Below are 144,179 nucleotides of genomic sequence, written 5' to 3' on the forward strand. Positions count from 1 at the left end.
TGGATATTTTTTTGTGTGTACGTGAATTAGGTTTCATGCATGTAAAATTGTCTACGCATGTGTGAATCATGTTTTTGCGTGAATTATATTTGAGACTAATCTGCTTCCATAGACAAACCATACATCAATGGATATGTATTAAGCTTTCAGATGAATTTCGAAAAATTGACCCTTATGACTGGTTTTCTGGTGCAGGTCATATGTATTTATTTGATGCAGTCTTCATCATTTTGCAAAATAATCCCCTTCAATGTTTTACAAGACGCTGCGAATCAGCCCATCGTGTCTGTGCGACAGTAACCTCGTGCTTTATCTTTATTACATGCTGTGTGTACTTTTTACATTTCTCCAAGCTTGCTAATGTAATGTGTTGAAGTTTCTCATTTCATCCGATGCCCGTGACTAACTGAAAACAATTAGACCGCAAAACATCTGTGTGGCCAACCATATTACAGTGTGGAGCAGTACACAAGGATATAACCATACACAGTAAAAGAAAGGATATAACCCAACCCACATATCTATGTCAGCTGACCCGTGTCATGTGATCCAAAATGTCGAATGCATGCAGAACTGACATCAGACCGATCAGTATCCTCCTGTAATAGAGTTAACGCTTTTTTTTACTTTTAATGTAGCCTACTGAGAGACTGACTCATCGACTGACAGCTGATGATCTGTTGTTAATCAGATTTTATCTTAGGCGCGTTAGGACGCATTTCGCTTTGTTTTTAATGAGAGCACTCGAGTGACCAGTAATTCCACTCGTGTAGGATTATAAATCTAATGTCAAGATGAAGCAGGCTGTCTTACTGTTTCTCATAACACTGTCAGTCTGTGCGTGCACGGTGTTAGCTGGTGGTATGTGAGATGTTTTAAATATACACAAATAAAAGATAACAAAGAGAAGAACAGGGCAAAGTTAATATCATTATATTTGTTTATTTACAGATGCAGAAGTGACTATCAAAGCTCCAGCAACAGTGAATCTACAGGAACAATCTTCAGAAAATATCACCATAACACTGAGGTACGGCTATAAGCCATGATTTGATTATTCACACTAATACTCACCATGTAAACGTTCAATATATTATATGGGTTGGGAATCTTTTAAATATATCTTGGCTTTTATGTGTTTACATCCACAGTTCACCATTGAACACATCTGTAACAGTTTATTTCAATATCACTTATGAATCAAAAAACGTCTCTTCAATAATTCTGCTGCCTGATGAGGTATGTGCACTTATTATAAAAACCTATCAGATTTTAATACACCCGTCTGACTCAACCATATTCATAATATAATGTTGAATGCAAAGGTTTTGTTGTTATTACAGTTTAGTCTGATAGGAATTAGTATGTTTTGATGCTTGCTTTCATGTCAAAATCTGGACTGGACCTTATAATCTTTTTTATAATGTTTGGATTTATAATATTAGTCATCATATATCATAACATCTCATATATTACATTTATTTATAATTTATATTAATTTATATTTTTGTGTCATCCATTCCAATCTATAGCCTGGGTTATACATGGATAATGATATTTACTTCAGACAAATAAACACTGTAAAAATGAAAAAGCACTGTCAAATTAAGTAATGCTAAATAACTATATTTGTCCTCTCTGCTTTCTCACAGGTTGTCGTGCCGGCAGGAAACTCATCTGTATCTTTTGAAGTGCAAGCAAAAGGGGTTGGTCAGGTGACTGCTTACCTTTCCAGCAATGACACTCACATAAAAAAGTGCGTTGTAAGCTACATTTTCTTAATCTGTCACCAATTAAACAGTGTTGGATAAAAAGTGATGTTCTCTTATAGCTTCCTACTGGAGTTTTTTGTTGTCATTTATAGCACAAAGCAACACTTGTGCATGCATTATAACCAGACTTTGAGACATTTGCATCTGCCACTTGCAAAACCTGTTTTATTTATTTAGTTCCTTAATTTAGGGGAATTTATACTGGCGCTTGTGGGCAGTTGAGTGTGAACTGTATTTATTGTTAAAAGCACTATGCCAATACATTTAAAAAAAAGTGAAAGTGGAAGTGACGATACAATCAGCAAAGTATGGTGACCCATACTCAGAATTTGTGCTCTGCATTTAACCCATCCGAAGTGCACACACACAGAGCAGTGAACACACACACACACACACTGTGAACACACACCCGGAGCAGTGGGCAGCCATTTATGTTGCGGCGCCCGGGGAGCAGTTGGGGGTTTGGTGCCTTGCTCAAGGGCACCTAAGTCATGGTTATTGAGGGTGGAGAGAGCACTGTACATGCACTCCCCCCACCCACAATTCCTGCCGGCCTGAGACTCGAACTCAGAACCCTGCGATTGCAAGCCCGACTCTCTAACCATTAGGCCACGATTTCTGGTCTGCTCACACTCAAGTTGTTCCAAACCTGTATGGGTTTCTTTCTTTTGCTGAGCATAAAAGATGATATTTTGAAGAATGTGAGTAACCAAAGAGTTTCTGGTACCCATTGACACCCATAGTATTTTTTTAATACTATGGACGTAAGCAGCTGTCCCTTTAATTGAACTAAAAAATACTGTAACATTCTAATACTGAGTAGAAAATGTGTGTTAACATCTAGACGGGATTCTGTTTTTCCAGCTTAGAAACACGAATCAGATTCCTGATTGTCAGAAGCAACGTCCTTTTCATCATCAACCAAATCATTGGCTGGATTTACTTCGTGGCCTGGTCTGTGTCGTTCTACCCGCAGGCGTATGAGAACTGGAAACGACGAAGGTAATGAGATGATCTTTGAGACTCGAGGATTTAGACTGAATAAAGAAGCTAATGAATAACATACATGTTTTGCTTCATGCAGTGTGGTAGGCCTCAGTTTTGATTTCCTCGCTCTCAACCTGACTGGATTCTTCGCTTACAGTGTGTTCAACATTGGTCTGTTCTGGGTGCCTTATATACAGGTGTGTGCACTTGACAGCTTTCAGGTTGTAGTTATTTAGTCCAGTCTTCTGCAGCATTCTTTTTACTGACAGAGGTCTCTGGGACATCACTGGGATAGTAGTATTTCTGTAGAAAATACACATTTAAAGGACTAATGTAGTGCTAGCTGAGCTGAAGTCTTTAGCTTTTGTCCAGATGTTCAATAGAGTTTATTTTTAATGGAGATGATAAATGGTGCATCTACAGGAGGAGTTCTTGAAGAAAGATCCAAACGGGGTCATTCCTGTCGACGCTAATGATGTCTTCTTCAGTCTTCATGCGTTACTTCTCACTCTCGTCTACGTCTGCCAGTGTGCCATCTATGAGGTAAATGTTGAAGCCTTACTGTGTAAATCGTCTTTATAATGATAATATTATTATACACACACACACACACATATATTAAAATTGTAATGTATGCGGTCAGTAAGATTTTTTTTAAATAAATTAATTATTTTATTCAGTATTTAGCATTAAATAAAAAGAGTTTTGAAAATGTTTTAATATTTGCTTTTTTTTTTTTAAATATTTTGTTTGCTTTTTATTCATCAAAGAATCCTGAAAGAAATGTCACATGTTCCACAAGTTATTAAAAACATAAAAAATAAGAAGAAATGTTTCTTAAGCAGCAAATCAGCATATAAGAATGATTTCTGAGGAATATTTGACTAAATTACTGGTTTTCATCAAATAAATTCAGCCTTGTTGAGCATTAGAAATATGTTGTTTCAATAACTTAAAAACATCATACTGACCCCAAACCTTTGAATAGTAGTGCATAGTAATAAATAAAAAATGTATTGTTTCCTAAATTGCTTTTTTTATCATTTATTTACATAGAGAGGAGGGCAAAAGGTTTCCAAAGTGGCCATTGGTTTATTAGCGATTGGCTGGACCTTTGCGTTTGTCTCCCTGTTTGTAGCTGTGGCACAGAAGATCTCCTGGCTGGATTATCTCTACTATTTCTCTTACATTAAACTGGGAGTCACACTTGTAAAGTACATCCCTCAGGTACAACTCTCCCATTTCACACCATGAAATACATACTCACCCTGATATCATTCCAAATCTAACTTGAAAAAATGCAGACCAAATGACTTCCTTGTTCCAATGAAATCCAAAAAGGAAACATTTATCAGATGTGTTTTTCCTAAAAAGGAAAGTGCATGAGAACTGGGACAAACTCCAACAACAACATTTTATTATATATAAAATCAGTGCTGACTCCTGCCAATCCTGTCAGAGGGGTGAAATGACTGCATGATTTAATAAAGATAGGTCACCTATTCTGTTGATAAATTAACGGCTAGTTAAAGATGTAAATGAAACTGAACTATTATAGTATTAAGTAAAAATAAACTGACTCTAACAATCAATCTCCTGCTCTCCTTATGTTTCTATATGCGTATTAACACAATTCGGCAGCAAATGAAGACTGAAGCCAGGATGTGGTTTTCCAAAAAACATTTGATAAATAAAAACTAATTGAACTCACATAAATCACTATTTACACAACTCACTTATATTACACTGCTCATTTACAACATTGCTTAAATTATACAGCTCATTTGTATTACACTGCTTACTTATATCACATTATATTACATTGGTCCCTTATATTACACTTCTTACTTACCTTACTCACATTACATTTTTTTTCAACATTTGATAAAGATATTAAAGCAGTTTTTTGTTTTTTCTTGTTGTTAAAATTCAAAATAGTATTTCAATATTATTGGATGTTACTGTTCCCATCAATCCTTGCACAAGTTAAGGTTACGCATGATGACGAAAGCGCGTTAGTGCGAGTCCTACCGGGACTCATTTACATTTCATTGCAGTGCTTGCAATTAAAAAAAAAAGATATTTTTATGGATGTCAACGGGAGCACTTGGGACTATTATCAGTGTGTTTTGAGAATCAAACCTGGCTTGATGTGTCTTTAGCCCCCATGTCTGAATATTCACATGTGTGAAAGAAATCTGAGATCCATGGGAGATTTGTATTCTGTGGAATAATGAAAGTCATGATGGCTTGGAATGGTATGAGGATGAGTAATTAATGACAGAATTGTTCATTTTTAAGTGAACTACACTTTAAAAAAATAATGGCTTCAATGCAGTTTACCGGAATGCTAAACATAGATTTCACGCTTCCTCTTTTTAACTGTTTTGTACACTTGGCTATATTTGTGGTTTAAGAAAGTTTCAAATGAATGAATTTGGAGTAACATAATTTCTGTAACATGTATTTGGGGAGAAATATTAGAAATGGCTACATTGAGTTTAAATCTGATGCATAGAAAAAATTAATATCATGTATGTGTATATATATATATATATTGGATGTTGTTTACAACATACACTGGTGGCCAAAAGTTTGTAATAATTAAGATTTAAGGTTTGATGTATTTTATGCTCATCAGTGCTGCATTTATTGGATTGCTTTTTATCTGAATATATTTTCAAATGTATTTAATTCCGTGATGCAAAGCTGAATTTTCAGCATCATTACTCCAGTCTTCAGTGTCACATGATACATCAGAAATTATTCTGATATGCTGATTTTTCTGAAGATGAAAATTCAGCAGGAATAAATTACTATGGAAAATACATTCAAACAGAAAACCGTTTTTACAATATTACTGTTTGAAACCAACATTTCTTCCAAATGAATTGCTTTTTCTAAAACATAATATTGTGATTATTCCAAACGTATGGCCACCTGTGTGTATGTTTTATGTAAGTTTAATTTAGAGTAATAACAACTTGATCATCGTTTGTTTACATGTTCTTGACATCAAGTCCAGTTCCATTACCCAAAAATGTGTTCTGTAATTCTGCGTTATATTGTAGGCTTATATGAACTACCGCAGGCAGAGCACAGAGGGATGGAGCATCGGGAATGTGCTGCTGGACTTCACAGGGGGCAGTTTCAGCTTACTTCAAATGTTCCTTCAGGCCTATAACAACGGTGAGACCACACAAACACTTTACTATACGCCAATGCTTTAAAGACGTTAGAATGCACATAAACATTTTTTTAATTTTTGTGTTTCCTTGACAGATAAGTGGAAGTTTATATTCGGAGACCCCACAAAGTTCGGACTGGGTGTGTTGTCCATATTCTTCGATGTTGTGTTCATCGCACAGCATTATTGTCTGTATAGGAACAGAGAGCCAATGTATCGTGATTTAGATGATCAGGATGACCAACACGCCAGTGTTAAAACATGACCACTGCAATATATGCGATTTCATATGGACTTTTATATCTTTATCTAAAGTGTGTACTATGTATTAAAGGGAATTACAAATGTGTCTTACTTAAAAAAACGTGTACTCTGGATGCAAATAAGCACTAGTTTCATATGGTTAGTATGTTTTATAATCATTTTTCAGATTTTAGTAAATTGTTGCTATCTCAGGTGGATAACTGAAGCTGGTATTGTTATGAAATTTATGCAACTCTTAATATAAGCAGGTTTGTGTGTTTTTTTTTGTTCATATTTCACATGTTTTACACTGCATTCTGGTGGCAGTGAGATAAACTACACCGCATTCTGACACTGTATTAGTGGAAAACTAACGCATTTATTCTTCTCATGTTTTAAATAAAATAAAATAAAATAGCATTATAATAATATAGTTCTATAATTGTAGTAAAACATCACAACGTTTTTACTATTCGAGAACGCAACGCAGTCGTCTACGCTCTGACGTCACTGTAGGACGCAGAGGATTATGGGTAAACACTAACGTAAGGAGGATGGCGGAGGTGACGGATGAGGGTAAGTGATGATTGTGTATTAAATACCAGTAAAACTCTTTCCATATGTTTTAGTTAAGCGCGACGATTCATGTTATGATTTGTGAGACTGTCTGGAACTGACAGAACGCGTGTTTGCTTATTTCAGTTGATTTAATTATGAAATGTTATCGTTTCATTTGAACGCGCCGGCCTCAGTCAGAGTCAGAGCTAATGTTTACATTTATGTGTGTTTATATATAGTCTCTCACAGAAGTGTGTTTATCATTTACAGACATATTTGTTATTCCTGCTGTCTTTATAAGCCTGTAGGCAGGCATTTCTCTCTATATATTGGTGGTTTTCTGATTATTTGTGGCAGGGGTGACACTGATGTGTATGAGCTCAGATCAGTGAGACTTACGATCAATCAGTTCCGAGATGAAATACAAAACCTGTGTTTATTGAAAGAAAAAAGATTGTATCCAAGATTTTGTAATAATAAAGCGTAATTAAACATTTACAAGCAGTTTTTAAAAGGTTGGTCATTTTTTGGCTGGGAACACCAAATTAGGTAAAGGTTTAACCTATGTCTATATTATTCTGTTAAAAAATAAAATCGGTATTTTTTTAATTATATATATTTTTATATATTGCTTTATAATAAATAAATAAAAAAACGTTATTTTAAGGGCTAGTCATTTTTGACTATGGACATCAAATTAGGTAAAGCTTTATATGTATAGTCTATATGTGTATTATGTGTGCATTCTAATAAAAGTAACATTACATATTTTTTTATTATAAAAATCATCAAAAATATTTTTTTTTACCTAAATACTTTTATTATTTATCTAAACACACACACACACACACACACACACACACACACACACATATATATATATATATATATATAAATATATATATATATATATATATATATATATATATATATATAGTATTTTATGTTGCACTCAAAATGACCTGAAATATATAATATACAACTTATGAGAATTATGAGGAGCAAAAACTGTAAGAAGTTTTCATTAACTGAAAATCTTTCCCTCCAGTGAGCTGTAGACTGCTACGACAGGAGCATTGAATCAGTGAGTTAAACTTGGAAACTGATTCATTCAAGTCATACAAGATTATGAACATGAGGTTTATTGAGTGGATTAAATTATTAAAAAGGTCTTTTTGGCTACTTCTCGTCATGTCTTTTTTATTTAACAAAATGATTGTGCTTTTTTATGTAGTGTTTTCTCTCTGATGGTTGGAAACAGAAGATCTTGACTTCATCCTGCAGAGGATCAGAAAGCAGCATGGCGGATGAGAACGGTGAGTTGTGTTGGGAAACGGATGATGAGATGATCTCTTCTGCACTTCTTAAGTGATATTATTGGGACAGTCATTAGTAGATATTAAATGGTCTTCGTTATACATAAGTGATATTAACTAGCACATGTGTGGGGTGGAAGATTATAGACAGCCACACATCTCTGTAAGCCCAAGCTTCCTCGTGGTAAAATAAAAATAGACACAAGGCAATGAAGACAGAAATGTTTCCATATTTCCATATTAAATGCACTGAATGATCAACAACGTTGCTGAAAAACTGTATAAACTATAATCTACTTTAGACAATCTTTATAATTTTTATCAGGTAAAAAACCTTTTGTATAATTGGAAAAACATGTGGGATGTTTTTAACTGATTAAAAATAATTCAGCTTGTGGTTCACGTGTCTTTTCGCTGTAAAATATTTACAGATTTTTATAAAGTAAACATAAGAATAACTAAAGTTCTCTTAAGTAACATTTCAAGAGGAACACTTATTGGACTGAATCAGCTTAGGTTTACTTTATTATGCATACATTTTCTAGAAAAATCAGTTTTAAGTTATGAGTATCATATATGGTTAACCGTGCTTGGGATGTATATTTATTTGTTGACGTCTTAATTTTAATGCAATGGGATACAATAACATGTTTGGAATCTACAGAGCTTTGTCCATAAAACTAAGCATGTCATCTTTCTTAGCCATATAAATATCAGCATCTGTATATTTTTGCTCAGTTTGGGCCTCTGATTAAATTTTTTGAGGTGTTTTTTTCTTGGGTAATTCATATTCTATTGTTTCATACTTCTGTATCATACAAGCCAGAAAAGATTGTTGAATCTAATATAGTACTTAACAAAAAAACACATGCACATTTTTTTAAGATATTATCTAAGGTTCAATAAATGATTCTTTTAAAAAAAATTGATTTCTTTCTATTATTTCATATTCCAGCATCTAGCATCTAAGAAAAAGAAGCACCCTGTTCAGAAAGTGCAAGCTCAAAACATTGTAAAACAAAAAGTAGCTTCAAACATTAATAAATTGTGTATTTTATTACAGTCTACATATAACAGTCTATCTCTGGGCTACAGTTCATAGAAGTCTATTAAAATAAAATAGTTATTTATTTCACAATTTAATTAATCCTAATTGACAGCCCTTATACATATACAAATCACACTTTTGGTTTTAATTATAAACTATTCTAATTACACTTTATGAGTTTTAATATATTTTAAAATTATACTGTACATAGATGTATGTTTATGTGCATTTCTCACACTTTATCTGCTGTCTTGGATTTATTTTCTGTCTGTCAAGAATACATGAGATGCTGCTGTAGTATATCCACTCAATGACACCGAATCTTGTTTTTCAACTCGCAGAGAAACCTGCTGTTGCTCCTCCGGTGTTTGTGTTTCAGAAAGATAAAGCCCAAAAGGTAAGACCAGCACTTCACTTCTTCCTGCATGACTCGGGTCAAATCTGATCAATACTGGCCTTAAAACACTGATTCTGTCCTCAGAGGTCAGCAGAGGGATCCAGCACAGAGGATGGAGACGGTGAGCTTCTGTCTTTTTTGCACTTTGCAGTTAACCGAAATTATTACTGAAAATATGAATTTCACGAATAAATGTTTGGGATAAATTAGAATATAATGGAACACTTGAGACATTAAGACAAAGAGACCTAGGTATTTGTTTAAAAAAATGGTCTATTGTTTTTATAATTGCACAGTGAAGCACATTCAAATGAGTTAGATGATTTAATAAAAACATTTAAATAAATTATGAATCTTGATTCTATAAAGCCATATACAGTAACTAGAATTTAAGAAGGAAATTTCTTATATCATGAAAATGTTAGAAATCTTATAATCATGATTCATTTTCTTTTTGAAAAATCTAATTATTTTCCTTTTGAATATGGGGTGAAAAACATCTAATGTAAATTCTCTCTCTCTCTCTCTAAATACATATAAGGTGTATGTATGTATGTATGTGTATGTGTATGTATATATATATATATATATATATATATATATATATATATATATATATATATATATATATACATAGATTTCCCTTTTTCTGGACGTTTCCTTCTGTTTCTGTCCAGACTCTGATACAGCAGATGGCAATTACAGCCCTGCAGCCAAAAGAGGAAGAACATCACCATTTACGCAGTTTCCACCAACTCATTCCGGTAACTCCCCTGGAAAATAATTACAGGTTTAATAGTACGTTTACAACTTCTTTTATATAGCCTGGTTTCTTGACACACCTTTCTTTTCCTTTTTACAGTTTCTAAGAATAATGTTTTCATGCCATCCAGTTTCTGCCAGTCACCAACCGAAAACTCAGACTCAGAACCTGGTGAGACTCTGGTGCTTCAGACTTGTACCAAATCAAACATTACCTAAGTTCTCTCATAAAGACATTTGTGAGTGAAACAGGATATTCAGTAAGCAAAAATCAGGACTGGAGTTTATCCATTGGGAATTGGCTTGGATTAAGAAAAGTGCTCTGTATTGGACAGAATTAAAAATGAAAGTTGTTTCAGAAATTGGGCATGTTATTACAAACCTTTGCACAAGACTTAAATTGTGCATTAAACAATAAAGGTAATGAAAGTTTTGGTTTCATGTTGACGAGTGTTTTTTTTTCTTCTTTGTTTTTTAAATTTCCTAGAGGAGAAAACCATGGGGTTTCGCCTGAAACCCCCGACTCTGATCCATGGCCAGGCGCCGAGTGCTGGTGAGTCATTGATCAAACATCTGCTGTTTTGAACTGTCTGTTGATTACTGTCCATTTGTGGTGCTTTCATAAGATTGTTTATTTACGTGATTCCATAGACAGTCACCATTTGAACTTTCTGTGTCAAAGACCCTTAAGAGGGCCTGAGAGTTAGCCTAAAAGAGATGTCTTTTGATTTGTTTCAGGTGTCCCGAGCCCCAAACGCAAAGAAGCCCAGCGCAGCATCCTGCGACCTCCAATGCTGCAGCCCCCTCCGGCTCGACCCCCCCCACAGAACAGTGAGTGTTAGGGGTTCACTAAGATTACAGTTCAGTATGTAAATAAGTTTTAATGTCACAGTTTGGTATGTTTTCGGTACAGCAAGAGGGAGAAAACGAAAACATAAAATTGCATCTCTTTTTCTTTCTTATTAAACTGTTGTTTACTGAACAAATTGTTGTTCTGTCTCTAAATAAAAATAACTTAAAGCTGTAGTCTGTAAGTTTTGCCACTTTGTCACCATTTCTGTTTAAAAACCTGCAATTGTAGCTACATTATTAATACAACTAGTTGTGCTTTTTGGATAGGGGTGCGCCATTCAGGGGCGGACTGGGACCAAAAAAGACTTTCTGGCCCACAGCAGCCCACCACATCATAACGCAAACGCCCCTGTTTTGATGTCATTTATTATTTTAATATTTAAGTAAACAGTTTGGGGATTTTAACCAATAGGGCAACTGATCCTCCGTTAAAAAAAAAAAAAAGAACAGCAGCTGTTCATTTAGCGACTCCTAGTGAGCGATACATGCTCATCAAGACACAAACATTCTTCTAGAACTCACACTTTGCATTCAGTTAGCAGATCCATACGAATCATGCATGAAATAGAAGTTTATAAACTCAAACGATAGTTTTATGTGCTTTACAGATGAACTTGAAGTCTTTATTCATTCGAGATGTTCAATAATAGATAATCTTTGGCTCGGTAATACATCCGATTCATGATCCGATTAGTGAACCGATGATTCTTTTGAGTCAATCTTTTAAAATAATAATTTATTTTGTTTAACGAAACCAGTGTGGAAACCAGTGTTTCACAAACTGGATAGATCTGAGCTGCAGAATCGTTAGCCCCACGTCCCGGGGCTATTGTGTTTTCCAGTCCGATGGGCTATCGTGAATAGTGATGTAAAATTCCTAACTTCATTCGTGTTGTTCACTCGCTTGAAGGGGTGAAATGGATCGTAGCTGATCATTTGCACTTGTTTCTAAATCTTGCTGATTCAAGCGTTTTAAACAATTCGCGTGCGTTCGGAGCTTGCGCTCACTCATTCAAAGCACGCGCTGCGAGCAGCATTTCAGACAATGCGCGTACAGAGAATGAATTCATCTTTTTCGCGTACCGTAACTTCTGAATGAACACATACACACATAATTATATCAAAATAATTGTCTCTGCAAGTAATCTCGTAAACACAGTCGGTTATGTTTTAAGTGAACGTATACAGTGGCCTGCTGCTTAGAAAAATTAGCTGTACCGGATAAATCTATCTCTCTCTCTCTGTTTAGACGACGTGAAAGGGGGCTTGTTTCAAGATACGCAATGGAGTAGACCTAACTAAACAGGGAGGGAGGGCATAACACTCATCCAAACAAATGCTTCATTAAATTGGTGGTATTGCCGGCTTTGGTTGCAATACTCTTATCGCATATGTTGCACTTTGCTGACTCGGCATCCACTTTTATAAAGTGTAGCCACACTTTAGACCTCTTTGGCATTGTAATACAGAAACGTTTTGAGAAAAAACAACTACACTTGTGTTGTGTGACTGCGAGTATCTTCAGAAATCCTCCCCGTCACGTGGTGGTGGACAGCCAATCACGGCAAATTTAGCCGCTTGGCAAAAAAAAACTGGCCGCTTGGCTTTTGGAACCGAAATTTGGCACCGAAAGATAAATAATTTTTCGATACTCATAGTATCGAATTTTTTCGTTCGATACCATAAAGGTATCAAAAGTTCGGTACCCAGCCCCACATCTGAATAAGTAAGAAACAAGTCTGCCACTTTTGTTCTGACCAACTGAAGAAAAAAGCATTACAATAAATCATGCTACCAGTGGTGATTAAATCTAATAGTTAGCTCATATAACATCAAACCCTGCAAATTATTATTATCGTTACACTTTAATCTCAAATTATTAATGTTGACAGCATCAGAATTGCGTGACTATGTGAATAGTGTGTATTAGCATGTAGATTTCAATTTCTGTACAGTCTTATCTATAATTGTCATACTAATCGAATTTCATGTTTTAACCCAAAAAGCAAACAATCCTCCCATCGAACTGGTTGTCTTTAAAATACACATCTTGTGTAATCCCAGGTGATCTGTAATTTGTAATCAGAAGCACATTTAAAACTGGAATATAATTTAATTTAATTTACAATTTCACACGTGTTTCATGAACACATAATCCTTTCTGGAATTACTATCTGCCATCAAATGCTTGAATTTCCAGTAAAAACCTACCTGTACCACTCAAATGAGAAAATTATTATTATAATTTTATTATTATAAATTAACCGTTGTGAATCGGGCTAAATTAAGGTGATTGTTTTCAACACTGGCTGGTTATGTTCTTGCTCAAATATGTGACTCTGTACCACAAAACCAGTCTTGGTTTTGGAGTCTTGGAGTCGCTGGGGTATTTTTTTTTTTTTTAGCAATAGCCAAAAATGCATTGTATGAGTCAAAATTATAAATATTTATTTTATGCCAAAAATCATTAGGATATTGAGTAAAGATCATGTTCCATGAAGATATTTTGAAAATGTCCTACCGTAAATATATCAAAATTTTATTTTTGATTAGTAATATGCATTGCTAAGAACTTAAATTGGACAATATTAAAGGCGATTTTCTTAATATTTTGATTTTTTTTTGCACCCTCACATTCCAGATTTTCAAGTAGTTGTATCTCGTCCAAATATTGTCTGATCCTTGTCCTATCCGACACTTAAGACTGGGTCACATATGATATTGGATAATTTATAATGATATTGGACTGCAGCTTTAAGGATAATTATAAAAGGATTAAGTTAATGTTATAAACTGTGTAGGGAACCCAATTATTTGCACATTACTATAATATTAAAGGTTATAATTACACCAGAGCCAAAACTATTGCATTTAGTTCATATATATTTTAAGATACAATAATCAGCACTTCAAAAAATATATATATACATGTAAATTGCCAGTTTTCACATTAACTTATTATGAAAATTATGTTTCTACTCCAATTCATTGTTGAGATAACTTGTTTTCATGACAGATTTATTTACACATACATTTCATAATCAAGACATCACAACCAGGTTAACGTAATTGTAGTGAATATATATGCTAATGTAGTGCATACATTTATGTTTATTTCTGTAGTGAACTAACCATCTGTGGGCACTGAATGGTTTGCCCAAAGCTATGTGACATATTGTTTACAAGCTGTTTTATCAATGTCTTTCTGTGGTTGAAACACTGATTGAACTATTACATGATGAGACGTGATATGTTCATTCGTGTCTGTTTTATGCTAGTATTATAAAACTATTAAACTGTTTTGCGATCAAAGAGCATCAGAACGGCATTTATTGTTTGAATTTACTGAAAAATTGGACAGAATTTGAAAGATGAGACTTTGTTTTTTATCAAAAATAAGAAAAAACAAAGGTTATTGCACTTATTGGACAGTAGATGAGCTGTATGTCCAGTGTAGTTTTATTCATCCATAGAATAAGAAGAATTGATATTGATAAATTAAAACATAGACATATTGAACTAAGTTTCAAATTAAGTTCCTCATGTGCATCGTATAAAACAATTCTATATTTGTTCCGTACACATGCACATCGAACCGTAAAACCTGTACTGAAAATATTGATTATGAATATGTGTATTGTTACACCCATAGTGAGTGCATGATGAATATCTAACAGATCAGCTGAAGGAGAACTAGAACTAAAAGCTGCAGTCTTGTTTCACCAGACACGGGCGACAGCAGTTCAAACGGAGCGAAGAACCTCTCACACGGAGGAGCAGGATGTGAACGTAACTCAGAGACGTCTGGTGCTGGCACACAGGATAATGACGCATCAACGGTAAGATGTGACTAACAACCCACTGTTATCCACTTGAGTTTATTGTCACATAAATCTCTTAAAGGGATAAGTCACCTAAAAAAAATTGGCATCTTTTACAAACCCTCGGGTTGTTCCAAACCTGTATGAGATCTGTTAGACCTGTATTTAGAACAATGCGGGTAACCAAACTAGAGCCTGACCGATATGGATTTTTGGGGGCCGATGCCGATACCATTTTCCAGAATGGATTATGTTAAAAAAAAAAAGCCTTAGATTACAGTCTCAATGACTAAACAATTGCACATCAAAAGTATATATTTTTTAATGATCAAAAAACAGTCTGGTTTTAAACATTTAACACTTTTACTTTCTTCCAGTTGAAGCTGGTTTTAACAGTCTGTGTGTTTACTGTAAATAAATTATAATACTAAAGTTAAAGTATTTGCAGAAGTAGTCCCACACTTTGCTGCTACAGCATTCACCTTTTTCAGCCATCTGTAGGCAGGAAGAGAGACAGAGAAAGAATAAGCATGTGTATTAATAATATCACCATGTATTATTACTCATGTCATCATTAGAATTATAATAATAATAAACTGGGATCTCCTACATAGGCAAAAATGAGAAATATATATATTTTTTTTATTTGTCAAGCAATAGGTATTACCTACTTATATTTAACAATATTATTTCAACATTTTCCTGTTATGTCTGTAAAGCTGCTTTGAAACAATATGTAAAAAAAAAAAAAAGCGCTTGTTCAGCTCATATTTATTTACATGTCCCCTCTGGTTTAATCATTTCTGACGCACCTACTGTAGTTACTGTAACTACACTATATTTGCTCTCACAGAACATCGTCTTTCCTACTATTACCGGAAGATTACGGAATCAATTCGAAGTTGAATGGTTAACGTTAGTGAGACGACAGTCTCACACCGCTGTCAATTTTGAAAAGAACCACCTTCAAACAAGTTAATAGCAAGCATTTAAGGGGCCTGCTAAAAAGGAAGCTATTAGCGTTAGAGTAACGTAACCAGCCTGAATTCACCAAATTGTTCTCTGGACCTGAGGGTAGCCTCTTCTTCCTTGCTTCTCTCTTAATTCTCATCAGCAGGACTAGCGCTATCGCTCGCTTCTTACAACGGGACAGATACATGTTTGCTGCTGACCGAAAGGAGGAGGAACAGACCATGAACGAGCACCCGCTAAACGTTTTTAAAACTCCGCCTACGCCACAGCGCAGCGCAAATCGCGTTGTATCTGAAGGGCAACGCTGAACCCAGCGGCAAGCGCCGTGCATACCGCGTACTGTGTGAAAGGCCCAATTACGCGGTCATTATGTGGGAAACAGACCGCAATAGAATAAGAATAAGTTAAACGCTAACGTTATAGTTTGACCTCCTATTAACGTTCGCGCTCTTCCACTGATAAACATGGTATTAGCTTTGTGGCTAATCTAATATAGCAATGCATTAGCGGCTGTAAGTGATGTTACAGAATATTTAGAAGTGATAATGATAGGACCGTTAGCTAGAACTACCACACAGTTTTTATATACAGGGTATGAACTAAATCTACAATCATTTCACATGACGAACGACAGACTCACCGTCAAAACAGTAAGTTACATCTCCTTCATCTCCTTGGCTGATCGCTTTCTTCTGTAGTGGACTTCTGGCGCTGTTGTTAACTCTGGAGCTGCAGAGCTCCCTCCCACTATGCAACACTCATAACATGAGTGAAGCATGAGACTCTGTTTCTCATGTTTCATCGGCCGTTATAAATGCCGATGCCGATTTAAATGCAATTAGCTTATATCGGCCGATAATATCGGTCGGCCGATATATCGGTCGGGCTCTAAACCAAACAACTGCCCCTCATTGAATACTATGGGAAAAAAAAATCAGTGGAAGTCAATGGGGACCAGAAACTGTTTGGTTACCCACTTTCTTGAAAATATTTTCTGTGTTCAGCAGAAGACAGAAACTCCTACAGGTTTGGAACAACTGAAGGTGAGTAAATAATCACAGAATAATCGTTTTTGGGTGCACTTTGGGGGGAAACCCATTAATACGTTTTGTATTATTTTGCTTAAAAAGTGTACTTGCGCTATACTTTATCATCAAATGCCACTTTGTTTGATATTTTGTTATATAACAGAGATTCATATTCATTTTGAAGTATGGTTTAAGTGTCGACATAGTTTTCAAGGCCACTTTAATGTTTGCACTCAGTGTTTTTTATATTTGACAAATATAAGCATGTTTGAACGCAACATGGGCTGTGGTCCAAAGGCCAGACAAGTCTAGTTTTCTTTTACATAGCTGTGGCTTCCAGAAAGTACTTTGTCATCTTGTTCTGAATCTCTTCATTTTGTTTGGCTGACCCCGTATTTCTAGTTGAAGCTCTGAAAGATAACTAGCGCAAAGTGAACAGGATATGAGCAGCGTGGTCACACTTTTAAACTTAAATAACCTTTTGTTATTTCTTTTAAGGTAAAGAGCAGCAACACTCTTGGGCACAAAACAGAAGACCAAACTGAAGGTGCCCCGCTTGAGACCAGTTTTGTGTTTGGACAGAATATGAGGGACAGAGCAAAGGTTTGATTCATCTGCGTCCGATGATTGGTTAACGCTGAAAACCCCTAAAAAACAAAAATAAACTACTTCAGTGCAAATATGTAGGAGATATTATTTTATGATTATTTTATTACATTTATGATTATTTTGTCCTTTTTATGTATTTTAAATATAGATCAAGTTATCATTTACCTGTATCACCCAGCCCTAATTCCGAATAATTCTTGATCAAGTTCTGACTTTTAGTGAGAAATAGTTTTGCTTCTGTGTTGGTGTTTCGTCTTGTTGATTGAAAGTATAAGTGTGTTTTCTGCAGGTGGCCAACAGCTGTGTCTCATCCAAAAGTGGTGATTCAAAGGAAACAAATTACTTTTTGCAGTATGTCACTTCCAGGTACTGCATCTGAAATGTTCATGTTAATATTTAAAGACATTTTTACAGATCTCCTCGGGCAGAAACGTGTAACTTTCCTTGGAATCAATATTGTTTCTCGTAGTGCACAAAAACCTGACAGCAGCAATGCCAACAGCGTGAAGTTTGTCTTTGGGCAGAACATGTCGGATCGTGTCTTGGTAAAACTGTAAATTCTGTTCGAAACTTTGATATGTTTGTCATGATTTGGCATGGTCAGGTTATAATAGATCACAGTTCCTGACATGTTTATGTATTGCATGCTTATAGGCACTGCCAAAACTCAGCACTGAACCTCCAGGGGGCAGCAAAGAGCCTCAGTCAGAGATTGGCCTGTTCAGCCAGATTTCCTCCTCACATGATCAAACTCTGGAGAAGAGTATGTGATTTTTGACTTTTATTTTTTTAATCCTTCACAGAGTCTTAAAAACAAACCAGAAGTGGCAGGGTGTTAATAAAATAGCATAGTATGCTTAACATATACATACATAAATGTGTTTTTTAGCAAATCTGTGCACACGTGTTTTTCAAAGCGACTTGCAATTTGTCATAAGTCCACAATTGTCTTCATAATAAATTAAATCAATCACATCAAGTATCTAATGTCAAGAAGATTTTTAATCAAAGTTCCGTTCAAAACATTCTAAAAAAGTAATATTGTGAAACATACAATGTTACATTGTTTTTCTGTTTGAATATATTTTAAAATAATTTAATTCTGTGATGCAAAGCTGAATTTTCAGCATCATTACTCCAGTCTTCAGTGTCACATGATCCTTCAGAAATCATTCTGATATACTGCTCAAGAAGCATTTCTGATTATTATTGAAATCAGTCGTGCTGCTTCATATTTTTGTGGAAATCTTGATGTTTTTTCTCTGATGAATAGGTAGTTCAAAAGAACTGCATTTATTCTATATAGAACATTTTAAATGTGGTTACTGTAACTATTTTATTAATTAAATGAATCTTTTTTTAATAAAGTCATTAATATCCCTTAATTTTACAAAGATAATGTAAGGTACTTGTTCTTCCTTTATTTTCACAGTATTATTTTAATCCACTGCCTTAAGCAATTGAAGCTCATGCTGTGTTTTTTTAATGTGCTGTAGGTGAAAACGTGGAAGAGTCTCTGGAGGAGTCGGCGGCGCGACACGAAGCACACAAACCACACAAGTGTTTATTAGAGCAGGTGGAGGTCAGGACAGGGGAGGAGTCTGAGAGCAATGTGCTGCAGGTGAGAGCAGCGCACACATCTGATCCATACAGGCAAGCTTCACAAACACGTGAGAGGATGATGCTCTCTGCTGTGTGTTTTCAGATGCAGTGTAAGCTGTTTGTGTTTGAGCTGACGTCTCAGTCATGGCTGGAGAAAGGATGTGGAGTGCTCAGGCTCAATGACATGGCGTCCGCTGATGACGGCGCCTTACAGTCCAGACTGGGTAATGCACAAACGCCTTGGTCGTATAACCTTCGCACTAAGATATGTACTGCTTATCTGCCATAGAGTTCTGATAGTGGCCAGTCATTGATATCAAAAGGAAAAGTTCCTCCCAAAAGTGAAAGTTTTGTCATAATGTAATTACAAGATATATTTTTTTTATCTTGAAACAAACCGAAAAAGATCACATGCAGAATGTTGAACATATAATATACTCTACCGTTAATGTTTCTGAAAGAAGTCTTATGCCAACCAGGGCTGCATGTATTTGATCAAAAACACAATTAAACCAGTAATATTGTGGAATATTACCATTTAAAATATAACTGTTTTCTATTTGAATATACTTTAAAATGTAATGATGAAAAGAAAGTTCAAAAGAATAGCATTTATTTTAAAATAGGAATCATTTGTAACATCACGAGTGTCTATACTGTGACTTTTGATCATTGCTGAATTAAATATCTATTTCTTTAAAACTCATTCTGACCACTAACTTACACCAACAACATTCTGACCAGAAGCTTAATATTTCTGCTTAAACATTTCTTTGAATTTCATGAAAAAAGAAGAGTCACATGAGTTTGAATTGAACTGATGGAGAGGAAATGTTGACTACATTTTTGGTATCCGATGAACTATAACTTCTAGACTATTTAAAATGAGTCAATGAGATGCACAGCAGCTCGAATTTACTGGATGCTTGTTTAACGCAATAGTTATACAAGACATTCATTAAAAACAGCACATTTTCATTTTAGATGAGGCTACTTGCAGATTTTGTGACTGACACAAGGGGGTGCTATTACTTCTGTTTTATCTGTTTTGAGTGCTGAAGTTAGTTGCTAGCAATCAATAGACAAATGCTGGCCAGTTCATTGATTGTTCCTACTTATCAGCCTGTATTAAATTTTTATTTAGCAAAAAATGGCACTACACCCCTTTTTCAGTCACTTGTTTAGAAAAAAGAAATCTTTAGTGTTCTTGTTTACTGATAGGCAGCCGATGACAGTGTTTGTTTTGTCTTGCAGTCATGCGGACTCAGGGAAGTCTTCGAGTGATCCTCAACACTAAGCTTTGGTCTCAGATGCAAGTGGATAAAGCCAGTGAGAAGACTCTCCGAATAACAGCCATGGACACAGAGGAGCAGGGCGTCAAAGTCTTCCTCATATCTGTAAGAATGCACCCAGTGATTATCATATCATCAGCTGATTTGAGTCAGTCAGTGTTGTGTTGCTGGTCTCGTCTCATCTCCTCTCATCTCATCTCTCAGTCCAGCTCTAAGGACGCTGCGCAGCTCTTTGCAGCCTTGCACCATCGTATCCTGGCGCTGCGGAGCATCAGCGGACAGGAGTGTGACGGCCAGCCGGTCACCCGCTTCAGCAACGACGACGAGTCCCGCACGCCCCCCACAGCAGCCACCCCTGCTCCAGGTAATATCTCATATTGGTATCAAGTTTATGGTTGTTATCTGCACTTGTAAGATGCAAATCAAAAATATTTTGTTGACATGATATGTGTGTGTGTGTGTGTGTGTATATATATATTGAGAGAGAGAGAGAGATATTACGTAATTATTTTTTATTTATTCTTTTGAAAATTAAGTTTTTTTTTGTTCACAATTTTTAATTTATTTAACAATACATTAAAATACTATTGCATTACTTCAATTAATCTTTTCAATAATATGCATATTTTAATTTAAATATTTATTTCATGATAAAGAAAAGAAGTCTCATTAAAATAATTAAATGTCTAGTAATTTGAAAATCTTTTATTTTTGTCTCTTATATTTTATTAGTAATAATTATTAATAATGATGGAAGTGTGCAAATGCTATAGAAGTTTTGAAATCCCCATGAACCCATCGTGAGTAAAGACTGACACATTGGTACATTCAAGAATGAGACGTGTTTTTTTAAACCAGAATTTTAAGTAGATTTGAATTCCTTCTTTTTGTCTATATCTCCTTATATATATATGTGTGTGTGCATATTTTTGTATTTATTTATTGTTTGTATTTGTTATTGTCTGTGCTTTGCTCATTTAAACCATTTTTTTTCAGGTAATCCAGAGGCAGGTGTGTGTCCATCCACAGGTGACACACAGTGTTGAGTCTGCTGCTGATGTTTATCCCACAATGCCTCACTGCAGCCCTCTGATCCCCTCAAATACTATGCAGGTGTTTTTTCTCCTTCAAGTGTACTGTAGTCATGTGTTCAGCTGGTTTTATTGATTGCATTTTAACAGCAAAACAGCTCATCTTCAGGACTGGACACATAACACTCTCAAAGTCATCATATTGATGAAAATGAGAGGCTCTTAGTGTTTTAGTAAACTGAATTTCCATTCTAAATGTGAGACTTAATTACTCCATTCCCTGCTGAGTGGAAACAGTTTGTTGTCCCATCTCATCTTCCATCACAGTTCAGCTCAGTTCAGCTGTGTTGTTAAAATCATTCGTCGCTCACTTTAGATCTTTAGAATTTACTCTCTTTTACTTAAAGGAAAAGTTCACCTATAAATGAACATTCTGTTGTGACTCTTTTGTAGTTTCAAAGCTGAAAAAAAGAAAGATATTTTTGAGGATTCTGGGTTTGGATGTGTAAACAATGACAGAGTTTTTTATTTTTGGGGTGAAATGTTTCAGCTTTTACATATCATTGCAGTGAGGTTGACTATTGTACAAACACTTACTGTAAATTATTCTCCAGTTTCATTGCAATAGTACCTTTTCACACAGTATATTTTTATGAATATGTACTGTACATAGTTTAGGATCAAAAGTTTTATAGCAAAATGTTTTATTAAGGACATTAATTACTATCATTACAGGTTCTGTATTGTCTGTACTACCGTAATACTATATACAGTGTTTTTAATTTAAATATTTTGTTTATTGAGGGGTTTTTGTCGTTTCTCTTATTTCACAGATATTTGTTAAAAAAAAATATAGGAAACAACTTGGACAGGATATTTTACGTTTTGTGATTGCGCAGCCGTAGAACTGGCCTGTCGGGGTGAATCTCACAGAATCTGTCAGGGTTGCATTTCACACTAAAATAAAATCATTACAGGAATGGTTCAACCAAAAATTGACTCGAAATGTAGAAGAGTGTGTTTCTTCATGGGAACAGATCTGGAGAAATGTAGCATTCCATCACTTGCTCACCAGTGGATCCTCTGCAGTGAATGGGTGCCGTCAGAATGAAAGTCCAAACGTGCAGTTTTTTGCTTCACAATACATTAACTGATGGACTGGAGTGGTTGTGGATTATTGTGATGTTTATATCAGCTGTTTGGATTCTCATTCTGACGGCACCCATTCACTGCTGAGCATCCTTTGCTGAGATAGAAGGGCGAGTCATTTTTAATGTGTGTGTGAACTGTTCCTTTAAGAGGGTTTGCATTGTGATCTTATTTTTCTACAGAAATTTCATCCAACCTTAATTGTCAGCCTACTTTAGTATGAAAAAAATGCATCCTAATTATTGAAATGAAAAATGTATTAAATTGAATAAATCAGGGTAGTATTTCTGCTGTTTTGATAATTGATTGAAAAAAAAAATCCATTTTGCCCAGACAGGATGTTTTTAATCCATTTTATGTCATAATTGTCAATTCATCAAAATATTATTAAATAATGCCACAATACAAAACATATCAGCAGGGCTTAATTAGGCTTAATTTATATAATGTTGTATATACAATTCGATAATATTACAGTGATTTGAATAAATAATTATTTTAAACAAAAGTTCATTTGAATTTTAAGTGAAACGTGACTTTTTTTTTTTTGAGAGATTTGCTGTTTTATACAGTTTAAAGAGTTTTTAAGAAGCAAAACCTGATTCATCATAAGTTATAGAAGACTTTTGGTCAGCTAGTGTGGCTCATTACACATTATTGTAACAGAATTATTCATATTATAATATAATCACAAATTATTGTAATATAATTGAATACTAAATTTTATATAATTAAATAAAATATGCAGTCATATTACAATAATTTTAATAAATTGTTTTTCTTTTGAAGAAATGTAACCTACACTAGATACATTTATTTATTTTAGTGAGATTTGCCCTTTTATACAGTTTCTTGAAGAAACAAAACCTGCTTGATCTTAAGTTCTAAAGGCAGTTTGTCAGCTAGTGTGGGCCAGATATCACTCATGAGAAACATGTGACTAGGACCCAGTGTAGTTAAAGAAGAGCTTTTCCCTCTCTGCTGCTGAATATCCTCAGTGCACTCCCAGTGATAGGTACTCAAGTGTAGCATATTCACAAAATGTGGAAATAGAACACAATGTTTGGTACATTGACCGTTTCTGTCCACACATGCTGTAATGTGTGTAAACATGCAGTTAAAGAGCAGTCTTCAGTTCTTCACATTTAGTAATTTTACAATAGGATTTTTTTATTATTATTATTCAATATTGTTAAAAATAAAATGAGCTATGTAGATATGTTGGTCAATATATTAAATTAGTCTTTGTTAAACTAGCAACTATAGCACTTAGTTGTTCATATTTGAGTTGTACCTGCTTTCCTTTTAATGTAACATTATGTTGTTTCGCTTCAGAATGAAGGTGTTTCCATAGAGTTAGATGTTTCCCATCAATATGAAAGTACTAGCAGAGCTAAGGGTTTACAAAACAAATGTTTGCTGAGTGCGAGTTGATTGCAGTTAATGTCTGTAAATGTTTACATTCAATGTGTTGCAGCAGATGTACTGTAGGACACACTACTTCTTGTTTTTTATGTTTTTTGGGTTGATTTGTGTAGACTTCAGATAGACTGTGAATGCGCCAGTGCTATTTCTGGTCCAGACTAGCTCAACTGCACTGGTCTTGTGGTTTAAATATACAATTTAGCTCTGGTGGAAGCGTTTAGAGATTATTTAGAAGGGCTAGGCTGCTTCTGGACCATTGATTTCACTGGAATAATTACATCTTTTTGTTAACCTTGATGTTCAAATGTGTAATGGTGGTATAATGTGGATATATATTTGGTCTGTTCTGTTCTGTTTTCCATTGACCATGTGACAAGTTATAAAACTCTGGAATATGCAAATAATTTAGTTATTTCATTTTTTACTCTGTTTTTCATTTTATTCATCATTCATCCAGCATCTTTTTTTTCCCCACTGGAAGACTTTATTGTATTCATGTTTGCAATTAAATTTATTTAGACTATTCCACCTGCACATGTCTGCTGTTTCTGCATTATGAAATAGGATTCTGCTTCTAAGTTACATCACTCTGTCAATTGGAAACCTTTGCTTGTTGTTTCATAAAGTCTTTTCTTCCATTGTCTGCACTCTGTAAGCTGGGTATTATTGTTTCTCAGTTAGTAATATTTTGTTCTAAACTGTTTTTGCTGTTCAGGTAGCAGTTTACTGAAAAGTGGACGTCAGTAAACAGTCACACAGTAGGGTCATGAAAACTGATACCAAAATTGGGTTTGTGGAGTAACTTGATTATTTTCTTTTTTGAGTCATAATTTCAATGTAATATGCCTAGTCTGGCCAACAACATGCTATTTTCTTCATAAGGCTAGCCTCAAATATGAAAACATTTATAAAATAATATAATAAAATAAATGATATTTATATATATTCATTTTTCTCATTAAAATAAGATATGTATAACATTGGTGGTCAGATAAAATGTATTAAGATAGCATACATGTTGGTCACATGGTGATGTGATGAACCATTTTTAGAGGTTTTTTTTTTGTGACATAGTTGATTAATTTTATGGACAAAATATGTAAAATGTAATATTAAAATATACTACAATAAAATATTTTCTTCAAGAAAATTAAGTTTTTTTAATTTCTTAAGTATTTTTATATTTGAAAAAAAAAAAAAAAAACGTGTAAGTGAAATACATGGAGATATAAGCTGGTTTTCTCCATAACCAATGAGAAGAATTGTTATCAGTAAATTGTTTAAAAGTTTACAAGCAAAGGGGAAGGTGAGGTGGTTTCAGTAGGGCTGTTCGATTCCACAATTTTTGGAATCGATTCTTTTTTTTTTTTTTTTTAGATTTAGAAAGGAACCTAATCTCACCATGATGACTGCAGGATAGGTCGTATAATGTATCCTTCCTATAATATGAAGCTGAAAAAAAATTGACGATACGAAAATTTTAGTTTTCTCAGCTTTGCCCGTGAAATTAGTCATAGCTCAGCAGGGACATGCGTTTATCGCATAAATTAATAAGACATGAAGTGTCTAAAATAAATGTGCACAGTTCAGCTGAATGATGAAGTTTACTTTGTATACTTTGCACAATATTAACAAACCGTACACTGAAACAAAATAACCAGAACATTAATGACTGATAGAGCTCTGTCAATCAGATGGCTCTCGTCCACTGATCTATGCTCGTGACGTATTATTTATAATTATCATTGGCTGATAGAAATGTTTAAAAAAAATATTTTAGATGGTAATAAGATCAAGACCGTTTTCTTTCTGTTTATTTTCGTGAATTTAAATGTGTGCAGCCTTTGTCGGATGTAGCCTTCCGTTAGAGAGACTCCCATAGATAAGCTTTGTTGAACTGAAAAATACTCTGAGTCGATTCCCCTTGATGGAATCGATTCCAAACTTTGGAATCGACTCTCGATTCCCAACGCCTCGGAATCGATTCTTTTTGGAATCGATTCCCAGCCCTAGGTTTCAGATAGAGGTGTGCGATACCGCTAGATTTGGTATCGATCCGATACCAAGTAAATACAGGGCCATAAATACAGGGTCTTCAACCTAAATCTAAATGAATTTTCATGACTTTTCATTTGTTTTTGTGATTTGCATTTTGGGTTATTAATCAGTACTACAAAAGCTTTTGTTCAGAAACAACTTTTGGTTACTTCTGTTTTATTTAAATAAACAAAGTTACAAAATGATTACTTCACAAATATAAAAAATGTAAAAACAAATTCTCTTTTCAAGTAGCATGTTAACAAAAAATGTTTCTCCTCTTTAGTGCACTTCTTTTCAGGATTTTTTTCTTAAATAAACAAAGTCACAAAGTTTTACTTCACAATAAATATAAAAAATGTAAAACAAATTCTCCTTGTAATATGATATAATGAGAACAAAATAACGTTTCTCCTCTTTACAAAATTCCTGAAGCCGACATCTTCCACTATGGAAAGAGGCTGCAGGTCCTTCACAATCATTTCTGATAGGCGCCTTGTAATATCCACTGCTCTTGGAGAATCAGCTATTGATAAAATAATAAATAATAAAAATAATTAAGTCTGGTGCACATCTACATGTAGTTTAAATATAGAAACTAGTATCCCTTTCACAGCTAACACAAAACACAAAAAGGGTAATTATATTCAAATATCAAATATGACTTACATTATATTCAGTATATTTGTATTCATGTATTCATTTAAATAACACGCTTCAATGGAATTAATGTATTACTTCTAGGTCTTAGCATAATTCTTAAGTTGACTAAAGTAACAAATGACCAGTTATTAATTATTATTAACTAATGCTGAGGATGACTAAAATATGTCTTTCATCACTCTTATCTACCTGGATATTCTCTGCCAAACTGAAATGCCTCTGGCAGTGACTTCTGCCTCTGAGTCGCGGGTCTGTCGGCGCCAGGGGGTGGGGTAGGGGGATTTTTCTCCTCCTCTCTCCGTTTCTGCAGCTCTGCATTTACTGGTCCGTGATTTTTCATATGTTTGTACAAATTAGTTGTATTGCCACTGTATTTTAAAGACTTTCTAAAAATGGTACAAGTCGTTGTTGTTTCATTTTCGGCCTTAAAATACAGCCATACAACCAGGGGCGTAGCACCAAATTTTGGGCCCTGGGTACAAACCATCTTGCTGGGCCCCCAATACCATAGTGATACCAATGGGTAAGGTATTGCATTTTTATCATAAAACACTTAAAATGTAAACAAAATAGGCCACACTCTGATTAATATATTTTTGTTTTATTGTCGAAAGTACTACTTACTGAGATGACAAAAGGTCTAGCAGGTCCAAACCTGGACTAAATCAAATATACTGTAAAGCAGTTCTGAAAATGACCATACCAAATGAGAAAAACTTTGGTCTGAAACACAAACTAAATAATGTCAGTTTTTACTAAATGCCCATTGACGGGTCTTTGCATGCGCAAATTTGCTGATCAGGTCTTTAAAGTCCAGTTTTTTGCTAGTATTTGAACAATAGTTTTCCTGTGCTTATCAGTAAGAGTTGTTGGCCATAATCCTGGGTCCTCTGACAATCCCTCTCCAGTATCCCTAAGTCTCTCATTCTCTTCTCTTTCCTCTTCAGCTCTGTCCTCCTGCTCCTGACTACCTTCATCACATTCTTCACTTTCCCTCTGATCACTTATATGAATATCAACCTCATCTTCTATTTCTGCCTCTGCTACAAGAGGAAATAAGCAAAATGGGTACATTGTTATTGTACACATTTAAACTTTAAACTGTAAACTTTAAACTGTAATTAGTAATTACACTTTAAAGTTTAAATGTGTACAATAACAATGTACTATTTTTGCTTATTTCCTCTTAACACTTAATTACTAATTACTAAGTGTTAAAAAGCTCACCTTGTCTCACTGTCACACTCACATCCACCTCACTGTCACTGCTTTCACCTAGCCATGATGAGGGGCCTGCTGCTGCAGGGTCTGACTCTGAAACTGAAATATATGGCTTCAAATGGTTGCTTAAATATCCTTTATTGTCACAATACCTTTTTTTTTAAAGTGTAGGCTAAGTACAAGATAATTGATGATTATTTGTCTGTTTAAAATAAATGCAGACTAGACTATAGAATCACAGGGTAAACTAACCGCCAAACTAGACATTCAGTCTTTGAATTATGTTTTAAAATAAGTCATTTTTCAATCATTAAGATGTGCATTATTATACTGAGAACATCCTGTACTTAATGTAAGAGCGTGTGCGAGCTAATTTGCATAACAATGCGGTAAAATAGGCGCTAACGATCGGTGTTTTCGCGGGTGTTAGATTTTGACAATGGAGGGAAATATACAGTGTTTTCATGTAAACTTCTGACTCTGAGAGTGGGGAGAACTGCAGCAGAAGAGGAGACAAGCGTTTAGGCAGCTGCCTGGAGTGGCAGTGTGTTGAGCTCCGTCTGCTTCTCACTCCCTGTTATTTACGTAAGGGATAATGTATAACGTTAGATTACATTATCCTCCGCTTCGTGTCGGGGTCCTGTTCAGCCTGTCGGGGTTGTTATTCGCTATAACGACCGCCTCTCTATACATTATCCCGCTTATTACATGGCTACCCACAAAATAAATAAATAATTTGCCACAAAAAATTATTGATTTAAAAAGGAGTTTATTGATTTAAAAACGATTGTATTGCTTCCGCCAAAGAAAATAGTCCGTTCCGCGTCCATAGCAACACGCTGTTTTTCATGGCAACGGTCTGTTATACTTCGCAGCGGTCTGTTATCAAGAAATAACAGACCGCATTCTACATTGGAATTCAGCCAAGCCATGTAATAATCAGAAACATTGTTTGCTCGCTATGAAGGGTGTGATACTATAAAGTATTGGTATATTATTCATAAATGCAAACATAAATGTATGCTATTCTACCGGGAGTAGATATTTATGTTAAAACAATGTCAATGCTTGATGATGCATTTGGAGCTCACCTCTCTTTTCAAAAAAATTTGTGAGCAACTGCTTGCCCTCATTTGCCCTTCTCTCTTTATTCTGCTTCTCTTTTCGTTTTTTAGCCCCTGATTTTCCTTTCTTAAGGAGAGACATGACTCTTCACGGCTCACTCCAGCTCCTGTCTCATCAACTGATTCAATCACCGCGGGTCCGCAGCAGAAGCACCTGACCTGCGGGTCGTACCATTTGCATTGATTCGAGAGGGGTGTGGGGCCCTGCACAGCATGAAAATGACTTTTTTATACCAAACCAGCGCCTAACTACAAGTTTAGTTTTGCACAGGAACTTTTTTAGTTGTACATAAATGCTATACAAATGTTAGTGCATGTATATGTATGTATAGAAAACTGACTTCTAAGGGCCCCCCCCCCTGCCTCGGGCCCTGGGTACTCGGTACCCTTTACCCCCCCAGTCCGACGCCCCTGCATACAACGCTCCTCTTTCTCTCTCCGCCTCTGACTGACTGCTGTTAGAAATGCGCGGCTGAGCGGAGCGCGCGCCTGACTGCTGGTGGTAGTGCTATTGGGTGAGTCACGTGACGGTACAACACAGGAGAGGGGGAGGAGAGCAGTGTCGAGCACGAGCAGCAGTGAGAGCTTGCTCTGCTCTGTGACAGCAGCAGCATTTTGACAAGCACGGCCAGGTCGCAAAACGAGTGAAACTGAAACTTAAATATCGATATTTTCACGTTGGTATCGATCAATACCGATACCAACGTTGGTATCGATATTATCGATATTAGTATCGATCTGCCCACCTCTAGTTTCAGAGATGGCGACAACTCCGAGACTAAAAAGTATTTAAAACCGACCCAGAGATGGACTCTTTCTTGCTCGACAGGTAAGATAGGCCTATGGAAATTGATAAGGCAGTGTTTTTTCTTTAGGGCTAAATCTCTTTATTGTTATTATTATTATTTGTTTTTGGGGGTGCACAGATACCCCTCAAATCAGCATTTTAATTCTCGCCGAAGAGCTGAACTGAGGCCCAACTGGCATAAAAAACTAAATTAGTTTTAAGCGTCAACGGCTACAGCACCAACAAAAATATTTTGGAATATACAATATTAGTTTGAATTTGAATTATTTTGGAATTTTACCTGAATATTTTCTTAAAGCTTAAAGTTAAAATGCAGTTTTAATATTGATATTGCGTCATTTTCACTAAGGAATGGCGCCAATAGTCTTTGGTTTGTAGTAAAAACACGATCTGAGGCGCATGAAACAGAAAATATCAGACCGCTTGATGGCGCAATTTACTAATTAAAACCGAGTATTCTAAAGAGCCATGTAATTATATCTGTCATGGGATATTTGATAACAGTCTATAATTTAACTTAGGTAATGATTGAATATGAGTATGAGTAATGTTAGGTTACAGTGTGGTCTACATGCAAGTTCAAATCCACTGTTTTATTCCATTCTCTCACATTTTAATGGTTAAAAGGTCAAAGCCATTTTGAGCAAGTTATTTTAGCTAATTGATGTTTGGGAGCCTTTTTGTAAGCTAATTATAGCTTCATTCATACTATAACTCCATGGTTTAGAAACACAAGCATCTATTTGACAGTTGGCTTTGTTGACTAACACAAACAGCCAACAGAATAACAACAGATATTGACTGCATTCTGTTATTCTGACAAACTACAGGTAAAGTGAAGGGATTTAACGTTTAAGCACTCTGCCATTTTGTTGAGATTAAATATTTATTGCTTAACTGTTCATATAGTTCATATGGTGGATCTAATAATTGGACAATTCTAGACACACACTCAAAAGCATGGGTCAAAATGTTACACAAACTGGTTATCAAACCATATGATATTTGCTAACAAATGATGCAATGCAGCAATCCCAAAGTGGTTTTCAATCAATGTATGAAGACAGTTCCCTGTAAGTTCAAACCGGTGCTCTATCAAAGATTACTGAAGAATGTTTTACAAGAAAATACTATTTCAGTCTTTTGTAGGGACTTGTCATAGTATACCTAAATTCTGTATTGGACTTGACTGAACACATCTACTGAAAACACCTTGACCCCAATCAAACCTGGTTTGATATTTTCTTATTTAGTGCAACAGTCTTTTTAAAATCAGGACAAAGAACAAATGCCATTTCTTTCTGTAAATAACAAAGTAGTGACTGAAATGCATGTACAAATCTAGCAGGAATGATCCTGAACTGCTTGGTTTGATGTGTGAAATCATCTTTGTGCTTCTCCGCTGGGGCGTTTCTGTAATTTTCCACAGCTCTTGAACTCGTCACTCATTCTGGACAGCTTCAGTTGAGTTTATTTTAACAGAAAGGGTGTGATGTGTCAGTTTTGGTGTGCTGTGAGGTCTGCTATCGGCCCAGAATGCCCTTGCATGCGTGAGGCCATGAATTAATGAAGCATTTCAGATGATATGTGACGAACACTTTCCTAGAAACCTTTCAGAAGAAATAGCATCTCCTGTTAACAGCTTTAGGAGAATAAACACCAGAGTTCTAAGTGCAGAAAAGCAAATTCTTCATAAATATACAATATATCGCAAAATTCCATGTCTATTTCATGTGGCGAGTTTGAAGTTAACACATTTTTAAATTCATATTGTTTCATATTACTGTGTTACTGACATTAACAGGGTTTCTGAGGGTCTTAAAACAGTCTAAACCCGCCCTTCCACAAATGAAAGCCTTAAAAAGATCTTAAATTTGAGAAGAAAGTCTTAAATTCATATGTTGTATGCATTGCTAAAATGTTTTCAGACACAAATATCCTTACATACACTCTTAGAAAAAGGGTTCATTGGGGTTCTATATAGAACCATAGGGTTCTTTACTCAACTCCAAAGAACCTTTTATGCTAAAATGTTTCTATAATGACAAGAAAGAACCCTTTTGGCACAAAGGTTCTTTAGGCTATTATTCATTCATATATTACATTATTCTGCAACATTTTGTATTTGTAATTAAATTATTGTTTGTAGTAACTTAATATCACATTTTAATCATGCTAATTTTTAGAGAAAAACTGAAATGGCACTCTTCGTGTGATATTGATTAACTACATAAAATTATATAAATATATACATTTTCTAACCCTCATATCTTGAATTTTGTGATCATTCACATGCATTCATAAATGCACTTGAATACACCGAATAATGCAGTGAAAGAACGCACTCAAAATGCACAAACGCCACGCGCACTAGTATGACTTCATCATGTAACTTTACATTAGCCTAGATGCGTGCACTTTTTAGGCACGATTTGTTTAGTTTTTGAATATACTTGATAATGTTAAATCACACCTAAACACGCTTGAAAAACGTAATTAGAACTAGCAAAAAAATGCCTTTAGTTAAAAATGCCTATCCATATACAGCTATGATGGTTCTTGTCTCATGATCTGCGGTGCGCTTGCAGCATTTTGAAAAGTTGATGTTTTTAGCTCGATGCGGTGAGGACGCACATGGAAAAACGAGCGAGCGTCGCTTACATTATGAGCGCGTATACCGCGCGCTGCGCGCCTACATTTGAAATAACGAACTTGAGGGGGTTTTCGGCAAGATGGCGGGCTGAACACATGCGCTCTCACTAAGCGGCTTAGTTTTTCTCCCGTTTTCTTTTATGAAAATAGCTTGTTTCTCAATTACACCTACCCAGAGTATCTTTAATGTTTTGTGCTATTGTTGCTGACCTACAAAATGCGTAAATCTTACCAAACGACTCATCCCAAGATTGTTATTCCTCCGGATCATCGCGTGGCTCAAACCTCGGCAGATTCAGAGATGAAAAATAAAGACTGATTCATCAGAGAAACGCCGCGATTCCTCTCACTTCACACCAACTTAAGTAAACATGTCGAAAAAGCTAAAATCTCAAGAAGAGGACATCACCAATGCTACTCTGCTGCAAGCAATTACTTCCCTAACTGCTCGCTTCGATTCACAAGACGAAAAGTTAGAAGCATTGGTGAATCAAATGCGAAACAACAGCATCATGATTGCAGAGATGTCCAAAGCTGTCGAATTCAACTCGGCTGAAATTAAAGACTGTAAAGAAAAGTGCAAAGAGTTGAGCAAATCGGTCATGGGCTTAACCACCGCACACAACGACCTGGAAAACAGAACGTCTGATCTCGAACGATATAAGAGAAGATGGAATCTCCGGATTAACGGCATGAAGGAGAAAACTGAAGAGGATCCCCGCAGGGAAGTGATTGACCTGATTGCCGAAATTGCTCCGCACTTGATACAGAAATTGGATGATATTATTGACACAGTGCACCGGATCGGTAAAAAGGAATCAGGAAGACCAAGACAGATGATCGTACAATTCACAATGCGCAAATATCGGGACGAAATATGGAAATCAACGAAAAACTAATCTTTTTGCCTAGCCCAGGGAGTCCCGATTTGTGGAAGACTTCACGAAGGAAGACCGAAACGCTCGTGGCGCTCTGTGGCCGCTGATTGCTCAAGCACGTAAAGAAGGGAAAAAAGCGTATTACAGAGGTCCGTTTGGTTACATTGAAGGAAGACGCATTGACCCAACGAAATCCTGCAATTGAACTTTTTTTCTCTCTCTTATACGGGTAGGATGGTGTGAGACAGGGCTGGACTGGGACAAAAAATCGGCCCGGGCATTTTTGCCCAGACCGGCCCACTATATGATCATAAACACCACCCATCTTTGCACGCCCTTAATTATATGCATACCAACTCCTATTCATTAAAACCACTAATGCCATGTAATGAGTGAGTATAGGAACGAGTGAGAGTTAACAGATGAAATAAGTCAAAATTGTATATTTATTAATACAGTTGAACTATACTCCACAGCGGTGAATCCTAAAACAATCTATAAGCGGCTCTGGCATAGCAACACCAGTGTTTCTTACAGGATTTTTATTAAAACTATGGTGGTGTGTCCTCGGTCCTTCTAAGGGGGTTTGGGGGCATGCCCCCCCCCCCCCCCGTGAGAAAATTTTGTGCATTTTAATGTTAAATTCATTAATCTGATGCACTTTGAGAGTTCAAAATTAAAAGCTCCAACCCATATTCAGTGTGCAAATTAAACAAAGAAAAATTCAAACCTCTTTTAGTTACAGTGTCTATTTACATTACTAATAATAATAGTTATAATATTAATCCAATGACAGTAATAGCCATATTTTGTAAAACAAATGCACAAAAAAATAAAGGAAACTTTCTTAATTAGTTGTACCAATTTCTATACTTGAAAGAGATAAGCACATGATCTTTTATTATGACGCAAACTGCATCAAGCTTTTATTTTGGCGGAAAACATGGTTTATAAACGCATCTTATTAAATTTCTAGTGAATTGCGGTAATCGTCAACTATGCAGATGTGGAAATAATCTACACTCATGACATGGCCTAAGTGTTTTGAAAGTAGTTATGCTTACCGCAGGCTCTACACTTTCTCATCTCTCTCCTGATCCTCCGTCCTCACTATCATCATCTGCCACAGGAGCTGATGAAGGTCAGAAAACATATATTTTGACACAGTTTACAGTGTCTGCTTTAAGGGCCTGGTTCTATTTTTTCACGCTATTTATCTGCACATTCCTTGCGTTTCTTCTCCATCTTTTTTTACAGATACACACGGACACTGCTGCCGCTCGCTCACTCGTTTAAAGTTGTGATTGGGCCAGCCCAGTGTCAATCAAGAAAAGAGCCAATGGGCCGCTGATCTACGTGTTTCATGGGCTGGTCTGTCAGAAAAAAAAAACTAACACTGACTTTGACCAATGCATTACACCGGCACAAATCCAGCGCCGCCAATTAAGCAAAACAAAACAAAACAAATGGGCCGCCGATGTACAAATTTTATGGGCCGTTTAAAAAAAAAAAAAAAAAAAAAGTATGAGTATGAGATATCGGCCCAAAAAGCACGTCGGCCCACCGGGCAAATGCCCGGTATGCCCAATGGCCAGTCCAGCCATGGTGTGAGATGTGATAATTTGGAGAAATGCTAGGTTGCGAGGTATGTACTCGGTTAATTGTCATCCATTTAGTACATATCTGATTCGAGTTCGCAATCTGTGTTTGTTCTTTTCAAATTTTATTTGTTCTTCGTATGTTTCCAGTTAAGTTACCGTTTTCATTACTCTCTTTAAATGTTCGGGGCATTCAAGATAAGGTCAAAAGAAAGGGTATGTTTTTATTTTGTAAAGGAACCGGTTCGCATTGTATTTTTTTTTACAAGAGACACACTCTACCGTAACGGATGCTGCTTTTTGGTCGAGTCAATGGGGAGATAAACTGACATTAATCCACGGATCCTCCCACTCTGCAGGGACTGCAATTTTAGTTAACAACTGTCCAGGTAAAGTGATTTCTGTTAAAACTGATTCTAATGGACATTGGGTTGCAATTGTGCTGGATATTGAATCTATCTTTTTTATTTTGGTTAATGTATATGGTCATAACAATGCAAAACAAAATCAGCAGCTTTTTGCTGAGGTCTCTTCTTTAATTTGTAATTTCAAAAGATTATTCCCTACAGATAGTATTGTCATAGGTGGAGACTTTAATGTTACACCAGATGAATCTCTTGACAGGCATCCACCTAAAAGTAGTTCCCCTCAACCAAACTCTATGATTACTAATTTTTGCAACAACCTTAAAGTACTGGATGTATGGAGAAATCTTAACCCTAACATCAAACAGTTTTCTTGGTTTAGACCTAATGCATCTAGTAAATCGAGGATCGATTATTGGTTAATTTCAGATAATTTGTTAAATTTTGTTAAGGATTGCTCTATTTCACCAGCGCCTCTAACAGATCACTGTGCTATTGTCTTGGTTGTTGAGCCAAAGACTAAGATTTCATATAAAAAGGGATATTGGAAGTTTAATTCTGATTTGCTTGAAAATGAAGGATTTTGTGCAAAGATAAAAGATTTAATTGGAGTCATTGAGAATAGTAATGATTTCAGTTCTCATAAAGCCAGATGGGAGTTTCTTAAATTTAAAATTTGTGAATTTTCTATAAGCTATAGTAAAATGCTTGCCAAATTAAGAAGACAACATGAAAACAAGATTATATTTGAGATTAATAAGTATTGCAGTAAAAATATATTAAATAGCGGTGAAAAAAGTAATTTTATTTCTCTTCAAACACAATTGGATAACTTGTATATCAAGAAAGCTAAAGGTGCATACATTCGATCAAAGGCCAAATGGATAGAGGAGGGAGAGAAAAGCACATCCTATTTTTGTAGGTTAGAAAAAAGACGGCAGTCTAAAACAGTATTACATCCCTAATGGTGAATAATATTGAAAATACTGATCCTACAATAATAAGCAAAGAAATTCATAATTTCTACAGTGACTTGTATTTATCTAAGTTTTTTCCAAAAGAGTGTGATGACTTCTTTGGAAAAATAATGAATTTTATTCCTACGATTGACAATGAATTAAGAGATCTTTGTGATGCACAATTAGGTATGGAAGAACTCGATTTAGCTGTGCAGAAACTCAAGTCAAACAAATCCCCTGGTCCCGACGGCCTTACAGGAAATTTTTATAAATTTTTCTGGAATGATTTGAAAGTGTTACTGTTTAATGCTCTTACTGAATCTATTGAAGATGGATCTTTGTGCCCTACAATGAGTCAAGGCTTGATTTATTTTAATTCCCAAAACAGATAAAGATCATAGATATTTAGATAATCTCCGCCCAATCACTTTGCTCAATAATGATTATAAAATCTTTACACATGTTCTTGTCAATAGATTGAAAGAGGGCATTAATGGGGTAATTAATGAGGTTCAATCGGGATTCCTTAAAGGAAGATCTATTCACAACAATGTAAGACTAGTAATGGATATGGTTGAATACAATCATTTGATAAAGGATGATGGATATATTCTTTTCTTAGACTTTAAGAAAGCCTTCGACACGTTAGAACATAGGTTTTTATTTAAAGCTTTAGAGCACTTTGGTTTTGGTCAACATTTTATCAATATTATAAAAATTCTCTATAAAGATATGAACAGTTCCATTTCTCTTCCTTACGGCACTTCGGAAAGATTTCCTATTAGTCGTGGAATTAGACAGGGCTGCCCTCTATCCCCTCTTTTGTTCATTTTGGCTGCAGACATGTTGTCTACTTTAGTTATTCATGATCGAAATGTACAAAAATTTAATCTATTTGATAAAAGTATAGCAATCATTCAATTGGCAGACGATACTACGTTATTCTTAAAAAACAAGGATCAAATTCCTCTGGCTATTTCCTTAGTTAATACATTTTCTAATGCATCAGGACTCCATCTAAATTTAAGCAAATTTGAACTTCTTGCCTTACATCAGAATAATATCACTTGTTTGCATAATATTCCGGTTAAAAATAAGGTGAAATATTTAGGCATTACAATTACCAAAGATAAAAAGATTTGTACGAAAGATAATTTTGAAAATAATCTACAAAAAGCAAACCGAATCTTAAATTGCTGGTTACAAAGAGACCTTTCAATTTTTGGTCGAATTTTATTAACCAAAGTCGAATATTTATCCAGACTGATTTATCCAGCTCTTTCTTTAGCTCCACCCGCAAGTTTTACAAAAACATGTTCCCGGAAAATGTATAATTTTATTTGGAGGCAAAAAGCTCATTATATTAAAAAAGCTGACATTGTTAAATCTTATGAACAAGGTGGTTTAAATGTGATTGAATTTGAAAACATGAATATTGTGTTAAAACTCAAATGGCTAAATATGTTTGTATGTAATGAAGATAGTTTTTGGTTTACAGTTCCTTCAGCTTTGTTTAAAGAATTTGGTGGAATTCAATATTTGCTCAATTGTGATTTTGATTTATCGAAACTCCCAGTGAAACTATCAACATTCCATCAACAAGTTCTCTTATTTTGGAAATTGGCACATACACACAATTTTACTCCTCATAATGTTTCTATTTGGAACAACAAATATATATTGCACAGGAACAAATCTTTATGTTTTAAGAATTGGTTAAGCAGAAGTATATGGTCGGTGAAAGATCTAATGGATGAAAAGGGAGAGCTTTTAGACTATAATGCTTTTACATTGAAGCATGGATTTACCTGTCACCCGAAAGAGTTTTTCACTGTCATTAATGCAGTACCTTCTGGCATAAAAATGCTAATGAGATGCTCCCTTTCTTATGCTATAGTTAAACCAGTTCTTCCCACTTTATTCATTGGAGATATTAATTTTAAGAGTGTTAATTGTACTAACAAATATATTAGACAGGTCGTCTTAAGAACATATTATCCCTGTCAAATTAAAAGAAATAAACTAGGTCACATGTTTAATAAGAATACTGTAAAATATCTTAGAACAGATTATTTGAGTTTTCCTATTCCTCCTAAAGCAAAAGAAACGCATTTCAAAATCTTAAATGAAATTTATCCTTCTAACAAATTCTTAAATCAAAAATTTAATATAGATATTGTCCCCTGTTCTTTTTGTAATAGTCTTTCTGATGACACTGATCATATCTTCTTTACTTGCAATTTTTCCAAAGTCTTCTGGATATCAGTTCAAGACTGGTTGATAGAAAAGGAGGTGGTTGTTGATGGTTTTGTTTTCACTTTACAACATATCTTATTTGGAATTCCAAAAGACTGCTGTGCTCATTTTTATTTGATCAATAACATTATTATATTGGCAAAATATTTCATTCACAAATGTAGATTTTTTAAATCCCTCCCACTACTTATTGTGTTAAAAAATGATCTAAAGTGTTTTTCTAAAGCCCTTGAGAGAATGAGAGGTAGGAGTGCGATGAAACTGATTGATCTTTTGATTTCATATGATTTGGTGTAATATTGCCCCTTAATCTAATTTAATTTTATTTTTATTTTATTTTATTTATTTATTTTTTATACCCTATCTGAGATGTAAGATATGATTTCATGCATGTCTATTTTCTTTGTCTTTTAAGTAATTTTTAGTTAATTTGTGTCGAGCCTTTCATTTCGAATGTTTTACATATTGTAGTATGATTACATTTGCCTTGGTTGTGTATATAATTTTGTATTCAATAAAAAAATAAAAAATAAAAAATAAAAATAACGAACTTGAGCGCGCAAAAGACGTGATATGTGAACGGCCCCTTACTTATAGCCTTGTTTGCTGCTCTTTCATTTCATTCTTTGAATTTATGTGAAATTATGTACCGCAACTAAACAATTTTGCTTTATGGATTAAATTTTTGTATCTGTTGAACACCAAACATAAACAAAAAGAAGTAATAAACTCATAATTTTCATTAATTTTACAAAGTAAACAATTTGTTTGCATTTGCGCGAGCATGTTCACGCAGCGTTGTCTCGCGAGTGCAGTGCACGTTTTTGAATACCAACGGTCGAGAAGAGATTGATCCCCTCTGCTGATTTAAATTGATGTTCTGACAGAAGTATTGTTGTGGTAAGTCAGATGAATATTTTTTTTTTTAAAGTAATTTACTTTTTATACGTTTTAAACCCATTAGTAATTATGTTGTCAATGTTTCTACAGCGGATTTACACTAAAACACGAAAGAGCCTGAACCGCGACTGTCACAAGTTGCCTTACATCGGTAAGTTTTGTTGTGCTTGTTGCAAACTGTTAAATTTTGTGTTTTCTGATCCTAAGCTTAGTTTTTAACTGCAGATAGTGCTCTAAGCTCAAATGGTAATGAAGAACAGCCCTACAGAACAGCCATACAATCTGCAGTATGAGACATACGGCCAAATCAAGTTTTTTATTATTCTTGACATCCATGACATCCAAACAAAAAGATGCAAGACTGCAAACTTTCCAGTACTTCAGTGTACTGATAATCCGGTTTCCACCCAGTCCCAGGAGGTTTGTCTGTTTTATCCTTCTTCACTAAAATGTCTTAAAATTGCTTGGTTATTGACCAGTAATGCTAGAAGATTGTAGATATACAATAGGAATTTTGTTATTTACTACTTTTTTCAGATTATATTAAACCTGGAAAATATTGGAGAAGATCAATTAAGTTTTCAGGAGCACATTACTGTGATAAATGCTGAACTATGTAAAAGACAACCTGACTACACCAACATATCAAAAATCTAATGAGATGCGCTCTTTTTAAAAGAGTTGATTTAATGACAAAATCAACTTGAGAGGTCATGGACATGTTCCCATTTCTTCGGGTTCCACAACTTGTGAGTATTTGTTTTTAGTGTTGTTTCCTTTGAGTTTAGTATTTTCACTGTATTTTCAAAACAATTTTTTTTGTATGAATAAAAACAGTCAAAATTGTTTTAATGAATTTTTCTTTCTATTTTCTTTATTTCTTTTTTTTGGTAGCTGCTGCATGAAGTGAAGATGCGGTTTGGGAAGGAACTTCATCTTAATCTAGAGACTGCTCTTCAAGTTCTGAACAGTTTATTGACACAAACACAAAAAGTATGTTCTTTTTTTCCTTAACACTACCATTAGTTGCTTGGTTTGTTGAACGGTTACTGTAATAAATCTATTTATACCATGGTTTGTCTGAATATCTGATTCTGATTGGCTAAAAGGTGTGCATTAAAATACTTTGATTCACAGTTAGTTCCAGTCAGTTTAATTATAATTAAAGTTTAATGTGCTGCTGCAATGACATACATGTAAACAAAACACCTGCATACAGAGATCGGAGATTAAAGTAATGTGAACTGAGACATTTTGCATTTAATTTTTAAAAATATTTACAACCCCAGTTGCATTGCTTCACTGCCATTCATAAATCCTCTCCTGTGTTCTCATGGAGTAGTATTAAAAGTGTCCATTGTAAGCATACTTCAGAATCTCAGCAGAAGTACTTTGATTTTGGATGCTGATCTGCTCACATACTAATTAATTGAGAGAGGGCTGCTCAGTTTCTCATAAAAACATTTGCACAATTTAAATGAAAGATGTGGAGGCAAAAAACCACTCATGCATTCTGCATGCTTTAAATCAGATACAGAAATGATGTAGCTTGAATGAATATCATTTTTATTTAAATTAACAACAGAGAGAAATTGAGAAACTGCATGTGTGAATAATGTTTGTGTAGTGTCTCTTCAATAATCAAGCTGCAAGTTTAGTTAAATCAAAAACAGATACATTGTTGCTTTTTAGTTTTTCAGTATGCTATCCAAGCTATTTTATTAATGAATATTGCATTGATCACATCCCTAATTGTTTGGAAGAAAGTATGCAAGATTCTAAGTTATTTCCAGAAGCCAAAAAAAAACTGTCTGTCCAGTGCTCAAAATGTATAATCAATTATCATAATACTTTGATATTTTGTGAATAGTGCTAATGTACATTTGTAAATATGAGGAGATTGATGTTATTCTGAAATGTTGATCTGAGTTTGAATCTGTAATTACAATTCTTTATGAGTGATATTAATATGAATTTGTAGATTTGAAGGACTTCTATATCTGTATATTTCCATTGTGAGTTATATTAATATGGATTTGTAGTTTTGAGGTACTTGATGTTGTTCTAACCCTGATGGGAATTTAGATGAATCTGTATATTTGCATTATTTATTAGTGATAGATTAATGTAATTTTATTATGGACTTATTTTGTAATATGTAGATGTAGGTGAAACTCTATTTTCATTATTTATGAGATTTTTTAAATGGTTGGTGTTTTAATGTTGATTTGTACATTTAAAGCCTTGAATATTTGAAATTACAGTAGCATTCTTTCAGTAATAGTAATTATTTTTGTTAATATAAATAAATGACTAGTTCTATGCACTTTGGTTGAGCTTTTTTTCAGTATTCATGGGTGACTTTTTTATGTGAATTACATTTTTACATTTTAGGGTCTTGATGTTTGTCAATTATATGAAATATTTAATCCAGAAAGGACAAAAGAAATAATCATGAATGAACCCCTAAAGGGTTCTTTTGATTGAACCCTTAAAAAGGGTTCTATATAGAACCTTTTAGGGGTTCCAAATACGTAGTGCCTGATAGAACCTTTTAAGGTTCTATATAGAACCTTTTCTTCTAAGAGTGTACATTTACTTGAGATGCAAAATTAAGATGATGTGTTTATTTAAATCTCAAAATGAAGTGATTTTATATTCAAAACCATTACAAATATCTGAAAAAGGGAATGAAAACTTCTTTTCGCTTTGAGTTGAGTTTTTTTCCTGATCCCATTAGCAGGTTTTTTTTTTTTTTGCAAGCACTTCATTTTGATCAGTTTTACAGAAAACAAAACTTATGTTAACCAAGACTTGTTGTCACATAAATGTACATTGATTCAGGAATCTGTAGCAACCCAATGCAACCCTTTAAAATATTTCTTCTTCTTGGGCCACAAAAACATGACTTCACAGATGTGAATTTTTACCTTATTTTTTGTTCTTCCAGACAAAATAAGCTGGTTGAAGCCTCAGTGCCACATTTTGTTTCTGTCCATATGTTTATGGCTGCAGATCGCTGAAATGTACGTTTGTATACATGGACATAATCAAACTCACTGAGTGTAATGAGTATGTGTGCAGCATCTCTCAGCACTGATTGTGGGTTTCCTCACTGTTCCCTTTCAAAACAAATGTGGTCAACCACAGAAAATGTTCCTTGGATGAATCACTGACAGTGATGATGATAATCACCCTCACCATTAGCAAGCATGTGGTGGAATCTGTTCAATTTTCACATTTTTTTATTTATTCACTTTGGATTCTTATTATGTGGGCCGTTCTCTACTGAATCATATAAATGGAGTATATTTCGATGTAATTTAAATAAATCTCTATTTTAAATAAATCCATAATCTCACTATTTTTCTCAGCTATTTGTTTTATGAGATGTGGCTCTTGTTTGGTTAAAATTCCAAAAGTGTTTTGGAATCGTTTCATCCTTGATTCACATGCTAAACTGAGTCATTTCTAATCAACTAAATATTAGCAGACATGAACAAAGCTGTGACTGAATATTAAACAAAGCCATGTGAAGAGTTTTTTTTTTTTTTTTTTTTTCATGGCTGTTTGATGAATCACTCTTATTGGTCATGACGATGTCATGAATGTTTTAGTTTTTTGAAAACAACAACAACAACAACAAAAAGATTTGTACAAGCTTAATCCAAATTAACTTCTGACTGAGATTTTTGTTAATGTTCAAGACAGATCTGACTTGTTTTTGACCATGTGATGCGAGATGTTCATGTGCTTCTTAACCCCCCAGTGATGTTCGGGTATTTCTTTTTATTTATTTATTTATTTATTATTATTTCAGTAGAATAAAAAAAAAAAAAAACCTTGATTCGAAAAGGTTAAATGATCCTGGTAAAAAAAAAGAGGAAAAGTCACATTAGTACTGTTCGCAGTAAAAAAAAAAAAAAAAGACCACATGGTAAATACCGTATTTTCTGGACTATAAGTCACACTTTTTTTCATAGTTTGGCTGGTCCTGCGACTTAGTCAGGTGCGACTTATTTATCAAAATTAATTTGACATGAACCAAGAGAAATGAATCAAGTTAAAACATTACCGTCTACAGCCGCGAGAGGGCGCTCTATACTGCTCTGTGCTCCTGTAGTCTACACTGAAAACAGAGCGCCCTCTCGCGGCTGTAGACGGTAATGTTTTCTCTTGGTTCTAAATAAATGCGACTTATAGTCCAGTGCGACTTATGTTTTTTCCTCGTCATGAAGTATTTTTGGACTGATTCGACTTATACTCAGGTGCGACTTATAGTCCGAAAAATACGGTAAATAGCAAGCAAATTTCATCTAGAGGAAATGTGTGGTATTGCACCCAAACAAAATCTTACACGTTTGGAGATCTCAACCTCAAATTTGGAACACAGCATTTTTAGATGTATGGCTTTGTTTTTAATGATGATTTAGAATAAGACATGCTTTGAAAAAAATTATATATACTGTATATATATATATATATATATATATATATATATATATATATATATAAAATTTTAAAATATATTTTTTGTGAATTTTTCATAATAATAAACTTCTATAAATCTTAATTAGTTTTTCACTTCTTACACTTCCTTCAGCAATAATCTGGCTTTTTTTTTTAAAAGACCAACTTGAGTGCTCCAAAGCAATCAAAAATTGCAACAGTTTAAGTCGGAAATTTCATTTTAGGTCTAGGCTCAACAACTGGTTAACATAACAAAATATTATAACTATTCCATAAATACACACACACACACACACACACACACATATATATAAATACTGAACTACAATAAAGTTCATTCATTTCATAAAAGAAAAGGTGACTGTCCTCTTCAAATATTCAGAGGATGATGTGTTTCCACCAATCACTGCTCTTTTTTTTTGGTTCCTGCTTAAATGTCCTACCTGCAGCAATATTTGCCACAGTTTTCCATATTTTGTTTTGTACAACAAATGTGTTGGATACAGCCCTTGTGAAAAGCATAATAATTCTCAAAGTTGTGGACATGCTAGCAAAAGTGTCTACAGTCTAAAATGAAAAAAAAATGAAATCCCCTGTTCTCACACAGAAGTTTTATGCTTCCCTAAGTAACTTGGCATTCATTTGCAAAAGCACTCAAAGTAACCTCCAGTTTATATTATTTCCATCACCAGGTTTTTGAGAGCAAATTAAGGTTTTTGTGAACGTTTTGCAAGTGAAAGCATTGAAATGTAATATTTAATAGAACTTAAAGGGACATGGTCCCATAAAAAAAATGAAAGGAAACTTATATTTTGATGCTCTTGCTTTTCTCTTGCAAAAGTTTTGTAACTGAAATAAAATGAGGCGCAGGAAAAACTATACTTTATTTCAGTGCCTTTGGAAGAAAATGCTAAGTTACTCAGGGAAATGTGAGAAAACGCAAAGTTTTACAAGTAAATGCCATTTCCTTGAAAAACGCAATACTTTTGCGAGAGAGCACAAACGTTTTGCAAGGAAATGCAAAGTTACTTAGGATAATGTAATACTTTTGTTAGAGAATGCAAATGGATTGCGAGGGAATGCAAAAGCATAGAAATAAAATTTCCCCTCTGATCTCATATTTTTACAATTTCTCTTATAGGAGCTCTTAATGGCTATACAATAGAGAACAAGTAACACGCAAATAACTTTTTTTTTTCAAGTAGTGTTACATAATTTACATGCTAAAGTGCTCTTGAGACAAAATCAGACAATCTGAGCTCATAAGAGTGTGTTTTCAACTGAGACATTCTCATGCACAGATTAACTCAGTGATCACTTGAACATGAGAAGAAAAGCGAGCACCAAGCCTTGATTTCATGTAATCGAAACCAGCTCCTTCACCGGAAACAATGACTCCCGACGTGTTTAGTCTGTCTGGCTTCACTCGAGTGACCCACTCAGATGGCCAGTGAGATTCAGACATTGTATAATGATAGAATAGAGTCAAGGCCTGGCAGTGATAGATGATGTTTGTGTTGAGGAGATAACGTAACGCTCTCGCTGGTCAAAGTGGTTTACCATTCAAATTACAGTGATCGATTCCTCAAAGCAGAGCAGTATTTGCTTAGTGTGATCACCCTGCAGGCTCCCAGGATAGTTTGTGTACCTGATCCTCATTTCAAAGTCAAACAAGCCCTGCTATGATTGTGCATGTCTCTGTGAGAGGACAGCAGAGGGCGCTCAGCACATGGCCAGAACATCACTAGATGAAGGCCGTGTTTGAAATGTTTGGAAACAAAGCCTGGGTTGTTTAATTTATATTATAGATTACAGGATCCAATGCATTAGACTCTTTTAGCACACAGCAAGAACCGCATAAGGGAAGGAAGAAATCTAATCTTACGGTTAGATAAGCAATATAAAAATAGAAAAGTCATAAATGTGGCTTGAAAGGCTCTTATAGGTTTAAAAGTTAAATCACGACTGCGTGTTGAAGAATCTGTCAGGATTTGGTATACTGTTGTGCCTGAGCAAACTCTGGAAAAACGTTTTTTAATGGGCTCATTTTCTTTGAAAAGGTTTTCTGCAGATCTGTCAATATATCATGATTTTCCACATCAGACCCAAAATAACAGGGCCATAAACATTAGGAATCCATCTTGAAAAAACTGTAGAAGCATGATATTTGAATTTAAATAAATATAATAAATAATTAAATGCAACTTATTTTGAAACTGGTTTGCATTACATTACATGCAAAACCATGTTAAATCTAAATATATATTAATTAAAAATGTTAATCGACTGACAGCCCTTCTGTAATGTTGCTTATTGATGTAAATAGTATATTAATTAAAATTATAGATAGATAGATAGATAGATACATATTTTTATTAAATATATACATGCATGTGTGTATTATATATATATATATATATATATATAATACAATACACATATTATGTAAATAGAAATCTTTATATGTATGCAATTTGACAGCACTTATATATATATATATATATATATATATATATATATATATATATATATATATATATATATTTACATCGATAAACAACATTACAGAGAGTAAAGAGAGGAGTACAGAAATACATTAAAAATAGATCAATCAATAATTCTGAATGTTTTAAGAGCTTTTTTATTGGAAGAAATTTTAACAGTAAACAAAAATTTGAGGCAAGTAATTTACAGTTATGTTTAAATGTAAGATATCTTGCTTTGTGAATGTGTTATTTACATACAAAGAAATTTTAAGACATCATATAGCTCCCTATTGCCAGAAATGTGAGAGTAGAAAAGAAACACAAATAAATAAGATAAAAAAATTAATAGGCGAGAGATTCTTCCTCTTTTTGACAAAAGGAACACTGGAAAAATGTTTTGGTTAAACTTACTTAAATTTATATTACAATCGTTTAAAGATTAATCATTAAATCATTTAAATTGACTTTTAATAAGCTTTATTAAATGAAAGATTATTAGTAGCAGTAATAACATTTCTCTGTTTTATTTCCAAATTGCTAACCTCTCATAGATTGTTTGTTTGGGGATATTTCAAATCATATTGCATTGCAATTTCTAAGATTTCACCAGGAACTACTGATTAGAAGGGCTAATATCTAGATGCATTTACCCCACATTTTTCTGTCAAACTTCATAAGAATAAAATGTCTCACTGTTGCTTACAAAGAGCGAAAGACAGTCCTTACTAAACTAGTCAGGGAAAAATCTCATGTTACAACCTGATAACATATATTGATTATTCCAAATTAAATGAGGAGAAAATGTATTTAAAGATCAGCTTCCATGACTCAAGAGCTTTATAAAAGTTTGAGAGCTTCGGGAAGCCTTGTGCACTTAAAATCACAAGAAAGTGATGCATATGTCCACATTTTTAAGGAATAATTAATTTAAATTCTGTCGTCATTTATTCACTCTCAAATTGTTCCATAAGAGTTTCTTTCTTCTGCTGAACACAAAAGAAGATATCCTGAAGAATGTTGGAAACAGTTGTTGGTCTCCATTGAGTACTGTATATAAAAAATACTGTAGAAGTCAGTGGGGACCTCAACAGAAGAAAGAAACTTTGGGACAACTTGAGGGTGAGTAAATGATGACAAGAATGAACCATCCCTTTAAAAATCAAACTTGGGATCCAAAACCACACTGAACACCTATTCAAATATTATTTAGCCAATTTATTTGAAAAGACAGACTTGTTAATTACGCAAGTCACGAAGGCAAATGGTACAGTTTCCTAAGAATGACCCCACACAATGTACTGTAAATCCATGTCATTTTTCAAATTGTAAATGCATACCCTTTTAACTAAAGCAGCAGTTTCTCCCTCATTCAGGACTGAGTCAAGTTTGCTGTATTTTTACACTGACGTTTATTCCCGAACACACAGAGCTGCTGACAGTAATGCATGCGTGTCAAGGTCGTTCACTGTGGAGGGATTATGGGTAATATGTTGTCCTCAGGAGATGCATGTTTCTCAGCTTACAGTATCTATCATCCAGCAGTGAGGACAAGAGGCTGGAAAGGAATTTGCTTATCATTTTTCATTATATGGTACCTCATATGAAATATGCAAGATTCAGAGACTTTCTGCAGACGAATAAAAATCCAAGCAAACAAAATCTTTTTTTTTCTTTTTTTTTTAAACTCATCATGCTTTAAAGTTGCATTTGGCTGTAATGCTTGGGTTACTGTTGACAGCTTTGGCATAAATGACACTAACTGATGCTCTTATTTGCACACTTGTGCAGTTAATAACATTGATGAGACAAGTGAAGCTTTAACTCCAACATTAATTTAAACTCTCCTTCATCTGTGAAAATATAACCATACAAAATTTCTCTGGTTATCTTAATACAAACTAATAAAATAATATAAACAGACAAAACAGAAAAATGTATGTAGAGCACCTGCATCTTTTGTATTTAACAGGTTAATTGTTTCTATCAGATGCTAAACATTCATCAATGGTTTTTAATTAAATAGTAATGTAATCTGAATTTAATTTGTGCTTATGCAACCCAAAAAGTGAAACAATGCCAGTATAATAAATCACACAGGGTTGGGTTGGTTTTAAAGCTGATACAGTTTATTAAACATGTTATATATCGAATATAATACATATGAAATATTTTTGGCACCCCAAAAAATAATAAATATGTTTTCGTTAAGTCTGTGACTCTAAATCTAAATAAATTAATGAACCATAACTTACTCTTCAATAAATATGCGTAATTTGTTATGCAGATGCATTGCATCAATGTTTATTGCAGTTGGTCAACTGGGTCCAACAATGCTTAAACTGAAAGACTGTGTGTGTGTGTGTGTGTGTGTGTGTGTGGGTTAACAGGGTATCCCACTGCAGCAGGTGGAAGAGACTGAGGCCATATGGACAGACAGATGAACTCTTCAGAGACTGTAGTTACTCCAGAAAAAGTAAAAGAACAAATACGATTAAGCACAGAGTGACAGATTTAGATATGAATGGATATACAGCACCATTTCTAATAGACAGGAGTGTTGATGTTTTGTTAACTTCGCTTGACATCATTTGTAATTATTTGTTCACCTAAAAAAGTATAACTGTGGAGTAAATACATCAGCAAGCTTATCAGACCAGACGCTTATATTTTTGTTTGTAACAATGTAGTTGAATCAGCCAATTTAAATGGTACTGTTTTAGGTGTATCAGTATAAAGATAGCCATAATTAATCTGAAATATCAGTTAAAAGTATAGTTCATTTGAAAAGGAGAATTCTTTCATCATAGAAGAAGATATTTTAGAATTATCCCAAGAAATGTCTTTTCCAAATATATATTTTTTTAAATATCTTCTATGTTCCCCAGAAGAGAGAAAGTCATGAAGTTTTGGAACAACATTTAGGGTGAGTAAATAAAGACAGAGTTTTCATTTTTTGGGTGAACTATTCATTGCATAAAAGCAATATCATGCTGAAAATCGTCCATGAAACATTTTTTTTTTTGCATATGGTTTTTGATTATGACTGTGAAATTAGATTCTATTGTTCTAGTTCAGCATGCTAATAGATTCTTACAACCATATACATGCACATTACTATATCAGTGTATTGCATAAATCTTCTATTTGGTTTTATATATATTTTTGTCTGTATGTGAAAAAAATATATACAAAATGAAATCAAAACAGTCATTACAGTAGCACAAAGTCTGCACACCTTTGCAAGCTCATGGTTTTTTGAGTTTAAAGGCCAGTCTTCTCCTGTAATTACATCAGTGCTGATGAACTGATCAGACTTACATGTGGCTTGAAGGGACACTCGTCTGCTTCCTGAGCACAAGACATTGATTTCAACACTCGCTTCATCGTACTTCATTTGTATTCCAAATTCTTTTTCCAGTTAATATTGCATGCAATCACTGCATGGATTTGCAGTCTGTTGACATCATGTGTATGTGTCTTACTGCACTTGTAATCCACTAAGTATAGTATTATATAATAATATTATAAAGAGTTCTTTTCATGTCAAAGCAAACATGATTGACTACAGAAAGTCGAAACGAGGAGTTAGTTTCACTAGTATCTGTGCTTGTTTAACTGCCAGAGATTATTTTGGTGGAGTTTAGAGCTAAAATCAGGACACGGTTTTATTTAGAGACTTATTCAATGCTTGTGCAGGTAGGTTCTTCCCTCTTTAGTTCTCTGTATTTTTGGCCAAGGCTTGACAGGAGCTAAAGTGGATTAGACTCTTCTGTTATAGGATTTACACAAATAAAGTAGATTTGGTCAGGTTAACTAAGGGAAGACTGACACCGGCTGCTGCCGAGAGGTTGCCTTCAATTTCAATCCATTTACAAGGATCTAGAAGAATGAAATACATTTTTCTCTGAGGAGCAGTGCAAATTGACTTTAGTAGCATAATTTGGGCAAAGCACAATTTGGATATTATCAATGCACAAAAATCGAACAAATTTCTCTCTGTATAGAACCTGACTGGAAGATTATTAGAACTTTGTGGAGACACTGCAACCCTATCTATTTTACAAGGTGGCGATTTCATATGAATTCACACAATGTGAAGTACAAAAATGTATGATTTGTTGTAAAATAATAAGAATGAAGGTCTACCCCTAAATGTAACCATCACTTGGGCATGAGTAGATTGTATGAAAGCATACGAATGAGTATAAGCCACCAATTTGAAAGCATAGTAGTATTGTTTTGGACATTGTAGTATTGTTTCATAAATGCATGGAATTTGAACCAATTTATACAATCCAATTCATCAGGTTCTGAAGGTTGGAATATACTACTTTTGCCCAGATTTTCTTTGCCAAAAAATCATAACCTGTCTGCATATTTTGGCCAGTCGGATTTGACAGATTTCACAGGATGTGACATAGTTGTTTTCGGAACGACTTGAAACCAGTTACGGCATTTGTGTAATACCTAGCGTTTTAAAATCCACCCTTTAGAAGACTTTTTGTTTGATTATTATAAGATTTAATAAATGTCAATATTTTGATCAAATATTGGGTTTTCTTTTACCATGTTGACTATAGCAAAGCTGAGGTAGATGTTTAGTATAACGTCTGTTTGAATTTGATTTGTGGGAATGTCTTGCCTTTTGAAATGTCAGAGATGAAACCTTCCAGAGCTGCTGGGATCATTTACAGGTTAGTTACACAATGAGGAAGGTTTGTTCAGCATTGGGTGTGCCTTTGTGCACTTGCTTTGTTTACTGAAGCCTGAATGAATTTTCTAGAGGTTTTTCGACATTGAAGCTCTGAGCACCCACCCAACATTTCAAGCTTTTTGAAATAGACCCACGAAGGCAATAGAGACAAGATATACAGCAGCATTTCATTAGCAATGACTGAACATTTTTCAGAGATTAATGTCTGATTAATGTTATGTTTCCTAAAAGTTTTGAGTAGTGTGATGAGTTTTGACCCTCAACGTCAGACACATCCACATGCTTTGGCTGAAAACTCTTGGATTGTGTGGTATTTGTTGAAGTTATCGAGGAAGGAGATGTCCTCCTCATATGCGGTGGGTCGACAGCAGGGGCTGTGGCGCGCTTTGTCCTTCTGTTCCCTTGTTAGCAGTTGCGAGTGCTTCAGTTTCGCCAGCGCCAGGTCATAGTTTTTGCGGCTAGTTGTGCACTTTCCGCTGCAGTAATGGAAGAGTATAGTCTCTTCACTCTCGTATCCCAACCCCAGCTGTCTGACCGTCACCTCCACCTCCTGTAGCGAGCAGGGTTTGGATCGCTTTTTTGCCCGTTTAGTCCTCTTGATCTTCTGGGCATCTCTGCGGGCTTTTCTTTCCACCAGTGTCCCAATGACCTGCTTCAGCTCGCCCTCTGTGAAGCTCTGGAACATCTTCATGACTGAGGAAAAAAGGAGGGTTAAATATTTTCAGTGTTTAGCATGGCGAAAACATTATTTAAATTGTGCACGCCCACTTCTTTAGTGAAGCTGATTAAGTGTTTTCTAAAAAACCTGTCAGCATGTCAATATTTTAGTGTGAAATACATATGAATAGCTGTTTGAAAACATTTTTTTTCAGTTCTAGTTGGTAAGCACAATTGCATAAACATACAAACTTTAAAATTGAAACTTCAGGGAACAATGGTTATCGTATTTAGAGTTAAATTCAAATGGAATTCTGTTCATGTGAAGTTGGACTTGAGCATGACGTCTGGTGACATTCTGATGTAAACAATGATAGGCTACGCTATAAAGAAGGACTGTCACAACACGAGAACATAAGGGGTTGATCTTACATTCTGATACGAGAGAGTTTCCTCCGTCAGCTGATCTGACCCTCCGTTGCCGCCGACCTGCCACAACCGTAGACGAATTGCTTGTTGTGAATGAAGATGATGAAGGTGAAAGTGATGAGGATGAAGCTCTGCGGTGGGGAGGAGGGGGCGGGGCTCGGGAAGAGGGAGCGGTCTTAAGGACGAGCAAAGGAAGTGCAGCACCACAGAGAATCAGGCCGATGGCAGCAAACTTCCATAACTTCATCTTAGAATGAGGAGAAGCATTGAGTCCCTGCAAAACAACCAAACATCCGTCACTCAAAGCCAAAAACAAACACGGTTTGTTGAGATTTTGGCATGACACATTTGGAAAAGTGAAGCCAGAAACATTAGATAGAATTTTCATTTCATCATAATATAAGCTACAACTGGAGAACGATGTTTTGGAGTCATTAGAGTATTATTAGACAATCTGCTTAATATCTGCAAACACTTTATTTTGATGCTCCCTCAAAAGACATTCTACTGCTTGTACCAACTTTGCAAGTTTGTTAAATTTCTCTACCTATGCTAACCCTACAGTCTGCTAATACTTTAATGAGAGTTAGTTGACATGTAATTGCAAATCAATGAGAGTTTAGTTAACATGTAATTGCAAAGTTACTTATTGTCTATCAAAATAAAGTGTAACCCTGGTTATTGTTCTCATAATGGTCAGTTGATTGAAAAATTACCTTGATAAAATCAGGCCTATAATTTAGTCCATATAAACTGAATGCTCGACGTACACAAGCCATTTGAGAGAATGAGCTGGCTAATGTATATTAGCATTAGTATATTGCCTTTTTATTTGTGGTATAAAGCTTACAGAATAAAATATTGGGAATATGGGTGAGCGGATCCATAGCAGCTTTGACACTTATTGCTATGAGGTTGTTATTGTTGCAAAAAGCCAATTTTTAAAGTCCACTGAAAACATATCTTCATCTTTGGCATAGAGACAGTATATTGAAGGTACACATTATTTAACAACATTTTTGAGCAAACTAATCAACGTGAAGATTGACACATGCCATGGTGTTTCTTATTGGTAGTCTAACAAAATTTATAAATTCGATTACCTGGTTAACATACCCATTTAAAAAAGTCACTGCTTGCCACTTGAAAAAAAGATGTCATGTGCTAATGCCCATTATAGTGCCCCTTGTGGTAATGCTAAAAATATGTATTTCAATGAAGGAAGAAAAGCTTGTGTAGCTCAAAGCTTCTTATTTCTCTACTTGGGTAGATTGTGTTTTTATAAATTACATGCAATATTAATTATAAATAAGTAATTAATGTTCTTTTTTTCACCCTTTTAAGCAACATTTGTTCAACCATTAGTGTGAAAATTAGCCAAATCTTTTTTGTCAATTTGGTTTGGTGAGCACAGTCAAGCGCAGAAATGACAAAGTTTAAACCTGAAGCAGATTTTGAAGTTAAGAATTTGAAAAACTATTTATTTATCAGATGGAGTTTAGCTAAGTCCACACAGATTCTGCTCACTGTGATTATTTTACCATCATGTGTGAGTTTGTTTGATTTTGCACTGATCAGATTGACTTGAGGCCATGGAAGACCTAGATTTATTATAAGCTTGTACCAGTGCAAAGCAGTGTCAGGATTTACTAAAGATATGCAATGAAACATGAAAATGAAACCGTGTTGACACATTTTAGGAAAGCAATAATTCATGTACTTGGGTGGATTTTGTTCCTCAAATTCCATTTATAAAATCAATTACATATAATGTTAATTCCACTCTGTGATTCGGATTGATCAAGAGTACTTGTAATTAGATTACATTAGATTTTAAAATATTTGTAATCAGAATACAGTTACTTTTTTATTGATTACAAGACTACAGTAGCAATAAATTAGCAATAGTTTATTGATTTTCCCTAATCTTTTAAATGTTCCTGTTTTATACAGCTCACCACTTATTTACTCTCAGAAACAAATTCACACAATAAGCAGACATTAGTCATGAGGCTACACTGCACTCGACCAGTGGATTTACACAAATCATTTCAGGTTTAAGAAGTGTTTCAACATTGCAACTACTGATGAACACATACATTTTTATTGGAATTATCACTCTGAAATACACTCAATGTATTTCTATGTCTTAGAAATACAGGTTTTTGTATTTTAAAGACATTAAAATTATTATTTATTATTTACTGCATATTTGCATATAATGCAGTGGTTCCCACACTTTTTTTGTCATCTTTGTCGTCCATACCCCTGAGATTTTAAAATAAATATTATAATAGTTAATTATCACATTTGCATTTTCATGGCTCTCTGACATTGGTCACATGATGCCCAGGTAAACAGATAAAATATTATATTTTTAGTTTTAATTTGATTGGTGTTATTTTAAAATGATTTACATTAAATTTAATAATTTAATAAATTATTTGGTTTTTATTAAGTTCACAAACCTCCTGTAGTTCCTTCAGTTTAGGAAACTATGTCATGTTGTTATTTACAAACAATGAACAGTATTTTTTCTTACTCTGTATTTTTACTGTATTTTAATATCAATTTGATACAAGATAATCCAATGAGATGAATGACTTCTCAAATAGTAGTCTGATTTTATTTCCTAAAATGTGTAAAGTAATGGTTTTGTTTACTAACTACAATTTTTGTCATGTAATTTGTAATTGTTATTGCTTACATATTTTTCAAACAAGCACATAAACATTTCAGGTTTTCTTTTCTTTTTTTGTTTTTATTGCTTTGACTTTTTTTTTAGATGCACTGATGATTGATGCTGATGTTTGACACAACTGTTATTCTCAAAAACGTTCCAAGGACAGCAGTCCAATAATTACAGAACTGCAGCACTAACAAACGCCAAACCAAATGAAAACATCTTCGATTGTGTATTCAGAATCTTTCATCTACGTACGAGTGGCCTCGTGCAAGCCGAGTTGTTCCAAATATTTCATTCACAGATGTTTGCACAAGCGGTGTGGCCATCCGCAGCTTCTCTGCTCCTCTGTTGATCTCATTACGGATGCAGGTCTCGGAGCACACAGGTGTGGACTGTCCAGCCGTGTCATGTGGCCCAAAACGTCTTTATCCAGAACATACAAAAACTGCCACATGCTCCCAAAGCGCTCTTGTTTAATGTTTTATTTTTCAATCTATCAGATGGGGATAAACTGGGATGTTCCAAGCAAAACAGGCTGCGTTTTCACTTGAGCTGCAGTGTTAAACTGTTCACAAGCTTGTCCTTTGGCAACTTCACAGCACACACATGAAAAGTATATTAGTAGGTTTTCTTCAGTGATTTCTCTACATCCACATTAAGAGCTCTCTTAAACACAGGTTTAATATACCAGGTTTGTTTATTTCCGAGTGAGAAGTTTTTAGGATCATAGCCTTATTGTTACAGGACTAAAATCAGTGCCAGTATCGAGGTTTATTACTCTGTATCAAATTAATAATACAGAGTACATTTATTCAGTTGTATTAAATGATTACCTTGTTAGGTAATCCCACTGAAATGACACTTCAAGTAATTCAAAGAATAAAATAATTTGTTTTTACAATAGGCTTCTGTACTTAATATATTAGTCATCATGAAAAAGATTTTTAAAAGAGTACTTATGGAAATAATATACTTTAAAAGAATATACTTACAGTAAGTATGATTACAGAATGTAATGTTATCAGATGCCTATTTCAACAAAGATGTATTATAGTTATATGGATTTGTATTACATGCAGTCAGCTGAACTGGTGCTTTTTGACACACTTAAGTAGATCTTTGTTTATCTATAAAATATAGTTAAAATGTAAAGTGGCAAACATTTATGAAAAAAGTCAAATATACTTGAATGTAATTTCTATTAAAACTGTCATTGATAGATAGATATTGTAATGATGAATTTGCAATTTAGTACTTTTAACATTATTCTGTATCAAATAACACAATACAGTAGAAATTATAATCAAGTACTACCTAAATATTAGCCAGCTTCCATTAACACACAAAGAAATTCAGTGCAGAACATGATTTGTTCTTACATGAGTTCTTATTAAATTGAGATGCTGAAATATCTCTGTCTTTCTGACGTAAATGTGTCAAACTATAAATACACAGATGTATTTTTTGTTTTTCACTTCACCAGACACACAACATTAACTCCACGTGCTTGTAAGTGTTTGTGCCAGTGGATGTGTCTTTGCTTGTCTTGCCTTTAAAACCCTAAATTCTTACAGGAATTATAGTTATTGATTCCATTCCTATATGATTCTGTAAGAAAAGCTGCTGGGGGAACCAAACAATTCAGCAGCTGAAATCAGGAACTGCCCAGACCGTTCTTTTAGAGACTAAGAACTAAACCAGACCACATTGACTCAAACGCTTCAGCAGACGTTATAAGAGTGCACTGGGCAACACTACACTCTGCTTCTGGTCCAGTAACAACAAAACATGCCAGAACATAAATAAAGATTCGCTTTGAATTACAATCAATGGTTGTAGGTAAATGTAGTTTGTTTCATAATTCTAAAAAGAGACTAGATCATATCTATTTTAATTTTAAAGTGTTAATTCATCCCAAAATGTAAATGGTCATCATTTACTTATCCTCAAGTTGTTCCAGAACTGTAGTGTCTTTCTGCTGTTGACAATAAAAGAAGATATTTTTTTTTTTTTTTTTTTTTTTTTACAACAAAAGTATGAAAGGCTGTTGGGACCTTCAACTTTTTTGGTTAAGCACATTTTTCATAATATCTTCTTTTATGCTCAACAGCAGGAAGAAACTCATACAGGTTTGCAACAACTTGAGGTTGAGTGAATGATGACAGTTTTCCTTTTTGGGTGAACTATCTCTTTAAAATGCCAAAATTTGTTAGCTGTTTGATCGTAAATCTAGCATCATGGGTCAAGGTATAAGGCACTTTGAGTATATGAATGAATTTGTTTTGAGCTGAGGAAAGAGACGGGTCAGCTGGGAATACAGTGGGCGGCCTCTCTTAAAGTCTCATTGGCCTGCGGATGCTTATGTCAGAATACGTTGCAACAAAACGAAATAGCATAATAACATATACCTAACTATTTCTGCCATATAAAGACAGTTGTCTATAGTGATTATAATTAACATAATTCAAGAACATCAGAAGTTAATAGGAGGTCTTCTTAAAAAAATATAGTGTGTGCGTGTGTAAATGTGAAATTCAAATGTGAGTAATGATGATTCATAATCTCTGTCTGGAATACAATTTCAATCCCATCATTGTTGTCAGTAAGATTTTTTATGTTTTTGAAAGAAGTTTCTGATGCTCACCAAAGCTGTTTTTATTTGAAAGAGTAAAAACAGTAATATTGTGACATAATATTATTATTTACAATTTATACTGTTTTCTATGTGAATACATTTTAAATGTAATTTCATATTATCCTTCAGAAATCATTCTAATATGCTGATTTGCTGCTCAAGAAACATGTATTATTGTTATTATTATTAGCATTATTATTATTATCAGTGCCGATGAATATTATTATCAAGCATCCAAATACTTTTTTTTATTCAAGTTATGATCACACAAATATAATTTGTAATGAAACATTTTTATTATGAAAGCAGAATGCACATATATATTTTGGCTTTACCAGCACTAAATGGAAATGTAAAAATTCTACATGAGACTGCTTCCACTCACTGACTTTACAGTGACAGACAGACTACTATTTCAGTCTCATGGAAACAAACCATAACTAATAACCCTCGAATGAAATTTATAAAAACTGCCTCTTTGTTTTATTCTCAGGCATCAGACACAGTCTCCAGCCAGGATACACCCCACACAAATCACACTATTAAGCACACAGTCTCCTTATTAGGAAACAGACGATTGTTCTGAGCGCCCTATTGGAGGCATAGCATTCTAAATGTGTGTTCTTTGCAAGGGAAGTGGACTTGGGCAGATCTGTGTTTATAGAACAGTCAAAAGCAAATTGTCTAGTCAAGTGGGCACTCAGAAATGACAAGATGGCTACAATAGCATCCCAAGAGCAACCTTTCCTAAGAACTAGTTTCTCAGGCTTCAGAGAAAATAGAAATCCCCCAATCACGTTTTGATATTCAGACTCTGTTGGGTTGTTGAAGTTCTGCTGATGTCATTTCTGCTCTATAGTCATTATATACTCAGATATTTTGTAGTGTAATATCCACAAGCTCCTATGTCCTAAATAAAATATAAGGTTTTGTCATTTAAAATCCTCATGGCAACAATGGAAATATTTAATGAAAATATTTGCAAAGTATATGTCGCTTTCAAAAAAAAATGTATTTATTTATTTATTTATTTATATAATACTTTTTGTACTTCAACTGAAGGTTATCAATTTCACTTTGTTGCAAAGACAGCACTTCTAATTTGAATTTTTATGAATATTTTAATATTTATATTTTATTTATATGTTATTATATTTTATACTTTATTTCAATTACCGGAAATGTTTTTAATATATTTAGATTTAACAACACTTATTAATGTTTAACTAATTTTAAGATAGATTACCATTTTAATGAATGTTAAAATCACAATTTTAGGGGTTTAATTTCAATTGCACATGAATGTCAATAACAAACCATTAAAAAAAAAAATTAAGATTTGCATCCCATTTTGGGCATAGAATAAATGAGAAAGATCAAAAACAGGATGTCCAGATGAAATACTCTTGTACTGAATAGTTGCATCACACTGCTTTTGTTTAAGCTTAGGACATTTTTAAAGCAAGTTTTAGCAAAACAAAACAGGTTGAATCAGCTCGTGGAGGTATTAATGCTAATACCACCAAGTTGAGCTGCAGAGATGTGCACTACATATACTTCATTCATAATTATTATATCAGAGATGCTTTTATTATCAAAATGACCAGTACATCTTTTCGGATTCATAATTTTACTACAAATCAAAGTAGTTCAAATCAAAAATCACAGTTTAAACAAAACGATTTCTGATAACCTCTTTAAAAATTATGACAGATATTTAAGCTGCAGTAAATGAAAATTGTTCATATTATATATGTTCTTTTAAACAATTAATTTTTTTGCCGGGTTCCTTGTACAATACTATGTTCCGACCTCAATTTTGCACCATAGTGGATAATTTGTGTACTAACTCATTTTGACGCTTGCATCACATAAACATTTCCATATGTATGGATCTTCTGATGTAGTAAACTTGCTCGGTAGCGCACCTGATACAGCATTGCACATGCAATGTGGGGAACTTGCTGTGAAACCTTAGTCACAATAAAAAAAATCTCAAGGGCTTGTAGAAGCTAAATCATATTGCAGAAATAAAACTAGGTTGTAGGTTTCAGTAGGAAATGGTCAGCATATATTGAATGGTTTTTACCTTTGTTTTTAAATAACCAATAGATTCTAGTTGCATCATAGCCATGAACTATGATATGTTCCTTGATAGTTGCCTGAAGGCTTTATTATGGGTTGGGACAGTCTCATTAGAAAGCATCTGATTGGACAGAAATCTAAGCAGTGCAGCATGAGTCATCAATATATATGTATTTTCAGAAATTAAAGACTAAAATTTTTGTGTTACATTTTTTTAAAGGCTTTGCTAGCAGATAACGTAAAAGCAAATATAGATGGCCTTAAAGCTACCACAATTTTTATTTCACTGGAACAAAATACTTTATTGAACTTAAACGTCTTATGCTGAGACAACTATGTCTGTTTACAGGTTACATGTGCTGCTGAAAGTCATTGTGCTCAACCAGCCCAACTCTGGCAATCAGTGGTGTAAATTTGGTGTGGGACTATCTTTTTGTTTGACCAATGGCACGTGGTAGGAGTGTTTGGGAAACTTTAATTGCTTTTGCGATTGCGTTTGGTGACTTTAGTGACCCAGAAATTACACATCTCACTTTTTAAATACTATGATTAGTCCATGTATAAATGAAGCATTTAGATGAATATGTTCTAGTGCATTGTTTGCTAAATGTTGTTCAGACTGATGAAGCTCTACCTCCATCCTAGGTAGTGCAAGGTGAGATCCAACTCAAATGACTGTTCAAAGGTTGGATGTTTCTTTTTATCTGCAGAGTCAGAGGAAGTTGAGTTGCTTAAAGCAGGAAAAATCAATCACTCTGCTGCTCTCGGCTTGTCTTCTTCTGGTGTGCAGAACTGTGTTAGATTTTCTCACATCTCTGGCATTATATTCAATGGCCTTGTTCACCACACACTAAACAACAGTATAAAACTCATGGAAACTGAACAGATGCCTCTTAAATTAAACGTAACCACCCTGATGTTTATCAGCTATATTATGAGTGGCTCAAATTCAGCACATTGTTTATTTTTGCAGTCAGGGATGGGAGTGTAACATAAGAGCTTGGTGCTGATCGTGTTTATGAATTGCAAATGCGTGAAGCATTCATGAGACATGCATGAATGAGATGTTTCATTCTGCAGTCTTTAACACGATGAATTTCAGAAGCTCTCAAGGGTTTTTTAAACATTTTGAAGATGTGGAGACACTAAAAACTCTCAATGGACCTTAACGCACACAGGAAAATCTCCAGTGCTTTAGGTGATTGCTTTCATTTGTCCACATCAATCAACTGATTAAAAGCAGCCTTCCCTGGAAGTGGGAACTATAAATTATTTGGGTTGAATATAAAAGAATATTAAGGATTATGAAAATAATTATGTATTGTTTCATTTATTTAAACTTTTGTACTATAATTGAATTAGTAATAACATTTATATTTGCCCTTCTGATTTACTGTAGGTCTAATGCTGACTTTTATTGATCATTGACAGGCATTAGTGAAGGGAAATGCCCATATGATCAGTTAAAGTCTTATTGATGAGCAAATTAAATGATTCAAATATCCACAGAACAGAATTTATTAAAGTGAAGATGTTAGGTCAGATAGTCTGGTTTTGAAATGCAGTGTAGGTATATTGAATCAGACGCTCATTTATCCTCCTTTTATCGCTATTTTAGATAGAATTTAAACAGTCATACAAATAAATAAATACATGTTAATGTTATTTTCAGTCTGATTTTAACTGACGTACATTTTAAACAAGATTGTTAGACTATATTGCAAGCATTGCTTCTCTGATCAACATGGTTCTTCGTTTCTGAATGATAAAGCATTTTTGAAGGAATGGAGTCAAAACAGATGATTCAAATCAGAACTTTGGAGTGTGCAGCGTGAATCATTTCATTCAGATTGGTACTTAAGTGCATCTTGAATCATTTGATTCAGATCGGAACTTTGGAGCGTGGATTCTGAATCATTTGATTCAGATTGGTACTTCGGAGCATTGTGAATCATTTGATTCAGATTGGAACTTCTGAGTGGGTTCGCGAAACAGTTGATTCAGATCGGAACTTCGGAGAGTGGATTCCAAATCATTTGATTCAGATTGGCACTTCGGAGCATTGTGAATCATTTGATTCAGATTGGTACTTCGGAGCATTGTGAATCATTTGATTCAGATTGGAACTTCTGAGTGGGTTCGCGAAACAGTTGATTCAGATCGGAACTTCGGAGCGTGGATTCCAAATCATTTGATTCAGATTGGCACTTCGGAGCATTGTGAATCATTTGATTCAGATTGGTACTTCGGAGCATTGTGAATCATTTGATTCAGATCGGAACTTCTGAGAGGGTTCGCGAAACAGTTGATTCAGATTGGTACTTTGGAGCTTTGTGAATCAACTTCTTAGTGGGTTCGAAAACCATTGATTCAGATTGGAACTTCTGAGTGGGTTCGCAAAACCGTTGATTCAGTTCGGTACTTCGGAACATCGTGAATCATTTGATTCAGATTGAAACTTCGGAGTATGGATCCTGAATAATTTGATTTAGATCTGAACTTCGGAGCAGGTCCACGAATCACTTTGCAAATTGAATGATTCGCACACTGAGTCCTGATCTGTAATGATAATTCAGGAATCAGATTGGTACTTCTGTGTGAGGATGGTGAATCATTAGTTCAGAATTTAGGAGCGGGTTCATGAGTCTTTTGATTCAGAATGAAACTTTGGAGTGTGGATCACGAATAATTTTACTATAGTAATTGTTTTTCCCCCCCAAAGTCAGACATCACTTGTATTGATTTTCAAGGGTTAAATGTCTGTTGTCTGCCGTTATGTCCCCACCAGTGCCAAAATCAAACTTGCACCCTAGCTATTTCAGCACATTTTTTAAATGTCAGAACTAGATGCTATTCTGTAGTACTATTCTTATTATTTTAGCATATTATTTTTGTATTTTTAGTTTAGCCTCTCTTTTACATATCGTAACTTACTATTTTAATCGAACTTGTTTAATTAAAGATGGATTTTGTTGATAATTATTGGATTTGATGTAAAAGAGTAAATCTATCACTAGATTATTTTTCAGTTTTTTTTCCTTCTGGTGCTTAATCCTTCACAAAAATGTCCTACTTTTTGTTGCTAAAGAAATGGTCACCCTTGTTTGAAAGAGCTTGTAATTTTGTAGTTGTTTTGTGTTCTGAAGGGACGTCTATTCAGGTGAAGCTGTGTTTCTTTTGGCAGACCATCATAAACGTATCTGGGCAGATTTGTTTTATCCAGATAATGATGACAATAGTGATGTATAAGCTGTGTTGAAGTCCTAAATGACTCAGTTGGGCTTTTCCATGAACGATTAATGTAATGAGTCCTGAATTGAAACCACAGGAGTGCACACACAATTACATGGTTCACTATCTGTGCAAACTAAGGTTCACACAGCTGCGCAATACTATTGTCAGTCCTGTTTGGGGTGCAAATACAGATCTGTTCAGACGCAGTTCGTTAATTTCAAGACTGACAATTGCATTTTTAGAACTGAAAATACATTTTCAGAGTCAGAACAGTTTTTTGAGAACAAGTTTGACACACATGACATGTCATAAATGTTCAGAAATGACGAGGACAAGTTGTGCCTGATGTAAATGCAAGGACAGCTGATGATGATTCGGGGATGTTTAGTAGGAATGATGCAGTAGACAGACCTTAATCTGTCACTTTCTCTTTCGTTTGGCATCTTCTGATGGCAAAATAAACTCAAATAAGCCTATCTGTAAGTGGCTCTTGCCAACACCAAATGTATGCACGTTCATATAAATAAGATGTAATTAATAGAGATCAAAACGTTTTGAATGCACAAACGTATGTCGTATGATTTTGTGCTTTTTTTTGGTATCACTTTTTTATTTTTTAGTGTCCTTGTTACATGTACTCACTTCAGTAATGGTAAAAAAAAAAAAATGCAAGAAAAGTACATGCAACTAAAGCCCTTTCCTAACCCTGAGTATGTTACTTAATGTACAGTTCCACTAACAAGGCACCATAATGTAAAGAGTAACTGTTATTATTTAGCTTGTTTTTTTTTATTGTACTAACCAAACATGTTACAGCTTTGCTGCACACACATTGCATTTATTTGCAAGATTTTTGCCCATTACTGTGTTTGAGAAAATCTCAGCTCTTAAGCTGTAGTTAAGCTGTGTTCTTACCGTCTGCCCGGCTTATCCAGACTCCACAGCACGTCTGTTCAGCTGACCTCTGGGTAAAAATGGCATTGATCAATATTCCAACCCTTTCTCTTTAGAAGAGTAAAGGAGTGCTGTAGTTTCTATTTATGAAAAATCAGAGGCTCGTCCAGGATATGCACTGCATTCCTCAGTTACAGGATCCTCCAGAAATCCAGGGATGCCAAAGGTGTAAAAATGTCCAAATATCCTCATACTGCATTCAACTTTGGAGACTTTTTGCCAAAACAGGAAAAGAGGGAGATAATGTTCTCGCAATCTGCACTGTTGAAGTAACCAGCCTCAAAAATGGAGTGGAAGGAGTGTGGAAAAAAATAAATATGGAAAAATGTCCTCTCAATGTGTACGGTGATGAGCAACCAGCCTTAAACAATGAGCGCTGCGAATAGAAACCCATTCGCTGTTCTCCCAGCCAGCATTACACTTTCACACAAAAACGAATAATTGAAGGATATGCCAACCATCTCAAAACACCTGCAAACTATCACTCATTAAAATACACACACACACACACACACACACACACACACACACACATATATATATATATATATATATATATATATATATATGTGTTTAAAGAATTTGGAAGCACTTGTTGACATAAGCAGCTGTTGATGTGCAGTCTTTTAAATGTTTACTGTGCAGGTTCTTGTCTTACATCCTTTATGTACACAACTCCGAAAGAAGTAATCACTTGGAAAACAGCTTCAAACAGATGTTTATCCAACAGATTCCTCGGTAATGATTCATAAAAGTGAAGAAAAGCTGACTGCAAGTCCCTACAGAAGCCAAAATCCCATCATGTTCTCTCTGAGAGGAGCGCACGCATGTTGCCACGAACCGTCCTTCTGCGTGAACACCTCCTGATTCGAATCCCGGCACTCTTTAGAGTTTAATCTCCAAATACGCCAAGTGGGCCCCACGCCTCATTATGGATGGAGATTTTGGTCCCAGAGTCAGGGACCTGTCTGAGGTGTCCCGTCCACACCGGAGGATTGGTGTGCCACGCACTGAAGCAGCCCTGACAACTGAACTGAATTAAACACTGTTGATTTCCACTCCACGAGAGGAGAGTGTCTGACAGCGAGAGCAGCACTGTGGCGTTAGAGATGAGTTTTCTGTGCTGCTGGAGAGCTGGAGAAAGGGCTGGCTGACTGGACGAGAGGGAGGGATGGCATTATACCACACACACCAGCTCCACCCCCTGTCCGCTGTGGACATTTACCTTCAGCCTGGATATCGCTCTATGAGAGATGTAAACAAAACTCTAAAGTCCTGCCAAAGTCATGCTAATTTGTTTATTTCTCAATTGTTGTGCCGAGCTGCACTGATATTCCTTAAACATTGTGGCTTGGGGTTGTTCTAAATCCCTAAAGGCTGGAATAAACATGACTTTTCAAATCTGAACAGATCACACACCATACCAGACTTTTAAAGGCGTTCACAACAAACTCATGCAATTTGTGCGTTTTTACTAGGAGACGCATTGCAAATGAAACAATGTATTTCAAAATCATTCTCAAAATATCAAAATGTTTTTTTGCTATCACTTCAATTTTTTGTTAATATCTTGAATAAAATTGTATTTTTATATTTTCTGCTTGCATGTTAATTATAGTTAAAGTTTTTGCAATATTGTTGTGTGTTCGTGTCATTTTAGTTTTTTAAATGTCTATATAGTTTTTGTTTTCATTTTAGTTTATTTAGTGCATCAATATATAATCTTTAATTGATTCATAGTCTGAAGCTAAAAAATGGGAGTCTGTGACCATCATACACTTCTCAGTTCAGTTAATTCAGCCAAAACAAAGTCAAACTTGGCTTTGTAATTTCAAAAATATATTTTTTTATTTTTTTGGCAAACACTTTTTAAGACGTAAAAGTTTAAAATTCTCAATTTTACTTGATAGCATCATCACAATATTTGCATAACAAATTCCAACTGGTCTTCTTTGGTACTGAACTGTCAATTTTTTCTATTATATTAAGTGTAGAAATTTTATTAAAAAACAAAACTAAACAAATACATGTTATTTGATCTTTGTAATATACATTATATTTTATGTTTGCATTATAATATTGCATATGCAAGTCTCACAGCTCCAATATATCATTAGGTATTAAATTTGAGTTAGTTATGGTAACATGAAGCAGACTTGTTGCATAACTTGTTTTAGTGCTGTCATGTGAACAACATGAAACCAAAAAATTAACAGGTTTTTATGAGCAATGCTGGATTCACACAATGTGTGTATTTTTGCTATTGATTTAAATGTAATGTTTGGAGAGCTGCCCGAAATTATTCACTATTTCACGTTACATATTGCATACTCATAAATCATATTTTGAAAACCCCTTCAACACACCTTTTCAGTGCAAATTATTTAAATTCAGTACATTTATTAACTTAGCAAATGCTTTTATCCAAAGGAACTTACAAATGAGGAAATTCCTCTTAAAAAAAAAAAGTGTAGCCTATATACTCCCTAACTTATCAGGAAATGTTTAAATTCTGTTGAAGCCATATCACTGATCTAGAACATGCGAGAATGTCCTTTTGTGTTGTGTTTTTCTCGTGAATTTCCCATGAATATACCAGACTTCCTATAACTGCGGCTATAAGTAAATAACTAGAAGATGAATAAGTGCAGTAAATTGTAAAACTGTGTACTATGGTGAAAATAATAAATAAATACAAATTCTGTAGAAACCATTTTAACTCAGGAATTATTAAATTCATAAACAATTCCAAAAAAACAGTAACACGTTGAATTAAACATGAAATTCTGAAGCAGAAAAATTATCGTTTTCATAGGTCAAATTATTTTTACAGTGCACAAACCACTGTGTTTATGATTAAAACAATACATTAATTTAACAAATACCAGTGTAAAAATCAAGCAGCATAACATCCTTTTGTATTACAGGTAAATGAACGGGAAGTGACAAAGTCTGCACATTCAAGTTATTCAAGTTATGTTCTTTTCCAAGTTATCTTACGTTAAAAATAAAGTGAATACAAAAATAGCCCATGATCAAAGTCTAGGATTCAAAATCAAATTCAAACTTTTTTTAGGACTTACAATTTTTTTCATATTTTTTATGTTACTTTATTTCATTTTTTACTATGTTTCATATTTAGTATGTAAGATTTCTAAATCACTAATAAGCAGATAAGCATTATTTATTTTATTATTATTTTTTTTTAATTAAATTAGAAAAACAAATCTTAATTGCATTAATGACTGGAATCTGCACACTTTTTCACACGTTCTGTGAAAGAAACCTGAGGAATTATGAAAATGTGTATTTAAATGTGATCAAATGTGTTGCATACCATGAGAAAAGTAGTTTTACTGGTAGATGAAAGGTAGTGCAAATATAAAAAAATCTATACAAATTATGCAAGAATTGTTAAATCAAATCTGCCAGTGCTGTAAGATAAATTATCTGTTGAATTAAAAATATTTTTTCTCTCCCACAGTTAGGTATTTGATCTTGTTTTAAGATTAAACTCACTTCATTTTAATAAAATTTTCAGAAAACAAGTCTTAATATTGCATCTCAAGTAAATGTATCCTGAGTTAAGAATGTTTCGATGTTTGTAATGGAAAACAAGATAAAAATACGGAGCAAGAAAATCATTTTTGCAGCGTATGAAATAATTGAATAAACAAACACACATAAGGCTGTAGGATGTTTACAGTTAAATAAGGGACGTTGCAATTCTATCGATATTTACTAAGCTTTCTGAAGCCGCACATTTTCTGCTGGACGACAAGAAAACCTCGTAATGTCAGGGCGAACTTTGACACAGTGACAGTCAAATCCCTAAAATGCTTAAGTGTTATGCTGTAAGACACTATAAACAAGGTAAAGCCGGATTAAATCACCACTCTCTTCTAGACAAATCTTGATTCAACATGTTTAGGTCATTATTTATTGGATACAATCTAGAAAGAAAGCCATGGTTGTTTAGAACAGTTCCCATAGAAACTAGTTTAGCCCGATGACTGATCTTTGAGGTGTGCCGTTAAAGCATTTTGGTCGACACAGGCCATTGTGAAACGTGTTCATTCATAAATTCTTTTAAAACCATGGGATGATTTACTCACTCGCATGTCAACTGGATATTCTTTGACCTGGGTGTCAATCTCCATTAACGTACTCCATTTGACAATATTCCGGTTAGGATTATGTCGAGGAGCAGACGGAAATTTACACGTGTCGAGACGTGTTGCATCAATTTTGACATCAGTGATGGTCACGAATCATTGACGTCAAACCCGAATATGAGATTTTCAGCAAATAACCATTTAAATTTAACTCCACGCCTCATGGAGAACTTGGAATGAGGCATAAGAACGATATGGATTATATGGGTACAATAAATCTCGCTTCGCATCTGAGCACAGCTTCTGTGTGGTCTACTCAAGACGTCAGTGTTCGACACATTATTATATTAACAGCTATCCCTTGCTAACTGAATCCAAAAAGCAACTTCCTCCTATGATGTCTATTTAAAGGGACAGTCCACTCAAAAATTAAAATTCAGTCATCATTGACTCACTCTCATGTTGTTCCGAATCTTTATGGGTTTCTTTCTTCTGCTGAAGATATTTTGAAGAATGTTGGTAATCCGGAAGTCAATAGGAACGCACATTCTTCAGACCAACTTCTTTTGTGTTCAGCTGGAGACAGATACTCATAAAGTTTGGGAACAATTTGTGGGTGAGTAAATAATGACAGAATGTTCATTTTTGTTTTTTTGACTATTCATTTAATATGAATATATTTACAACCAACACATAAATCACATAATATGATATTGCTTGACATATTAGCATTAAGTACTTTGCACTTTTGAAATCTTAATCTTATATTTTAAATGTTAACCTTGTTACACTTAAAAGCATATTTAGGATTTATGTATTTGGAATGCGTATAAACTTCCCATCCATTTTGATAACACAGTTTTAACATAAACTAATAAACTTAATGTGATGCATACGTAAAAGTAATACACAAGATTATGACAGTATAATAATAATAAATGGAATGTCTTTTAAATACACAATAACCAGCTTTATACATCTATCATCAGTACATGCTAAATATTTCCATCTCATATATTTAATTTAATATTCCTTGTTCCAGCTATTCCCTAGTGAAAAATAGATATACTAAAGTGTATTTGAAACGCATGCTAAGTATAATACAAATACATTTACATTTGTACTTTGTATTGTTACTGCAATTATACTTTTATGCTAAACTGGTATACTTGGAAAACTAATTTTGTACTTAATGCACTTTAATTGTGCAGTATAAAATATAAATCAAATGAAATAGATGCAATGGTCAATAATAAAGTGTGATTATTGCGGGTGAAAAAACTGACCTGTTTCTTACCCGTCATTTACATGACTGTAAAATATGCATCACATTCTGTTTATTATTTTATGTTAAAACCTTTTAAATTGAATTTTATATGCAATTCAAATACTTATAAATACCTTTGAAAACATACCCTAAAATACTTGTATTTATTTAGTTTGAGATGCCACGCTGTTTAAACATACTTTTTCCTGATAGATAGTTTAAAAATGTTCAAACTTGACAAGGCACTTGCAGAATGAGCCTACACTCTTTGCGTCTATGACACTAAATAGCTCAAATTGTGTTTGGGTTTCTAGGAAACAAACCTTTGTTCCATTTTTTTTTTTTTAGCAAAAGCCGTTAAAGAGCTGCTGTATCTGGAGGCCTGAGCAGAACTGAAAAATGTAGCATTCCTACACTCTTAATCAGCGCTGTCAGTTTATCATCTGTTATTAAGATGAAGAGACGGACCTCCCTGTCTCTAATGGGAGGTCAGATTGAGCGCTGGCCAGAGGACAGGGAGCAGGTGAGGCTATGAAGAGGGCCGCAGTGGTGTAAACACCCCGGTAAAGCATGAGAGCGACCTCACAGCTGTGCAGGACTCTTAACATCTGCGGTCAGAGAAATTGAACACTGAGTCACAGCCGTGAGTGCGAATGGCCTGCTAATGATATAAGCGTTACCATTAGACTTTAAAAACGTCTGGGAGATGTGTATACAGGAGACAGAAAGCCACTGGACCTGTAATGCAGCCTTCAATCCAGCATTAACTGGAAACTCAACAACAAAAAATGCAGAATCATTCCAGCAGCGTGCCAAGAAAATGTCCATTTACTTATATTTAAAGGGAAAGTTCACCCGCAAATTGTATCATTATTTACTCAGTCTTATGTTGTTCCATATGTTGGTCCTGTATGAGTTTCTTTCTTCTGTTGAACACAATAGAAGTTATTTTAAAGAATGTTGGTAACCGAACAGTTGTTGGACTTCCATGGTATTGTTTTTTCTTCTTCTATGGAATATGGAAGTCAGTGGTATCAGCCACTGTTTGGTTACCGATGATCTTCAACATATCTTCTTTTGTGTTCAACAGGAGAAAGAAACTGACAACTTGAGAGTTAGTTAATGTTTTTTTTTTTGAGTGAAATATCCCTTTAAGACATCTCTTTCCTTAAATATAGTGAGAAAATTCTATATAACAAGGGAAAGAGGGCACGTCATACAATTTCCAGTTAATTAGGCCTCATATTCATTTACTTTACAACCGTGATTCTGCTTATAGTGTCTTTTGTTAGTGGGAGGCTAATTTACTGCCTATTTAAATGTCTCCATTCATGTTCATTTGAGCTCAGTGGTCACATTGTTCGTAGTTTAGTTAAAACAAACATCATCGTAAAATAAAATACATGATAAAATATTATCTGAGGTGCATTTCTGGACGTCATATCATGACGACAAAAAAGCATGTGTTGTAAGAATAAAAAAATCACAGAGAAAGAACATTCAAGCTAAAAAGAATAACTACATACAAGAGATATATGAAGTCATAGTTTAATATATAATTTTAAAACAAGAAAATCACATTGATTGATATAATGTTGCGAGTATCAGAAACACAACACAAAGTCACAATTACAAAAATCATTTGTGCAGTTTCAAAACATACACATTTTGATTTATCAAATTATAATTACGAGACAAATTTGAGATCATGAGATATGAATTTACATTTGTCCTTTTTCTTACTCTGAGGTTACACTTTATTTTGATAGTCCACTTCATATATTCTCGTAACGTAGCTTGAAATGGAGCAGACGAGGATGATAGTGTAGTGAACCCAGGTGCCGGTTATTACAGTGCTGAGAAGACAAAACGTCTAGAAACAAAACATAAACATTAGCATGAATGATGACACTGCACTAATCGATATATGGAACATTAAAGACTGATCTTTGTGAACGATGCATGAATCAAGCCAATAAACTCCTCTTAAGTTAAGTTAAAACAATAGTATTGTGTTGGTTTAAAATGAATACAGGCTTCTGTAAGACTGAACATTTATTTACATTTTGGCATATATAAAGGTTGAAATTAAATACATTTTTCATTTCAAAAATACATTTTATTGAGCTTCAGTGTTTACAGTGTATATTTAACATATAGATAGATGGATGGAATACTGTTTCAGTCTTTTTACTTCAAAATATCATGTTTAATTCATTGTTGCTTGCCATTTCTTTATAATTGTTTTGCAAAGCAATTTCTAAGTGAAAACTGTTTCAAAGTAAATCTTAAGCCACTTTTACTTTCCAGTCTATTTTTTTGCCATGCTGTACACAAACTTATCCAAAAGAAATAAGTGGAACGAGATATACCACTTATCATACAAAACCATGAGAACTTTCTCAGAATATGCTGATTATATCTAAAGATGTTCTCTAGCTATTCTTCTTCAGCAGACTTGAGTCGTCTTCAGAGATAAAGTCAGATTTATAGCGGTATTGTGTTGCACAAAGGTTTAAACAGTCTGTGTTAGTCCTATTGTGAACAGCATGAAACAGATGTTTTTGGTATCATGGAATGGCTTTGTCACATGAGAATATGATGACAGATTTATAATTATCTTAAGGCAAGCCGTTTCTATTAAGGCATCTCTTCAGACCGAATGAATCTTTAAACCCATTTTTGGACACCAATGTAGCGATGATAAAGAATCCTTCAAATCGAACATCTGTTCTGCTTTAGGAACATTTTGTACCTTATTCCCGCTCCCGTTAATTGACAAATATTCAGAGATTTATACTTTGTTTCTCAGTTCATGGTAATGTTTACATACACAGAAAAGATCCTCTTGGCATTTTCAAAGTAAGCACAAGTTCACGCTGCCAAGCAGCCAAAAGAGAATCCAATTATATTCGACTGGCCTAGAAAACCACCCTACAGACTGAATATCTGAATATCGCTTTGCTCCCATAAATGAATTTGCAGAAAGGTTAACAGACAGCGATATAAGGAGTTCACTTTCAGGACTCAATATCTACAATTTTTTCAATATCTACAAGAATCCTTTACAAAGCCATAATATCACCCGTGGGGACTTATGCCTCATCGTTTTCTGCAGACGTTGCATCCCAGATGTTTGTATGCGCAGATATGTGTGTTCAGAAGGGTGGGGATTGTGAGTGGTCAAATTTGAGAAGTTTGGTTTCAGTGTATTGGATTCTCTCTACTCAGCACTCAGTAAATTATTCAGCTGTGGGACTGGCTTGGTTTAGATTTTTATTAGCTAAAGACCAACATCATATATTTCTCACTTGGAGTTTATCTCACACTAAACAAACTCATCTTTTACGCTGAGATGTGGATGATTTTGGCTCTTCGGATAAGCAGTGCAATTAAAAGCAAAAATAAATCAATGGTAGTGCAACATTAAAACCCAAAACTAAGTAAAACAGGAGAACGCAGGCTGATAAATCCACAAATGCCGCAAGTATGCTAATGTTTACTACAGTTTAACCACTCGCAGCACGAATGGCTGAAATTCCATCAAGCAGAATCACTGGGTTTCTAACTAAGCTTGTATTAAAATGATCATTAATTTAGTTTTTTTTTTTGTGCTTTCTTATCTTAGCTTACTCACCTATTGAGTCAATAAAAACACCATTATTAAATCCTCAAAGTAAACATAAACATATATGGGTCAATGGCAAAGCATTGTTCACAATTAAGAAGATAAATAAATTCATATTAACACTTATTATTTTTAAGTTTTACTTTCGGCAAAATGTATCAAGTTATGTGAGTTTATGCTTAAGACAAAATATCTGTCAAAGAGGCAAAATAAAGTATATTTTTTCTTTAAATTTAAGTAATTAAAAAAAAATACTTAATGTCTTAAGTCAGTTTGCATCTCAAGTAAATGTATCTTGATTTAAGAATGCAACGGATGAAAAACAAAACCAAAAAGGAAGAAAAAAAATATTAAAATACGTTTAAAAATATGCATTTACATAAAATTCTTAAACGTATTATAATATAAGATACGAAAAATATTTAATAAAATAAGTTTCAAAATATATATTTATATACATTAACCTAAACATTTTTAGAACATATTTTGCAAAACAAAAAAAAAATCTTATTTTATATTTTAAAATGTATCTAAAATACAATTGATATTTTATATTCAGACCAGTTTATACAGTTTGAAAATGCAATAAGGTAATTGACATTTATATTGATAAATTATACAGAATCCAAAAAGAAAAAAAATGAAAAAATTCTGAAAATATTTGCTTTTGACAGCATTTTTATTTTTTCATATTATTAATCAACCCCCAGTGAATTAGATGTAAATATTGTTCATGGACAGCATCTGCAACTACAAAAAAAATTTTTTTTAATTTGCTAAAATAAGTTTCCATCAAACATATTTTCTGTTTCCTACCCATATTTTTGGACATTTTTGTATATTTTTGAAGAATATTTAACAAACACAGTGTAAGTACAAAAGTCTTAGTGTAAAGTTATTCCAAATGAAAATGATTAGTTCATGGTTTCATTAAATGTACACTCTGGACGTCATTTCATTGGGCATCTAGTTCATAATGTCCATTAGGTTAACTAGATAGAAGACGTCAATAACGCTGTCCATCACACACCAGCTCTGAACCATCAGCAACAGACATAAATCTTCATTGTTTATCAACACACTTTTCATTACAGTCACATACTGGACTTAAAGCACCCAGCTGCCAGTCTAACTAAGCATGTGCTGTCCAACAGGCCCTTGAGTGACTTATCAAAATGCCAGCCCTAATGGAGAGAGGCTTTTAACAGGCTCTGATATCAGAAACATTTCTGAAAGATCGCCTCCATTAAAGCTGCGGTCTGAGGTTTATGAAGAATACAGCTCCATGATGCCACTCTCTTTATCACAGTAGTCTGTTATAGTCAGAATTGGACCCTTGACATGGAAGAATGATGCCCCTGACGCACGAGCCCTGGGTCGATGTGCTTCCGCTGAGACTGAAGCCGTTTGTACGGTTAAATGCTGAGCGAGCTGCTTGCTCAAATCTGTTAATGCAGTGGCTGCTGTATGAACACACCAGGATATGGATACACTCTTTAGTAGTTGTTTTTTCTTTCTTTGGCCAAACCAAGTATTATGATTTGAGATTCAGCACTTCAGAAGAAGATGAACCGGAATTTCTACTTATGCTTTCGATCGGAAGGAAATCGAGCCAGCGAGCGAATCAATAAAAGCAGAGTGGAGGAAGAAAGTTTTCCTGCAAACTCATTAGAAAGAGAGAGCAGAAGAAACTGCAGGACTGATGCTTCATATTATAGTCTGCACCATGAGGAGCAATCTATATTGCATAAATAATGATTTTTGGAAGGTCTTCCATATCCCCAAATTATGGTTAGACCAAAACTTAAGATGTAAGTTAAATGCTAAATGCTTTACACGTTTTAACACACTTCCCAGATTTTCTGCTTTCTCAAGATTTGCTGGAAATAATGAGTTTAATTGTGATTGTAATTTTATTGTATTAACATTATTTTATTGACAGCTGTTTTTGACAAAGTTTTCTAAAGTTTATATGTTTAAATTTATTTATTTATTACTTGTATTCCTTTATTTATTTTTTTATCTAGAATTCACGGGGTCAAACTATTATGCGCACCAAAATAAAAGTTTTTGTTTACATAATATATGAGTGTGTCCTGTTTACATATTTATTATGTATTTATAAATACACACACATGTATGTATATATTTCAGAAAAAAATATATACATTAAATATATTTATTAATTATATAAATTATCTGAATATAATTATAGACATGTAAATACATGTAAATATAATGAAAATATATACCTTTTGGCTGTGTTTTGATGTATACTTATATATACTAATAAATATACACAGAACACACACAAATATATTATGCCTACAGATTTTTTTTTATTTTGGATGCGATTAATTATTTGACAGCCCTAATATATGTATATATACACTTTAAAAAATATATATATTTTTAGCTTTTTATTTCAATATTTCTGTCCATTAAAATACGTTCACATTGTAAATCATTCTGAATCAATATAAATCTGGTTTATAAATAGGTTATTCCATCCACATTTGCATGTGAAAACAGTGAAGCTCTGTTTACAACATATGTTAAGCATTTGTTTTGGTCAGAAAAAATGTCGACAGCACATTTTTCATCATTTACATTACAGTTTGTAAAATATAGTGTTGAAACAATATTTAGTGTCATTTAATCCCCAGTGCAAACAAATAAACAATTATAAAATAATACAAATTAAAGTACATAAAAATAAATAAATTAGAAAAATTTAAATTTACAATAGTTTTTTTAAGATTTGAGTTACATCTTTATTGGTTTTGGAACAATATGAATGTCAACTCTTTTATTAATTTTCAAACATTTTTTAAAATTACCGATGTATGATTTATGTTGTATGAATGGTTTTTAGAAAAAACTAAGCATGAAGGTCCATCCCTAAAATAACTCTCAGCAGGCCATAAGCAGATTGATGAGATTGTAGGTACATAAATACTCACCTCTGACTTGCCAAAAAGTGAAATAGTTACCAGCTGCCATGAGTGTGTTGAAAAGGAGCAGTTTATGGAAAGAACATTATATTTGGGGGTTCTTGACATCAAAAAGTAACTACACTATCTAGCTTCGAAAAGGATCCTGGGAGAAAGTATTTTACCATGAAACATTACACACTTCACTTTTAAAATCCTGATTGGTCTTTGACACTTCAGTGGTTTGAACTCTGTACGAGGAGCTGCCAGTGTTACTGGAACTGTAATTTGCTCAATAAAAAATTGGCACTCAATAATTTGCAGCTCATTAGTACAGTCACATGATGTCACCATGAGCCAAATTTCATATAACAACCATAATTAGTCCCATGAGCGGAAGCTGGTTTGACAGGCCTCGCAACATTTTTTTTCGTTTTTTTCTTTATTTTCTGCTCTGATTAATTTAATTCATGCTTTCATTTATCTCATTTAAGGTTATGAAATTAGTAATGGCCCCCTAAATTAAAAGTTTGTGTTAAGCATTTGCAAGGGGCCATTATACACACACACACACACACACACACAGTGTGTGTGTTAAAGTTAACATTTCTCATTTCCGTTTAGTTTTAAATATACTCGTATAACTACAGCTAAAACTGAAATTGCAATTAATATATAGTTAATTACTACTATTGTATAGTTATAATTAATTATAATTATTAATATAATTTAAAATATATAGACGTTTAAAAAAAAAATCACAAAATCACAAAAGTTTCAGGGAAAATTACAGTGAAAACAAGAAATATAAAAACTAAAACTATCAGAATGCTAACAAAATTCATAATGGTGTCTCAAATGAGAATACAATAAAATTAAAAAAAAAAAAATAACGCTCTCTTTCTGTATAAATACATACATATTTAAGTCTGTACAGGTTTGCTGATCTTTACAGAAAAAGTTGTTTTGCCGTTTTCTGTGTCATGATTAAATTATTAGCAGATTGAAGGTCCAGATGAGGACACGTTTGCTAATTGCACCGTTTGACTTTTAGCCTCATGGATACAACTGACACTTTCTTGTGTTGTTGTTGTCAACAGGGAAAAGGCCAAAGCAAACAAATCAGTCTCCAAGATTCTTGTGTTTTCCCTGCTTGTTCCAACTGTTGAAACCAAATAAACTGCAAACAGCTGTTTCTCACATCTCATTAATTATTTAAAGGCCTCCCAAAAACCTCTGTGCTGATCACCTGTAAATACAGTCCAGTGAACTCACCGGGTCTCTAATAAAAATCAAACACCTTGGAAAAGTCTTCATTGTGGTGATAATAGAGCTGTGCACACATATAGGAGGAGATTCTCATATACTTATAGATAGCTCTATACTTCATGCCAGACAAGACCACCCCAGAAACCAGTGATTACAAATACTTCCTGAACAGAACAAATGGAAACCGCTAACACAATTCTATTCGAGGCCCAGACCCCTAATATGAACTGCTCATAGAAAGTTAACATGGGGCCTTTATATTAAGTCTTACAAGAATATATTTATTTTTTAATGGTTTCAAAATATTAATGTATTTATTCATATGAAATGGTGAATGAATTATGTAATTATGCGAGTTGTGTAAATTATATTAGATATAATCCACCGATAAGGAACAATGGTTTAATAGCTCCTCCTTGTGGACACAACAAGAACTCGTACATGTACTCCAGGCTACATTATGAATATATTTTGATACTAAAGACAAAGTCAACATGCAGACTTGTGAGTCATAAACAAGTGAGGTCCAAGGACTTTTAAGAAACAACAGAAGTCCATTTCATGAAGGCCAATGAATAAAAGGTTAAAAATATTTAATATCATTTTAGAAATGTTATTAATTAGCTTACAGCATGGTATTTTGTTGACCTCCAGTTCTGGAATTCATACTGTAGGGATGGTCATTTAATGAAACTCAAATGTAAATATTTTAATATTTTGAGATCTCCCGCTGTAGAAATCATGGTCCGGGGGCACATAGACCGGACCAAAAGGGCATCAGCGATTAAAGAGGCAGGGGCTCAAGATATTATTATTGTATCTGATTGTATTAGTCTATAATAGAATGATTATAAAAAGAGCAAATGGGAGAAGCAGATGAACACAAAACAGAATAACAACTAAATTTAAAGAGGATAAACTACCATTCAGCTGAACGGTGCACATAGGTTTTTAACACTTTGGCTAACTTATGTTCTTACACCACACATGTACCAAATGTGCATCCTTGAAAGTGCAAAGTTTTCTAGCATATTTACTTTAACTTCTCTGGTATAAATCAATGGTATGACTGATTTCTGATGCGGCCAAAACTACAACAACAGTACAGACTTCAGAAAACTCAAACACAGAGAGTACACCCAGAGATTTTTAAATGTAATACATTTATTCCAGCAATATACAATATAAACACATCAAGCACTAGGGGACATATCAGGTCACAGTTTTGGGGGTCCTGTTAGTCTCCAGCCTTCCTTTTTTCCAATCTTGGTGAACATAGCCAAAGTTCCCAAACCAAAACACGCTGTGGTACCTGTGATAGCACTGTGTGCTAAAAAAAAAAAAACACATTTAAAAAAAAAAACACATCAGCAAGCTTCTTTAAACTCTCCTTTAACAACAACAAGACACCAGTGACCTTGAATAATTATGAAAAATGTGAATATTGTACTTACTTCGTGCCCCGAGGAAAATACCTGAAGCACATCCACCGATGAAAAAGTTGGTTGGGTCGTCAGGTGCTTCTCTGGCCTGTGCGCTCAGACAAGTGGCCATTCCAAAGATGGCGCCCATGGCGGCTAAAAGGGTTGCAAACAGGAAGTAAATTATTGAAGCAAGTGTGTGTTGCCATCTGATACAACGAATTTAAACTAAATATGTATCTACTGTTCTGACACAAGGCCAACACAAGCAACTGTAAAGATAGTATTTTAACTTTGATGAAGTGCCGACAGAGCATAAAATGATGGAAAATGAATCACAAAGACAAAGGCTGCCTCCAAAATGACACACCTCCCGAGTCCCTACTAGATAATAAGCAAAAAAAACATTCAGTAAAAATACTAGCATGTCCAAATTCACAGAAATCAACAAAATGGTAGATAAAAAGTCCCCAGAATTCTGAGGTCACGAGAGGATTTGTGGATGACATTGATCTGACACAACTGACACGGGTAAATCACATGACAATGACAACAAGCCAAATGTAGTTACATTCATTGTACATACATTATAGAATGTACATTCTAATGGTAATTAAGAAGTTATTCAAAAGCAGTAGCTATTCAGAGCAGGGCTCGACATTAAGCTTTGACGTGAGCTCGTCCTTCAAACAACTAAATCAATCATTCACTTGTCAGAGTAAAAAACATTACTTGTCCGGGGTTTTGTTGGTTGTTTAATTAATTTTTTTTGGCATAATTGTAATTTGTATTTTTTGTAAAATTTTGTAATTTTTATCAGGTATTACTTTAATCAGCATATTTTTTATATTTGCCTTAAATTGATTGCGGTTACACTTTTTAACTTTATGAAGGACAATATTTTCTGATTAAATGTACATGTCTCCATTTACGTCAAATTCTTACATGTGATCAATACATTAAGTCAGAATAATAAGACACTATGGTTGTCACTATTCAAATGAAATCAGTATCAACAAACTCCATCTGTCCAAATGCATGAATAATGTTATTAGATTAATGTTTTACTTTTTTGGCATACAAATATGAAATGTTACTTTTAAATACTTTTAAATGATACAGGTCAGTTAGAATTTGTTGAAGCATCGAAAATACATTTTGGTCCAAAAATTACGAATTTATTCAGCATTGTCTCCTCTTCCGGGTCTGTTGTGAGTGCTTTCACGATGCTGCTGACCGGTGCACCCAATAACAAAGAAAACACATCAGCAGCGTCATACGGCAACAGCTTCAACAAATTCTAACTGACCCTCTGATGTCACATGGACTACCTTGCAGATGTTTTTACCTTTCTGGATATGGACAGTATACTGCACATACATTTTCAATGGAGGCACAGTGTGTGTGTGTGTGTGTGTGTGTGTGTGTGTGTGTGCGTATATATATATATATATATATATATATATATATATATATAGAGAGAGAGAGAGAGAGAGAGAGAGAGAGAGAGAGAGAGAGAGAGAGAGAGAGAGAGAGAGTCTGCGTTTACATTCCTACCATGAACGGGACACAGTTTATTGGTTCTTACCCATGGTGACAGTGCCAGATGTTGCTCTGGTCAAAGCCTCAACAGCTGTTTCAGGTGGAAATGCCACAATGTGGTAAGCAGAACCTACCAGCCCTGCAGAAGAACAACAGAAGTAGTAGTAAAGCACATGAAGCTTTCTTTAATAAACCATCATCGGCATCATTATGAGAGTCACAGAAACAACACAAGTAAGTGAGGTATTAAACAAATCCACGACAGGAAAGTGATAGCAGCCCTGGATGTCATTTTGCAATCACAAAACAATACACGCTGATGCCACTTTACAGTTATATAAACCAATTAACCAACGGAATTAAGCCGAAAATATGAATTTAGCACTAGTTATTCACTATTTCACTAGCTAGTGTGCATGCTAGCAGCTTAGCCTTTAGAGTACATAAACAATGCACATGTTAGAAACCACGCTTAAATGATCCGTTAGAAACCCTAGAATCCAGAAACAAAGCAGACTGACCGATGGCAGTGGCTATTTTGGTGGTGATCCATGTTTTGGCAACGCAGTCTTTGCCCTCTTCCAGATCCCAGTAGCCCATTTCTGCATCAAGGACACGACGGAAATATCGCGAGAGTTCTTCTTTTTGGGTTTATTGTGGCTGGCGCACAAAAGTGTGCAATACTGCCACCAACTGCTATGGAGTGTGAAACATTTCGTTCTCCCTCTAAAAAAGTATATCCTCTCACTTAATTTAGTTTCTCTAAGACAGTGCAGTGATAGGCCATAAAATGTATCTTTTGAGCTAAAGCTTCTTCTTGATCTCATTCTTCTAATGATGTTGTGGATTTAGTCGCATTGTGACCATCCTCCTAATCCGATTGTATACAAACCAAGGTTATTAAAGGAAACTATAATTAAACCATAAAAAGTTACTTGAAATAATATATATATATATTATATGTTTTTATATTATAGTCATATTATATGACTATATGTTGGCCTACTGAAATGTCTAAATAAAATTAATAAAAATAGACATTTTGAAATGACAAAACTAATAAAAATGACAAAAAACACAATAGAAATAATAAAACTTCAATTAAAATCAACATGAATGCAGAAACTATAAAAATAAATTCCAGCCGTAACATTTAAAAAAACTATATTAGTTAGTTTAGTGATTCTATAATAACTGTGATCTTTATTTTAGTGATTTAATGTTATGCATAACTACAGGTATTAGCTAAGCACAAACAAGTTCAGATTGATGGATTTATTTAACGATTCAGCTGTAACATATGAAAAAGAGAAAAAATAAAGAAAAGGATTCTTCTTAAAGGTACACTACGAAAAAAAGATAAAAGAACCTAAAATAAACACTAGAGCCTACATAAATATAGCCTAGATTTTGTATCTTGACATATTGTGACTTAACATTTAATATTTAAAGTTGAAGTAAATAACTGTGAACCTGAATTTCCATGAATTAGGTGACTGTATGTAATTTATGTAAACTAGTGTTTGAAAAACTGAATTTTATAATTTAGATATTATTTTTAATTACTGATACAATCTAATTTTACAAAATGTAGGCTAAATGAAACGGGTATATTTTAAATTATTACTTTATTATTATAAAAACTAGTTATCAGCACATTAATATTATTATAAGTAATAATAAACAGGGCCCCCAAATCTAAAGCTATATACCCAATTTGTTTGAAGCCTCGCAAGTGCATTTTGTAATCACTGCTGTCTCTCTCGGTTTCATTGACTCTGATTGGCCAGCGGCTCCAAATATCATTTCCGGGTCAGGAGCTACAGGTTGCTACGAAGTTGGTGCAGATGACACGTCAGCTGACTGGAAAACAACACAAACTACAACACCTGCTCGAATAGGATAATGTCACAAACCTCCGAGCTGCATGTAAACGCGCCCTGACGACTGTCGCTGCATTACAGAGTCGCGCGCCACTGCTGTAGCATCACGCACGCGGAGATCGAGAGAGAGTTCAGCATCATTCAGTCCAGACCCGCGGAAGATGATCAGCCCAGCGGAGCGGCGTTACCGTGGGTGAGAGAGAGCTTACCGGGCCGGTGCTTTCGTCTTCCACATCCCGAGCATGTCGTCCCCGTCGCCGGTGCAGATAAGAGAGGCGAACGCGCACCTGGCGGCGCTTTACAGACGCGTCACGGACCTGGAGCAGAGGCTCGAGGACGCGGAGAAAACCGTGCGCGAGCAGGCGGAGAGCCTCATCCGCAAAGACGAGCAACTGAGAGCTACCACGCAAGAAATCACGGAGGCCAAGGACAAGTAGGAGAAAGAATATATCTACTTCCTTAAAGGGGAAGTTCATCCAAAAATCCAAATTCTGTCATTAATTGCTCACCGTTTTTAAACCTATAAGGCCTTTGTTCATCTTGGGAACACAAATTAAGATATTTTTTGATGAAATCCGAGAGCTCACTGACCCTTCTTGGACCGCAACATAACTACCATGTTTAAGGTCAAGAAGCGTAGTAAGGACATTAAATAGTCATTAAATAGACAAGGTTAAATAGTCCATGTGACATCAGGGGTTTTGCAAAGCAACGAGAATACTTTTTGTGCACAAAAATAACGACTTTTAAAAAATAACTCTTTCCGCAACATGCCCCCATAGTTCAATTCAAGTTTATTTGTATAGCGCTTTTTACGATACAATTTATTGCAAAGCAACTTTACAGGAAATTAAGTTTCTACAATTTTAGTAGTAGCTTAGTGAACAGAGCATCACGATGCATACGCTTGCTTCTGCATCATGTAAACAATGCATGCACATGGCGCTGCTGCTTACTTAACACGCTCATGCATGCGTTGTTTACTTGATGGAGTAGCAAGCGCATCCGTCCACAATGGAGACTGGATGAGGAGGATAAGAGTTGTTGAATAAAGTTATTTTTGTTTTCTTTATGCACTAAAAGTATTCAAGTAGCTTTGTAAAATTACGATTGAATCTCTGATGACTCTTGGATTATATTAAAGATTTCTTTTCAACATTTCCGGACCTGGGAATATTACAGTTGTGTGTTGCTGTCTATGAAGGGTCAGAGTGCTCTGGGATTTCATCAAAAAAATCTTAATTTGTGTTCCAAAGATGAACGAAGAGTGGGTAATTAATGATAGAATTAAAATTTTTGTTTAAACTAACCCTTTAACACAATCGTATGGTGCTTAACATGCATAATATTGCATTAATTGACGTCAAAACCATGTATACGCTAAATCAGAAAGCTCAATTAAGCTACTGTAAGCAATTTCTGCATTCAAACTATCTCTGAATTAAAACACAACAGATATTATTGGATACGATGGTCTAAGAAAACGCAGATGGAAGGCAGACAGGTTACTGTTTCCAAACATGTTTCCTCAATCACTCTGCTGTTCAGTGTGTCCAAACAGCTAATAAAAGCATCACAATAATCCACAAGTAATCCACACCACTCTAGTCCACCAATTAACTACTTGTGAAGTGAAAAGCTGTGTGTTTGTAAGAAACTAATCCATAATTAAATGTTTTTAACTTTAAACTTTCGCTTCAGGCTTAAATATGAGGCTGTGATAATGCTTCCTCTAGTGGAAAAAGTCAGTCCCTGTTGTTCTCTCACATCAAAACCAACAAATATATTTGTTCAGAACTATTTTTGATTGTAAAAGTTGCTTGACCTGTGCATATTTCTCTCCTGATTCAGATGAGATTTTAACCGGAGGATACGTTATTATGGATTGTGCTTTCAACAGCAGCTGTTCAGAGTTAAAAGCATCTTATTGATGGATTTGTTCATGTATTTATCAGCCGTTTGGACTTTCAACAATAAGATCTGTGGTTAGAATTATTCAATATAGTCATGCCTCAAACATGAATTTTAAAAAGGCATTGTTTTTATGAATTTTAATTTTTTTTGACAGCCATATCAAACAACAATTATAGTCCTTATATAGCAACTGTTTTCCAAAAGACATCAGCCTCAAATTAATTTTAGATGTTATAGATAATTTTGCACAGCAAAACATGAAAATGTCTTCAAGTAATAAGCAGAGACTTCAAAGGGGCAGTTACACCAAAAAAATACATTTTTGCCATGTTTACTCTCCCTCAAGTTATTCCAAATCTGCATGAATTTCTTTTTCCATACTATGAACGTCAATGGGGACCAAGAACTGTTTGGTTACCCACATTCTTTTAAACATCTTCTTTTGTGTTCAACAGCTCAAAGAAACTGATACAGTTTTGGAACAACTTGAGGGTGAGTAACTAAAGACAGAATTTTCATTTTAAACAAATCAACGACTGCTACTCTAAAAAAAAAAAAAAAAAGAAAAAAGCTAAAAAATTAGCTGAGGGTGAATTAGCTGTCCAGATTGGCCTACAAATTGATGTTATTACTGAACAGCTCTATTCCGATTGGTGCAACTAATGGTGCAATGGTGAATTAACCACAGCTTTAATTAAAAAAGGTACTTTTTATCTTTATTTTTCATGTAGAGAGATTTTCTTCCTCCATGAGAAGCTCTGTCAATCGGATGAATCCATCCATAAACTCAACCAAACGATTAAGGAAAAAGATTCTTTAATCGGACAGTTACAACACCGATGTCAGCTGTTGGACAACATTTGCAAAAGCCGTCCATTTTTGGACAGCATGCTGGCCCAGATGGCCGAGGCCGAGAGGATGGGGCCTGTCAGTGACTTGGGGAAGCCCACGACCAAAAGCCCTCTCAAGGACGGAGAACCCACCTGCAGCCCCAGCCGCCTCTCTAACCACAAAGACTTCTCTCTCAGCGAGGACGACTCTGACGATCAGGAATTAGATGGGGTTGTGTTTGGGACCACAGTATGAGTCTCAGTTCAACTGCTCCTTATCTCAGGTTTAGCAGCCTGTGTGTTTTATGGTTACAATTGATTCAGTGTCTGGTATACCATCTATCGTATCATAAAACAGGTTACTGGAGTGTGAATGGGAGGCTAGTGTAAAGAGTGAAAGCCTAGTCAGGTCTGGCTAAATCTGTGCGCAAATTGGTGCAAGCATGCTAGCATGCTACATATCTTTTAGATTTGTCCCTCAGATTACTGAATTAAACTTTTTTATATATATATTTAGGTTTAGTTTAAAATAACTAATTAATTTCTTTTTTTCTTCCCTTTTTAACTTTTAAATTTGCATATGCTTTATCTCTCTGTTTATACCTTATGGATGTATTGCGTTACATGAATGTTTGAGAAGAACATCTTTAAGATTTTCGTTGAAATGAACTGTTACATGCAGTCCACCTGCAGTTTACTGTGACATTGCATGCTTACTGGTTTGTCGGAGCCTCTCAGTGAGCAATTTGATGCAAAACGATTTTTTTTTTTTTTTTTACAATTATGATGTTTATAAATATTATGTTAATTGATACAATTTGAAATGTTAAATGTACATTTGTATACAATAGAACGTTCCTGAAAAACAGTTTTTCCTCCCCTGTAGTTAAAAAATTTGTGCTGGAAACTCACAAGTATCGAAAATCCATAATGGGAGTAATATACAAAAGGAGTGCCAGGCTGCTGTAGAAAACATACGCTGTAACTTAAGATGCATGTATATAATTGTGATCTATGCAGTGAAGTTCTCTGAGAGCCTCCCTTAATGAAACAGTTCTTAAAATAGAGCTTCTCCAGATAAAACGAGCAAATCCAAGTGAGCTAAATGCATTTACAGGCTCATGGTTAAGAAATCATAAAGAGTTTAAAAACACTTGTTTGTGTTGAATATCCCCTATAGCTGTTACCTGGGTTGAATTAATCATGTTACATATTTACATGTAAACATAAAACAGCTGACCTATTTGCTGTTATTTCGGTTCTAATGTGATGCCAATACATATAGATATGGTATAGGCCTTTCTCCAAATTCATTTTATCGTTCATTTCATTCGGCCTAGCAAAATCAAGTCTATGCAAGCCTGTCATGTTTTGCTAGATGGAGCCATAATGTTGTGCGTGAGTGTACTGATGATGGGGCATTATTCATGTACAGCGTGTCATGTGTCCTGTTTAGATGTGATGGTTACACAATATTTTCATGTTTGTTTTAAGAGTTACATGTGGTTTTGAACTGCAGCATGTTACATATCGGGGCATGCCATATTAATCTTGCTAGTGCCCTGTACAGAAGTGAACATTTTCCCGTACAGATGAAGCAGTGCCTCAAAGACTGATGGTTACTTGTTCAATGGATTTATTTATTCTGAGAAAAAAAAAAGTCAAATAAACTATTTTGTTATTCTTCAGTGCTTAATGTGTACTTTTTCCTGATGCTTTGTGCGACTTGTGAGAGTAAATTCACTGCGAAAGCCAAGGTTTGCTCTATGAATGCAATAAACATTTTTAAAAACCACTTAAAATGAGGTAACTTTATTCACCCAATGATCATTAAAAGGAATTCTAACGATGTAAAAACATTTAATTACTACAGCAGACCATGAATAACTCCTAAAGCCTGATTATTTCAGTCTTACAGACTTAATCTGTCTTAATCAGATGGAACATTAAATGGTAATATTTCAATGTGATTTCCATCATTCTGACAGATGCTTTAAAAACATCCCAGTAAACACTGCTAAAAGGGATTAGAAAAGTACATTTGTAGCTCAACTTTATGATTTTAATTGGTTTCGGTGTCTTTGAAAGGTCCTTCCCTAAACCAGAGGTGTCACCTAGAATCTAAAAACGCAGTAGGCTTGCTACAAAAAAGGTGGATATGCAGAACATAATTCAAATCCTTATATTAAATAATATTGCATTCATTAAAATTGGAGTACAAATTAATCTTTATTTCAATATTTAATCAGACACTTTTTTTTTTTTTCATTATTTCCATTTTCACCAATAGGACAAATAATCATGTTGCATTAAAAGTGCTTCCATTGCATTGCACTCATACAGACTCCGTGGAGAGAAAACCTTATGATGCATGTTTAATGGAGTCAGTGTGGTAGCAGCACCTTCCCTCTACCAATGCAGTTATGAAACCCTTTGGTCCCATCAGGGCCGACAGGCTGGCGAACAACCAGGACACTTAAAGACCTCATTATCTGATTGGGTGACACCGAGTCGCCCATCTCAGGCTGAATGACCTGGGCGGCATGTTTACGTCTCTGGACCCAAGGGCTGCTAGTGTAGCCCAGGTCGTCTGGGGAGAGCTCACCCGAGCCCTTGTACCTGCTGGAGGAGGATGCACCAGCTACAGTGGGCGAGCTGCTCAAAGGATGTGTGGCCAGAGGAGAGGTCACATGACTGCAAGGAAAAAGCTTACGAGGCAGAAGAGGGCTTCCTACAGGACTGCCAAGGGGATTCCTGTAAGGGTCAGAGCGGAAAGTCGAGATCCGTGGGATGGCGAGGGGGCTGCCATAGAGGGCCTGAGGACGGGAGACTCTGCGGTTGGGCCGAGGCGAAGCCGGGGCAAAATCAGACTCTGAAGAGCTGCAAACAGCCGAATCCTCCAGAGAATAAAGGAAGTGCCTGGACTTTCTGTTTGGCCTTTTTAAACTCTCATTGTCAATACCTTCTTCAGACTCTTCCTCCGCTAGACCTTGGCTCCATCCTGGTTTACGTGTTCCACGGCTTCCCAGCAGGACCGCGCAAACGCCCCTTCCTCCCTGCTGCTGCTCTTCCGCCTTCAGTGCTTCGTAGGCCTTTCGTGCGCCTTCCAGATACTCATACTCCACCACAGCACACACTTTGTGCCCCAGTTCCAGGTGTCTCTTAGTATAGCACTTCAACTCCGTAGGGATCTCTTTTCCAGGCCGCAGAATGCGGAGAGATGAGATGGTGCCGTAGGGAGAAAACACCCGCATTGCGGCTTCCATGATGCCTGGCTGCTCCACACCCGGTGACCCGGTTCCCTCGTCTTTGACTGGGCCTACACCATCTAGGAAGTTCCAAGCCAGAAGTAGCTTGCTTGTGGGGATGCACAGGAGCCAGTCAGGTACCGGAGTCCTTCGTCGCACCTTGGTTCCCATCTCATTCACTTCCAGCTGCGGAGATGCTCTTGCAGCCGCCAGTGTGGTGTGCCAGTCACGCGTGAGATCTTTAATCTATGAAAACAAGAATCAAAGCACAGATACAAATATTTTAAATGTTAACTATAAGAAATGGTTAACTGGTAAATGTCTAGTTCCTTTACTATATACCATCAAAAACTTTAATTATACTGTAAAATACTGTTAAGAACAAAACTTACAGTTTGTGACAGAATTCCCTGTGTAACACTCTACATTCCAGGGTTTTTCATTTTCATAATCGTTTCTGATAGCTTTTTCTTATCAATTATGTAAATTAGTGTTTCAGGTTTCATCTTCTGTTGTTAAATTAACATTTATTGTATTATGTGTGTTGCGTTACCTCGTGTCTTGTATTTCTATGACACTGTGCACCTTCTTTATAGTATCTACCGTCCTCAACCTTTGAAAAAGCTACTTGAAATGAGTCATGTGAATTTCTCTTTACCAACTATTTTTAGGTGGTTGTCAGCCAATTATATAAGGTACAAAACAGATTTAGTAATTTAGAGGGTTGGTCTTTAAATATTACATCAGTTTTTATTATTATCCTCCTGGGACCATGAGTCCTCGGTTGATGACATTATATTTTAGTAAATCTCTCTTATTAACCATCTTAAGGCCATTTTACACATATACTGCATAAAGGAAAATGGTATAGCAAATAATTATCTTTCATAACATATTTGAGAATCATCTTTAATCAAAGTTTGGTATAAAAAAAAAGTCTTGAAACAAATGTATTGGTGTAATATTTCTTTTTTTTTTTTTGAATAAAATAATTTTTTCAAAATTACAATTTTTTTCTTATGCTCTAAACAATGTAAAGACATGAAAAAATACAAAATTCACAAATCTTTTTTTTTTCTTCTGGGTCTCAGGAGTTTTTTTTTTTAAAACTAGATTTTAAATTTAACCTGTAAAACATTAAATGTAAAATTCCGACAACCATTTTTTTTTAGGTTTTACAGTTTGTTCCGTGATGACACTTCTAATCAGATTGAGATGTTGTTGGTTATTTGATCTCACCTTCTTGAAAGATGTCAGCAGCTTCAAACTAACATAGCCCATCTTGTTTCTTTGGACATGTTTTAGCAGAAAAGCATCATCTTCCAGATTCTCGTTAGAAAGGTAGTACTCCAGCTGGGCAGCAATCTTTTGGATCACATTATCATTTGGATGAATCCAGAGATCACCCTCACATAATTCTTCTTCAAAAACATCAGTCAACTCAGTTGAACTCCTGAAATTATAAAAAACAAATATCTGGAATTAGTGGGATTCCCAGATTGGATTTTACATTAAAATTAATAAACTCTTAAACTTATTTTGACATTTCATTTATTTTCAGAAAAATTATAAACTTATCCATTAACCTACCCATCCAAACTGTCATTTAGCCCATCATCAGTGAATGAGAAGGGCCCCTTTGACTGCTGAATGTCTTCACAATGGAAGATGTCAGTAAAACCAGGGGAGGACATGCTGACAAATTATTTTGATGAAATTATTAACACTGACACAACTAAACATCGAAAATATGTGCTAATTAGTTGTTAAACGGTGTTGTAAACAGCCTACCTGACGGCTTTTACTACATGTTTCGCCGTAAACCGCCACACATCACCTGAAAACAGGTGATCCTTTTCAGAATACTGATTTATACGTCCTTACGTCACCGTTAAAAACGAGGGATACTGGGCGACGTCATGCTTGCTCTGAAACAAACTAGGGTAAATTATAAATTCATAAGAAAAAAAGACATTTTCGATTTTATAAAAAAACTACAATCTTGATCATTAAAAAAAGATAATTTGATATTAAATAGTACGCTGAGTATGCACATGTACACTGAATGCAAAGTGACGTTGGGAAGCATAAATCAATGTAGGTAAAAGGTTGTATTTTTGTCATAACCACCCAAAATTTTGACCCCAGCCATATTAGCCAATTACACGTTACCAGATGCACGTGCTCTTTCATCGTCTTGATCCAAGTGAATTTTTTGAATGCAACTTCCAAAATACAAAAAAAAAATCGCCGCATTATGACCAATCACACACAATTCTGTTGAGCTTATGAATGCAATGGCCAATCAGAGGAGTTCAGGTGAGTCATCGCTGAAACACCACGCTCTCTGACGAATTATCTTATCAGGAACAATAATGTGTAGATGTAAGAGATTAATTTCAGTGTAAGAAGCTTCAGTGGTTATATTGAAAGTTTTTGAGAGTTATTGAACTGTGGCTAGACTGAAATCAATGATAATGTTCACTGATAATGTAAATGTTATTTGCTCCCATTCTGTACAATGAAAGTGTTTTCATTTTTATAAAAATAGTTTATGACATGACACATATTTAAATAAATACACGGGTTTTATGCGTAGTTATTACACAAACATTATGCTACTTTGCATGCATTTGAGAATGAGATATTTCATGATTAACACGTTTGGCAAAACTTCGAATAAAAAAGTAGTCTTTAAAAAGAAGTGCATGATGCCCCTGCACGTAGCCTCTTTTCCCACGACGTTAATAAACATTTAATGGGCATGTTAATTACTTTGTGATCCATGGACTTTTGGAGACCCTGTAGACTTTATGCAAACCTACCTTTGACCCGACTTGTTGTGTGTGTACTGTGAGGGATGAGGTGCCAAGATTAAGTGCAAAGTGTATTCCAAATGAATAGGTACCACAGGGGATCCGTGAGACGGTAGTGAGCCGACCCCCCTACTAGGCTTCCTGTATATTAGGACTGTTACCATTCCTCGTGTTAAGGACAAGTTTTTCCTCACGTATGTACCATTCTTCAGAGAGCACGAAGGTGTTCTGAAGTCCTGCTAATTATCTAACACTGTTAGCGGCCAATAAACACACTCAGGGTAATGTGTGCTCAAGCATATTATAATGACAGTAACTGTTGCCTTTGTAGAATTGAGCGACTCGGTGTGACCGGAATTAGAGATATTGCTGATAAATACTAATAGCCTAACACCACACAGAACCATTTAAGTGATTTTTACAACCACAGGTTAGCAAGCAACCAGTGCACTTTACATAAAACAAGATGCAAACAATTAATGCACATTAAAATGCAAAATAACCGTTTTTTTGTACTTTTAAATCACCGTAGGGAACAGAAAAGATCCCCTAAGCCATTTACCCTGCAACTGTATGGATAAGCCATTTTACAATTAAATTATGAAGACATATCATCACCAACAGGTGGCAGTCGTTGATAGAAGATGGCTCTGCTGGTGTAGGCTACTAAATGCTTGAAATGCTTTGGTTGAATTCGGTTGAATTTCATAATATTACACTTAATCAATTTTAAGATTTGACAGCAGGTGGCGCAATGGAACAGTGAACTGGTTCAATTCAGTTTGAGATTATTGATTTGAGTTATTGATTATTTGATTGATTTTAAAAGTAAATTTAGATTTATTTGAAATGCATATATTCACTTGAAATTTAAGCCATGTCTAAAATGTGTTGCTGCACTGACATAAAAACAAAGTGTTATGTTGTTTTACGTTACCATATTAGGCTATGACAGAAATTACTCTGAAGACATTTCTACCGAGGAAAGTAAATCGATGAAACAATTAAATTCCATTCAGACGTTGACCCATGTTTATGCAGACGGGTTTCGTAACTAAAGCACAACATGGTCCCATGACAACATCAACAGCTCTGATCCTGTACCGTCTATAATTAGCCGGCGGAACAGGAACAGCCTGGGCGATGAAAGTTCCAGGTAACAAGGAGACAGAAACTCTACTGCCTTCTAGAGCCTCTGCAGCAAAATAGTGACTTCTCCACGGATAGATGCAATCAAATTAAATGCATCATTTTCGACACTAACTATGCACGCTATTGCATCGGGACGAGAATTGAGAGTCAAGAGACACCACGAATGCAATGGAGTTTCGTACAACCGGCTTGTGCAATTTCAGGATGTGCCCAAATCAGAAACATGATACAATCACTATTCCTTTTCCATATGTGCTATACTTGCGATTCAAACCCGAATGTAAATGAAAACTGCGTAAAAATATGGCTTTATTAGGTTTTGTACATGATGCAAAGGTCTCAGACAAAACTGCAACATGCACATCGAAAGCACCAGGGAAACTCCATCATTTCCATAAGGAAATTCCATCGAACTCGGTACAAACAAATTGAAAGCTACTGGGTGCATGTTGTAGCCTACTTGCTGTTTGGGGAAATATTCCCCGACTCAGCCCACGTGGGGTCTAAGCAGGAGGTTCCCCCATAACCAATGGCAGAGTGAGAGGGAGAAACCTGTGGAACATTTCTAGCCAATGAGAAAGGAGAGCGTTTCACATATCCACGCCCACTCAAAAACGGTATAAAAGCTAGAGTTTCGCTGCAAGTCGGCAGATACAATTTATCAGACAAGGAATACTGCCGCTCCGAGCGTTATTTGGATTATACTCTGGCCAGCACACTTTGACTGGATTTTAACATTTGCGAGCTCTTCCGGAGACTTGTGGATTACTATTATTTGAAGCAAAATGACCCTGGAAGAAGTCGTTGGATGCAATATCACTGATAAAAAGTAAGTTCTTCTTTGCATACACATTCAGTACGAATCTCAATGAGTGTCTTACTATACAGACAACCACCCGACTGTTGCTTACCATAGTCCGCGTGTTTTTCCAGAATGGACACTGTGAGCCAAGCACTGGAAGAGCTGCTGGTAGCAGCACAGAGACAGGACTGTCTTACAGTCGGCGTTTATGAGTCTGCAAAACTAATGAATGTGTAAGTATATACTTATGTCTGACTTTTACACATGCTGTTGTATTGCGTTATCTCAACAAACAGGAGCCTAATTGCAATTCATTTGATCTACAGAGACCCAGATTGTGTCGTACTGTGCGTTCTGGCCACCGATGAGGAGGACCAGGATGATATTGCGCTGCAGATTCACTTCACGCTCCTTCAGGCGTTCTGCTGCGACAATGACATCAACATCCTTCGGGTGTCTGGGCTGAGACGCCTCGCACAGGTGCTCGGCGAGCCAACCACCGTGGACAACAGCGAGCCGAGGGACTTCCACTGCATCATAGTCACTGTAAGTAGATTTATAATTAGCTCATCATATGCAACATGCATCCAGAGTTAAATCCTTATCATATTATGGCATTGACTTATGGTGTATTTCTTGCGTTTCCACAGAACCCTCAATGCCAGCCACTCAAATGCCAAGCACTGATGGACGTGGGCAACTACTGCGAAGAGAGCCGCTGCAAGAACCAATGGATTCCTTATCTGTCCCTGCAAGAACGCTGAACGAACCGCGATGCTTTTGATGCAATGAAAGAATGAACGAGTCATTCTCTGCGAATGAAAGCAAAAGGGCTCTGCACCAGCCGCCGTGGTTTGCTGCGTCATGCGAAGGGTCTGTGAGAGAAAAGTGGAGCTCTTGGAACTGTGCGCACGGGACCGGTACATTCCACCCTGCCCCTCCAGCTCATCGTGGCCTCCGTGGGGGGAAAAAAGTGGTAGCAGAGGAACAAGTTGTGGAAACATGAACTGTGAAAGGCTGCCTGTCGGCGCAAGCGGTGCTGGAGAACTTGCACGCGGGCGGCGTGGGCGTGCAATGGGTTGGAAAGTGAAGTGTGCGTCACTACCGCTGCCTAGGGGGCGAACATTTTTCGAATGCCGAGTGAATAATCTGTGAATGTGCCGGACTTTAGTGACCATGAACTGCAGTGGCATTGATGCCAGGCTACAAATGGACTGCAATCGTTTCTGTTACACTGCACAGAGAAGGACAGTGTTTGTGGGACAAAATGAATTCTGTTATTGAGAAATGCATACTATGAATTGAAGTTATTTCCAGTAATTTAAATAGAGTAATATATGCATTGCTGCTCTTGTCAAATGCAATGTTGTTTCAATAAATTATTGATTGATTGAGAATTGTACATCTGTCTTTTGGTTTTGCTTTGGGGGTTGGGGATTGTAGACCATTCAATAATGGATGACAAAGCAATACGAATGCAGACTGACTTCCCCTTAGTCAAAGTTTAAAATAACAAAACATTTCCTGTTAAACATCCTTGCAAATCCTTAAAGTCTTGGCACATTTAGTTTGAGTGAGAGGGAACTACCCCACTGAGGTGTGAATGCATTCAGTGGAAATGTTAAGGAAGAACGAGCCATAAGTGACGTGCAAACAAATCCGCAGTTTGCCAAAGGATAGTCTACATATCCTCTTGTCCTGGAATCAGCGTCATATCCTTACTGATACACCCAGTCAATTACGAAACCATACTGACAGGAATGCAGACTTTACAAGTAATTCATGTCTAGTTCCGTCTACTTTGGCAAGCTCTGCTCCTCCATAAAGAGACTGTACAGGGCTTGCATAACCTCCAGAAAAGGATCTGACAACATGATCCATATAAAATATTTCCATTAAGTGATTTTCAGGTTATATCTTATCACAGGTCTCTCACTGTTTGTAGAACAATCTTTAATTGTTATGTAGCAGACAACTTGTGACAGTACACATAATACACTTGGGCAGACTGGGATCATGTTTTCCTCAAAGGTAAAATGGTGATGCTAGTTCATGCTTCATCCTTTCACGACTTGGGTTACTAGGACAAAGCTTTAACCATTAAGCTACCACTATCCTTAAGTAACACTCTGGCACACATCTTTGTCAGCTTTGTTTTTCCAGCTCCATCCAGATGCTGTTCAGGTCAGGGTTGTGAACTCTTGAGAGTTGAAGAGCTACATACTTGCACACAGTCAAAACAAACAGAGCGTCTTATGAGATCCTTCCAACAAAACTCCACCATGGGATTTAGAGAACTATAACACGATTTCACATTCACATGCACGTTGTTGTGATATTCTCTGAGCATTTGCTCATTTTCTGCTAATCTGAAGTAACAAAATGCTTGTATTAGCCTATACAGTCACTGCCAAAGTGAGGTCTATAATAAAGATTAAAGATAGATTTGTATTAAGGGGTAACAATATAGAGGAATCAGAGTTTCCTAAATTAGTCTCATTTGAGATGAAAGACATCAAGCATTTTTTCCCCCAGGCATTCCCTGAGCTGATTGTGCGTCTGACGTAGCCCGTTTCTGATTACGCATTGGAACCCCGGAAACGTCATTGACCATTTAAGGGCAAATCTGAAAGCGCCGAGTATGTCTCTTCTCCTCAAAACCAGCGCAAAATATAGTCATTTAAACGGAATTCTCAGTATTTAAAGTATCACATTATGCATGTTTGTTTAGATAAGGCATCTCTTAACCGCTCACCGGCTGAGTCGTGCCCAGCGCTCCTGCGCCAGTATGTGAGGAATGCGGAAACAATTAATGGCTGTGTTTCCATAGATGTGCAGCGTGAACGCGCTAGCTGTTTCCCACAAGGTGCGAGAATGAAACATGCTGTTTTTTGTCTTATCGTGAACAAGGGGAACAGTCTAGAATGAGATGCTAAACAGCCATTTAAATGCTGATGACATGCTATAACTTTCCTAAATTTGGACTATGATGGACATCTATGTCATTTCTCATGATAGGATATTACTATTTCTTCAAAATCAGCTTTTGTATAGATACATCAAGACCAGTCCTAGAATCAAATCTCTGAGGTTGCTTCTGAAATGAGTGAGGATGCTTTAGCATTAAAGTGACAGCTCACTCAAATATGAACTCATCTTCAGAACACAAATTAAGATATTTTTAATGAAATCCGAGAGCTTTCTGACCCTCCATAGACAGCAAGGTTCCTACCACGATCAAGGTCCAGAAAGTTACCAAGAACTTCAATAAAATAGTCCATGTGACATCAGTGGAACAACAGCAATTTTATGAGGCTTCTAGAATACTCTTTGCAAAAGAACTAAAATAACAATTCTTCTCCTCCACATCACCCTGGCAACATTTTAGAAGGGACCACGATGCATGCACGTGTTTCCCTGAATGTAAACAAGGTGCAGTGCATGAATGTTCTACATCAGTAGCACCGCGTGCATGTGCTGTTTATGTGCTGATCAAAGCATGTGCATGTATCATCGTATTGTCCAAATGACACGGAGGAGAAGAACTGCTGAATAAAGTTATTTTAGTTAAAATAATTCTCGTAGCTTAATAAAATGACAGTTGAACCAGTCAAATGGACTGTTTTGTCAATGTTCTTGGTAACTTTCTGGACTTTGATCATGGTAGGACCCTTGATGAAGGGTCAGAAAGCTCTCGAATTTCATCAGAAAATATCGTTATTTGTGTTCCAAATATGAATGTATGTCTTACGGGTTTGGAACGACATGAGGGTGAGAAATTAATGACAGAATTTTCAGTTTTGGTTGAACTATCCCTTAAATGTACATCTGTTTTTTTTGTCAAAATAGATATGTCATGGAATCGGTTATATGCAAATGCCATTCCAGAAACTTTGCAACATGTATGTGGTCAGCATGGAAAACAAAAATGTTATACAAATTCTGAATGGATTATATAGGTATAGCCTAGAAAGTGCGGAGATATTGCTCCATTTATAATCACTAGTTACTCATCACAATCTCAAAATGTAATAATAATAAATGAAGATCTCTACATGGCTCAATAAATCTTTTATTTATGTTGTGTCTACATTTTGTAATTATAGCAGGATTCAAGAGCACGCAAAACAGCACTTTTTTGACGGTTTTTTAGTTTTGGGACTTTAACATAAATGCCTCTGATTGGCTGTTTTGTTCAAGAAATCATCAGTTGTGTCTGTGATTGGCTAGATTGTTCAACGCTGCAAAAACATGATGCAAACAGCAACCTTTGGTGCTGAGGTTGAGGCAAACAGGAACGCAGCAATTAAAGGAGTTAAGCAATTATAACACAATTCATGAAGGCAAAAATGGGAAAAATATTTTAATTAACATGCCAGTGTCCAATAAAGTCATACAAAACCAGTGCAAATTGCAGAATTGACATGAATACACATTGTGAAAATAAATATATAAGCAGTAATAGAAACACTGATATGGACATTACACAGAAATACATTTGTGTTACTATAAAATCCAAATTCTTTTAAAAAGAATGACCAAGAGAAGTATACAGGAATAGATACACCTACACAAGCTGACTCTAAAAAGCAGTTCAGTATTTCTAAAAGCACTCATAGGCAGAAACTCTGGGCCCCTGCTGAAATTTTCCCTTCCCATAAAGCCTTGATCTGTGTGTGCTGTAATGACTAAATACCACCCAGTCTGTTTCTGTTTGACTCTGGTCTCTGAGGTCGTCAGGTACATTCAGGCTTGCAGTGGCGCTTCTTTCCACCTCCACCCAAACGAGCAGCCAAGCAGGATTCTGGCCAAGTTTATGACCCATCCTGCAGAGCAGACCAAATTAAATAGACAGTAAAAGTACAGCTTGTGAATGCTCTCATTTTCATTGCACTGTATAAGCCTTTAATCAGCATTTTATCTCACCACTATAAACACATTGCTCATGCTTAATTAAAGCGACCAATTACTAGGTTACAGCAGATGCTGACAGTGTGTTTAGAGAAAGGGGCTCTATGGCTCACCAGCTTACAAAGAACAAGGATATTGCTGAAAGCTATCCAGAAATTATCGTATCATTGCTACTGTATCAATGTCTTTGAAAAATAATGGTATCCAATATGAGGAAAAATGGTTTATATAAAAGTATGTATGAATAAAGTATGTTGATTTAGTGACATTTTGATTTATGTCAGGTGGTGTGACCATCGAGTAAAGAGAAATTACTACATCTGATGTTGTTGCAAAAACACAACAAATGGCAAAAATGTATTAATTTAAAAATAATGTTTAAATGAAAAAAAAAAGTAAAAAAAGTAAAATATAACAAATTTTGAACTGTGTATTTGGTCAGTTTATGACAAATTTAATATCACACACCCAAGCAATATATCTAAATTAAAAGCAATATATAAATAAATAAAATATGATAATATTATACAATATATTTCAATAAAATATAGTACTTAATGTATCTTGTTTTCCTCTCCATTTTTTAAATTCAGGAAGATTATGTATTTTCCACCTTAATGTTTTTGATCACAAAAAATATATATATTTTTAATTCAGGAGAGTAATAATAATAATAATAATAATAATAATAATAATAATATATGTTCATAGAAGAGGTATTATTACCAAAAAACACAAATACAAAAATAAACAGGTATAAATAAAATTTATTTTATTAATAAACAATATCTTTGCCTTTGTTGTTTTCTTTATTCATCTGTCATGATTATGATTATTTTAAATCCTTTTATCTAAATCACTTTGAAATACCGTTTTGTATGCATTTTGCTCTATAAATTAAACAAATATTGTTACAAGCAGAATTTTGTAGCGACAATAGTCTGTTCTCATGAAAGCCATCCCCAGGTGATGGACTGAATGTGACTGCTGCAGGAATCATCTGGGTGAGTGGTGAACTGAAGGTCACGGTGGAAACAGGGAGTGGGTGAGCTTTAAGAATATGTGCTATTGTACAGCACGCTCGCAACGCAGCTGACCAGACAATAGCTAGCTGTGTGTTCCTCTCCAGACGGCTGGAAAAAGTGTGCGTACTCGGCCCTAAAGGCGTCACACACTGCAGCACAATGGCAGCAAAAGACTAAAAGACTAAATCTGCTTGAACGTGACTGGTGACTGGAGTCGAAAGTGCTGGCGAAAGCTGACGTCAAACCAGAAAGTGTGTGAGAGAAAAAAAGGGGGCGGTTACAGAAACAGAGAGCCTTTTCTTTCACTTGGCAAAAGCCCTGGCTGATTTAAAGTTGCTGACAGTATTTAGTTCAGACGGCAGGGCTATTAATAGAACGTATTTTTAGCACAACAGGGCTATATATATATATCTCAGGGAGTGGTGGCCTTGTAGATAAAATAAGGGGTTTCTTGATTCTGTAATGGATGTAAAAAAAAAAACAAGACGGATTCTTTTGCCCCTCCTGTGGTTCTGCTGAACTGGCCTGAAACATTTTTGCTGTGATTGAAAGTGCAACAGAACCTCTCTTTTGTAAGTTGTGTGCAGTGCTGGATGGTTGGGACTGAGTTGCCGTGCATTTTAGCCATAATTATAGACTTGTTTTAAGCCCCCCACCACCCAGTTTAGACTGAAACTATAACCAAAAAGTCCATCCAGACCCCCACACTTACCACATGAATGCAGTGATTCCCACTGAAACCCACTGTCTTTAATTAAATAAAACCACCCCTGTTATACTGATCTTTATGTGTTAGGGTCAGTGACAAATACGGGTGTCCAATATAAGGAAAAGTCTTTTAAAAATCTAGCTTAACATGCATATGGCAAATCTTAGAAACAAAATCTTTGTATTCAATTTCTTTTCTTTTTTTAAACAACTGTCTAGTGAAGAGTAACTGCATATTCTTTTGATTTCCTTTCCATATATTAGAGCTGCTTTATAGCAGAATTTGGATTTGTCTCGTATGTCATGGTTAGCATCACTGATTTTGTTACTTCCATGTTTAAAGTGGCTTTACAAGTATATTTGAAAAGAAAATACTATTTCAGTCTTTTTACTTCAATCTTAAGCACTTAATTCAATGTTACTTGCCATTTCTTTGTTTAATTGTGCAGCAAACAATTTCTGAGTCATTTTTTTTCTATACCATTTTTTTCTGTGCGGGGAACTCCTTCAAGACTGTTGGAAGACCATTTCAGGTGACTACCTCTTGAAGCTCATCAAGAGAATGCCAAGAGTGTGCAAAGCAGTAATCAAAGCAAAAGGTGGATACTTTGAAGAACCTTGTTGTTTCACACTTTTTTGTTATGTATATAATTCCATATATAATTCCACATGTGTTAATTCATAGTTTTGATGCCTTCAGTGTGACTCTACAATTTTCATAGTCATGAAAATAAAGAAAACTCTTTGAATGAGAAGGTGTGTCCAAACTTTTGGTCTGTACTGTATTTAAAACACTCACACAGCGCTATTAGGCACAGTAGATATCCACAGATGATTCTAGATATTTCTACTTCTAAATGACATATTATAAAACAGAGACGTAGCAGTTCTATTTCTATTGACTGTTGTGTCAGTCCTTCTGGCTGAATCTGGCCTGCTGTAATCTTTGTTCTTTTGCGCTAACACAGATGAGAGCGTGGTGTTGTAAGCTTGCACCCTCTGATGTCTCGTCTTTGAGAGAGCTGCTGCTAATTAGGTCTTCGATCGAGAAGAATAGGCAGACGTCTGACTACGAGCGCTGCCCATTCTTCACATGAGTCATGACCTTGTCCAGAGCTCAACAGATTCAGCCTGCACTGCCATCTGAAGTGTCAGACCATCTGCAGTGGAGACACCGGTGAAGCATCAGGAGAACATGTGGTGCATAATATAGTTTAAAATAGCTTTTTCTAGATCACTTTCACAAAAGGAAATTACATCCAGCTGAGACATTTATAAGATAAGAAATGAAATCAGATCTAATCTTGAATTGCATGCACCGACTCAGACAAGACATCATAAGTGTAAAATGTGGCACAATCATGCATCTGACAGAGCTTTTCATTCAAAGAACATCTATATATTGCAGTTGGTTACGTTTTTAGCAAGTGTGAAACAGAGAGCGATATCATGGTAACAATTAAATAAAGCCTGGATCATGGGTGGTCTCATTTAGTCTTATGGGCTAGTTCTACCCAAGAAAAAATTATTGTGTTCTGTTTAAAGTCCTTTACAGTGGGGAGATCAAGGGCAAAATCTCTCTCCTGGTGGAGATTTTATTCAAAGCCTTAACAAGCACAACGTGGCAGCGTTTTCTACTGGTAATTTCACTGCCTTTTATGGCTTCACACTTAACTCTGTCTTAAATATTCAATATGAAGTTGCAGTATAATTTGACCTTTTAAGAGATAGGCTTTATAATGCTGGAAAAAACACACACAATACACTCTTCTATGCAGCACATGCATGCATTTTCATTAATAAGAGCTGAAGTACTGCTATGGTTTGAGCTTTATGTATTTCTAAGTCATAAGGTTTGTTCTGGCAAAGACAACAATGCATGGACTATACTCTTTATACAAAGCAATAAATTGCATGCTGTTTTTTATGCATTCATGCATTTTCTCTGGTAAAGGCTTTGTTATATTGCAGAATTGCTATGGTGGGAGTTTTTGAGTGTTTGTAATTGATGGACAATGACATTGTTGTCAAAAACAATAAACATCCTCCTCAGACATCCCAATATGCATGCATGCTGTATTTCATTGCATGTGTATGTGTGCATTAAGTTGGTAAGGTTTTGCAGTACTGCTATAGTTTGAGCTGTATTTCCAAGTCATGAGCTTTGTTCATTACTGACAAAGGCAACAAACACATGCACTATACTGATGCAACAAGCCAACAAGTGTCTGCTAGAGAAGTGTACACGTCATGCAAAAAGTCTGCGTTCTATTTTTAATGCACTACATGCATGTATTTATTTTAGTATGGGTTGCAGCATTGCTATAGTTTGAATTTTATACAAACTGACAAAGACAACCAAAACACAAAATATCCACTTCATGCTAATAACCCTGTATGCAGTTTTTCATGCAGTGCATGCCTTCAGTTCATACATGACTTTTTTTCCTTTTGAAGGCTTTCCAAGCACAGCTTGCCTTTCACATAAACGCCACAAACGTTGTGCACTTCAAGTGTCCTCCATGCTCTGCTGAGGTCTTTCCGAGGTAACTCAAATTTACCAACAGTGGAATTTCACCTCAGGCTTCACTAACACAAGAGAAGCCATTGTTTGGCCCCATGTGCATGTGTCTTTGTTTGAGGTGGCAGTTAATTAAAAGGTACGCGCAAAAGCGGCAGGAAGCCTTTAATGACACAAGGCCTTCATGTGGACGTTTCAGAGTGAGGTTTACACTCACGCCAACAGGTCTGACTGACCCACAGAGTTGAAAGGAATCTTTAAATGCAGCCCATTTGAACTTCACCCATCCCGAGCCCCAGCCGCAGTGGATAGGTGGTTGGAGGGGTTGGGTGGGCTGTGGGACGGGGAGAGAGAGGGAGAGACAGTGGGAGTTGCAGGGTGTGGTGACTAAAGCCAAACTGCAGGAACGGGTCTTTGTGAAGGAAGGATACATCGACAGTTTCTGTTAGTGGTTCTTATTAACGTCGCAGAGGTATTCCCACTGGATTTGAGACTAACTCTTAATCACGTATTCTTGACTACAAGATACATCAAACTTCAATTAATGGAAAATTGAGCTGAAGATGAATATTATGCACAAGCATACCTGTGTCTGATGTGCTTATGCATATGGTGAATATAACTTATCGTGCATAAAACTAATATTTAAATTTAAATCTTACATTTTGATTTCATATTTCCTTTCCTTAATTAACTTAATTTCAGCATAAACAAAAGCTAAATGAGCAATAATATGACAGTAGAATTTGCACTTTAGATAAAACAAATCATTTTTTAATCCAAATTTACTTAACCCAAATAGACAGTTTAGAAAGTCATATTGAGTCCTGTTTCATGTTTCATGTTTTTTTTTCTTTTTTTTAAATATGTATCATATTTTCTGTCATGTACTAACTCACAATAATTTCTGCAGTTTGTCAGTATCCAGACATTAACCCTCTACTTTCAAATGAAAATACTATTTAAACTTTAACTAATTCTATTGAAAGTGAAAATACTGTTTAAACTGTATTTCTCAAATGGGCATTTGTTTTTAGACTGAACTGAACAAAATCATCATTTTGACAATTATAAAATTCACTTTTCTTTTCAGATTGGTGCTATATTGCCCCATAGACTTCCATGGAAAGTGCATTACTATAAACACAAAACAAACCAACTTTCTCACGCCACAACACAGACCAAAGTCTTGTAAGTTTGTGTCATTCTGCCTAACAAAACCTGAATAGTTAGATTCATGTGCTCTGTGTATTTTCCAAACTTGTAGAATCTATATAGTTAAATGCATAGTAGAGAAACGCAAAATGCAGGATAGGCTTATAAAATGTCAAGATGACAAAATTGCTCCAAAGACATTGTATATTTTGCTCTTGAATTGGTAGCTATGTGTCCAGAGTTTCTGAGTTATAATTATGATCAAAGAGACTGATCCCCCGACCTCAAACTCAAGGCTGACTCAATGCAACTTACCGACACTAAAAATAGAAACGACCCCATTGCCATGCACACACTCCCTCTTGTTAGCCCTATTTTCTGACCAACAAAGAGAAGACGGGAGGGGTGTGCGTGTGCATGGTTTTGTATGGGGGTATGGAAGAGTAGCACTGGAAAGTTGACTCATTCAATTGTCCCACAATTGCTCTTGCTGCCCGAAACTCTGGCATCAAGAAACCAGAATCCCTGCTCTATTCTTCAGGATATGTTTAGCATTTCCAATGGATCCCAATGGAGAGTTGCTCTGTAAGGGGAGGAAGAATGTGCAAAACAGAAAGGCCAGAACATTCCAGACAGGTTTGCGTACAGTGGCTACGACTGGGAGACATGTTAATCTGCTTATTTATGGATGTTCAGAAAGATCCCTGGCTGATTCATTAATGCCACAGGCTGGGAAAAGTGTCTGGACAGAAAGTGCTTCCACCCGCTCATCATAGGAGTAATAACCACCTCACTACTGGAACTAAATAAACTTCACACAGAGGCTTGAAATGGAAACCGGTGCTTCGGTAGAATAACCACAACAACACAACCCTCCTCCCAGGTTAGAAATGCGGCGAGAAGCTCCATATTTAAATCATTTTGTTCGTCTACAGACTTTGGCTAAACCCAAACCACCCTAAAACGCCTATCTGGCCTGTACACAATCAAACCCTCCTCGAAAGGGTGCTGAGCTTCTCCCTTCTCCCTCATTTTCAATATAAAAATATGCCTAAATGCTGATCCCACATAAATGTCACAGCCTTCTAAATTAGTACCAAGCTGCACACTGAAACAGTCATATCTGATATAATGTTAAATGGGATATTTATGGCCATGACAAGACAGTGTGCACTGTGACAACACTGAAAGCAAGAAACCACAATGAAAGTTATTCTTTATATTTATTCACACACGCATATATAGAGTCGGGTTCCATATTTTTAAGATTATCCCATTTAAATTAGTGTGATAAATGAATTTAGTAAAAAGTAATCTATGAGTAGTTACATAAAATATGTAATGTAATGGATTACATTACTAACTACAATTTCTGTCATGTAATTTGGAATCAGTAACAGACTACAATGTGTAATTTATTTGTGGTGAAAAAATACATTACTTTTGATGCTGAACAGAGAATTCCACCAATCAGAGAGTAGCATTGAGCAAAGAGAAGCGAAACAAGATGTTTGGCTCTGCCCACTAATCTAGTTGCTCCTCTTTACACTTTGTAAATACTTAAGTCATTTTGTATACAGGTATGTTATGCAATAAACTGAAAATATATTGTTTCTATAGATACAAGCAAAAATATTAGACATTTCTCTTTCAGTTTTGGTTTATGTAATTCGCAGTGCTTCATGGGATTGCAGTTCTTTCACTCATTAAACAAGTACTGTCTTATACCTTTTTCTCTCTGACTGATTTTCATATACTTGCTTTGAATCATATTATGTAATGTTGTGATTCTCCTCATAGCTGGTTAGTTTGGTTCATGGCTAATTAATTGAGCTGTTGATGTCTCCAATTGAACTCAGTCATGGGTTCAAGACAAATGAAAGTGAGAAAGTTTAATCTGGGAACTCTGAGAACTTGACACATGATGTGTCTTTCAAATTGAAAGTGCCTAAAATGAGTTTTGTAGTATCAGAGTTTTACAAGAATCTGAGTGTCTCTTGATTTACACAGAAAACAGAACTGAGACAGAGAGATGTCCTAACCATTTGCAGTGTGTGTACGCTGATAATGAATAGTCAGAAACGAGAAAGGGTCATGAAGACTAAACACATTTTTTAAATATTATGAGATATAAATGTGGCCAATAATTTGGCAATTTGCCTTCTGGGTTTGTAATTAATGTCACTTTTTTTTCTTGACCTTATTTTAAATATATGCTGAATAAATTTTGTAAACAGTGAAGCTCAATTAAATATATTTTTGAAATGGAAAATATATTAGAACAAAATACATTTCAAAATGTATTTTAGGGGCAATAATTCAGGCTTATTCATTATGTTTTTTCATTCAAATGAGTTATTTGTTCACACGTGTAAAAGACAACAAATAATGAGACGTGACTGTTTTTTTTTCTTGGATTTATATATATGGAGGGCAAAATATATTTTAAAATGCTTTTAAAAATGAATTTATATTTTTAAAATATATTCTTAAAATATTAAAAAAAGGCCCAAAATATATATTGTTAGAAAATAAATTTTGAAAAATGTTATCAAATACATTTTGGGGGCATTGTTTGTAATTTTTAAACTGCATAAGGTTTGGTACAACTGCAAAAAGTACTATTATTATTATGGCTTTAATACAGTTTAACATATAATACAAAGGTATAGTGAAAGCTGACGTGTCCTGCTGTGTGGCATAGTACTCTTAATCTAAAACATTTATTTTTAAATAATTTGTCAATCTCTAGAACCATTTAAAATAAACTAGTGTAAGCAAAAGATTGTGAAAAAACACAATATATCATATACAGGACTCAGTGGATAGGTTATGCATCAACTGCTCAAATATCTCAACCCCCACCTCCCCAAAACAAACTTTTAATAAATCTAAATAAACATAAAAATAATACTTTTGATTAGAGCTAGTCTAACTGTACCAGACTGAACCCTGAAAAAGACCCAGAAACTCACAGAAATTGTTATTCCCTTGAAATATAATTTGCACACTGTCCGTAGCTCCGTGATGATTGTGTTTAGGGAAGTGAGGAGGTGAAGAGGTCAAGCCATGGTGTAACTGTTTAGTTAGAAACAGGACAGCCAGGTGTGACTGAATCTACCTCCCATTTTTAAAGAAGACATGCAGCTGTTGTCATTTAACAGCATCACTCTGCCAACACACCTGCTTCTGACCACACACACACACACACACTCACACTGATGTCACTGTGAGGTCAGCAGAAACTTCAAAATCAGCCATGACACGATCCTGCAGACAGCAGCTTTCTCACAGCCTGCAGCTCTTTTACCACTTCAACGACATGCGTCACTTCAGGAAAATTTGCCTTGACATTTTTAACAGTTACTACTATGACTACTATGGAAAAAAAGTGTTGCTTCAGTCAGTAAATCTGTTACTCGATTTCTGCCAGAGTTCTACATAAATTACAGATCTGTGTGCTTATATGTGCATTTTTTATTTCTCTTGAATATGCACGACCGGTATGCATGCACAAGGTAATGCTGTAATTTTAAACTGTCTAATATGAACATGATTATGACATTAAAATTTGATGCAGAGGCAGCTACCTTCTAAGGCAACATGCTAACTCAAATGAAACCTTATTTATTTGAAACATTCTACACAGCTCTACAGGCCCCACAAAGTGCTCTAATACATAAAGCACAAATATGGGAAACTCAGAATTGACATTAGCATGTTGTTTGCTAATGATGTTACATTCAGATAAGCATAAACACACACTAGTGAAAAATATTGACATGTTGCTATAGATAATGACATGAAAATCTAATAAGCATAACTGGAAAAGTATTAGCATTTTGAAAAACTAATGACATGATACCCATTAGCAAATTGACATACATATGCACTGTGTTTTTTTTAGTATAAATAGTGTGATTAGTGAGTTCACAATGAAAACAAAAAAAAGTACACTTTAAAGTTCTGCATGATGCACTTAACCAGATAAAAACCAGTGTGGCTTGTTGGACAATTCACGCTCTTCATGGTTACGGCTATGACTATGATGTTGAATGACAAAATAACCTTATATAATCCATACTCTACAGCACATAGTGCATATTGTATAGTATATGATTTAGGAATAACAACTAATTAACAATTCCTGGCTGTTAGATAAATGACACAAATGTAAAAACTGGAGGTAAGTCATGGTCTGCTGAGCCAGATGGGTGTGTACAGGGTGTGCAGGATGTTTCAGGGATGATGATAAAGAGTGAAACATATTCAGATGTTCAAATGACAACTGATTAACTGAAAGTCAACGTAGCTTTTAAACCTCTGACTCAATTAACCAGTCAAATGTCCCTGGGGGAACGGACTTGTATAAACCTATAAAAGTTGCATTCACAAGAAAAACCATTTGCTAAATATTTGCATGCGTTTGCATGGTTTGAGACAGTCACAAGGCAATCCCACCCTATGTGTATTTTTTCTGCCTGTCTGTCTCCTCCCAGTCTCCCAGACTGTAGCTGAGCCCTGTGACTCCCTGAGTGTCTCTGTCTCTGTCTCTGTCTCTGTCTCTGTCTCTGTCTCTGTCTCTTCCTTGTGGGCACACCCCGGTCTGCTGAGAGAGTGGGCGAGAGAAGAGTAAAAGAAGTGGCGGGCTAGAGAGAAAGTTTATCAGTCACCAGTGACTCACAGAGGGAAAACCCTGGCTCGTGTGCCAAGATGGCTGAGGGGCGTTACTTTCCAGATGGTATAAATAGGATTCTGTTTAGTGCTAATGCTAATTCTGATCTTTCTTCCTCATGGTCTCTCTTCTACAGACAGACTCACTGTTAAAGACTTTCAGACATGACTTCCTGTGCTACAGACATCAGATCAGCAGCTGTGCTTATTGATTTCTTAAAAGTATCTCAGTCATAAACACCCATTATAACGACTTTATAACTATTTACGCTGTATTTTGCAATCCTTTAATCAAGCTCTAGATCATATGGGTCTGTCACATCCTTCACAATGTAGCACTCAGAAATGCCTTGCAACTTCTTAAATCAGCATCTTTTGTTGGTTTTAGCTGGTCTTGTTGATTTATTGTTCAGTTTTAGAGGGATTCTGAGCATTTTTCAACTAGCTGCATAGATAAAGCAGCTAAACGCCATCTATGCAAGCCAGGAAGACCAGTTTAAACCAACTAAAACGAAGAATAGCAAACCATTTTAGGTTTGTTTAAGCATGTTTTATAGGAAAAGATGTATAAATTAAGCTTCCATCTTTGGAAATGTTTGCACCAGTATCTTGCTTACTTTCTTTAGCGAATGAAATGGTCCCTGTGAAAATAAACCGTGCAATTAATTTGTTGTGAATTCAGATATCCAAAGTCAGGAATTTACACAGTAATTTTGGACTGGCTGCAGCAGAGAAAGAGAAAATACATTGCGTATAACAAGATATTAATCATCTCCCACAAACAGCACCAGCAGCTTGTGCAAGGGCGCTCTGACTAATGATTCATCTGATTTTATTGGAGCTATTTACATCGAAGAAGCATACATGATTTTGGCTGCAATGCTGTCAGATTTGGAAATATGCATGCATCACACACTAAGAATAGAAGCGATACTCACGTGTTCCTTGACATATGGCATTTCAAACCATTGCAAACAAGAAAAAGAGAGAGGATTCAAAACCTTACTGATTGTAATGAGTGTTGGAATAATAACTTGAATCATTTATACAGCTGCAAAGTCTCATTTCTTCAGAGCTTTATGATTTCATAAAGGAGTTATGAAACAGTCCATTCTCATGTGACACTCAGCGAGACGGATTTCATCTAATATCTAGGATATAAGGGATTTTAACCTCCCCAAGTTGAATTCATTTGTCTTTGTGGATCTTTATGCATGTTCATTCACTCTTCCAGGATCCCACTTTGTGAAAATCTTCAGCAAGATTGGATAGGTAGAAAATATTTCTAATTTGCAATTTGTCATTCTCTTTCAGATCATTATCTCTTTTTTCATCTATTTATCCATCCATCCATTCTGATACTGCGGTAAATGATAAATAAGTGAGTGATGTGTTATCAGGTCACATTTAATGCTTTGCACTCCATGGTAATAAACAGATCCCTCAGAGAATTCCGTTCAAAAAGTTTGTCTTCCGGTTAACGCACTCCAACTTTCAAATTTAAGACTTTATTCTTTGCCGCTTTGGTGACAAACGTCTTTCCACACATAAGTTGTGTAACTGATATTTATGAACAGCTGAAGACAATTTGCAGGTCTTCTTAAACTAGCAATTCATAAATCAGTCATTGAATTAGATTGAGAAAATTGCTCTGACTAATGCCATACACAGGGGCCTCGTAGCTTCTTATCAAACTCAATCTGACTGTCTGCTGGTAACACCCAGCCTTGATGTGCAGCCAGGACCCTCAAAGACTAATCACTACTGAAAAACACTTACCAGCATGGGCTGGTTTACTGCAAATACTGAAAAAGAATAAAACTTGCATTCTCAGTTCGGTTCTTAAGTACAGATCACAGGAACCTTTTGACATGAAAGAAGTGTCAGATTGAAGTTGTCACTGAGTCATGATTGTGAGTATTCAGAACGCAGCTGGTGTATGTGAGTAATTTAGTGTGCAGTAAGACTATGCGCTTGAAGAGAGTATGTTCAAAGAAGCATGAAAGGGAGACCCCGGTAAATTTCCCTCTCGATTCCTGTAAGAGCCAGGTGTGAGTCAAGTAAGAGTCACACGTCTGATCTGGGTTTGGACAGATTTGCTTATTAGATCACAAAGGCAGGATAACTGTTTACAAGACATGAAAGAGTTTAGCTGTTGCACATGTCTATTAAGTAAGCATTGCATTAAAAAGATCAAATGAAAAGTATAATAAAATCAAAAGGAAATGCAAATAACAGAACAAGTTACAGGTCAGATTCAGTCCAGCATGTCAACACTGTTGTCTCTCCTGAAACTTTGCAGTGTGTACATAAAAGCAAAGATAAAACCTCATTTCAAATTATGAATGTGTATTATGTGCACAGAAAGCGAGCATAGAGCGCTCCCTTTATAATCAGTGAAGCTGTCAGTTCACTGACTAAGAGAAAATTCCTGTTATAATAAATAAAAACTATACCGGACAGTGAATCTCTTATGTCACAAATATGTACAGCCACACATCAGTGGGTATTGACTCTGTACTATAGAAAATGTAAGTATCGACTTTATACCAGTGCCTTTTTGACAACACTAAAATTATTCCAAACGTGACTGAGATGAATAACATTTTAAAATAATAACTGATAATAACAAACAATTTTGCCATCATGACTAATGTCTAATTTATTTGTGCTAAAGGTCGAACTGAGATGCTGAACTCTGCTACACATGATGTGCTTTGCAATTCTTAGTAGATGTTTATTTGTGACAGTTTACATGAGGTATTCAGGTGTGGTAAGAGGGAGTGTTTGGGTGAGGTACAGTCACTTATCCATAACCTGCGTGGATAGAGACACACCAAAGCCCAAACAATCCAGAGAATTCTTGTGCCGTTGCTGCAATGCATAAAATAATCGAGAAGTATGTGGATATTCAGTGCTTAGAAAAGAACTTTCCTGTTCTGCAATGGCGAAGGCAAATCCTCTCTTTTGAAAAAACCTGTCTATAGAATCACGCAGCAGACTCTGACATTTCAAAAACAGCTGCAGGTCAGAGAGAGTGAAAGGCGAGAGGTCGCACTAGAGTACGAAGACAGAGCTGTTGGTTCCTGTCATGTGAAGCAACTGCAACAGAAATCCAAAGAAACAGGAGACTTCACCGAAACCTGTTTGTGTACAAAGAAAGGCACATTCCTGTTCCTGATACCAGGATCCTGGTACTGATGTGAGTCACCGATCTGTCCCGGTACACCTGTGGGTGGGTTTTCAAGGTGGATCCTGAACACATATTGGGCAAACCTTGACACGCAAAGGGAAGAATTGTAAGCTTCACACGCTCGTTCATTTATAAATGATCTATGCTGTCATCAGCCTAGAATGCTAAGCATACGATGTATGTTTGTTCTTGTTTGTATTGTTGTTTTTGTTTGATCCAAAACCTTTAATATGGCTGATGAACAAATGGCAACACAATGTGTTTAAACAAACAATCCCACCACAGGTGTCTCATGAATAACAGTCCACCTGTAAACACCTTCTGCACACTTCAAGAGATCCTCTGACTCATAGAGTTCTTACAGGCTACGCTTCAGGTCAATGCAAACATTCTCACATCACGAACTCTGGATCAAAGGGTCTGCACACTGCACATTTCTCAGAACTGGCCAGGTGAGAGAGACAGCCTCCAGATGTGGTCTCTATCATGGAACCACATTAGTTTTGGGCCTTATTTTGGACCCTTTTTATTATTGCATCTCAAGTGGTAGAGCAATCATATGTTTGATTCCCAGAAAACTCATGGTGTGTTTAGTGCCCAATATAGCAAAATATATATATATTTTCAAATTTGCTAAAAGAATAATTTTTTTTTACATAAATATATTTTCTATATTTTGGCCATATTTTTTAAAAAATGTTTTCAAAATATAAATATATATATATTTGAAAAAGCATTTAAAAATATATTGCCCTCCACATATTTCAAATCCAAAAACACACATTCAGATTTAATCAAACTTGATTTGTTATCTATAACACATTGAACAAATGTTTAAATAGAAATCAGCAAGGAACATACTTTACATTTTGTCATTGCAAATCATTATACATCTAGTTTTGATCTCTAGTAAACTATTTAACCTAAATGTAGGATTAATTTATTTATTTTTTATTGTTTTTTGCTGTATGGACCACCCAGGATGAATGTTAATATCAGGTTAATATCATATCTATGAGACTTAGTTATCTGCCCCTGATGTTACAGTAACTTAATCAGAGATCGGATGTTTATGAGCCAGGCCAGTGCTGAACTAGTTCTTTGGCGCAAAGATGAGATTAGCTACTGGCTCCAGCAGGACAGAGGACGGACATCTGAGAATAGTTACCATGCACTATATCTGCAGCAACAACGTGTGTTGTGTTGTGTTGTGTGTGTGTGAATATCATCAGTAAAACAGGAAGGACAGACGCACAGGAACTAGACTGGGGGATTTGATTCTCTCTCCTCTGATCTGTTCTCCTCCCACTCGCACTCTCCTCCATGTCCTGTGCTTTAATGAGCAGGAACAGGAAGATGGTGGTGACACTGGGGCCTGTGAGGGTCACAGAGCAGAGCTGCTCACCTCGCCCTGACCCCCAAACACTTTCCCTACGATGCAGATATCCTGAAACTTCAGTTTCCCAGTACCAAGATCTCAATGATCGGTATCAACACCAGTAAAATTAAAAGATTCTCTGTACTAATATTGTGATCTTAGCAATAAATATTGCAACTATTTGTGTTCCTGTAACTCAAGTGGTTGTGATGGTGGGTTCGAATCCCGGGGAACACATGTTAGGAAAAATTGTTAGCCTGATTGCGATGTAAGTCGCTTTGGATAAATTTAAAAAACTTTAATTTGATTATTTTAATAGTTAAATGCTATTAAAAATTACAAGTAAATAACACAATAAAATATGAATGTGTTTTGCATAATGATTGCTTATTTACATTGTGTTTATCCTTTGTTGGTTATAGTTAAATGATTCACGAGCGCGCAGAGTTCACACGGAACAAACTCAGTGGATTCTGACTTAAACGCCTCTAATTGGCCATCACTTTCAAACACTTAACAAACATGTTTGTGATTGGCTACCATGCTCAACATTTCAAAACATGTTGTAATTAGAAACCTTTGATGCTCTTCATTGAGCCTGCATATCAGCGGCTATTGGATCTACTCGGTGATCTTAATGCAGAAATGATTATCGACTTGGTACCAAAGTAGTTTACCAGTGCTTTAGACAACAGTTTTAATTTTGCTGGGTAAACCCTGGGTCAGCTTTTTATCAAAGGACCATCAAATGAACCTATTTGAACTGTCTAAGGATACCTAAAAGCCTGTAAATATGACACAGATTTAAAGTCCAGAGGTGTGTAGGTCAAAGCATATCCACCAAGCTCCCCAGGACACATGCGAAACGCGATAATGATCAAAGGCAGGGTGAGGAGACAGAGAATGATATCAATTACAGCACAGCACATTATATAGCCAATGCAATACAACTACATATGGGTAACGGTAGACTCAAAACCGTTCTCCAGTGGGGCATATACTGCAGGGTGCTGTAGGGAGAGGCTGGAATCTGCGCATACTTTCCTCACGACTATCACATGCTGATCTATGCACACTCGGGGCATGTGAGTTCAGCATGATTTGTACAGAGAGGTTTTCATTATGTGAACAACGAGCACTAAATGTACAGATCATCCACTTTCCCATGCACATGCCATTAATTTCAGCGGACACACACAGGACTCTCCCTCTGTTTCACACACACTTTTCCAGCTGCTGCAAGAGGAACAGAATGGAAGGGTTTCCCAGAGCTGTCAGCAGTTCTTCTTTCTCAGCTGATATAAATCACTCTCCCAATTATGTCTCCTACCACAAGATGCATAAACAGGCACGTGAGAAAGTAAGATACGCTCACTTATCAGTAACAGCAGTAATAGAGGGAAATCAAAGTACTTTTTGCAGGGGATAAATTATACAAGGCCAAAGATAGAAACTGATAAGCAGAGCTGGGTAGATTCCACTTACACATTGTGGTCTGTTACTGATTAAAGAACACTGTAGTTAGTTATGTAATCTAGGCTACTCATTTTAGGTAATGTATTCCAATTACTTTTTAGATTACTATTTTTTTTTTATCAAACCTGTTTTAAATTTACCATTGAACTACCATATTGTTGGAAAAAGAAAAGAGAAACATCATAAAATGCATTAAACATTGCATTACACCAGAGTTTCCCAAACTGGGCTTAATGTATGAACTGCAAAAAAAAAAAAATCATAATGTAAAATAAAAAAAACATTTAAACTTGTGTTTTTAAATGATTAATTGCGATTATGGCATCCAAGACAAAAGTTTTTGTTTATATATGTGTGTATACTGTATTATGTAAACAGAAATACACACATATATTTAAGAAAAATATGTTATGTTTATATATTAAATATATGATATAAATTATATGAATATAAATATATAAATGTAAATACATGTAAATATTTTCAAAATATATGCTGTATGTGTGTGTATTTATATATACATAATAATTAATTATACACAATACACACACATATATATTATGTAAACAAAAACTTTTATTTTGGATGCGATTCATCGACAGCACTAATTAAAAAATGTAAAAGTGAGAGAAAAAAAAGAATAATTAGGGAAAATCAATAAATTCTGAATAATTTACTACCATTTTGTGAATATGTTGCCATGTAATCCATAAAAAGTAACTGTAATCTGATTTTTAGTATTTTAAAAGGTGTAAATTATAAATACTTATCTGATTATGCAATCTAACCAGTTACTAGCAGTGCAGATAAAGTTAACTAAATTTTTATATTTGGAGAAACCTGAAGTAGTGCTTCCATGTGCAAAACTCTGTAGGGTTTTGTGGGTGTTTGCCAGGGTTATGTGGTGGCTAAGGTGTTTAGGTAGTTCTGACTAAAATAATATGAGAGTTTTGGGTGTTTTGTATGGCACTGGTCTATGGTATTGTTGCTGTGTGGTTGCTGGGGTGTATCAAAATAAAGGTGATGCCTGCCCTAACAGTGCTGTTGTCCATTAATGTACTCTGACTGTGTGGCTGAGCAAATAAGATCCTTAAATGCCTTACATGTCAATCATTCACTTAAAGACCCAAGCACCAGGCTTTCTGCTAAAAATAAAAGGGAGGGATTCCCTAAATGCGTGAGAACAGTATGCAGAATGATGCTCTGTTCCACCCACGGTGGCCGAGAGTGATGGCTGAAGTAGTGTATTAACGCAGGTAGCAGCTCGAGGGTAGGAACGTAACGTCATTGGTGTTACCTCAAGCAAACAGGGCGTAACTTGTGTAGAAACTGAGTGATGGGATTCCCTACCATGGAAATTATTTTCACGCATTAGCGATGCTTCATGACTCATCAGTGCGGAATTTGAAAACGGTTGAAGCAGTGATTTGATACAAATGTAAACAATGTGCATGGTATTCAGTGAAAGAATTGAAAGAATGAAATTACTATTTTATGTTCCTTGAGAACAGTTTTACTACTGCAGAGACTTCTGAATGGGTTTGAGCATTAAAATATGTTCAGTAAAGCTGAGAGCAATACTTGTTTAATGTAAGATGAAGGTGAAATGATATAAGAGAAATATTTACAAACATGCAAGGGATAAGGTGTTATTTCTATGGAAATTTCAGCAGGTGAAGGTAACGTATGTGCCTGTTTACAGCCAATGTGATCTGAAGGAAACTGAGCAAACGAGCCTGGAAAAGTTTTGGTTTCAGTTCAGCTTGTTTCATTTGACATTGTTTTTTCAGTGGCATACAGAAAAAAACCCAGATCTTAAAGTTTAGAAAAATCCCACTAGAAACCTTGGGTTTTAAGGAGGGTTTGTTTGTGTCTACTCCTCCCTTTCAGGCTTCCCGCTTTCCCGATCCAAAGTCTCAGAAACATATTTATCTTTTTCTTCTGCATTCTTTATGCCTTCGTTCTCATTTAATCTTTTCATTTCATGTCTCATACGCCCTTATTTCCCACTCTTTTCCCACACAATCCCACTGACTGTGAACCCACAGTGTTGGCTGAGAGACAACCAAACGTTTCAGGGATGTTTAAACCATATTTCAAGGAGAAATTCCCACGGACAAGTACTGACACATCAGCACTGATCTTACTAAAGGGCATATCTTATAAACAGTTACACCCTCTTGACCAACAACCCACACATGCAAAAAGCTGAGCATGCCTGTTGCTGTGATGATTTGGCAGTATGAGTGCTAACTGTGCCTCAGAAAATTGCCCAGATCTGATGTTTAGCTTTGATACTTAATCTCAAAAGTGCTTTCAGGAGCATAAAACGTCCTGTCTTCATTAAACAAGAGAACCACTATCAGTTGTGTATGTTTCTCCAGACTGCAATAGAATAATGTCCCCTTTCAGCACATGTTAATGTTATCTTCAAGTTAAATTCAAAAACGCATAACAGTATACTAGTCTTGATATTTTTTGCATATACTGCAGAAATAGCAAGACTGGTATACTATGCAGTTCCAAAATTAGTAACTCATTAGGATCTACTAGTGAGTATCATTTCACAGTATATTTTATATTTAACACATTCATGTCCTAAAATGAACTGTAGTGTAAATGCATTCATGCCATCTTTGAGTTGCATCAAGCACTCTTTGTAAAAACATTTAAAAGTCATCTGAAGTGCACTGTGTCCGAAGTGCATTTGATTGTAGCAACCCTAGTTTCTCAATTGCATTTATTAAATAAATGTCTAAATTTGCATGAAAGATGATGCATACATTTAATTAAGCTGAAAAATGTGTCTTTATAAAGAAATCTATTTACGGGTTGAAATGTCATCAAATATTAAATGGAAATGTTGCAGATTCATTATTTTTCCGTTTTCATCCTGGCTTCACAAATCCTGTGAAGTGTTCTTCTTTTTAGTGTTACAGAAACTGCCACCCTAGCAATAGGACATGGAAGAGAAGCTCTTCATGAATATCTTTAACTAATGATTTAGATCATATAACAGAGATGATTGTTCTGAAAACTTTCTATCTGGATTTCTGAATTCTAATGTGTTGATTTGATTAATTAGTTAAAAGTTTTTTGAGTGTTTTACGGTTAATTATCACTTTCACACATTTCACACTCTTACTGATGTAGTCACGTAGTAACAGTGACATGGTCTCGCATTGCTATAGTTCTCCGGCATGCAATGACATTCACAGATGTGCCCAGAGGATCTTAGATTAGTCAAATCAGCACGTGTCCATCATGAAGAGCTGTAAAACACACCATTGTCTTTCTCCAAACAGGTTCCCAGTCTCTCTCTAAACAAAGTGTGCTGAGTTAAAGAGCAAAGTACTAACTGGCCCTGACTTCCTGGAAGACAAGTATCACGGCAGGGACATAAGAGAATGTTCCCCTTGGACAGCACAAGGTCTTCGAGTCCATTTAGAAAATCCCAACTTGGAAACATGATCTATTCCTAGATGGAGATTAATGTAATGTGGCAGGAGTATTTTTTTAGGCCCAGCGTTACTGAAAAAGCATGAGTGATAATGACCAATCATTGGCTTTCAGTTGTAATTGCAAATGTTATGAAGGAATATTCCTCCAAAATGCCTAATTTAATGAATTAAATCATCTTAAAATGTTTAATTATAATTTTCAAGTGGATTTTTTTTAAACTTATCATGCATAATTTAATCATAATTATTAAAAAAATGGGGAGTACCAAATGTCATGATGAACTATTATTCATTATTATTCATTCAATGTTTTTTTAATATTTATTATTTAAATCATGAAAACAGATTTTTTCCTAGCACTTTCAAAACAATCTATTTAAATCATTGACTTCAAGGGAAAAAATATTAGCAATTGAAAGAGAGAAATAAAACATCTTTACAATTCTATACATTTCAGTGATAAACCCAATGAGCAATTAATGATGCATAAATCATTAATTAGTGCAAACAATTTACTGCACTTTTAGAATGCTGACAATTTTCATACAGCATTTTTTTATCCATGCATGCAGTGGGTGCAATGCATTACCACATAATTAATAACTTTCATTTTACTACTTATTTAATTAATTAATTAATTAATTAATTAATTAATTACAGTTACGGTAATTAACTGAGTTACCCCATCTGTAATTATAATTGAACAATTATATATAAAACAGTAGTGAATTAAACATAAACATTTAAATGTATGTTTTTAAAGTAAATTTCTCCCTTTAAATATTCAGTTCAATAATAATTTATGCAGTTTTATTTTATTTTATTTATTTGAAAGAATTAAAAGTGCAGTTTCATTTCTATCCTTGTAGTGTGCAACTGGTCGAGGTTAATACGGGATTTAGAAAGTAATTAATAAAGCAATATTTTTAGAGAGAGTAATTAGTAGTGTAATCTAATTACACGGTTGAATATGTTATTAGTAGCTATAAATATATATTTTTTACAGTACCTTATTTAACACTGCATGAATTTGATATATAATTCTTTTCTATCCTGCTGACACAATTACAGTATCACAGCCCATTGTTAGTTGATGCATCTGCTTTCTGCTTAAAGGTAATTTTGCATAAGAGAGTTTTCTCTTCTGTGTCACGTCAACTTCACATCACAAACTCTGATCAAACAAATGACATTTTACTATTGTCACTGCATATCATTGTATGTGTGAAAGGGCAGGACAAACAGTCACCTATTCAGCTAAAAAAAAGACAGTAAAAAATCCCAGTGCACTAATCTATTGTGTGCCCTTCATGTCCATTTTAATATCATTGTTAAGTGGAAGCTGTAAGATATTTTTCACATGGGAATCACTTGTCTCTGCTCTCGTCCTACAGTGAGGCTGCAGGACAGGAAGTGAACATGGCTCAAATGACAAAGGCACATTGTTCCAGTACCGACCCACAGCAGTGAGCAAGACCTGAGAACAAACTGGCTGGCCAGGACTCAACATTGACCGGCATGACAATGAGCCACACAGAACCCACAGAAGCGAGAGAAAGAACAGAGAGCGGAGGCACAGTCAAGGCTAGCACACCACCTCTCTGCACTTCATTATGATCTCCTCATCCTGCAGGAAAGAGGCACTGGCTGTTCTCAGAGCTGCAAACGAGGGAGGAAGGACATAAAATGCTACCTCGCCAGCTGATCTAGCAGACAGACGGCAATAAATATCAGAGCAAGAAGGAGCTTTGAGTTGTGAACTTTCCTCAAGACCTCGCAGTGACCTTGAGGTTTGATTTGAACAAGAATTAAATTAGCATTAACCCAGAAAATGATTTCATAAGTTCAGTAAAAAACCAAACAAACATGTTTACAGTAATGAATTTACAATGGCAGTCTATGGGGAAGGGTAGAAATGAGCAACTTATACAAAATACTCTTAAAAATTAAGGATTTCTATTGCCATTGATGGTTGCAAATAATTTTTTTTGTTGGGGGGAGGGGGGGTCCTCAAAGTACCTTTCAGTGGAAAGTTCTTAAAATAACAATTTTTTTCTTAGTGTGAAAGAACATTTTAATAATCTAAATAACATTTTGTCCGAGGCAAACCCATAGTGAAAAATAAATATACTAAAATGTATTTAAAACATATATTTCAGTACATATACAGTACAACAATTACGTTTACATATTTATGTATTTAATAATATCCTACAGTTGTACTTCTAGTATACTAAACTGGTATAATTAAAGTCTGCTAAACTGGAACCACTCATTTTGTGCTTTATGTACTTATGTACTGAAGTATATTTGATTGTGCTTAAGTAGAACTGCTGCAAGTATACTTCAGGTACACTTTAAATATTTTGCATTTAAAGGCCAATATTATTTAAAGATCATGCAATCCTCATCAACAGTGACATTAAAACACATTTTAGGCTTAATATTAAGAAATGTGCACTGTGCACATGTAGTACTCCAAATAAAGTTTAATTATAATTTTTATATTAGTCTTGAATGATAATAGATTTGAACTATACTTTGTATGAAATAAATGTATTTTAAATGTATTACTTATTTATTTATTTATTTTTACTATAAATGTTAAAGGTTCTTCATGCAACCATCAATGCAAATAAAGAACCTTTATTTTTAAGAGTGTATGTTCCACATAATGTTAATTATAGTGAAAAATGTTCTTTGGATTTTTTAAATGTTCTTTACAAATAATTTACATTTATATGAACACACACATATATAATATGTATAATATTTACATTTACATTTAGACATTAAGAAGACACTTTTATCCTAAGCAACTTACAAATGAGGAAAATGGAAGCAATCAAAATCAACAAAAGAGCAATGATATGCAAGTGCAAGTCTCAGTTAATTGAATGCAGTAGCCTACACATAGCAAGTTTTTTTATCATATAATAAAAAACAGAGAATAGAAAAAGAATAGAACAAGCTAGTATATATATATATATATATATATATATATATATATACATATACAGTTCAGACCAAAAGTTTGGACACACCTTCTCATTCAAAGAGTTTTCTTTATTTTCATGACTATGAAAATTGTAGATTCACACTGAAGGCATCAAAACTATGAATTAACACATGTGGAATTATATATGGAATTATATACATAACAAAAAAGTGTGAAACAACTGAAAATATGTCATATTCTAGGTTCTTCAAAGTAGCCACCTTTTGCTTTGATTACTGCTTTGCACACTCTTGGCATTCTCTTGATGAGCTTCAAGAGGTAGTCACCTGAAATGGTCTTCCAACAGTCTTGAAGGAGTTCCCCGAGAGATGCTTAGCACTTGTTGGCCCTTTTGCCTTCTGTTTGCGGTCCAGCTCACCCCTCAGCCTGATCTCACAATCAAAACGTACATATTTAGACGTAAATTAAAACTGTCCAATACGTATGTGCCTTTACGTATTTACAGTGTCATTTACGTATTATCTGGACGTAATTACAGGTTCGATACGTATCGAAATTTACGTAAAAACAACCTCAAATACGTACAGATAGAACGTGTTCTATGACCAGTCAGTTATCCGTAGAAATTTGTTCATGAAGCTGCTTTTCAATGCGTATCGGATTAATTTTTTAAATATTTATGTATATTTTCCCTTTTTATAATGTTTTTTGATAAATGTAAGATCCCTATACCTCACCCGAACCCAAACCTACCCATTTTATACAGAATGTTAAAAGAATAAAACGTAATAAAACACAATTTTAGTAAAAATATAACATTAAAACGTTATTATGAGCCACTAACGTTAATCTTACACCTACCCCTAAACCTACCCATAACCATTTCTTAAAACTACATAACGTTACTGTTATAAATAAACAAATAACAGACAAACAAACATAATGTTAATCATTTATTTTTTGCGAAAAAATATCAAAAGTGGTACCAAAAGTAGTTCAAATGATAATGAGTTCCAGTCGCAGTCCTCTCTGGAGGTAATAGTTTTTATAGGGTACAGAGCAGAATTTATTAATCCGTGAAATTATGAATCTGTCTTCTCTCCGTGAAGGCGCACTGGCGCAGTAGCAGTACTGATTTCAAATGTCTATCAACTGAAACACGACATGTCGCAATCTGTGACGAATTATGTGAGAACCAATGAGAGTTCGATATTAGTGCCGTAAACCATGTCGTAACGTTCCTGTGGCGCACTGGCGCTATTTTCAAATTCGAATCATAACGAGCGCGGGCTTTGACTGTGACGGACGCTGTTGCTGAGAATGAAGATGAAGATCGATTGATATGGATATGTACCTTGCAAGCAGGGCCGTTTCTAGGCATAGGCAAACTAGGCGGTCGCCAAGGGCGCAAACAGCTGGGGGGCGCCAGTGAGAGCCCCCGCCCCATCAAGAGTTTATATATATATATATATATATTATTTCAAGGTCAGATTATATTTTCATACTTTTGCTATTTCGAAGCATTATGATTACTTGCGATTATCTGAGTAAGTTTCATTGGTGGTGATAGTGGCCGCTGCCGTTAGAGACATGTTAAAGTCGTGCATGCGCAAGTCAGAAAGCCGTTGCCTTTCAACGTCGTCATCCGTGGTTAAAGTTACTTGAAGTAAATGTTTGTTTCATCATCATGAAAAGGTCAAAGCCATCAGGGGCTCAGTATCGCAAGAAGATGAGAAAAAGAAAGCTAAATATACAGGTATGTTACAAATTGTTCTACTACAAGCTCCATCATCACTACGAGCAAAACATGACACTGTGACTGCATTATTAGCACCACCAGGGACGGATTTACGTCATGCTCATTTCAGCAGCGAAATATTATAGCAGGGTTTTTCCTGCATTGAAATTTATTTGGCGGCCGCAAAAAAGCTTATTTTTGTCCCGTCAAAAGTCTTATTTGATCGGTGAATGAATCTCAGGGTTGCAAACAGCGCTTTTCGGCGCCTCCCGCTTTTTTCACGTCAGTTTGGGTGACTTGGGTCTGAGATCGGTCTGATTATAATTTCACAAAGTCATCTGAAGCCATTCCATAGCTTTATGTGACGGACAGAAGACTATTTACATCATTAAATTAAAGCATACGGAAACCTTGTTTTCCCTCCTCCGCGGCTGTCAATCATTCTCCACACTTTTGCAGCTATTAAGTTTAGAAGTGTCCACTTTTAAAGCTATCGAAAATAGTAAACATGCTCAAATATGCCATGGTCAATTTGTTTTAAGTCCTTGGTTACCAGTTACTTCCTTTGAACATGGATGTGCATGGTTGTTTTACTGAAAAGTGGTTACTGTGTATTATTGTATAGCTAATATGTATCTGATAACGTAACATTGTCATGTTATAGTCATTTAGTTTTTTTGCATTTTATTTGTTATTTGTTTTTCTTGTATTCTTTAATATTAATAATATTGAATTCTGATGAATTGTACATACTTGTATTTGGACAAAATTTGCAATATTTATGCAATAATTATTTATGTTTCCTTGCAGCTGTGTTTAGTTTTTAATTTATGGTACAAATCTTTGTTGGGGTGGGGGGGGGGTTGTTGCTAAAAATCTCGCCTAGGGTGCCAAAAAGGCTAGAAACGGCCCTGCTTGCAAATATCTGGATTCTAAAGATATGGAGTACAGCAAACAAATAAAATGGATGTGATTTGTAATTTTATGCTGTGCTTTTGTGTATCTATGGTTTGCAGCATGCACAGAAATGTTATTTCCTATTAAGTAGATGAGTAAACTGCTTTCAATAAATTCAATAAAAACATTTATTGATATGACAATTAAATACAACAGATTTAAATCATTAAAGTCACGATTTTAATATTAATACATGGGAATTCATATAAATTCACACTTTACGTTAGATTATTTACGTTTTTTTAGCTGCTAAAACGTAAGTATTTGTACGTTTTACTGCTATAAATACGTCTAAGTTGTACGTTTTTATGTGCATGAAAACGTAAGTAAATGTACGTGTGGTAGAACCACATTTAACGTAAAAATACACACGTATTCTCATGAGATCACGTTGCACCCCTAAACCATCTGGATTGGGATCAGGTCCGGTGACTGTGGAGGCCAGGTCATCTGGCGCAGCACCCCATCACTCTCCTTCTTGCTCAAATAGCCCTCGATGCCTTCAGTGTGACTCTACAATTTTCATAGTCATGAAAATAAAGAAAACTCTTTGAATGAAAAGGTGTGTCCCAACTTTTGGTCTGTACTATATATATATATATATATATATATATATACACATATATTTACATATGTATATATATATACATATGTAACATTCAGATCTAAGGGTGTTATAATTTATGCAATGTACAAAGATAAATTAATTAGAAATTGCAGCTATTCTTAAACTGAGATAGAAAGGTTGCTGCCTTAAATACGTGTGCTGGAATCATGCCATGACTTTACAGGGAGAATGAATTTCAACCTCTGGACTAATTGGAAGAGTGTGGCTCTGACTTCAAACTGGCACATGATATGTTAAAAGCAGAAGTGACCCCTCATGCTTTTTTCCTTTGCAGTCATGCACACTGCATTATCAAATGTCTATCATACAATAGTTAATCTTACATTTTTATGCACCACAAAAATTGCAAAAATATATATATAATAATTTTAACCACGCCTCAGGAGACTCTGGTGTAAATGAAAATGCAAATAAATGCAATTAGTTTTGTTTTGCAAGTAATAAGTCACTCTGGGTTGTAGTGCAAACAAATGAAACCTGCATGACCAACAGCATTAAGTGTCCTTTGAGGACAGTTGGGGGAATGTGAGTGGGGTCATGTGGGAAATGATCTCCGGCCACGACTCTTTGGGTGTATCACGATGTGAGGGGGAGTCTGATCCCAGATCAGCAGCGCAGCGGCGATGCACAGTGTTTAACCCCGAATATCCTTCACATGACGGGCGCATTGCAACGCCGCGTATCAGAAGCGCACAAATGAAATGTCTAGGGATTAGTCTAATTCAGTTGAGCTCAAATTAATACGGGCGTCGTTAGATTAGTCTTCGTGTTTGGGCGTCGATTATAAGCAACGCTCTTTGCCCCAATCGCATCCGTGTTTCTGCGTGTAAACAGCTGTGAATGCGCTGCTCCACGCGCAGACAGATGGAAAATCCCACTGCGTTCCCATGATCCAGCCTCCCGCTGCTGTCACGCTTAACCCTCATTCTCACGCATCCTGCAGCACGATCACTAACATCATGCTAACAGACGAGGCTTATTTCCTCTCCTCTGCAATGCGCTTCAATGCATTTATCTAACATCATGCAAACACGTCCAAGCCTGCGTCCCAATGTGCATACCATCCATCCTACGCAGGGCAAGTCATATTTTCTCACAAAAAATAAATAAATAAATTACGAAATAAAGCAAAAAGCTTATGGTAACAGCAATAACAACAGATCTCTATCTATGTGATAGAAAGTATATATTTATTGAGTAATAGTTACATATTATAATTTACTAAATAAAGTAATTGTTGAATTTTGTGCAGAACACCGATATAAATGCATAAACATAGGATCATGTTCATATGTCTTGTGTGCCTCCTACATAAATCCATCAGGGTTAGAGAAACAGAAGCTCTCAGTGTTTCTATTTCGAGGTCATGACACAGTCCTGATCTCAGTCCTGTCTCTGTTATAGTGAGGTCAGAATACAGGTATGACAGGCTTCCCAGCATTCATGTCTGGAATGCACTGACAAAGCAGCAGAGGAATGCAGGATCGTTGGAACGAGTGATCTCACCCGACCAGCACATTCTGAACAGAGTCCAGTGCCAGGCAGCTGGCTTCAGCTTTCTGTGGTCAGATCAGTCTGTACTCACTTAAATCCCACACTGCCCTCTACATAATACAACGTGATCACAGGTCATTGTGACTGCTGTTAATAGTTTTTCTGGACACATGCAATGCATTAAATTAAAAGTCACAGTGACCTGTTAGTAAAGCTTTCCATTCAAGGTCTTTTCACATTCTAACAAACTGTGCTGCTATAAAAAAGATTGTGCAGATTTGGATAGTAAAGATGAGTGTAAATAAAAGGGCAAAATCCATTGCATTCATAAGACTTTATACTCTTTGTGTTTACTTCAGTACTTGCAAAGTGACGTGACATTCAGCCAAGTATGGTGACCCATACTCAGAATTTGTGCTCTGCATTTAACCCATCCGAAATGCACACACACAGAGCAGTGAACACACACACACACACACACTGTGAGCACACACCCAGAGCAGTGGGCAGCCATTTATGCTGCGGCGCCCGGGGAGCAGTTGGGGGTTCGATGCCTTGCTTAAGGGCACCTAAGTCGTGGTATTGAAGGTGGAGAGAGAACTGTACATGCACTCCCCCCACCCACAATTCCTGCCGGCCCGGCCCGGGACTCGAACTCACAACCTTTCGATTGGGAGTCCGACTCTCTAACCATTAGGCCACGACTTCCCACAAAGCAGCAATGCATTGATTCTTGTCTGGTTAAAGGAAGAGTTGACCCAAAAATTTAAATTTGCTGAAAATGTACTTACGCTCAGGCTGTCAGAGATGTAGATGATTTTGTTTCTTCATCAGAACAGATTTGGAAAAATGTAGCATTCCATCACTTGCTCATTAATGGATCCTCTGCAGTGAATGGGTGCCGTCAAAATGAGAGTCCAAACAGCTGATAAAAACATATAAAAATTTCTCAACTATACCATAGCACTCCAGTCAATCAAATAATGTCTTGAGAAGTGAAAAGCTGCACGTTTGTAAGATACAAATCCATAATTAAGGTCTTTTTAACATGAAAAAGTCCATCTCCTGTTGTCCACTCACACCAAATCCACTGATAGTTTAGTTGTGCCGTTTTCACTTGTAAACCGTGCTTCGTCCGTACATATTTCTCTCCTGATTCAGATGAAACTATGGATTATGGACTCATATTTTAGCTGGAAAGAACATTTTGAAGATGCAGTTTTTCATTTCAGAAGATGTTCATTGAAGCACTGGAGTGGTGTGGATTACTTGTGGATTATTGTTATGTTTTTATCAGTTGTTTGGACTTTCATTCTGATGGCACCCATTCACTGCAGAGCATCCATTGGTGAGCAAGTGATGGAATGCTACATTTTTCCAAATCAGTTCCCATGAAGAAACAAACTCATCTACATTTTTAATGGCATGAAGGTGAGTCCATTGTCATAAAATTGTCATTTTTGGGTGAACTATTACCTTATAGTCCTAGTCGCATAAATGCATTTATACTGCATTGTGTTGCTACTGTATGTGCAACAGTAAATAAGAGGCATGCCACTGTTGTTCTATATTTGCTTATTTCCACAAGACTCCAAATGTACAACAGATGTGTAACAGGTCAGTGTGAACAGTTTTTCTTCTCGTGCTTGAACGTTTGCCAATAAAATGCATCAGCAGACCACCATACGGCGCAAAAAATAATAAATCTATTTTTAAATACGGGCCTTTGGGAGCAATTAGTAGAAAACATGATCGAAGCATGAATGTGGAAATGTCAGTCAGAATAACAGAACACTGTATTTATGGCACATGTGCAGAAAAACATCCAATTCATCTGGATAAATCACTGACAGGCTGGTTAGACTTCATCAGATATTTGTCTGCAAAACCACCAAAAGAACAAGTCGCTCTTGCAAACTGCTCTCTCTCTGTCCTTTAGCTTAGTGCCTGCATGCTCCTCCACCCCTTCATTTAGTAACTAAAGTTCATAGTATCCTGGAACGTTCTGTCTTCTTCCTGTCTCCCTCTGTTCGCTTTTAAGGCCTGAGGTTACAATCAGCCTGTCCCAGCCAGTCGCACAGCAGGTATCAGCCAAAACAACATGGTAGGGAGGGCTGACCACCCTAATCTGCGCATTGGCCATAGCTATTGTGCAATATCCTTCAGTAAGGGAGTACTGCTTTGCTATATTTTAAGACTTATTTTACCCCATTAATATATAAACGTAAAGGTCCCCTTTGTGATAACTGTTTTGAGTGTGCACTTGCAATGCACTTCAAATCTTAAGTATATTTGAAAAAATAGACACTTAAAGGTATAGTTCACTCCAAAATTAAATTAATTTTGTCATAATTTACACACCTAAAGTTGCGTAAACCTGCATGAGTTTCTTACTTCTGCTGAACACAAAAGAAGGAATTTTGAAGAAATATGGATACAATGGAAATCAATGGCCGCCAGCAACTTTTGGTTACCATCTACACAATATCTTTAATTATATTCAAGCAAGCAAACAAGAAAACTAAATAGAAAAATAAATAAACATAAGAAGAGGTCAACAGTGGTGGATGAATGGAGGATCCTCTTCATGTTAAAGAAAAACCCTTTCACAACATCCAGCCAAGAGAAGAACACTCTCCAGGAGGTAGACTCTCAAAGTCTACAACCAAAAGAAGACTTCACATTAACAAATACAGAGGGTTCACCAAAAGGTGCAAACAAGGTCAGATTATACTTTGCCAAAAAACATCTACAAAAGCCAGACCACTTCTGGACAGCTGAAACCAGAATAACAGGAAGAAAAAATGATGGAGAAGTCTTGGAACAGCTCATGATCCAAAGCACACAACATCATCTGTGAATCATGCTGGAGCAGTGTGATTGCATGCATGCATGGCTTCCAGAAAGGCAGAAAGTCCAACAACAAACAGCAACTGAAGTCAGCTGCTGTAAAGGCCTGGCAAAGCATCACAAAGGAGGAAACCCAGCTTCTGGTGATGTTTCAGTCATGGCAGTCATTTCCTGCAAAGGCTTCTCAACAAAATATTAAAGTTGAACATTTTATTTATGATTATATTTATTTGTCCAATTACATTTGAGCCCCTGAAAATTGGGGGATTGTGTATACATTTTTTTGTAATTCCTAAGAATTTTATATTATATTTTTGTTCAACCCTTGAATTTAAACTTTAAGTCTGCACTTCAATTTCATCTTGTTTTATTTTTAATTTTGTTCTGATGGCATACACAGCCGAAAAAAAGAGCAAAAAATAAAAAAAAATTCAACAGAGCTGCTCTGCTCTTTCTCGCTCTGTCGTGACAGACAACAAGTTGTCCTGTCCTGTTCCGTTCACACAGCATGTTTGTTCCAAGAATGTGGTTGTAAGTCCTGAAAATTTACGGGTGTAAGTTTGGTTACAGCATGTCATGCCCATAAATAACCGTACTTTGTATGAACGCAACCATATTAAGGACTCAAATTCAGGACTGACAAACGTATTCTGCTGCTTTGTGAACGTGACCTTATTGTGTACATAATGGTTTTCCATTGCTTTCATATTTTTAAAAACAAGTGCATGCAATTACACCTAGTTAACTTCTGTAGGTACATATGTAATTACACCCTAGCCCTACTCTTTTAAACCACCCTTAAACCTAGCAATACTATGAAACCTGTCTTAACCTTACCTGTATTCCACCTCCATGGCAGCAAACATGTTTTGCATTACAAAATGAACAAGTACATGTACCTAACAATTAATGTTTTGTACACAGCAGTTGAAGACACTAATATTAAATGGGATCTCAGAGTTGATTTCTCATGTTTCGGAAACATTATCTCCCCATTCAGATAGGTAAGAGTTGTACCTGTATGTGTGTTGTGTTCAGAAATTAGCTGCCTAATGCGTAACCAATATGAATTTCCTTGACTGGAAGACACTTTACTGTGATGAAGCAATTTCTAGGTTGACTTATCACAATATTATTGCCACAGCGTTTTCAAAACATCGCCCTGTTTCTTTGAAGAACCTAACCAGCCTGACGTAGTAACAGTGGCTCAACCAATGGCGTGCATTTGAGGCGGGGCTTTTTGTTTGTCCCACCAATGGCAGATGGGGGAGTGCCAGGTAAACAATTCTGTGGATGCAAATGACAAAGAAATGGCACACTTCACCTTTAAGCAATACTAAGAAATTGAGACAAAGTGTTCTGGGAGGAGCTTAATTAACGTGTTTACAACAGGTTCAGACCTTTTCCAAGAGAACATGTCTGTAGGGTGAACCAGCATGAGTGCCTAAGTCGGTCACCATGCCATGTTTTGTTGTCAGTTTCAGCCAAAAATGACAAGTCTGAGATCATTTACTAACCCTCAAGTTGTTCCAGACATGTTTGATTGTCCTGTCTGAAAAGATATTTTGAATAATGTTGGTAACGATATAGCTGCCGGTACCCACTGAGTACAATAGTAAGGAAAGCATACCATGTAGACCCATTCTTCAAAATATCTTCTATTGTGTTCAGCAGAAGAAAGAACTTCATACAAATTTGGAACAGCTTGAGATGCCAGAGTTTTCATTTTCGGATGAACTATCCTGTTAATGTCATTTGGTTTAGTCACCGCAAACATAAATGTAAAATTGGCAATAAACAGGATTATTGCATGATTTTTTTTGTGCTTGCAGTCATGCAGAGCTCAGTCTATTAATAGCTTAGGTGGACAGCAGTCGTGTGTGCAGAGTCCACGGCAGCACTGAGGAAAATATCAGTAACATATTGTGCAAACAACACCAGCAAAAAATAGGCCGGAAAAGGTGAGAAAACAAGAGAGAGAGAGAGAGAGAGAGAGAGAGAGAAAAGCAGGAGGGGTTTGGAAACCGTTATTTTTCTTTTTCCGAAATTTTTCCACTCCCAGAAAAAGTTCAGCATATGGGCCTTTGTTTTTGAAGCCTGTGAGTGGAAAAAAAACAGGACAGTGTGTTTCCGCCTGTGGCAATCAAGTTTGTATCAGATGCACACATCAAAGCACTCTTTGTGCTTCTCTGTACTGCGGGTTAAGAACCAATCATACTGCTCTGCAGAGAATACTTACTCCAGACATTCCATTCCTGTTTCTTAGTGTTCTATTGCTTATGAAGAACACGTTGGGGCCTATCTGATAACAATGTTTGGCATCAACAAGAATTCATGATTTTTTCACATTTTGGGGTGTGGTGGGTGTCTTCCTGTAGGTGTGTTCTTGGAAATCAAGGCACTCATTGGAGTACAATGAATAAAGCAAAACATATGTTCAAATAAATGGAATGAGAGAATTGGGTGCGCAATGGTGCATTCTGTTCATGGTTTCCAGCTTGATGTTCACGACCTACAAGCATAAAGATTTCACTGTCCGGTGCTTCAAAGGTGATGCATAATGTCTTTGCAGCTGATGGTGCTATTCAATGCTAAGCAATGATCTTTTCAGTGTTGGACTTACACATATTCCTATTTTCTTGCAGCTCGATCAGGAGAGCATGTTTCTATAGCAATTCCAATATCATGGGTTTGATTTCCAGGGAATGCATGAACATGATAATGTAAATGCAAATGTATTGTGTATAATCCTGCATTTCCAAGTTGAAAGTCTGACTTCAAGTGCACTTTCAAAGATGGATGTTCTGAAATGAAAGACAGCATAAGCATGTCTTTGAACGGCATACATTGCAGTTTCAACTTCCATCTAGAGAGGCACAGAAACAACACAAGCTAAAAACCTTAAGGCTAGATTTATTTATTCTGACACTCAGGGTTCACGGTCATTTCTGTCAGTTGCAACATCCATGTTATTGAAGGACAGTTGAGGTGAACTCTCTGGGAACTCTAACCTATTGAGCTATCCACTACACAGACTGCTGCCTTTAGGCATTACACTAACTATGGAATCCAATGTATTTGATTTTGATAGAAATATTGACTAAAACAGGCCATTTTATCAAACAATGAATTATTTTTTGGTTGAATGGTATTGAATGTACTGTAAGTACAATAAACATCCCAATCAGTTAACACAACATTCATTCTGTCAGCTGTCATTTATATTTACGTATTTGGCATTGTACCCAAGGCTTCCATTTTGGCTATTTTATTAGGAATCAAACCTGATTTCCTAGGTGTTATTGTAATGCACCTTCATTAAATGCATGCATGCAAGCAAAAGCCATTAAATGTTGCCAGAGTTCAAGAAATACCATTTAATGAGCATGCAACCAATTATGAAAAAAAAAGAAAAAAAAAATTCCTTTATTGGAGGAAATGCTAAGTCTTGCATCATCAAACCACTTATGTACAATCATCAAGGGACACCTGGAGAGAACAGACACATCTAGTGACATCCAAACAAACACACCCTTTTCTAGAATACTCCACAGCTCTTCTGTTGTCATTATGCGCTTCTTCTGCTTGATGTTTATAGTCATTTTGTAATGGCAAGACGTACTGTACCATACTGAACAGACTACTGGCTGCCGCCCAAACAGCCTGGAGGTTGGAATATGCAACCCCCCCCCCCCCCCATTTTCTCATATGTACATACAGTACTGTCTTGTTCACACACATTACTGATTATATCATTGAGAACTACCTGAATGCAGTGGGTTATTCTTAGATGGTCATGTTTTTTTTTTGTTTTTTTGGTGCAGTCTAAACTATGTATCTGATTTAGCAAACTGGTGAATCACACAGCTGTTAAAAGCCATTGCCACATGCCACTCTGCTCTATCAGTTCCAGCTAAGATTTGCAACTTGATATCTCTAATCTTAGAAACTCCAGTATCGGTGGTTTCAATGAGATTGCATACACTGTACAGTTCCAAAGTAATTTAAAAGTACATTTTTAACATGCTTTTATTTAGCAAGGATTGATTAAATTGATAAAAAGCGAAAAACTGCAAGATATACCAATTCATTTCAGGTTTATTTGTATAGTACTGTTCACAATGCAAATCGTTGCAAAACAGCTTTAAAAAAAGTTTCTACATTATATTTAGTAACAGATTATCACAAGTTGGCAGAAATGTCAAGAAGAAATCAAGCAGTTAGTTAATGTCATGTAATCATACAGACATTGAATACTATTACAAAAACACTAAAATGTTTACTTTTTTCATCATGAATATAGGAAGAAATGAGTTACAAAATTAGCATAATAAAATTATTTCTGAACCATCATGTAACACTGAAGACTGGAGTTATGATGCTGAAAATTCAGCTTTGTATCACAGAAATAAATTACATTTTAAAATACATAAAACAGAAATCAGTTATTTTAAATTGTAATAATATTTCACATTATTACTGTATTTCCTGTATTTTTGATCAAATAAATACAGTCTTGGTGAGCAGAAGAGACCTTTTCCAAACACTAAAAATCCTACACAAACCCCAAACACAAGTCTGTATCTCTTAAAAACAAAAAACTTATTCATGCAATCTCTCCAGGCCACAATCATCCACATCAAGCTTCACTGGAACAGCTTATCAAAGAAAGTTCATGTGATAAATTTCTTTCAGAGGAATTACTGCAGCCCTCGGTGGAGCTTTTGATCAACGGGGCAAGACAAGAAGGAAGTCTTGTGTGTGTCACCATGGAAATATAATCGTGAAAAACAGAGTGAAATGAAAGCAGGAAAGCAGGAATATATCCAATTTCAACGGGAAGCTGGATAAGGTTAGATTTTGGAAGTCATTACTCATCTCATGTACTCCAATATTTCTCCAGCCAGCCCTGTTTGTTATCAGAAAGGCTGACGTGGTTTGGGAAAGGTTCCTGGTAACCGTGTTGTTAGGGGACGATTGACTGACGGAGAGGGCGACTGGCTCGGTCTGACTGGGTGTGTTTACTACACTGGGGTTTCCTCTTGGCAGAGGCTGTAGCAGGGGATTATGGGTCATGGTTTGAGCAGGACTGTAAGCTGTGAGTCAGCACTCTCTCCCCTGGACGTCCCACTACAGTCGCCCCGCTGTCGACCGACCCAGTAACCACGGAAACCACACATACAACAAAAGTCACATGACCACCAAGATTACACATATGGTGTCCAAGGAAACAGTCACAATTACAGAACTTTATTTTTATTCTGAGTCTTGTGATGGAATGACCTATCTATCTATCTATCTATCTATCTATCTTACAGAAAATTATGTTTCTACAATATTTAGTAGTAGCTAGTAGTTTGTGCACGTTTGACAGGATTTTAGAAAAAAAAAAAAAAATAATAATAATACAAGACGTAGTCAGCTAGACGATGAACTATCAATATTATTAATTAATAGTAATTATATGATGCAGTCACACATGTAGCTATAATTGTTAGTTCTGTTTGTTGATTCAAGGTTAGGATCATCTGGGGTCCTCTGAGGGTCAGCATCATCTCTTCTCAGGTGTTCTGGATCCAGACTGGAGCTTGTGTAAATCCTAGTTACCACGGGATGTAAATCCCGTGGCAAAACATAGAAACAAAATAGAGACATCATTAGCATAGCTGCTGATCCAACAAAGTAAAATTAGTTTAACCCAAGCTAAAGAATAAAAATGCAGATGCAACTACACTCACAATTTAAGAGATACATTATTCGAATGCTTGGCGAAAGAGATGCGCTTTTAATCTAGATTTAAACAGAGAGAGTGTGTCTGAACCCCGAACATTATCAGGAAGGCTATTCCAGAGTTTGGGAGCCAAATGTGAAAAAGCTCTACCTCCTTTAGTGGACTTTGCTATCCTAGGAACTACCAAAAGTCCAGCGTTTTGTGACCTTAGGGTGCGTGATGGATTGTAGCGTGGTAGAAGGCTAGTTAGGTACACAGGAGCTAAACCATTTAGGGCCTTATAGGTAAGTAATGATAATTTGTAACTGATACGGAACTTAATAGGTAGCCAGTGCAGAGACTGTAAAATTGGGGTAATATGATCATATTTTCTTGACCTGGTAAGGACTCTAGCTGCTGACTACCTGTAGCTTGTTTATTGACGAAGCAGGACAACCACCTAGAAGTGCATTACAATAGTCCAGTCTAGAGGTCATGAATGCATGAACTAGCTTTTCTGCATCAGAAACAGATAACATGTTTCGTAGCTTGGCAATGTTTCTAAGATGGAAGAATGCAGTTTTTGTAACATTGGAAATATGATTTTCAAAAGACAAATTGCTGTCTAATATAACACCCAGATTTCTGACTGTAGAGGAAGTAACAGTACATCCGTCTAGTTGCAGATTGTAATCAACAAGATTCTGTTTGGTGTTTTTTGGTCCAATAATTAATATCTCTGTCTTATCCGAATTTAATTGGAGAAAATTATTTGTCATCCAATCTTTTACATTTTTAACACACTCTGTTAGCTTAGATAATTGGGAAGTTTCATCTGGTCTCGTTGAGATATATAGCTGAGTATCATCAGCATAACAGTGGAAGCTAATTCCGTATTTTCTAATAATATTACCAATATTCTATTCTATTTTCAACATGTATATTGAAAATAGAAGGGGACCTAGGACGGATCCTTGTGGCACTCCATATTTTACTGATGATAAATGAGATGACACCCCATTTAAGTAAGCAAAATGGTAGTTATTTTTCTGTCTGTCTGTCTGTCTGTCTATCTATCTATCTATCTATCTATCTATCTATCTATCTATCTATCTATCTCCATTTAGTCTCCCTTACGAAAGGAAAATATATTTAACAATATATTTCTTAAAATATTGTGATATATTGTAATATATAATTTTCCCTTTTTATTTTCTAATATTTTATATATTTGAATACATTTAATAATATATTGATGATACATATATTATATAATATATTGCAAAATATACAAATGATTGCCGCTTTCAATATATTGCAATATATTGGAAAAAATAAATATATATATATATATAAGAATATATGCCTAATATATTACATGATTATATTAATGATATTATTGCAATATATTTTTGTTTCATAAGGGCTGTCTGTCTGTCTGTCTGTCTATCTATCTATCTTTTTCCATTTAGTCTGTCTGTCTGTCTGTCTGTCTGTCTGTCTGTCTGTCTGTCTGTCTGTCTATCTATCTATCTATCTATCTATCTATCTATCTTTTTCCATTTAGTCTGTCTGTCTGTCTGTCTGTCTGTCTGTCTGTCTATCTATCTATCTATCTATCTATCTATCTATCTATCTATCTATCTTTTTCCATTTAGTCTGTCTGTCTGTCTGTCTGTCTGTCTATCCGTCCGTCCGTCCGTCCGTCCGTCTGTCTGTCTGTCTACAATGATCAGAACAGAATGAAAGCAAGATGAAAAAAATAATGAGTGTGATTTTAATGCTGTACTATACGTTATGTTATTTTCCCACACGATCTCATGTACTGTTTGTATAAAGTTGAAAAGGACGATGAGGAACACATGGTGTGTGTGTGTGTGTTTATCTCAAGTGGTCACAAAGCTCCAGTGTGACACTCACTGTGACATAGTAAGAGCATGAGACAGGCTCATTTCATCTCTCACTGAGAACTATGGATCCACAGAGCTATACAAGCAGCTCTCATTATGTTTGCACAAGGAACCAAGGCCACATTTTATTTCAGTTTTAGCTGTGCTAATGTATTCTACTATTTACAAATGAAGTGTCCTTCATATTTCAACTTTCCCAGACAGAAACACATGCAAGAACACACATAAAGTACATATTGAGTGCTGGCCTTTTGACAGCGTGGCTGCTCCAGAGAGACTGCCTTGATGTTACACGAAACAATTTTGTGTTTTTCGCAATCTAATCAACTCTAAAAATGAACTCTTGGTTGATCACGTAACACTAATTCAATAACTTATACCTGTACAATTTTATGCCTTCTGAAGACACAGCAAATTATGTTAAGTTAGACTAAATAATAACAAGAATCCAGAGACCTGATTCAGATTCGAGTCTAACTCAACTAAGCTTATTCTCTTCTCTTATAAAAATAAAATAAGGTATTAAAAAAAAAACACTTTAACACACACAATTGAACAAGTAGTTTTAATGAATAAAACAAAAATGTATAAAAACATAAATAAAACCTAAAAGTAGATATTTAAATTAAAATTATTACATTTATTATAATAATTATAATAATCTAAACATTTAATTTTATAAAATTTTAATAATTAAAGAATACACATAATAATACTAATAGAAATATTATAATTATATATATTATATATAATACTTAATTTTTCCTTTGATCTTTCTTCATTATACATAATAAAAATGTCAAGTGTTTAGTAAACTGATCCCATAGGAACCACTGTGTCCCAAACAGTAAGCTGCACGTTCACAGCGCTCTGTAAAATGACACACCGGGCGACAGCAGCACAGTAACACCTGATGCCAGAGACCACATGACAGGTGAAATCTCTCACCTGTCTTACTCAGCATAACCCCGTAACCCAGAGTGACCCACAAACAACAACAAACAACAACGACAAATACAAGCAGCATGGAGACTTTCCCCTCAGAAACACATCAGAACATTAAATGTACTCAATAACTGCAGACACCATTAAAATGTTAATATTGCATTTAATGAGGTTTGCATGTTAGGGCAAAACGTACTTAACTAGTCATGATGAACAGATGTGACCTGCAGATGGGTGTTGGGAATTTGATTATAGGTGTGAAAGATACTTAAAATAGGGTGTATAATTATACAAGTTAATTTCCTGAGATCTGACTGTGCAGAAGTATTTTAATATATCCCTATTACAATTATACCCTCAACAGCATGTGTGTGTGACATATGCACACACACGCAAATCTTATTAGGTCATTATGTATATTTTATTTAATAGACATATTTCTGTTTCATGTTCCATGTTTTGGTGGAATAGTGTGTTACTGTTAACTTACTGTACCTGCAAAACTGTCCCTCCCATTCTTCTCAGTCTGTACTTGGTGTACCTACCAATTAGTACCACACGCTGTGAAAAATCTGCTCATATTTTTTCCCAAGTATGTAAGTAGTGCAGAAGAGGAGAGCTGAAAAAAGACAGCATGCTGCCTGTAGAGAAAGAGATAAAAAAAACAACTGGAGTGTGTGAGAGGATGGTCACAGACCTGTATCCTGCAGGGTTACACCTGACTTTGGGGTAAATTCGGTTCAAGGGTTAAATGAACAGAGAGAATATATTCTGAAAAGACCAAAGCATCTAAAGCCAAAGAATTTAGCTTTTCTTGAGAAGCCTAGAACTGCAAGGCATGACAGTACATGTCTGAAATTGATCAAAGCAGATGACCAATTTGTGTGTGTGTGTCTGTGCTAAATGCATGTAACTGGGCAAATGCTTGACTGGCCTCATTTACAGACACTAGACGACATAATCAGACTGCAGTAGACCTCTGTACTAAACAGAGTGTCATGAACCTAAATGAGAGGTCATGAACCTATGGTTCACGAGACACAACTGACTCTTTGACAAAAATCATGTGGCATGCCAGATCTCTCACCCTTTACCAACAACTGATCTACTACAAAAAATTATACATCACTAGAGATCAGCAGCTCATCCCCCTGTAAATCATCCTCACAGTAAAAGCTCTGCATATATATATATATATATATATATATATATATATATATATATATATATATATATATATATATATATATATATATATATATATTACATTGGCTCTTTTGGAAAAATGCATTAACCAAGATAAAAGAAAAATTGGCATTTTCCTCACTGTACTCAATAACTGGCATGTTCAAAGTTTAACACTGACAGAGCAATGGTGCATGCAATACTACCAACACTAAGGCTGTGGGTTCAAATCCCAATTAATTCATAAAAAAGCATATCTTGTATGTACTGTTAATTGCTCAGGATAGATATGAAAGTTTGCAAAATGCATAAATGTAGCATCTACAACAGAAAGTTAACCTAAAAGATAAGCAGTGTTTGTTGCTTGCTAGGTGGAGATGACAATTTATTTACACTTTTATTCAAAGCAACATGCAGTACATGGTAATAAATAAAATTGTTGTTAGCAACATATTCTTGTGAAATTTTAGTACATGATGTTAGCACAATTTTCTTATAGCATGTTTATAGAGCAATACTACCAGCACCAAGCTTGTGGGTTCAAATAATTTGCTGTATTTTGAGATCAGTGGTGCAAGCAATTCTACCAACATGAAGGTTGTGGGTTCAAATCCCAGTGAATGCATAACAATTGTTACTTGTATGCACTTCAAATTGCAAAAAAAAAAAAAATTATAAAATAAAATATTTGCAATGCAAATTGCTCTGGAAGTTTTTGCAAAATGCATAAATGTAACGTCTAGGACTGAGAATAAACTCAAAAGATAAATAGGTAGATATACGTATAGTTGAAAACATTCATTATCCCAAGCGACTTACAATACATGCAAATAAATAAAAGCATTGTTAGTGCCACATTCTGCCTGCTGAACTACAAAAATAACCAATTCATTATAAAACAAAAGCAATGACAATGTAAACACAACAGATCTCATTTCAGCTAAATGTGAATAGCGCAGCCGGTTGGTGACCTTTCTTTTGGGAGTTTTCACAGCAAAGACTATTATTAGTGTTTAACGGTAAGAGAGATTCAATCTCCTGGCCTAAATAACCAGCCAGACAGCTGCAGAATAAAAGCAGCACCCAGGATCAGTTAAACAAACCTTACCTTTACCTAAATTTCTACAAGCAATGTGTCAAAACTGCTCTCAGATCAGCTTGTAACAATTTTTGATTAATTGCCTGCCCTCATGAACGAGTACAGCATGTCTGCGAGTGGAGTTTTATGTTTGAACATGCCTTTCTCACAGAAAACTTTTCCAGGTAAAGGACTCTGCACTGTGCAAAGGTTCACAGTATCCCTAGACTGATTCCTAGAAACTCTCCCTATCAGGAGACAGCATATAAACACACATGCATCCATAAAGTACTCACTCACACAGCTGCAGGACAAGTGTATATCTAAACTTGATCTATGCCCCAAACGAACTCCAGAACATAGATGTTTGGACAAGAGCCAGCGTTGTGTAAGGAAGCACATGCTTTCATTAGCTTGCAATACTCTCGGTGCACTGCGCTCACCTCCCTCAAGCCTATTTCCGATTAAAGTGAATGTTCATACTTGATCAGGACTGGCATCAAAACTGTACATGCTGTGCAAACCGGATAGATTAGTTTGTACTGCTATCATTGTTTTCCTTGAATGAACCACTTGATCTTTGATCGCACTTCCTCTCTCACATTTTTTTTTTAACTCTAAGAACAGGATATCTTCTCATTACAGCTCTATTAACAAAAAGAGGGGCATGTGCTGGTATCAGTACAGACTGGCACGCAGGGAGTGGCCGGGTGGGACAGGAAGACACGCATGCAATCTGTCCACTGCACGTGGTCACTGGATTCTGAAAGGTCAGAGGTCACTCAGGGCACATGTACAATGCAACTGAAATTTTAAAACACTTTTTTTTGCACATTTCCCTGTGCACACATGGCAAAGAAGTGTGTGTAAAGAGGGCGGAGGGTAGTTATAAAGACCTTAGGATATTAGGATATTAGGGGTGAGGACAGTCTGAGACTCAATTCACAGTGCAGTGTCAGCAACACCTGTTTGTTAATGGGGTTTAGCACGCTTAAATCACCAAATCCCTGTTTCCAGTGAGTCTCATTACCCAGAAGCAGAAGCAGAAGCACTTGGGATATGGTAAATTTATGATAAATTTTTGTTATGTAGAATCTTGTCCCATAGTGGTTATGTGGAATTTGTGCTAAAGTGGGGAAAAATAGGTACATTTGTTACAAGCATGTTGTTGTGGGAATTTTTTATTTTTTTGGTGCACTCTAAAAAGTCCCTTTCTGCCATGTGGGAAAAAATGACTAAAGTAGAACAATTATTCCAGTATTACATTAGAAAGCAGCTGAATGTGATTACTCCCAGAATTAGGATTTATTGTTATTAATAATAATAATAGTAATAAACAGCACATTTGCATACTGTACATTCTAAATAGCCTGAAATTGTATAATTAGTGACTTCCAAATTATAGTAGGTTAAAAATAAACTGCAAGTCAAATTGTGTTCACACTGACTGACACTGACATATACATATACATATATATATATATATATATATGCAAAAAAAAAAAAGAAAGCAAGACTTCACTTGTTTTAGTGTACAGCTTTTCCCGGTTTTTCAGTATGCCAAAGATGGCTAGATGATGATGCTATTTTTTCTGGTAGATCGATACCTTGTTGAATCAGCCTGTGATGATCGCTCTATATGACTGAAATTATGATAAGAATACAAGGTGTATGAGAAATAATTAATTGCGAATCTCGTTCTTCTAGATCTTAGGAAGTTTAAATCAAATTCTGCATAAATCGCTCTAAATCTGACTAAGTGGGACCACTGATTTGAATGTCCTGCTGTCATATGTGACTTTCACATTTAACCCCATCTTAGAAAATGAATCACTAAAGCAGATGATTTACCGTCAGTTTTGGTCTGTACCTCAAAGTTCATTCATGAAAGGATGTTCCTGAGACTGGATATATTCAAATGTATTCATCCGACATCAGGTGCTCAGTAAATTATTCACACTGTGAGCGTGCTCATGTGATTTGTGACTGTCACACACACTCCAGAGCTCTGGGCAGAGTGACATGGCACACATGGTGTTGCTGTGACTTGGATTTGCAAGGTCACTATGACCAGTACTTATCTCTCTTGTGAATTGGCTTACTTTCCAATATAGGAAGCAGTGGATGTGTGCATGTCTATGGTTCCACATGTCTATCACGGGTAGAAAAAGGAAATCACACTCTACTCTAGCACTAACATGTTTACAAGAAAGAGGATATTTCATCAGCAGTTTGCCGCAGATCTGTAGTTTCCGCAATGTTATACATTGAGGCATGACTTTTTTTCTCAGTCGCTTTGGTACATTTCTCAAATCATCCTTGAGATTTGCAAAACAGTAAGTGCATTTCTCAAAACAACTCGTACAAATAGCAAAACACAATGGATTACCTGCAAAAGCCAATCTCTTGCTCAATAGCCTTAGTTCATCTCTCAAAAATAAATATCTGTAACAATGAACATGTCAGTGCCATCAGAATGACAAGTCCTTGTGTCATAGTTTACGGATAAGACAGTCAAATCGCTTAGTCATGTTGTCAATATAACAGCCCTTACGAAAGGAAAATATATTTACCAATATATTTCTTAAAATATCTTGTGATATATTGTAATATATTATTTTCCCTTTTTATTTTCTAATATATTATATATTTGAATACATTGAATAATATATTGATGATACAAATATTATATAATATACTGCAAAATATACAAATGATTGCCGCTTTCAATATATTGCAATATATTGGAAAAAAATAAATATTAAATCCCATATATAAGAATATATGCCTAATATATTACATGATATTTTCCAATATACTGCAATATATTTTTGTTTCATAAGGGAGTGTACTCTGGAGGGATGTTCTGATGTAAACTATGGCAACTGTTTTGGATGACAGTTACTGTATTGAACAGTATGCCATATGCTTATGTACTGTATGCCATATATCCATTTCAAAAGTACAAATTTACACATTACTGTATGTGGGATATTGATTGATAGAGACTGGATAGAATTCCCAGTTACACTTTTACTAGTAGTCTGACCCAAAAAAAAAAAAAACCTTTACAATGACATTGTGATATAGAAAAGGAAAAAAAATATGGGCACAAAGATGAAAATAAGTCCATTGTCAGAATTTGTAACTCTTGTGTTGTCCTCTGTCTATACAGTATATGCTTTCTAACTGGAGATTCATGAGATGAACCTTTGAGCTATTTCACAGAAATGGTTTATCATTGGATTATCATCTACATTCTCTTCATTAGTCAAGAGTCACTTGCACAATTCATGCCAGATTGACAAAAAGTCTAATAATAATTTGTAAAAATAAAAAGTGTGCTTTGCAGTTTATGACAACTAGATGAACCATTTTGCATTTAATGGTTTATACGATGAACTAAAGACTAGATGTTTTGAGGGGTAAGACTGTTGCACAGAAAACTTTATAATACATTTTGAGCGACATGACATTAGCAACTGATAATGTTGGAAACCGCCGATAAATGTGTGTAATCAATTGCATGAATGTACAAAAGCAATCGCAACTTGTTCAAAAGAATGAGAAACTGGTTTTATGATGTGTATAAATGACTAGATGATGTGGAGGTTGTACAAGTAGTTTTGAGAATTTCATTTCTGATTTGAGAAATGCACCAAAGTGACTGAGAAAAACTGTAAAACTGCAATGTGTGATTTCCACAGCACTAGTGGCACCAAACGGAACTGCAAAAATAATCAACTCATGCAAAACCTCTTAAATATCTAAATAATGTTATATTAAATATATACTGTACTGTGTGTAAATGGGGCTTTAGCAAGCACCACCTTAGTTATTGCATTTAAGAGGACTTTCCTGTAAATTTCATCAGCATAAATGTGATGAGCAGATCAGTTAAAACATAAAGTTCAGACATCTGGAGAAAGACAGTATGCATGTCAGGTGCTTTGTTTTTCATGAGCTCATCTCGACTCAGCATCACATGACAGCAGCTTCTGCCAATTCCTCAGAACTGATGTCACACTTTCTTTTCTGTATATTTTGTGTTCGGTGCTGGAAAGCCCCTCCACTTGGAATGATTTGTAATCTTTTCACAAAGAACTGCACAACAAATGACCATAAATGGAAAACAAGCGCATGACAATGAAGTGTAATCGCAGCAGTCCAGTGAAGTAGACAATGAAGTCACTTCAGAGGTCCACACACCCTCACTCTCTGACTTAGTTGGCTCATACCACCTACTTTTCCAGAGTTGAGATCAGCATCACAAAATCTAGTCTGACCTCATGGAGGAAAAAGAGGGAATTGGTGTGCACACACACACACACACGCACACACACACACACTCAGCCTCAATCTCTGCTCCGTCTCTCTTTCCCGGAAGATACAGTGTTATTGGAAATGGAGAGGGCAAAGCAAAAGCAGGAAAGGGAGGAGTAAAAATAGATGAGGGGTTCCTTTTAAATCATGTGATTGGTGAGTCAGTGGCAGTGCATGAGCTCAGTGCAACACAAGATCTCCTGATTGGTGGACAGTGATGTGCTGATCCGATCAGGACAGGGATGTGCTGAGCCCATAGGAATAATACCTAGCTCCATACCGGCGAATATGATTATGCTTAATTTAATATTTTTATGCCATTTCATTGGAAAACTTTCTGAAGGAAATATGAGTGTGTTATTAAAGTAGCAAATATCTGGACAGATGTGCAGACTAGTGATTTTTTTTTTTTATCCCTATCCTTTTTTATCCTGAAAATTATATGCATTCAGATGTTTTACGCTTAACTTGATGCTCATTATGTATGTAATTTATTTGTTATACATATATGTATGTATTTATATTTACAACATATGTTTTTTTATGATATGATTTTTTATTGTATTTTGTGGGAAAACTAGATATTCTCAATTTCTGAAGAAATTACTGTGTTTTGTGATTGCTATGAAATTCTGGATTTTTTCCAGGGCATTGCTAGAAATCATTTTTAATGATTGCATTAAAATTTCATTTTTGCAAGTTCAGCAACAGGTCATTACCACTACATTTTTGGCTATGATGGTAATAGCAATGTGCAATGGTGTGAATTACTCAAAAAGGTAAAAACTGTGGGTTAAAGAGCAAAACACACTCCTGGTATGTAACTTAGATGTTTGTACTTAAAGGGGTGGTTCGGGATTTTTGACATCGGACCTCATTTTTAGATCAGCCTGGTTGTTATTCATCAGTGGAGACATTTTTTTTTTTAAATTATCCAGTCCTTATATTTGGATAGTTGGCCGATGCTAGGCTAGCGCGAGTCAATGGGTATATGTTAGCCAGCCATTAAAAACCGTTTTACCCACTCCACAGTGCACCAAATGCAAATCAATTATAACACTAGACTATCGATGCAAATGTCCGTTGAGAGAATAATGTTAGAAATCAAACTTACCTTTCATCTCAATGATCCTAAAGGAACTAGTTTCTCAGCCGCTGCAGAATTTTACTTTGCTCCGGCTCTACTTTGCTCTGCTTATGTGATGTTAGTGATAATCA

At 35.5% G+C, this 144,179-nt stretch overlaps 7 protein-coding genes and 1 long non-coding RNA gene across 12 annotated transcripts; 5 read left to right on the plus strand and 3 right to left on the minus strand.

Moving 5' to 3' along the window:
• The first annotated feature begins 533 nt into the window (after window positions 1-533).
• On the plus strand, window positions 534-6,604 carry ctns (cystinosin, lysosomal cystine transporter). The gene is made up of 10 exons (XM_059538397.1): window positions 534-861; window positions 952-1,030; window positions 1,152-1,239; window positions 1,653-1,756; window positions 2,637-2,774; window positions 2,857-2,956; window positions 3,183-3,302; window positions 3,816-3,986; window positions 5,831-5,948; window positions 6,042-6,604. The coding sequence occupies exons 1-10, from the start codon at window positions 795-797 to the stop codon at window positions 6,209-6,211; spliced, it is 1,155 nt and encodes a 384-aa protein (XP_059394380.1). The 5' UTR covers window positions 534-794; the 3' UTR covers window positions 6,212-6,604.
• Window positions 6,605-6,618: 14 nt separating this feature from the next.
• Window positions 6,619-22,265, plus strand: ranbp3a (RAN binding protein 3a). 5 transcript variants are annotated; one of them, XM_059538396.1, is made up of 19 exons: window positions 6,619-6,765; window positions 7,982-8,063; window positions 9,453-9,508; window positions 9,593-9,629; window positions 10,186-10,272; window positions 10,371-10,442; window positions 10,758-10,823; window positions 11,009-11,101; window positions 14,849-14,961; window positions 16,920-16,958; window positions 17,442-17,546; window positions 17,842-17,918; window positions 18,022-18,097; window positions 18,207-18,315; window positions 19,049-19,173; window positions 19,258-19,378; window positions 20,409-20,551; window positions 20,651-20,810; window positions 21,443-22,265. In XM_059538396.1, the coding sequence occupies exons 1-19, from the start codon at window positions 6,760-6,762 to the stop codon at window positions 21,490-21,492; spliced, it is 1,617 nt and encodes a 538-aa protein (XP_059394379.1). In that variant the 5' UTR covers window positions 6,619-6,759; the 3' UTR covers window positions 21,493-22,265. The 5 variants fall into 5 exon arrangements, with proteins under 5 accessions (XP_059394379.1, XP_059394374.1, XP_059394375.1 ...); XM_059538395.1 differs by adding an exon at window positions 7,796-7,831 and having other exon boundaries at window positions 6,664-6,765; window positions 20,409-20,810; XM_059538391.1 differs by having other exon boundaries at window positions 20,409-20,810.
• Window positions 22,266-39,876: 17,611 nt separating this feature from the next.
• On the plus strand, window positions 39,877-40,642 carry LOC132126417 (uncharacterized). The gene is made up of 3 exons (XR_009427387.1): window positions 39,877-39,932; window positions 40,050-40,261; window positions 40,407-40,642. It is a non-coding gene; the product is annotated as an uncharacterized LOC132126417 (long non-coding RNA).
• A 10,795-nt stretch (window positions 40,643-51,437) lies between these two features.
• On the minus strand, window positions 51,438-64,957 carry LOC132126623 (neurturin-like). The gene is made up of 3 exons (XM_059537995.1): window positions 63,824-64,957; window positions 52,272-52,542; window positions 51,438-51,875 (listed from the first exon to the last, which is right to left on the minus strand). The coding sequence occupies exons 2-3, from the start codon at window positions 52,513-52,515 to the stop codon at window positions 51,448-51,450; spliced, it is 672 nt and encodes a 223-aa protein (XP_059393978.1). The 5' UTR covers window positions 52,516-52,542; window positions 63,824-64,957; the 3' UTR covers window positions 51,438-51,447.
• A 13,251-nt stretch (window positions 64,958-78,208) lies between these two features.
• Window positions 78,209-80,706, minus strand: LOC132126310 (NADH dehydrogenase [ubiquinone] 1 alpha subcomplex subunit 11-like). Its single transcript, XM_059537500.1, has 4 exons — window positions 80,559-80,706; window positions 80,084-80,176; window positions 78,529-78,651; window positions 78,209-78,404 (listed from the first exon to the last, which is right to left on the minus strand). The coding sequence occupies exons 1-4, from the start codon at window positions 80,635-80,637 to the stop codon at window positions 78,292-78,294; spliced, it is 408 nt and encodes a 135-aa protein (XP_059393483.1). The 5' UTR covers window positions 80,638-80,706; the 3' UTR covers window positions 78,209-78,291.
• Window positions 80,707-81,799: 1,093 nt separating this feature from the next.
• Window positions 81,800-85,151, plus strand: LOC132126621 (vimentin-type intermediate filament-associated coiled-coil protein-like). Its single transcript, XM_059537994.1, has 2 exons — window positions 81,800-82,353; window positions 84,566-85,151. Exons 1-2 carry the CDS (start codon window positions 82,163-82,165, stop codon window positions 84,918-84,920), a joined length of 546 nt encoding a protein of 181 aa, XP_059393977.1. The 5' UTR covers window positions 81,800-82,162; the 3' UTR covers window positions 84,921-85,151.
• Window positions 85,152-86,874: 1,723 nt separating this feature from the next.
• LOC132126063 (la-related protein 6-like) lies at window positions 86,875-89,840 on the minus strand. Its single transcript, XM_059537073.1, has 4 exons — window positions 89,704-89,840; window positions 89,503-89,607; window positions 89,152-89,365; window positions 86,875-88,158 (listed from the first exon to the last, which is right to left on the minus strand). Exons 2-4 carry the CDS (start codon window positions 89,604-89,606, stop codon window positions 87,049-87,051), a joined length of 1,428 nt encoding a protein of 475 aa, XP_059393056.1. The 5' UTR covers window position 89,607; window positions 89,704-89,840; the 3' UTR covers window positions 86,875-87,048.
• A 2,683-nt stretch (window positions 89,841-92,523) lies between these two features.
• LOC132126064 (growth arrest and DNA damage-inducible protein GADD45 beta-like) lies at window positions 92,524-94,072 on the plus strand. The gene is made up of 4 exons (XM_059537074.1): window positions 92,524-92,709; window positions 92,814-92,915; window positions 93,009-93,228; window positions 93,333-94,072. The coding sequence occupies exons 1-4, from the start codon at window positions 92,666-92,668 to the stop codon at window positions 93,444-93,446; spliced, it is 480 nt and encodes a 159-aa protein (XP_059393057.1). The 5' UTR covers window positions 92,524-92,665; the 3' UTR covers window positions 93,447-94,072.
• Window positions 94,073-144,179: the final 50,107 nt, after the last annotated feature.

Source organism: Carassius carassius, chromosome 44 (genome assembly GCF_963082965.1).
Source record: "Carassius carassius chromosome 44, fCarCar2.1, whole genome shotgun sequence".
NCBI lineage: Eukaryota > Metazoa > Chordata > Actinopteri > Cypriniformes > Cyprinidae > Carassius > Carassius carassius.

Bases quoted from the DNA above. Each gene is read 5' to 3' on its own strand.
- LOC132126063 (XM_059537073.1), bottom strand. From the start codon at position 89,606: ATGTCCTCCCCTGGTTTTACTGACATCTTCCATTGTGAAGACATTCAG. The intron at 89,366-89,502 runs GTAGGTTAATGG...TTATAATTTCAG, and splicing joins CTAAATGACAGTTTGGATGG to GAGTTCAACTGAGTTGACTG. The intron at 88,159-89,151 runs GTGAGATCAAAT...TTGTTTTCATAG, and splicing joins TGCTGACATCTTTCAAGAAG to ATTAAAGATCTCACGCGTGA.
- LOC132126310 (XM_059537500.1), bottom strand. From the start codon at position 80,637: ATGGGCTACTGGGATCTGGAAGAGGGCAAAGACTGCGTTGCCAAAACA. The intron at 78,652-80,083 runs GTAAGAACCAAT...CAACCCTTTTAG, and splicing joins ATCTGGCACTGTCACCATGG to CCGCCATGGGCGCCATCTTT. The intron at 78,405-78,528 runs GTAAGTACAATA...TTTTTTTTTTAG, and splicing joins TATTTTCCTCGGGGCACGAA to CACACAGTGCTATCACAGGT.
- ctns (XM_059538397.1), top strand. From the start codon at position 795: ATGAAGCAGGCTGTCTTACTGTTTCTCATAACACTGTCAGTCTGTGCG. The intron at 3,987-5,830 runs GTACAACTCTCC...GTTATATTGTAG, and splicing joins TTGTAAAGTACATCCCTCAG to GCTTATATGAACTACCGCAG. The intron at 5,949-6,041 runs GTGAGACCACAC...TTTCCTTGACAG, and splicing joins CCTTCAGGCCTATAACAACG to ATAAGTGGAAGTTTATATTC.
- ranbp3a (XM_059538391.1), top strand. The intron at 10,824-11,008 runs GTGAGTCATTGA...GATTTGTTTCAG, and splicing joins TGGCCAGGCGCCGAGTGCTG to GTGTCCCGAGCCCCAAACGC. The intron at 11,102-14,848 runs GTGAGTGTTAGG...TTGTTTCACCAG, and splicing joins TCGACCCCCCCCACAGAACA to ACACGGGCGACAGCAGTTCA.
- LOC132126621 (XM_059537994.1), top strand. From the start codon at position 82,163: ATGTCGTCCCCGTCGCCGGTGCAGATAAGAGAGGCGAACGCGCACCTG. The intron at 82,354-84,565 runs GTAGGAGAAAGA...TTTTTCATGTAG, and splicing joins ATCACGGAGGCCAAGGACAA to AGAGATTTTCTTCCTCCATG.
- LOC132126064 (XM_059537074.1), top strand. From the start codon at position 92,666: ATGACCCTGGAAGAAGTCGTTGGATGCAATATCACTGATAAAAA. The intron at 92,710-92,813 runs GTAAGTTCTTCT...GTGTTTTTCCAG, and splicing joins TGCAATATCACTGATAAAAA to AATGGACACTGTGAGCCAAG. The intron at 92,916-93,008 runs GTAAGTATATAC...TTTGATCTACAG, and splicing joins TCTGCAAAACTAATGAATGT to AGACCCAGATTGTGTCGTAC.
- LOC132126623 (XM_059537995.1), bottom strand. From the start codon at position 52,515: ATGAAGTTATGGAAGTTTGCTGCCATCGGCCTGATTCTCTGTGGTGCT. The intron at 51,876-52,271 runs GTAAGATCAACC...TTTTTTCCTCAG, and splicing joins AAACTCTCTCGTATCAGAAT to TCATGAAGATGTTCCAGAGC.